The following is a 121,896-nucleotide window of genomic DNA, read 5'->3' as shown; positions in this document are numbered from 1 at the left end:
AAATCCTTGTTTTAGTTGTTGTTTTTTCACCCCGCATTCGAAAAAACTAGCATGTGGTGCATGATTGAACAAACAGAAAGATATACTAGTAATGTAAAAGATTTGAATAAAACGTACAAAATTATGACAAAGAATAGAGTGCACGTGCCTAACCATTATATGGCAACTACACACATATGCATACAAAAATACGCACAAATACCGGTAGTATATAATACTGTACATGTACATTAACAGACACACGAAAAACTCACAACCAACAGGACATACCAAGTACCTTTAATTAGCTCAACTCGCCATTTTACAAATTATGCACAATTTTATTTGCACTAGTGAGTGCTTCCATAGGTTTGACAGGCGAAACCTGCTTTATAACCACATACATTACACAAAATGCCGCAGAGGTTTGAGTGCGCCAGTAGAAATTGTGTGCATTAGACAACTATGGCACTTGGCAACTGATTGACAAATTGTCCTACATCGACGTTATGTCAATCAGTACGTTACCACGAAAAACATCTCGACGAAAGAATTTCATGAATTTGAATAACTATGGAATTGTTTAAACCAGGAGGTGCAGCAGAGTGGGTTTAGCGTGGATTCCATAGTCAACACATGCACACTATTCCTACTGATGTATGAAAACACATGCACTATTGCATTACCCGTTTTAAAAAACGGTGGACAAATTTTTGCCAGAAATCCACTTCTATTTTTTCAAATGTATTCATTACTGACTGGTGCATAACAAATTTACTGAACTCATTTTTTTTATTGCCTGCCATAAATACATAACTGGCAATATCTACCATGCATCCAGTAGTTCCAGCCGTGCATCCAATAACCACTGGATGTGCACAGTATAAAATTTTACTGGATGTATTGTCAGCTAGCCAAAAGGTGTCTCTTGCTAAATGCACAAACTCTTCGTTCACGTGCGTGGTGGTAACATGTTTACAGTGACTAAGATTAAAGCTGTCGAAGACTACTTCCTGAATAGGCCTATACTCCGGCAGGTGTCTACGAAAAATGCATGTTATAGCAAAATCAGTTCATCCTTATAAACGGGTTAACCCATTAGTCAGTGAAACGCCCGAAACCACTGTCAGTTTAAAATTTTTTTTTTTTTTTATAGTTTTATAGTTTTTTATATAGGGTATATAATTATATAATTTGAAAAAGGTCAAATGCAACAAAAGTACATGTCAGAGTTACCTGTGTGACACACCAGTCTATTTGGTGAAGTCTTAATTATGCTTTCAAATAAGCATAACTTATAATAGACAAAGATAAACATGCATTGAACCATTTCATCATTTAGAATGTGGAAATGAGAGCAACATTGCTGTACCTTCCAGGGAACAATAGGGTATTATGTACAGAATCTTCAGCAGCTAAAACATTAATAATTAAATAATTATTTGTTATCACATATGCAGCAAACAAAAATCAGTGCAAAGCCCTCAACCACTGAGACTGCAGAATTTTCCCGAACCGTTCCTGTTTATGACATCACCTCCGGACCTCCGGATATTAGAAGCATGATTATGAGGGACACAAAGGTATTGTCATCCTGTATGAGAATAACTGTGTATTAATCTGTGGCCTCCAGAAACTTGGTCCATCTTGAGAAAAGGTTGTGGGTATTTCAAAATTTTGTAGTGAATGGGTTAAACAATGCTTGCCTGTTTTTGTCTCCACCTTTGTATCCATGGTAACACTGTGTTGTCTCCTCCCCTTCATACATATTCAATTTTAGCTTCTGTGACATCAAAAAGCTAAATAATTTCACACACTCTATTGTGATATTTCCAGCATATTTGGCCAGTATTATAATTGACAGCCAAAGTGAATTAGCAATTAGCACAACTGGCAATCAAAAGAGTTGGTATCAAAACTGAATTGGTGAAATTCGTCATGATTATTGAAACCTTAAGGTATTTACTAGCAAAGTCTGTCGATTTTTTTTTTTTTTTGCCTTTTATCATAATATACAGAGAAGTGTGAATTTCAGAATGAGTGCAAACATTTCATTTGATGAAAGATCAACACATTTACATTCAATTTCATGAATGCATTGCACATAATACAGCAGGTTCTCAAAACAATACAAATAGAGAGCAATAATTCAGTTATTTCACAAAATACAGCTGAATTTGGCTTGGCAATTTTCTTATGTTGAATTTTTTGTGCCTACTAATCCCAGCAATCAAGGAGGTAGTGTGTCTAAATCTTTTATCCACTGGTTCACAACTGTCCATATCAGTCGTACTTCAATATAATTACATTTATTAAATTAGCGAGCACAGGCCAGAAATTTACGAGGGAAAAGAATTCTAGTGACCAAATGAAGAGTTTGATCACAAAAGGACTTAACTCCATTCTTGTTAAGTTGAGATACTTGTGATTAAAGTAGCTAAAAAAACAAAAACAAAGAAAATATTAAGAAAATATCATATTTATGACAAATTTCCAATAACTTCAAGAATATTCCTGGTAATGTTAAAGGTGACGTATCACTGCAAAGGTTTTATTTTGCTCTATCTGATGATGGACTTGCTTTAAAATGTCAGAAAATGGTGCTCAGCCCATTTTGCTTTCAAACTCTTCAAATGTTCTGCCTCAGTTAGACAAGGTTTAAGGATCCTGTCAAGATATGAGCAAGAGAGGGCGCACTTCAAAGCCACTGCTACTTTGGACCCACGAAGCTGGCCATGGCTGCCCACATGGCCTGGGTCAAGTTTTTGGCCACCGGATCATCTCTGTAGTCCAGGGCGTCGCCGTGCCAAGGGCCAACGCCCAGAAGACCCAACTTCTTGGCGTAGTTGTAGCGTAGCTGAAGGCTTTCGGGATCGTCGTACCACACCTGCGTCATGAGACCTGTTTGGGAGTTCTGTGTTTGGTAAAAAGATTGTAGGATAGCGATAAACAGACTCTACTAACATCATCAATCATTTTGATTTCAGATTTTGTGTTTAGTTTCTGTTTCTAATCTAATAAACCCAGATATATCTATTTCTCCAACTTAACAATTTGATCTCAAATACAGTCAACCTTGCCCAAGTCGAATCTATTTGGACTAAAAGAGATAGCTTCTACTTTAATAACAGAAAATAAGACTTATGAGGGAATGAAATAAACACGGAGAAGAGGATTTGAAAAAACCTTCGATTAGGCAATTATTCGACTTATGTGAGGTCGACTTAAGTAAGGTTGATTTTGCATCCATCTATTAATGTATCCATCCATCAATCTATCCATTCAAACCTTCATTGACATCAACTAATATGGCATATTATATGCAAACCCACCTTGTAATCAAAGTAGGGAGCTTGATAGTCTTTACTCCACTTCCTTCCCGTCGAATTGTCGGCCAAGAGTTTGGTGATCATTGAGTAGTCCTTTTGCGTCCCCGCCGCATCGCTACAGTTCACTCCACGGAATGGAACTCTCTTGATTGAACAAACGTCAGTCTGGAGTCAAGTGGATTGAACATGGGAAAGTTGAATCAAGGTTTAAAGGTCCTGTTTACCCTTGGGAACAGTGATTAAAAAATTGTTCAGGATATGACATTAAATCCATAAGTGTAGGTCTGTCGTAGCACCAAGCATCCTATCATATACATTTTTGCAATAAAGCCTGAAATATAAGGCATTATCTGTATTTTTCTCAATAAATCGTAACTGTAGGTGGTTTATTCTGGAAACATTTCTATTATAACTACTGCTCACATTTTGTTATGTTTAGCAATACTTAACATCAATTTCACCAATTCAAATTTTTACAGTATCGGTAGTTGTTTCAATCCCTAACTCATGTTTTAGAACTATTTCAAAGCACTAATGCTGGGTTTTTGTTTCATCTGCAAATGGTAAATTATGCCTTTAATATCTAGGTTGGGAAACTATGAATGAAGGCAGGTAATCAAAGGAAATACACTGAGGAAATTTTGTGCAGAACTGGACAACATTCTTAAAGTTAGTGAGAACTATTATTAAATTTAATCTCATGTGAATATGCTAGACACTATTACATGACTATAACTCTGTTCATGTCTGTGCTTGCATGTGATACATATTCATATCTTCATCAGGTCAACAAACATATATAATATACTTTAGATTTACATATTCATACCAAAGTTGATGACTTTGAGTATTTCAAGAAAGTAAATGATGATGCTTAGATTTAAGAGTATCAATATGCATACACTTCCAAATTAGGATATGCATATATACTTTGAATATGCATGTGAAGTTTTGATACATTAGCAATATATGCAAAGAGTTTGAGTACATTTCATAAATTATCACAAGTGCCATACGTACATCAGAAAGGTTGAGACAGGGGTAGTTGTAGCCGTACCAAGGCACACCTAGGACCATCTTCTCAGCAGGAATTTCAAGGTTTAGATACGCCTGGATTCCTGGAATCAGGTATGAATATGCATGAGCGGAAATGAATATTAATTGATGTGGTGTGAAACAGCATGCAAATCAGCTGAGGGTACAAATTAAACAAACTTTCCTTAAATGCCAACTAGGGCAAGGGCCCCATACTTAACTCTTTATGTGCCATGGTGAAAGCCCCCTGTTTGCCACGTTATTCTGAGACCCAAAGGTATAGTCATGCTTTGAGAAAGAATTCTGTTTTTCCAATTTTCATAACTTCTACAAATTTCTATTAAGCTGAACATTATAGTGAGCAAAGTTAAAGAGGAATGCCAAACTTTGCTTCTATATACAATGTACAACAATTCTATTTTCCATATTTCTTTTGCATTACCAGTTGCTACATTACTGTAAAGGCATGACTTTTGCACATAAAATAGTGACAGAAACTTATAATGTACACGCAAATCTATAGTTGGGAACACCACTTGATAGTCAATTACCAAATAGAATGCAAGCCGTATGTGAGAGGAACAAAAGCGCGAGAAACGCTTTTATTGTACCACGGGATTAGCGATTTATCGATCGGTTTTGTCGGCTTTGTTTGTTGAGCAGAATATGCGAAGTTGGCACGCCGTCGACTGAGCCGGACGTGCGAACGTGGCACATAAAGAGTTAAAGGACAAGACAAGTGTAAGAACACATTATTCAGGGCTGCACACTAACCCATTTTTTCTACTAGCCCAACCTGTCTGTCAGACCAGTAAGTACCGGTAACCAGTTTCTTCAATTTTTTACTGGTCCATTCCTGAAAAGGTTACTGGTCCGACAGTGATTTTTACTGGTCAGGGACTGTCAGACCAGTGCCACTGTGCAGCGTTGTATTATTGCCACTTTGAGAAAATCAGACAATTCGTTCAAAAGTTATGAATTTTTAAAAATTCAGTGCCGCCATCACTGGATGAGAATACTATATTAGCTTGGAAAGTCACTGGACGACAGCAAAATTGACAAAACACAAACAGAATTCAATATAATATTTTCACATTTCCGCAAAATGAAAGAGCACTTAAAGGGGATGGCTAGTAACTGATCAGTGGGAATCAGTGGGAATGCTGAGGGATGATTGTTCCAATCCTTGTGGGATTCATTTAAGAATACATTATACCGGGTGTCCCAAAAAAAGCGGAATGGTGGATTTTCAGTACCTTGCGTTCTAAAAGTGCTATATTTTTTGAAATCATTAGAAAGAGCATCTTCCGCAGAAGACCATAATACCAAAATCATTAAATTTGGTTCAGTACTTTTTATTCTACGCCAATTTCTGTAAATGCAGTCATTTTCAATTTTTTGCGACTTATCAGATAATAATTTGGGTGCGACACGCGTTCCATACTGTGAATTGTGTAAGCTCGTTGATCCATGTCAACAAAAGATAACGCTTTCATATTGGGAGCGCGCGCGCGCACACACACACACACACAGACACACACACACACTGTTTTTTCCTGGCCCGTGCCGTGCTCAATGTGAAAGCTGTATCTTTTGTTGACATGGATCACCGAGCTTACACAATATTCACCGTATGGATAGCGTGTCGCACTCAAATTATTATCTCATAAGTCGCAAAAATCCGGCAAAATTTGACAATGACTGCATTTTCAGAAATTGGCGTAGAATAAAAAGTACTGAACCAAATGTAATGATTTTGGTATCATAGTCTTCTGCGGAAGATGCTCTTTCTAATGATGTCAAAAGATATATAACTTTTAGACCACAAGATACTGAAAATCCACCGTTCCGCTTTTTTTGGGACACCCGGTATATCTACTGTTGTGTGAAAATGATTTGCTTCAGAACTGTCTCATATTCAAGTAATGTGCAGATTAATGCCCCGTCACTGACCAGGCACGCTAACCTGGAAACATTAAACTGCACATTACTTGAATATGAGACCATTCTGAAGCAAATAATTTTCACACAACAATAGATATATAATGTACTCTAAACAGATACCACAAGGATTGGAACAATCATCCTCCAGCATTCCCACTGATTCCCACTGATCAGTTACTAGCCATCCCCTTTAATCTTTCTCAGATCTAGAATAACTGATACTTCTCTCAGAAGGTAGGGAGAATATTACCCTAATATAATATTATGCCAGTGCTTGCGCACTTTTCGGAGATAAATAAATCTTGTGGGATTCTCCTTAAGCAAAGAGAGATGATGATTTGTCATTGTTTCTTTCTGAAAAAAAAAAATGGCAGAAATCCAACAGTCAATGCATCAACTAGGGCTTAACCCTTTTACATCCAGAACATTGAACAGTGTGTACTGAGCTGTGAGGTTTTCTCTGAAAATCAGCTCTCAAATCATGCAAAGGGTTACAAAAAGATTGAAAATTTGATTTTATTTACTGTTGGAATGTACATGTTTCATACCAGTCAACTCTCATAACGATACCATTCTGCTGAGTTTGATAAAATTGGTTGCAAGATTCTTGTAACATATGACAGCTCTTGATTTGCTAACTTTCATGACTGTACAAAAAGAAACAACCTACCAATAGAGATACACTAGCAGAGTTGGGTGTTTTTTTTTAATGCTTTACCACAGGGAAATTTGGATTGCCTTTCATGAAAAATAAAATAAAAGAAAAACACAACCTATTGCTTGCACGATGACATCCTGGTATTTGACCTTTAAACTTTGACCTTTTGTGTTATGGCTCCAAAGTCAATCACAAGCATACACTAGCTCTCATCCTTTTAATGGAACTTGTTCCTGACTAAATTATGCCATTCCATAAGAGGCACTGTTTAAAAACAATGCATGAATAAATTAAGAAACAAGAAAATACCTTTTGCTGTTTTATCATACGGTGAGTTAGCCTTGGCAATGCAATCCCCTTGAATCTGGCTCTGTTCATCGTATGACATCACAAAGACAAAGTCAACGATATCTGCGATCTTCTTGTACTCGTAGCAGCGAAGGTCAACGCAGCCTGGAGACCATGCAACATCAAAGGTCACCTGGATGGGGTGAGTGAAGAAGCAACACCAACGAAAAAAAAAATACATTATTTTCCTGTTTGACGTAAAAATGTTTGATGAGTTGAGCGAAGTTCATGGAAAAATTCCTTTGGAACCATAAAAGATTAAAGGGATGGTACAGTATTGGTGGAGATGAGAATTGGGCTTTTAACTTTTTGTGAGATACCAAGAAAACACTTATGTAGTACAGCTAACATAAGACGAATTCAAAGTTTATTTGATGAAAATCAGGTTTGGATTGACTGAAACATCCAAAAACAAAGTAAAACAAAGCGATCGTAATAAAGTGTGGGTCCCACACGTTATTAGAATCGCTCTTTTTGCACTCAGCTATTTCAAAACCAATTTTCATCAAATAAACGTTGAATTCCTCATAGAATTACATGCTCTTTCATATTTCATAAGAGGTTTTTTTTTTCATTATCTCACCAAAAAATGTTACAAACCTGAAATTAGGTCTCTTAACCAAAACTATACTATCCCTTTAATGTCTTAAGACAGCAAGACCATAGCCCCATTTCATAACAGATGTTAGGATAGCAACTCTTGCCGGAATGACAAACTTCACATAGCAACAGCCAATCAGGAAGCTGGATTCTAGTCATTACCATGACAACTGCCATTCCGGCAAGAGTTGCTATCATATCACCTTCTTGTGAAATGGGGCCCAGGGACCACCCTATATAGTTGGCATATACAATATATAAAAGTAGCAAAATACTATCATTATTTAGACTTCTCTGGAGTTACTAAACCAACAGTGCTGAACTGTGTCGCTATTACAATGTGCTATAAAACAGTACCTCTTTAAAGGGGACCTCCAGATGATTTTCAGACTTTTACATTTGAAAAACTATAAATTAATTAACTCTTTATGTGCCATGGTGAAAACCCCCTGTGTGCCACGTTATTCTGAGACACGATGGTATAGTCAAGCTTTGAGAAAGAATTCTGTTTTTCCAATTTGTATAACTTCTACAAATTTCTATTAAGCTGGGCATTATAGTGAGCAAAGTTAAAGAGGAATGGCAAACTTTGCTTCCATATACAATGTATAACAATTCTATTTTCAATATTTCTTTCGCATTACCAGTTGATACATTACTGTAAAGGCATGACTTTTGCATATAAAATAGTGACAGAAACTTAGAATGTGCACGCAAATCTAGTTTGGAACACCACTTGGTAGTCAATCACCACACAGAATGCAAACCGTATGTGAGAGGAACAAAAGCGCTAGAAACGCTTTGATTGTACCGCGGGATTAGCGATTTATCGATCGGTTTTGTCGGCTTTGTTCGTTGAGCAGAATATGCGAAGTTGGCACACCGTCGACTGAGGCGGACGTGCGAACGTGGCACATAAAGAGTTAAACTGAGTACAGAATTTCAAAATCTATAGTAATTGGGATGAGGAATGATAATGTTTTAAAAATTTATAACAAATTGTAATGAACAAGGATGATGACATGGCAGCCTCTCTGTAAGAATGCATGAGTTGGGGCTCTAGGAAGAAGAACAAAAGAATATGGCATGCATACATTCTTCACAGGTGAACTTGTTGAGCAAGCGGTGTTGTAATGGAATTACAGTGCTACATTTCTGAAATATGTGAGGCTCCAATGTCATCATCCTTGTTCAGTGTAAATTGTTGAAGGTTCCTCAAAGTATTAATTGTTTCTCTGCTCAAGAACTACAACAAATTCCACATAAATACATGGAGCTCTTGATTTATGTACTACATGATCTGAAATTGTGAAAATCATCTGGAATGCCCCTTTAAAATTTTCAGTTCATTGGTTTCTCTGCTTAAGAAGCACAATAAATTCCATGAATCTGCATGTATGCAGACACTCCAACTCTCCCGCTTTCGACGGGAGATCCCCCGCTGAAAGCCCACTTTTGCAAAATCTCCCGTTCTCCCGTTTGAGATTTAATTTCTCCCGCCCTGGCTCTGTGTCTCCCGTTTGAAATGATTTCTTACTTTTTGTCTTCGTATGTTGAAAAATAAGCCTTTAGATAGCACAAGAGAGCATCAAGATTGAAGAACCCTAATTATTAGAGCTTCTAGGGCAAAAGCGGGCCCTGGATCCCGGCCGCAAGGAACTGTGCACTCGTGATATGCGCTTCGCACACATCAAGTTGGAGTCTCCCGTTTGCTAGGGGTTTCAGGCGGGAGAATCTCCAGATCAGAAGGTGCTTTAGGGTTGGAGTCTCTGTGTATGCATGGAGCTGTCAATTTATGTACTACACAAAGTGAAATTATGAAAATCGCCTGGAATGCCCCTTTAAGACAGTGCCCTAGACTGGGATACAAGGTCGGTCAGACAGACAAAGAGACGAAATGAGAGGAAAATAAAGTTCTTAAAGCAAACAAGGAAAGGATGAGATTGTAACCTGAGAGTGTGGTATGGAGTTCTTGAAGACTTTGGTTGTCATGTCAACCATGGAGGTCAGAAGAGGCGCCTCGTCGGCCGACAGGGGAAACTCGATATCGAGGTTGATCCCATCCAGGAAAAGGCGAGTGACATAGTTGACCTTCTCCATCGCCCATTCAGTCCGAGCTGTGTCATTCTTTAAAAGGTCGACCTTAAATTCACCTGAAAATTTGAAGATGGAAGATGAAGAGAAGGAGGTAAAAATATGTCACAAAGACAATACAAGGAGAAATTATGCAACAGGATATGGTCTGCTGTATGTAATGGCAAAATATGCATCACAACTATATGGGATGGTACACATTTGGTTCAGATGGGCTGCAGATTTCAAACTTGTGTGTGTGTGTGTTCATGAGATTATGAGAAATTATGAAAGAACATGTATTTCTTAGAGGGATTCACAGTTTATTTGATGAAAATTGGTCTTAAAATGGCCGATCCACAAAAGTGATCCTAATAAAATGTGACAGGCCACAACTTTTATTAATATCTGTTTGTTTCACCTTGTTTTTGGATATCTCAGTTATTTCAAAACTGACATAATTCACTGAATAAACTTTCAATTCCCCTTAGACTTGTACAGGTATGCTTTTTAACACTTCATGTGAGTGGTTTCTAAATATCTCACAAAACGGTAAAAACTGAATCCTTACCTCAACCAAGACTATACCATCCTTTTAAGTTTATGGACCTGAGCTAATCATACATCGTGTAGATTTCAAAATTGACTTTGAATTGCTGTGACATCACTTGTAAATACATATTAAATGTGACCGTGCACCTCAAAACGAACATAAAGTCGCACACACTGATTTTGCGTGAGGACTGAAAATAAGTGATATGGGTCAACCTAGCCGAACTTGACTTTTTCATATTTTCTGAAAGAGCGGGTCTTCTTTTACATTATGCTAAAATTTGGTATCATAAAACGGGCAGGAAAGTGTGGTTTTTTTTTTGCAGTTTATCTCGAACATTTTTGGTAGAATGGTGTGATTAGGTGTGTCTTTAGAATCCCTTTTTCATTTCTGAAAAACCTTGTCCACACTCTTCACTTTCAACTCTAATAACTTTTGAAAGGATAGTGCTACTGCTTTGAAAGTTGGCATTAATTATGGACAGAATGTGTTAATGAGGCATGCCTAATTTCAGTTTAATCTGATAATCCCTTCATTGTTATTACTCTGGTGGTTTACTTCCTTTTTTTGTCCCATTCATCGCACAGCCAGCACGGTTTGGTAAAGAATAAGCGCTTGAATAGACACTGTACTTCAGAGCCTCTTTTCTCAGTTCACACTTTTCCTGAGTTTGTGCTTTCTTTCCAATATTTAGATAGGTTAGGAGAGTCCATTTGATTTGAGTTATACATCATTTGAAAGCTTAAATTCTGCTCTTTCAGAATATGGTCTTAACTAAAAATTCATGTCTGGCGACTTTTTGTTTGTTTTGAGGTGCAGGGTCACATAATGTAGCTGGAAGATGTAAAGAACAGACATGCTAAGATAAGACAAGTTACCTGGTTGTGTAGCAGGATTTAAAAAGATGTATTCATAAGTGAAATAAAGTTGTGTTCTACTTTGCAGAAAATGTTCATGAAATGAAATCCTATAAATTTGTACCTCCCCGCAAAAGTGAAAAATACAAAAAGTATGATAAAAGTCAAAAAAAAAATATATTAGCAAGTTAATCTTTCTAGTGCCATGGACTTTGGACAGTGTGTAGAATGCTATGGGGTTTTCTGTGTCAATCAGTACTCAAAGCACTCAATGGGTCAATTGTAGTTGTTGTTATTGAGGAAGGAGATGAAGAAGGAAAAGAAAACTGAAATCAACGTCTCACCCAAGGTGACGACTCGAACTCCCCGAGAATGGGCATGGCACATCAGCTTAGGGTCGTAGTAGTTGAACATCACCACAGTCGTAATGTGATCCCAGTCATAGTGTTGCCAATTTGAGGAACTGACTGAAAAAATCATAATCTAAAGAAACAAACAAAACAAGAGAGAAAGATTTATGAGGAAACCAGCGGGGAAAAAAATATGCCTTGGTGTCATTTTTAACCCAGTTTTTTTTTTTTTTCTGCAGAACTCGTGTAAATCGTGATATTCACTTGAAACAAAACTGCATTATCACCAAATTCTGATCATTTTATGGCATATGCCAAAGTACAAGCCAGGCAATGGTGTCTTGATTTGTGTCATACACCCTATAGTTAATGATAACCACAGTTTTGAGTTACATTATTTTCCAGGAACTCGTCGTAATGGGGCAAGATGTGTTTTCCACGAATATCATATCAATATGTCGAGTTCTAAACAAACTAGACCTTCTAAATTTGTTCCTGAGAATATTTTTTTATCACCATTTTCAGTCTAACGTTAAAGGGATCGTGTAGTTTTGGTTGAGACCTAATTTCAGGTTTCTAACATTGTTTTTTTGGTGAGATAATGAAAATCTCTAATGAAATATGAAAGAGCATGTACTTCTATGAGGAATTCAACGTTTATTTGATGAAAATTGGTTTTGAAATGGCCGAGATATCCAAAAAAGAGGGATTCTAATAAGTGTGGGACCCACACTTTATTACAATCGCTTTGTTTTACTTTGGTCTTGGATGTTTCAGTCATTCCAAACGCGATTTTCATCAAATAAACTTTGAATTCCTCTTAAAATGATATGTTCTGTACTGTATCACAAGTGTTTACTTGCAATGGTATCTCGCAAAAAGTTAAAAGCCCAATTCTCATCTCCACCAATACTGTACCATCCCTTTAAACTTACTGATGTGATATAACACTTAATGTCAGCATAATTCACATATCAACACATAATTATCAATAGCTGTAGGCTCGTAAAGGAACATTCAACAGTCACTAACGTATTTCAGATTGGCAGCAGCAACGTCTAAATCTATCTCAAGTCTAACTGTTCAAGTGTTAGGGAATTCAGTAGACGTCCGTTAGGATGATGAATCTAGTTTAACTAAGTAAGTTAATGAAAGAAAGTTATCATTCCAACAATTAGACTCCAGTCCTGCGTCTGTACGGTGAGGTAAATACTACTATCAATCCTACTACAATTTTTCTCCAGTGAATTGGCCTAAAATTTACCTCCTTCTGCGGGGTTGTTGTAATTGTGTCACACAGTGTTGGGTCTTCACAGGGGCAACCTTCGCGTTCCCCGCTCCGGCCGCTGCTGCTGCCGTGGCGGCTTTCCCCGTGGAGTTTCGGCAGGACGGAGTGGGAGCGATACGTCATATCATTGTCAGCATGTACCATGATGATCGGTACGATGCAGAGAAGCAGAAAACACACCCACCTCATTTTCTTCAAGACGCTAGAAGGAGCACTAATTATCTTAAACCCAGACGACGATACACCAACTCACTGTACCAGCAAGGCCAGGCCAGGCCAGGGCCTACAAAAAATGGCAAATGTCTGACTCGTTTACCCAAGGCAACCGAAACACTTCCTTAAAAAAACACACTAATGTACTGGTATGTTTCCTTTACGTAGTTTTGTACTTATGCCGTAAAGCTTCCCCTTTCGATAGCTAGCTTTCGCATTAGGCATTATTCACGGCCTTGCTTTAATAGCTTGGGCTGGATACTACGTACAGACAGGGTTGGCCGCCGATCCAGATCGAGAGCGTGACGGTAAACAAGAGTCGGAGCGCACCGCATTGTATCGTGAGAGCAAGTTGAACAATCAGGTGACCAATGGACACGTGATAATCAGGGCACGCAGCCTGCGGCGCCCAGGGCCTTCGCGGATGGTGAGTGAATTTTAGATGGCGCTATTCCGAACACAATGTGACAGTGCACCACAAAACAAACGAAAAGTCGCACCCATTGATTTTACGTGAGGACTCAAAACAGGTGAAAAGGGTCGACTATGTCAATCTTAAGTTTTTCGTATTTTCTGAAAGAGCTATCTATAACACATACGGGAAAGTGTGTTTTCAGCACTTTTTGTACAACCCGTTTTTGGGGGGAGAGTATTCGAATGATCAGGTATGTATTAGAGGCCCCGTGCCTTTTAATTTCTTGAAATCCTTTGTACACTCTTCACTTTCAAGTCTAATAACTTTTGAAGGGATAATGCTACTGCTTTGCAAGTTGGCTTTAATCATGGACAGAATAACACGTGTGATCCTGCTCAATTTCAGCTTAATCTGATGATCCCTTCCTTGTTGTTGCTCCGGTGGTTGACATCCTGTGTTTTGTCCCTTTCATCGCACAGCTAGCACGGCTTGATGAAAGATTATAATACTTAGTAAGCGCTTAAGAATAGACATTGTACTTCAGAGCCTCTTTTTTAAGTTTATACTTTTCCAGAGTGTGTGCTTTCTTTCCAGTATTTAGGTAGGTTAGGGGAGCCCTTTTGAATTGAGTTATACATTATTTTAAAGATTAGAGTCTGCTCTTTCAGAATCTACCCTTAACCCTAAAAAGACTGGGGGGGGGGGCCTAAAAGGCCCCCCCCCCCCTCGACATTTCGCGCGATTACTCTGCAACACGCAATGCCCTCGCTGCGATGCTCTATGACTTTTTTCTTTCAAGTTTCCCGCACATTTTGACACCAAATTTGTGACGCCCGGGGGTACGGTTCTGAAGTTACATAACTTTTTATACACGCACGTGAGACCGAAAATGGCTCACAAATGTGATTTTGTGTACAAAGTCAATGCAAATTGAGTTTTTTCACATGGTTCATAGTGATATGCTTATTTTTACTCTCAATGGCTAAAATCAATTTGTTTTAGGAGTATTATGCTTCAAAAAGTGTCTGCCACAAATTTTGTTTAAAAAACAACAAAAACAAAAGGTCGAAAAAACAAGGAAATACATAAGAAATTCATAAAATAATAAAATAAATAAGAAATTAATTTTGATACCAAATTTTTTTTTCAAGTACATTTGCTAAGAATGCCACAAAGAATAATTAGACCAAAAATTCAATCAATCAATCAATCAATCATAGTTTATTTCCAATCATCGAAAATAAAAAAACATAGTACAAAGTATACATGTGTTGAAATAAGGTTCAAACGTTTGCAAAAGATTCATGTAATATATATACGAGACAAATTATAGAACAACATATAACATGTACAATATTTAGGAAAAACACTGTATAAATTCTTCGTGGGCGAGCGGAAAATAAATTCGATTATGGAAAATAGTGATCCACTAAAAAGCAAAGCTTGTCGGACGTGGATCGCTAGATAAATAATGAGTAAATTATATACTATTCTATAATAATATACATGTAATTATTTTGAGATACACCGGTTGGGAAAAAAATATAGAATACCAATGCTAGTGCCCGGACGCGTGTTTTTTTTTTTAGACGGCACAGATTGGGGAAACAAAAAATCTATCGGGGACCCTATCCCTAAACCTAACCCTAATCCTAATCCTAACCCTAACCATCAAACCCTAACCCTAACCCTAACCCTAACCCTAACCCCAACCCTAACCCTAACCCTAACCATAACCATAACCAAAAACCCTAACCCAACGTTTTTCCCATAGGTTTAACACGCGCCATGCCCCAATCTGTGCCGTCTTTAAAAAAAACGCTGCCCGGACACTGCTCACTGAACCACGTGTACCGGGAAAATATGACAAGGACAACACGTTCGTACACACATTCGATTACCCACACGTATATACACTGTAAGACGCGAGACAGTACCGAGAGGAGAGAAAGGTAACAATACAAGTCTACGAAGAACAAAAGACAGGAGAGGAAGAGGAGAGAAGAAAGAAGAGAAGTCTGCACACAGAACACGCCAAGTGCTGCGACATCAGGACAGGTGAAGGCTCAAGCATGAATCAAAACAATTAAAATTATCTATGATTATAAGTAGAAAGTAAATATTTTCTGAGTTTGTATTTGAATGCAACAAATTTGGGGGAATCTTTTAAACTATTATCTAAATCATTCCAAAGTCTGGGTCCGGTATAAAGAAATGTATTTTGGGCATGTGCGGTTCTCATTAATGGAAGATGAAATTCGTCGGATCGTCGCGTGGGATAGTTATGAACATGACTGTTTCGATGAAATAAATCATGGAATATTTTAGGTAAAAAGTTACTGTTGTAATTAAACATGAACTGGCCAAGTTGAAACACATACAAATCATTTACTTTTAATATTTTATGGTCAGAAAACAAAGCATCTGTATGTTCTCGGGTATGTAAATTAAAAACAATTCTAAGCGCTTTCTTTTGCAGTAAAAGAAGTTTATCAAGTAACATCTGATATGTATTACCCCAAGCAAGAATCCCGTAATTTAAATAAGGTAATATCAAACTAGAATAAATAGTTAATAATGCAGATGAAGGAAGATAATATTTTAATCTATTCATTACGCCAATGTTACGTGATATAATTTTACATATGTTATCAATATGATTCCTCCATGAAAGCTTGTTATCAACGCAAACACCAAGAAATTTAAAGGAAGAAACTTCTTCTAAGGGAGTAGTATCAAATGTTATTTTGCCTGGGAGGCTATCTAAAGAATTACTAAAAAGCATAACTTTTGTTTTTTGAATATTCAATGACAATTCATTTGCGTATATCCATTGTATAACCTTTTTCAGTTCCTCATTGACTGTTCTTATTAAAATGTTTGGGTCAGGATGAGGAAAAAAAAGGTTAGAGTCATCCGCGAATAATATGAATGAAAGTTTCTCCGAGGATCTATGAAAATCATTAATACAAATAATGAATAACAATGGGCCTAATAAACTCCCTTGTGGAACACCACATGCAATTGTTTTACTTTGAGAGTCAAAGCCGTTGACATGTACAAATTGGGATCTTTCTGATAGGTAACTCGTGAACCACTCCAAGGCCTTTCCACGTATTCCATAATGAGACAGTTTGGCGAGAAGTATTCCGTGGTTAATCGTGTCAAAGGCCTTGGAGAAGTCCAAGAAGATACCTATTGTGTGTGAAAGTGTGTCGAGTGCGTGTGTGACTTTGTCGATGAGGGCAAGTAGTTTGTTTGTTTGTTTGTTTGCTTTTATTTCTGCATTCAATCAGATGCAATTTGAATGCAAACTTCAAAAAGTACAAAGACAAAGAATAACAAGTGCAGTGAAATAAATCGATAACAGTACATAAATAGATTCACATAGGTGATTGCATTGAGCAATGTAGATACACAGAAACATAAAATAAAATATACAGTATTTTTCAGTAAACAGCAGAGATAATTGAATGCAGGAGACCACCATCATAAGCGATTAAGCTTGAAATGGATGGAGGCCTCATAAAATGACTATCCAACGACATAACTCTCTTGGAGGAAGGTGATCAGGTGAGTGCAGTGCAGTTGCAGGTGAGAGTGCAAGATGCAGTTGTAGGAAGAAAATTGAGATTGACAATAAGATGACAATCTATACTATAAATATATGTTAGCTCAATTGGTTTGGAGAATATAATTGTATCAAATATCGTTTAAGTGAAGCTTTCAAAGAATAAATACTTGAATAAGACTTTATATTATCCGGGAGATTATTCCAAATATCCGGACCCGAATGTCTTATAGATTTGTGTGTCACTAATAATTTGGGATTCAAAAGGTGGAAATTTCTACATATACGAGTAGGGTACGAATGGACAGAAGTATTGAACCTAAACATGTTATCAAACGATGATGGAAGTTGATGATGTATATATTTGAACATAATTACTGCTACTTGAATAATATTCAAATCAAAAACCTTCAATGTTTTAAGCTCATGAAATAAAGAATCAGTATGAGCCAGAAAATGCGATCCTGTACAAATACGTATAACTTTCTTTTGTAGTTTAAATATAGAATTTATTTTGGTAGAGCCGCAAGTGCCCCATACAACATTGCAATAACTTATATATGGGAGAATTAAGGAATTATATAATATAATAGTAGTGCGTGTGTTGTGCTGTGATTTTCCCTGAATCCAAATTGAAAGTTTGAGAATATGTCGCAGGTTTTAAGAAAACGTACTGTCCTGATATAAACTATTCTTTCAAGAATCTTAGAAATAGAAGATAATAAAGATATGGGTCTATAGTTATTGACATCATCCTTCTCCCCTTTCTTGTAAATAGGAATTACTTTCGCAATTTTCATGCTATTTGGCACATGGCCAGTTGTAAGCGATGAGTTGATAATGTGTACTAAGGGATCCACTATTTGAGAAATTATGTTTTTTATCAAATAGTTGCCAATTCCGTCATGACCAGGACTTTTTCCTTCTTTCAAATTAGCAACAATCTTTATTATTTCTTCTTTATATGTTGGGTCAAAAAATATAGTTTTGGAGTTAGGTGTATCTAAAAAATCATTAAAAGATTTACTAGAAAGAGGAATATTTTGAGAAAGATTTTTTCCAATTGAAGAGAAAAAGTCATTGAAAATTTCCGCCATGCCAGCGGGAGTGTTGCTGGAGGCATTGCCCCACCGAATTTCAGAAATATTAGATGAATTGTTTGATGTATTCATAGCATTCTTTAATGTTTTCCATGTGTTTTTAATATCATTTTTGTATTTGCTTATCTGATTAACATAAAACATTTTCTTCTGCGTACGTAATAATTTGGTGAGTGTATTTTTGTATGAAACATATTTTTTCTTATTTTTTTCAGTAGGAGTACATCTATATTTATAAAACAAATTATTTTTCCTATTTATAGATCGTAATATAGACTGGGTTATCCACGGGAGTCTTGGAATTTGCTTATATCTATTTTTTATGTTACGCAGGGGAATATGGTTATCGATTTCGGAGGTAAGAGTAGATATGAAATAGTTGTAAGACAAGTTGACATCGGTAGTGTTGTATACAGAAGACCAGTCAATTTCTTTTAATCTGTTTTGGAGACTTGTAAGATTATCTGCAGTAATCTTACGACGCTTATAATAATTATTTTGTTTAATCAGTTTAATTGGTACCTGAGCAAATATAGGAAAATGGTCAGTGATGTCTGAGAGGACGATACCAGACTCAGGAAGTGGAAAAACATTACAAAAAATGTTGTCTATGAGGGTAGCCGATTGGCTGGCGACACGGGTAGGCTTGGAGATTAATGGTAAAAACGAAGCAGACATTAATGTTTCTATAAATTCTTTTGAACTGTTTTGGGAGTTACATTTCATGAGATCGATATTAAAATCGCCCATCAAAAATGTATCTTTATCAAGTATCATGGGATTTTGTACTAAATCCTGCAAAACAGTCAAAAAATCATTTAAATTCGAACGAGGGGACCTGTAAATTACTCCAATCATAATGTTTTTTCCATGTGGATTTATCAATTCAATAAAAAGGGATTCAAGTACATCGCTCATAACACTAATCTCCTCATGTATAATATATTTAAATTTTTTCGAGATGTACAAACCAACTCCACCACCAACTCTCTCGCTTCTATTTCTAAATACAAATTCGAATCCGGGTAAAGAAAATAAATGACTGATATTAGAGTTAAGCCATGTTTCTGTTAACCCTATGATGGAGCAAGATTTATGATCTGGGTTTTCTAAGAGTAAGCGCAACTTATCAAAATTTTTGTTGATACTGCGTATGTTAAAGTGAGCTAACAAAAAATTTTCACCAACTGCATTCGTGATCCGATTTTTATACTGATTTATGAGCACTTTTGGAACTTTATTTACTGATTTAGATCAAAGAGTCTGATTTCTCGCATAGATTAGCATAAAAATTAATCAAAATAAAAGAAAAGAAGACTATTTTGGAAAATTCAAATCTACAATCTTGTAGATTACATCGCACACTACCATTGTGCAAATTTTCGCGGCGATCGCGCGATCCACGGCCGTGATCTTAAGGGGGCCTTTAGCCCCCCCCCCCCCCCAGTCTTTCGAGCTACCAAAATAGCCCAGTCTTTTTAGGGTTAACTAAAAATCCATGTCTGGCGACTTTTTGTTGGTTTTCAGTGTAATGCAGGGTCACTTATGATACATGAAGTGGAAAACTTGACTAACGAGATGTGCCCGTCGTGTGAAGTGAACAATAAAAACAAAGACAGACAACATGAATGAACAGAGAAATACGTAAACATCATACAACGCAAAAGGTATTTGAAATCATTGTTTGGACTTTTCACGCCGATTATAATTCAGCAGGTCTCACAATGTTGACTATAACTTTGCTTCAAGTGAAAAATAGGATAGGATGATTAATGAAAATAATGCACCACTGCCTCCGTAATACAAAAGTAGAGAGCGGAATAATGGCAAGGAACTTCCAACTTTCAATGGTACTTCATTGCTGTTAAAAAGAAGACACTGCAGTTTTAGTCAGTTAGAAATAGCGATATCGTAATATATCGCATATAACGGTGTAATTCATTTTGTAAATTGAATTTCGTGTGCAAAAGTAAAAGATCATGGCATCTTATGTAATTTTGTTGTACTATATGTTTGGGTGGAATGCACCCTACAAGCATTGCTTCTTCAGCATTCCTCCCCATCTCCTGCATTTTTTAAACTTCAAAATGTTTGTTGTGGGGTTTTTTTTAACCCTATATCATTTGTTTATCCATAAATATCATTTTTCATATTTTGTAATTGTTTACACGTTGTAGGCCTACTTATATTTTATGTGAGAAAAAATGTGTTTACAAGTTCTGTTGGAGATGAAAAAATGAATGAATGAATGAATGAATGAATGAATGAATGAATGAATGAATGAATGAATCGAATGTAATTTACACCTACGGAACAAAAATATCCCCGCTTTTATCCAAGTCTGCTCCATGTCTAGCCCTTTTCTAATAATGATTGTTCGAAGTCACATTAATTAGGGGTAGGAAAGTCCACGACAGGTGGTAGGGGAAACTTTGGGGCTGGAGCGGGACATGTCCCCCCCCCCCCCCCCCCCCTCCAATCCACTAACCGTAACGGTGACACGACATTTGCAGCTACAGCGAAAAATTGCGTTTCGGGTCTTGTTTTCTCCAATGATTTGGGGTTATAGGGTTAGAGTCGTGATGATCACATCCCGGGGGGGGGGGGGGGGGTTATGTTTCCTTCGATATGAGGATTAGGATTAGGATTAGGATTGGGTTTAGTTTTGTGGGTTGATTATCAATGTTTGGATTAGAGTGAAGATATTTCATGGGAGCAATTGTCACAGGAGCAAATGAAGACCTGAATATAAGAACGACCCAAGTCCAATTTTTGGCCAAATTCAGTTTGACATGGGAAATTGTAGCTTATGCATGGACTCATCTTGTGTATAAATGATAAATCCTACTTACCCCCGGAAGTGCCTGAAATAAATGAGTTAAATCTTAATGAATGTAAGAATGAAGGACTTGGATCATTCTTACATTCATATTATAGCGCCCTCTCTCGTCCTTCTCTCATCTCTATAGCAGAATATCATGTATATGAATCAAAGAACGACCCAAGTCCATCACACAAAATGGCCTCTCCACAATAATGTAAATGTTAATTGTCATAATAATACATGTTTTAATTTGTATACACAATGTTGTCTTCCCATCACAGTTAAATGGAATATCCTTGGATAAATAAAAAAGATATGAAGTTTTTTTAACGTTTACTCGAAATTGTCTTCCATGGACTTGGGTCGTTCTTATATTCAGATACTCAAATGTCCTCACACAAGCTCCCACACATACCCAAACACTGTTAAAACGTGGCAAAACCCCAGAGCATGACAGTATGGACTGCCAAATTCCACAAAATACAAATTAACAGTACTCCAATAATCAGCCTGAGACAAGTCCGAAAGGACAGACAGATTTAACCACTAAGTCTTCCATAATACACGCTTTAATACGACTTCTTACATTCAGTCTTATTCACGGACACTGACAGAACGAAGTTGCAATCTTTTCAGCGAAACCTCGTAGTAGTTGGCATAAACATTCAAATTTCAAGTCGGACAGGTTATTTGTCTACGTCAGTCACAGTCAATACAAATGGTAAATGTACAAATTATAGGATTTTTAAGAACCATATGCATTTGGAGCCCTATATCTGTTTCGACTTGATTATGTAAAATGGGGGAATCTCTGTAAATATCGTTGTGGAAATAACCGCCTCCCTTGTGTTAAAGGCCGTTACACAGATATTCCAAGAGCAGTTCTAAAGGCTGTGCTCTCTCTGCAACTTGGACCTAGTTGGAGATGAATTTCATGCAATGTACATATTTTGACTTGGAAAGGGAAGCTTATATTCCCTCAAGTATCGAATCCGTCCAAACACCTTAAAAATGTCACTTTTGCTCAATACCCATCTTGCCAAGTTTGTTGAAATTTTCCTGCTCAAGTTAGGTAACTAAGTCTAATTGGAACATGCTCATTTTTGTAGTGGGGAAGTGGTACTTCTCCTATCTCTATGGCACGTCTTTACATTGTAACTATTTTGGAATGGTGCATTAACTATTCAACTTCTCACTTTTGGTATTCATCTGAAAATTCATGATCTTATTTTCCACTTACCATATACTGTATATTATATGCCCAAATACTTTATCCATGTATTTTGAAAATGGAATGATATCTTTGTAGCTGTCAAATGATTAGCTGAATTTTCAAAACTGGTAACAGATCTAAAGCCTAATTACTACAACCCTATAGAACTCACCACCTTTTCTTTTTACACAACTGTTAAGAACTACAGTGGTAGCCTGTTACAGCGAGGTCTTCTGGACCTGGAAATTTTGTATGTGTGTACATGCATAATTATATGAATACATGCTTTTTGTATGCTAAAGTACAGTATATACACAAATATGGGTGTACATGGGTACCCTGATGTCCTTTTCGTGTCAGGCATCCCTTTCCATCGTGTTTTCAATGTACTTTATGATTATTATATTTGTTCATACATGTATGTATATGTTAACATCATGTTTGTTGTATTTTACTGTTACAAAGACATTGTAAATTTCTCATACCCCTAAAGGGATCGCTAGAAATTGTTCAAATAAACTTCAAACTTCAAACTTCAGTCAGCCTCGCCTCAGATGGAGTCGACCTCGGACAAGAAGGAAAAAAATATGGCTAAAGTCGAAGGTAAATAATTATACCCAGGTGGATACAAACATGTATATAGCGAATTTATCACGTATAGGCCATGAATCAGAATTATTTTCTCCCGTCCTGAATATTTTTGTAATCGACTCAGGTGAGGTTTGACTGTATTCAGATTATCAAAGCGCCGTTTCCTCTACAACATGTAAAAACAAACAAACAAACAAACAAACAAAAACAAAAACAAAAACAACCGACAATAATAGTGATGTTTTCATGCCTCCATTGGAGCTACACTTTATACTGCAAATCTAACTAAAACACTGGTCTAAATTAAATCCAAAAGGAAAAATCATTTTCGAGCACAAATCTAAAAAGACTACAATGAAATGATATAGACATCACGACACTAAACTATCTCCCGTTTCTATGCCATCTTCAACCAGCATAAACATTCTTTATACCGCTGTTTGTGTAAAGGGAAAGCTGAGTCGAAGGAAACAAAAATAATAATAACAACAACAACAACAACAAAACATATCGCACGTAAATTGCAATTATATTATCTTAACTTAAAATTAGGTTGTTTCATTATAGAAAATATTTCCCCAAAACTTCGGTCATTTCTTTCTACTTGCCCTGATATTTTTCTGGTCCTGTTCACTTCAGTCACGGTTGTTTCTGCGATCCTCTTTAAGTACAATATCACACAATAAAGAAAGTGTCAGGGTAATCATATGAATTATTTCATGCATTAGTAATCATAGTAGGCCTACAAGCGTATTTTTTTCGGCCAAAGTCTGTAAAGAGAGAGAGGAAAAAAAAAAAAACAGCGTTTGATATTGCCAAATTGAAGTCACACAAGCAAACTAAACATTTTTGATACAGTTAGGGGAAACATGACTGGTACTGAAGGAGACCATCTTCCTATATCAAAAGCTATTGTGACTTCATAGAAAGATAGCCCCTGGTGAGGTTACAACAGAAGGTAAACTATAATGTGTACGTCACGAATATCGCCACTCACTGGGTTCTGAGATTTGGGGTGCGAAGGGTGCTGAACGGTGCAGGTGTTAAGGAGTGCGTTTACAAAATGTTCTGTGATGTCGTGACCTGTAGTAAGTATAGTAATTGTGTTTGTCTGTGAGAATATCGTCATGGCCTTATAAATTCATTGTTCAGATTAATGTAAACCTATGACATGAGTTAATTTATGTGGAGGAAAATATTGGGATATAACGATCGTTTTTAGCTCGCTTTTGAAAACATTATGAAAACACATGTTTAAGAATATGCAATCTACCGCTTGAGACCATTTTCTCCATTATTTTCATGATAATGTCAAAGACAGGCCGATGCCGTCGACACTCTACAATATTTTGAATGAATTCTCTGGATGGTATCACTCTAAAAACATCTGGGTCAGAACTGAGCAGAAAAGGGTCCGTTGGGGTCACACTCCGTTCCGGGTCAGAAATGACAAGGAATGGGGTCAGATGTGACCCCATTCAGAGTCATGAATTGGATCAGGGTGACTCCCAGAACCGGGTGTTACCCCAACGGACCCTTTCTGGGTCAGTTCTGACCTGGATGTTTTTAGAGTGTACAACTGTCAGTGTAGGCACAAATCGGACTCATTTATATAGGCACCGATAGACATTATTAGAGACAACAGATTGACTGGTGCCAGGAAAAAACAACAACAAAACAGATTGGGTAGGCCTATGACTTTGTATTTCACTCAGTTCAGAAAGGTAAGTGTCTGTATGGTCACACGGTTGTGGGCTAACAGAATGATTGTAACATGACACGTCACATGATGACACCATTCCTGGCTGGGAATGATTTGACATTCGAAGAGGGCGCTGCAGCAGTCAGAACCCGCTCTGAGTCCGCCGCAGACAGTCCTATCCAAACACTGGCATTCGCTCCCTTGGCGCCGACGTCCAAAACTTGCCGACGGCTGAACGGAATCTTGGATTCTGCAACCCGTAGATAATGGGGTTAGCGCAGCTATTGGCGAACGCCAGGACAACCAACCCGCGATCGAGGGCGCCGTAGAGATAGGACTCTGGCAAGAGACCCAGATTGAAAGCGAGGTACATCGTCTGGTTCGGCGTCCAGCAAACGATGAAAGTGACGTTAATGATGAGGATGAGTCTAATGACGCGTCGTTTGGCTTGCAGCAGCCGCACCCTCGGCTTAGGTAGGCCAGTGTTGCCTACGAAGTGCAGGGACTCGAGATGCAAGGCGTGGACGGTGAGACACTGCGCCACCAGCATGACGATTATGGGCAGAATCAGTACGAAGATGTACGAAGATATGCCGAGGATCTCCGGACCGTTCTTCGTAGGAAATCGGATGACGCACGAGGCAGTGTCGGAATCGACGTGAAAAATGAAAAATGCGAAGCTGTTAAGCAGGCAAGCTAAGGACCAGATAAGAATGATAGCCAAGTTCGTGCGTTTCTGGTTAAAGAGGACCCGGAACTTGATCGGGAAGGTGACAGCAACGAACCGCTCGACTGATATCGCGGTGAGGGTGAAGATTGACGCAGACACAGAGGTCCACATGCAGCGGGCAGTGTAAACCCCTTTGCAGTAGACCTCTCCCAGAAACGTGGACGGGATGTTACTGATGGTAGGGATAGGAATTAAGAAGACGGAGGTCAGAAAATCTGCCACTGCAAGCGCTCCTATCAGTGTGTCTGTTGAGCTGGAACTCCCTATGAACTTAATGCGGAAGATTACCGCTATGACTAGCAGGTTACCCACAATACCCGACCCGGCCGATATGGCCTGAATGATGGTCCACCACTCCCAGTGCAGTGCGTGCACTGTCCACATTCTTTTCGGCAGCTCAGCAACACGCGTCCGCTCTGTCGTTGTGACGTTGCCAATTTCCGCCAGGTTGCAACAACCGGAAGTGATTGTCGAAGGCGGCGGAAACACTTCCGAGATTCCTACAACGATAGTGGTCATTACATCTGTAACGTCGGTTGTAGCACCTATAGGAGGATAGCTGCGAGGATAGCTCGCCACCCAACCAGATGTCTCCGTTAACAGAGGATGCCCTCCATTATGTCGAGCGCCCTCTTCGGCGGTGCGTGTAACTTGGAAATCGCAGGAGGCGAAATACAAAGAAATGAGAAAAGAAACCAAGCAGGTCCTTCGCAGATTCTGTAAGGAAACAAATTAGAACAAAACAAAACAATAAAGAAGCATGCAGAGTGAAAATGAATGAAAAATAACACGAACAATGATGGAATATGTCGTTCACACGATACTAGTATGACAAACATGCTGCCCTCTCCCCTTCCCCCTTTCTAGAAATCTCCAGAACAAGCTAAATCGCCTGGCGTTTGGAAACGTTTAAAATGAACATTGCGATTTTATTATAATAGGGACATGATCTTTCATTATCATGCTTATATTGTTGTTACATTGGTGGAAGAAGACAGGTATGGGACTAAAAAGCTTTCAAATTCACTATTACAGTTTTTTTGTCATGTGTTGCATTGAAGTTGTTTAAATTTCCCCTCGATGCGTGGCGTGTGTAGTTTCTTCTACGTCTTTAGTTCATTGATAACAATCTCTACACGGCAGTGCATGAGAAGCGACAGAATAAAACAAATTCGTCTATCACGAAATGAAGTGAAATGGCAATCATTGCGGGGGAAGTTTTACATTCGCCGCAGTCACATGATGGCAGTGCGGCATTCGGCCACTGAGCGCAGGTAAATGGCGGGATAATCTTTGGGCGTGGGTTTGTTTGTACGCATTATGACGTCATAACAACTTGTGGAGCAAAAACGGGGGCAAAGTTTGTCTTCTACTGACTACTGTACTATGAAGGGTTAAGGTACTTTGGCATAACAGCTGTTTCCGTAGGGCCACCTTCTTTAAGGTCATTCCCGTTTCTGACTTTTTTCTTTTTAACCCTCGAAAGATTCATGTTCAAAGAAAAACTACAGCAATTCAATATCAGCTTAATATTAAAACGGCTCTTTTTAGACGTATGTATCCTTCCAGAATTTTCTCTATAAGTTTTGATGCAGCCCTATTGAGACTATTGTGTTCAACTGAGACGCAGTTCCAGATTTCACTCACATTTTGTATTGCAATTACGAATTTACTTTTAAAACGTATTCTCTTATATGAACTACATTTTCATTCATCTCGTTTGGATAAAAAGGCATCTGCCTTAAAGTATACCATCTGGTTTTAGCATAGGAAACGAATCTAATACATCTCTCATTCTATTTTAAAGAAAAGCAAAACAAAACGTTGTTAGAGAAAATAGAATAACTAGAGACACTTTTGATGTCACTGCATTGCTACACACACACACACACACACACACACACACACACACACACACACAAAGAGTTCATTTGCACTGGATTTCGAAGATCAGACTTACTAACTATTCGCGACAATCGATGGTGGATATATCAATTGGTACTCAAGCTGTTTGCACGTCACTTAAACAACATGATGACAATAACGTCAACTCCAAATATGAAAGCAAGATTAACTCCGAAAGAAAATCGAATAACTATTGAGAGACCATTGCCTACGGGATTCGGGAAACGGTGTGCTTTTAATTTCATACAGGTTGCACTTATAATCGGCTTTATAAGAGATTGCGGATGCATAAAATAAGATGTAAGTTTTCTCCTCCCTCAACACATTAAATTTTCAAGCAAAGTACCCGGTCTCGTTTCCTTCCGCTGTAGAGTTTAAATGTAGAAACCATTAAACATTCATGCAGTTATCCTGCCTATTGGGTTATATCTCTTGACTTGAGTAACCAGGCTTAACCTTTCAAGTCCCAGGAGCATTGTGTACAACACTATGGGTTTCTCGTGCCAATCGGAAGTAAAAGCGCCGAAAGGGTTACTTAATATAATATATGACATTTCCTTGACAATAGCGACTAAAGGAAGAGGTATCGGGATGTTGCAAATTTGTTCACTTTCGGCCTTTAATTGCCCAAATTCTTGATATACAATTCCTTTGTAGGGCTTGATTTTTGGCAGTAAAAAGGAGTTTGATATGGTGGTGCATTGCCTTGTGTCTGTACTTATGTCATTACGTAAACATGATCCTTTAAATACCCGTATCTTTCTTTTATTCAAACTTATTTTGTTTGCTTTTTCATTTCTTCCTTGGATAAAGCTTGTAGGTGACTGTCTGTTATATGTGGTATACGGAAGTAACGATAGAACAATTTGTCCATTTTCCAGCAACAAAAAATCCACAATAGACGAAAAATGTATTGTTCACACGACCACGTGTAGATTCAAGCCTATTGTTATGACAAGTAAATAATCATGTATATAGGCCGAGGTGATAATGATCACACTAAAGATATTGATAAAGAAACGCTATTAATCCGTCAGGATGAGATGGAAGAAAGAATAAAAAAAAGGGAGGGGGGGGGGGGGCTAATGGTCAGATGACTAAAAAGTATGGTATTTGTGAAAAGAAAATAACCTATAAAGACAGAGAAGATACGATCAGTGGTGCTTTCGGTTACATTTTTGTGTCTTCTCACTCTGAATATTCATGTAAATTAATTTCGTTTTCTCTTCCTTTTCTCGCTCTAAAAAAATGAAACGGTAAATCAATATTTTCAAATGATGCCACTCCGATCCCTAATCATTTCATAGAATTCAAATGTTATAATCTAACACTAATAATGTTAGATTTATCATTCCTGAAATGTTAATTCACTATTTTGAATGCTAAATTTAACATTTTGGGGGTAAGATTTAACATTTTACAAAAGGTGAAGAAGGGACAACATCTAAAGTGTTGATTTACCTTTGATTTTTTTTTTAAGAGTAGATTTTCCTTCACCTTCCTATTCTTATCCTTCTTCATAAAGTATGTGATGCATTGCATTATTTATCATTCTACCTGTGAGACTAGGATATGTGAGATCAATTGTGTAACTTGTCTGTCAAGCCAAAATGTATGATTTAATCGAAACGATGCTTTATACCCGATGTCTACTCACATATCCTTTTACACTTACATGCATATAGTATTTATGTGCGATACAGTTCGCTATTCTGAAGGTTCTTTATTCCGAAGTTTCGTTATTCCAAAGGTTCGTTATTCCGAAGGTTCGTTAATCCGAAAATGAAATAAGGTTCGTTATTCCGAAGGTTTCTAACGCATCCTATTTCATTTTCGGATCAACGAACCTTCGGAATAACGAAACCTATTTCATTTTCGGATCCACGAACCTTCCGAATAACGAACCTTTGGAATAACGCCACAAAATGTTCGGATTAACGAACCATTTTTTCATTTCGGATTAACGAACCTCTAGGTATAGGGAATTTGCGTGTTTCGGATTAACGAACCTTCGGAATAACGGTCCTTTGGAATAACAAACCTTCGGAATAACGAACAGCAACCATTTATGTGTACATTTATGGGGAGCTGTTGAAAGAAGCGCCATTTCTACAGCTTTTAAATTGGGCTTTTAAGTTTTTGCAAGATATTGAAAAAGTACTCGTAAAATGTTACAGAGCATACCACTCTATAAGGAATCCAAAGTTCATTTGATGAAAAATGGTTTTGAAATGGCTGAGATATCCAAACACAAAGTCAATTGAGGCAATCCTAATGAAAGATGATTCCAACCTTTTATTAGTATTGTTTATTCTGGATATCTCAGCCATTTCATAACCAATTTTCATTAAATAAACGTTGTATTCCTCTTGGAACTACAATATGATATTTCATGATCATTAAGTAAGAGGTGTCTTATCTCTTACCAAAGAACGTTAGAATCCTGAAGGCAGGGTCCCGTTTCATAAAACTTGTTATTACAATAATGACAACTGCCACATTTATGTGACAAATTTGTTCTTAGCCGATCAGATGCAAGGATTTCAGTAGCTTACGATAACTATGACAACTTTTCACTGCTAACAAGTTTTATGAAACGGGGCCCCGTTTCAACCAAAAGTATACCATCCCTTTAAACATCACAGATTTTTATAAAAAAATTGATATATCAGATCGTGCTTTAAACGCGCTTAATAGAACATATCCATATACCCCAACATTGTTATTTATTTTATTTATTTATTTATTTTTTTTTTTGGGGGGGGGGGGGGTGGGGCGCTAGTGTACGTATGGAAACAATAGGAAACAGGAGCTATTGCATTTCGTATTAAAGTTGTGCTTGTGAAAGAGTCCTAAAGATTTTTACATATCGGAATACGTTATTCATCTTTTTATTCATTCTATGAATGTAATAGACTTACAAATCCGACACTGAGCACAGTGAGGTGCGGAAAATGTACAGTCCTTATTGTTATTGTCAAAATACATTTCCTGCATAATGTTCACCAAACGATTCCAAAATTCATGATGTAAATATATTTCTATTTGTTGTTGTGTAAGTAGAATCCACCATAGAATCAGACTTAATGCACTGCAAAAAGTCCGGTGTTAAACAGTGAACACCGAGCTGGTTTTAAATTTTCGGTGCTCATTTCTGGTGTTAAATTAACACCTCCGGGTGTCATTTCCAAATTTTAAACTGTTTTTTGAAGAGTTTCTTAGCAACTGCACTTCTTGTTGATTTTTAATTTAAACAAGACGATCAAGAATTTTACATTAAAATACAAGATTTTTGAAAAAATGTGAAAATAAATTTACATCAAAGTAACACCAGCTGGTATGGTCTCTTATTGAAGCTGGACGGGTGTTAAACCATTGATATTAACACCAACAAATATCAAATCAACACCATGTGGTGTCATTTTTGAATTAACACCAGTACAGTGTCAAAATAACACCAGGTACAGTGTCAAATTAACACCACGAAGTGTCAGGTGAACACTTTTCAACACCATCACAGTGCATTTCAACACCTGTGGGTGTGGTACTTTATTGAAGTTTGATCGGTGTTAGATTTAACACCCGTGGTGTTAAATCTAACACCGATGTTTTTACAGTGTGACGTGTGATGTTGAGCAATGACGTCGATCATCTCTTGGTTGCTGTTTACAAAGTCACTTTACATTTTATCAGTTTATATATAAGAAAATAGAAGAATTTGAATTTATACCGATTCAACAGGTATTACTATATAAGAAGGAAGACCAGAAGCCTCGGTGATTAAGTTTGCATTTTCCTGCTCTGACAACCAGCAGTTTGCACCTAGAATCACCTCACTTTTTACATCCATAACTTAACTTCGTGATTAATTCCAAATAAATAAAAATGATAAAAATGCATTATTATTTCCGTAAAGGTTGCATTTTGATCTATATAATACTCTGATCTGTTTCACTGGGAAAGATGAATATTCGTACCTGTCGTGTTTCTGGCCAAAACTTAAAGGGGTGGTATAGTTTTGGTTGAGACCTAATTTCAGGTTTCTAACATTTTTTTGTTTTTGGTGAGATAATAAGAAACCTCTTATGAAATATGAAAGAGCATGTAATTCTATGAGGAATTCAACATTTATTTGATGAAAATTGGTTTTGAAATGCTGAGATATCAAAAAAAGAGCGATTCTAATAAAGTGCTTTGTTCTTGGATGTTTCAGTCATTCCAAACCCAATTTTCATCAAATATACTTTGAATTCCTATGTGTTTTCTTGGTATCTTACAAAAAGTTAAAAGCCCAATTTTCATCTCCACCAATACTGTACCATCCCTTTAATGTGTCATCGCACGATAACAATTACCGTACTAACATGACTAATGTAAAGGAACTTAATTGACCCGTCATTCTTTCCAGCCTTGCTTTTCAGTATCAATGAAATTATCTATTCCATTTCACTTCAAACAACAACAACAACAATAAAAATACAGTAATTAACAGTAATATTTCTATATATGCATATTGCACAATATTATCAGAAAATATAACAAAGGGACATACTGTGAAATGTAATGCAATTAAAACATTGTGACTTTACATGAAAACACCGAATCAAAACTGTTGAAAAATACATTCTGGATTTTCAGATATTCTGTCCTTACTTTTCCGTGAACAATCTATTCGAAAGTGAAATCATATACTGTTAAAAGAGTAATTCTATCCCTTCATAAGCATTCTAATGGTAGCAGAGAACAAATTTTGGCATCTCCTATATCTTTTTGTTTCTTAATCAAACGTAATTTCTCCTGCTCTCTTTAACTTCTTCCTGTTGTTCGTTTCATTCATTCCTTTTTTTTTTTTGGTTCTTTACTGTCTGTTTTCTTACATAATTATGAATAATTAAGACTTGTTGCGGTATGTTGTCAAAGATTCATCTTATAAGATATGTCAGTGGTACCGTCCTTTTTTTTTCAGATGGAACAACTAAGACTTTTTCATGGGGAAAGTTGTCATAAATTCGTTATCACAATAAAACAGTGGCACAATCTTCAGTAGACGTGACAGATTGGATTTTTTTTTCTTCATCAGCCCTTTGCCTGTTTTGAGTGCTGATTGGTGCCAAATTCTAGAAGGACTGTACAACATTGTTCAAAATGTGTGACACTGAAAGGGTAAAACTGAAATCATTATCGTGTTGTATGCCCTTTAAATTCTTATAATGAGATAACGCTTTATCAAATCAAAGAACATGCATTACAAAGTCATTTTTTTCAAAGTCATTTCTCTTCTCTCAAACAGAACCCAAAATCATTTGCTGATGTTGCATTTTTATACAGCTTAAAAGGATCGTATAGTTTTGGTGAGACCTAATTTCAGGTTTCTGATAGTTTTGGGTAAGATGATAAGAAACCTCCTATGAAATCTGAAAGATCATAATTATAATTCCAAGAGGCATTCAACGTTTAGTTGATGAAAATTGGTTTTGAAATGGTTGAAATACCCAAAACAGAGTAATCCTGATAAAATTTTGGACCCAGCTTTTATTACTATCGCTTTATTTTACTTTGTTTTGAGATGTCTCAGCCATTCCAAAACCGATTTTCATCAAAATGAACTTTGAGCTTGTCTTAGAATGGACTGGTGTGCTCTGCACTATTTTAAATGTGGTTTCTTGGTATCTCGTAAAAAGTTAAAAGCCCTACCCTCACCTCCACCATTACTGTACCATCCCTTTATTTTAAAATTTACCTTCCAAACTGATTATTTGAACTTCTTTGCTTGCTTATTTTGTTTGGTCTATCGAACTTCTCTATTTATTTCGAGGAAATGACATGATACAAAACAATAACTCTAGCATTTTAGATTTCCAGTGATGTAATAATCTTGAGTCTGCTGTCATACATCACGACGGCAGAAGAATAAAGTTTAGACGAAACTTTCGTTGGCGAATCTCAAAAACAAATCGTAAATTCGAATAATATGTTCGGAGCTATTTTCTTATATTCGGATAATTTATTAATTGCTTTACTGCCATAAAGGATATAACAGTACTAGGCAGCATCGCGAACTGTGAGACAAGACCCACATAGTCCATATAAAAGTACAATGAATATGACAATTACATCCGCACTCATAGAAAATAGAGAAAATAATGTGTTTCTTACATGCTGTGTAACACTATAAAAACTACGTATGAAATATGAACGACTTACCATCCTATGCATTGATGCTGGATTCTCTCAGGGTTGCAGGTTGTCAATTTGTCTCAAAGCGGAATCAAAGCGTCTCCTCCGTATCAATAAGAGATCGAGAAGTAACGTCCAAAGAAACACTCAAAAGACGCACCACTATCCGGTGAGACCACCTGTTCACTTTCTCCTACTACTTCTTTCCTTTCCCCATACACCGCCAAATACATTAACACAATGGAACACAAAGGCGCGCGCGTTGCTCACACACACACACACACAAACACATACACACACACATGCACGCACAAAACATACTATCAGTATCTCTATCCCCCTTCTCTCTAACACAAACAACACACAATGCTCCATTGCCTGATGTTTGGTGAAATTAAATGCAGGTATAATTTAATATATTAATGGTCAAAAGGCCGCTTTGGAGAATATAATCATTCACATTGTTTATAGATGTCTCCGATAGCAGACTGACGTCAATAAGACGTCTTACCTTGGTCGCAACTGGTAAAACTGGTCGCACGTCATATTGAGACCAATAAATGACGTGAAAATTGCGTAAGTTTTGTGACGTATTTATCACGTCATTCTAGGCACGTATATATGACGTAAATTTCACGTCAGTCTTAAGACTAATATTCATCACGTTTTATTAGTGACGTATTTATGACGAATAATTCACGTCAGTTTTGTGACGTGTTCATCACGTCATATTATCGACGTATTTATGACGTAAATTTCACGTCAGTTTTGCGACGTATTTATCACGTCACGATGCGACGTATTTATGACATAAATTTCGCGTCAGTTTTGTGACGCGTTCATCACGTCATATTAGCGATTATTTATGACGTATTCATCACGTCATATTGGCGATGTATTAATGAAGCAAATTTTACGTCAGTTACGTGTTCATCAGGCCATTTTAGCGATGTATTTATGACAAAATTTCACGTCAGTTTTGGGACGTATTTATCACGTCACATTAGCGACGTATTTACGACGACGTCAATTTCACGTTATTTTTGCGACACATTTATCACGTCATGTTCACCACGTAAAATTCACGTCAGGTTCATGACTATTTAGGATGACGCCATATTAGCTACGTATTTATGACGTATAATTCTCGTCAGTTTTGTGACGTGTTCATCACGCCATTTTTTACCTGTAGTTATGATGTAAATTTCACGTCAGTTTTGCTACGTATTTAGCACGTCATAATTAGCGACGTATCTATGGCGTAATATATACGCCAGTTTTTGCAACGTCAATTGTTTGCGCTTTTAATGAGGTACAGGATTTTGATTGTACGCATCCCCTTCCCCCTTTACGGAATTCCTGGATCCGCCCCTGCAAAAGAGGCACAACTTTAAGAACATGGTGGTTATTTTGGTTTCATTGCCAGCTCATTTCCTCGTATACTAATCTTCATTACAATAGACGTGAATAGGCTTTAATTTAAGTTCCCACCGTTACCATGGATACGGGGACTGTAGCTCTTTCTTATTAGACCAGGCCCTCATGTACTCGATAAGTAAATAGATTTTTCTTTGACGTTTTCAAATGTTTTATTGGTTGCACTTGTACATAGACGTATGGGGCGTTCCGTGGCTAGGAAAACAGTTAAGCCGTAAGCATGCATCAAGGAGTGTTTAAAGCTCCTTGTATGCACAGATAAATTCCCCGAGTAAGGCTGAAAACATAAAATAATATAGGTTTTCCCGGTCAATTTCATACTTTTGTCATTCAAGTTCCTATTCCTTAAGCACTCATCCACGTCAAGGGCCTCATTCATGTCAAGCTCTGCTTATGATGACGGTTCTCTGTGTCAATTGTTCTTTTGTTCATTTTATATACAGTATGCCTTGATAATCGCATATGTTGCTTTGATTCATTATTATGTTATTACAGACTGATGTTGTTATGAAATTGACATTTCTTATACTGATTTGTATGTTATGTTCTCTTTCTTTTTGCATACTCTGTATCACGTTTTGTTTTCATTTGTTATCATAGTTGGAGAAAGAAAATGCAGAAATAAACCAAACCACAGCAAACTATTCAGAGCATTAAGTATCACTCATTCCACGCTCGCATCACTAAATCAGCAATCTAATTCAAAATCAGGTCATTCGAATTCACTGTCGGAGCATTGAAATCAGGAGCACGCATTGGTCAGCAGTGAGTCTTCAGATTCATCTCAAGCTGGCGACGGAATCTCGTCGGTCATTCAAATTCGTAAATAGGCAACCTTGCTCCAAATAACTGCATTCAATCTAAAAGAAGTCCTGACTATAGTAAGTTTGGAGCCCTATGTCCGTCTTTTTTTATTTAGCTTTGAATATATTGAGATTTATTCTTATTTTGCAGTATAGGTCCACCTGTTCTTTCTAAAATGTGAACTCGGGCTTCACGAGAATGACTATACAGGCACATTAGGCACTGCACATACCCATAGGCCTACAGACATAGCGTAACAGGGAAGGTTGATTGATACCTAAAAAAAAAAGACTACATTGAAACTGATAACATGAACAGTGTATACGTCTTGTTTGTTGTTTATTGCTATAAGCCCATGATGACTGCAGATTTGTCGAATATTGAAATACAAGTCCATTGCTCAGTAAGCATTTTTAAGAATGTGAAAAGGAAAACACAATCTGTAAAACACACAACGAAAACACATGCACCTTGCTCTTTTCTTATAACTCAGGCGAGGTTTACAACCCACATCCATGAGTTTAACCATTTGGCCCGAATTCACGAAGGTGGTACAATTGAAACCATGGTCTAAACCATGGACAAAGACCGTAGTTTTTTATGGGGCGCCAAGTGTCGCATAGCCTATTTCGTTACGAAATCAATTCGTCGACAAAATGACCATTTCGTCGGCGTAATATCAACATTTCGTAAAGAAATGACTGATTTCGTAACGAAATAGGCCATGCAACACTTGGCGACCCATACAAATCTACGGTCTTTGTCCATGGTATAAACCATGGTTTCAATTATTGTACCACCTGGGTGAATTCGGGCCTTTGTGTGCCTTGAGTGCCGATCGACACAGAAAACCCCATAGCATTGTACACACTGTCCAAAGTCCCTAGCACAGACAGGGTTAATAGCTTTGATGTGTCACTAATGGAAGCCACAGACTGTGAGCCATATTTTGTACAGAAAAGCGATCCTTCGAAAAGGAAATAATTTTGTGTGTAACAGCTCTCACAAAACATTGTGTGATGACAGACGTCAAGGAAAGTCTACCTTATAATGTCCAGGGGCCCGTTTCATAAAACTTGTCATCAGTGAGAAGTTGTCATTGATGTGACAAGCTACTGAAATCCTTGCATCTAATTGGCTGAGAGCAAATTTGACGTAGAAATGTGGCAGTTGTCACTGATGACAAGTTTTATGAAACGGGCCCCAGGATAACTCCAACTGGATGAATAATTAGGACAACGAATAAGAAATTGAAGGAATGTAAATTAAGTTTGGTGAGATGCTTCCGCAATGTTGCGATATTGGCTACGATCACAAAAAAAAAAAAAAACAAAACAAAACTGTGCTAATTATAACGCCTAATCAAACGTCCTTTTGTGAACTCGTTGATGATCTATGACATAAGCTCTATGAAAATCTCTGAGATTTTAAAGAATTTATCAGCCTGGGCTTTACCACGATGACACTATATAGACATTGGGCTACGTGCCTGAATTTTGTCAGGGAAGAGACGTTTTGTATCAGTTCCTGGGCCTTACCATTACTTTGAATTATTTAGTCTGGTTTCCAGACCCTTTGCCAACTGGACTCCTGTTATAAAATGCGCCCTCCGCGGCGACGAAGCCGCTGCCCTTGCCGAAGACAACGAAAAATCCACATAAACCTGCTCCAGTTTTTGACGTTGAGGGCGTCAATATCCTGTATTGCAAAAATAGTACTAGCAGAGGGTCTGGAATCCAGACTATGAGTTACTCTGAGTGAAGCCAGTCTCTCCCTTTCTTTCTTTCTCTCTCTATCTCTCTCTCTCTCTCTCTCTCTCTCTCGCTTTAATTGCTTTAAACCCACTGCTGTTAACTCTGAATGCCATAAGTATAATGCAAACTTGCAGAGAAATCGAACTGACTTATTGATTTCGGTCATTATTTTTACCCTTGTAGCCCTGCACGAGAAATCCGAAATCAAAGCAAAACAAAACAAAATGAAATCGAATGTGATGTGTCAATTCAAAAAAAAAAAAATTAACATGATACGTCTAAATCCATCATTTAAGATTTAGAAATCGAAATTGATCAATTTATTTTAAGAGGTCAAGTAAAATGTTAATAATGATAAGAAATTATAATCATATTTCCTAGACAATCAAACATCACTTCTTTGAAATTATTTCTGTGCTCTGAGTATTGTTCGAACCTCCTTTTAAGACAAATGGTCAGTTTTGTCCGGTTTTTTTTTTTCCGATGATGAATCATTTTTTGAAATGTCTTTTGTTCATCTTTCTTTTACATTTCATTTCATGACCCTTATTTTTCCATTTAGAACTATAGTTATGCGAAATCATGGACAAAGCGCGATTGCAGGCTTGGGTCGGATCCAGGAATTCGGTAAAGGGGAGGCGCCTTTAGAGAATTAAAGGGAGGGGGCGCAGTGCCTCCTCCATTTTTTCTTTTTATTTCTTTTGTTTTAACAAAAATAACGAGAAGCGCATGCCCGGTCACGTGCTCCCCCGCTGGATCCGCCCCTGAAATACAAGGCTTTTGAAATGTTTGGATAATATATGCGCTTATATTGTTATGAAATAAGCTAGTAAACTTCAAACAAAGCCGTAACTATAGAATCAATTCAAGTTGTATTAAACGATGTATATGGGCCGTTGGAAGTGAAGAGGACTGTTTAAAATCTTATTTTGTATGTTGCATCCCCAAAAAGAAAAAAAAAGTCCTAAAAACAAACAAAAAAATCAACACTTGCTTCTTATGAAAAACAAAATAAAAAATAAAACTAAGAACAAAAGAAAAAAGTGCGCTGCAAATCGTCGGCGTTTTCACGAACCGACGCTATTTCGTTTTTGAGCGAAAATGCAGTTCTGAGAAAATCGCGTTTAAAGATCTCACAAGTTTTAGACAACGTTTTCAATGACTTTTCCTGTCTTGTGTGTGAAAATTTTGACAGGGTGATGAGAGTGGAAGTTGTTCTTCCTATCCATAGTGTAATTTTAGTGTGAATTCAAAAAAATTACGATATTTCTGTCTTCAAACTCACTGCGTCGGTTCGTAAATCCATCGTTTCTTGCGCGCACCATAGGTTATGTACTTAAGCGCGGGTCTCACGAACCGACGTAAGTTGTATTACGCCGGTTCGTGAGACCCGCGCTGTAGGGCCTGTACAATAGGTAACGTGCAATACGCGTGTATTTACGAACCGTCGCTATTTCATTTTCGTATGTGTTTACATACAAATACTATTAGGGCTATACCTGCTTATCAACAATAACCTTATTAATTGAAATTAATTGTCATGTAATGATTGTTGTGATGATTACAATACATTTAGTGATAATTAAGATGATAATACAAGCCAGTTTCTCTTAATTGTTCTAAAAAGAGTGTTGTCATTGTTTTCATCTTCATTTAGTACACGCATGTATTGTTATTATAGCTGTGGTTGATCGTTCCAAAGATTTCTTTGCCCCCCCCTTTTTTTGTGGATATATTATTATTTAACACTTTTGCATTTGGACATCTATCATTTGGTAATACATGTATTCGGTATACTGTGTTTCATATTTTTTACTTTTTACTGTTTTTTTTTTTTACTTAATTAACTTACTTTTTCATTTTTTCACATTATTTTTAATTCAAATTCAGTTCACTTCTTTCATAATAATTATGAATGTTTGTTCTAAGATGAAGGATACCGCTAAATCTTGGGAAAAAGACGTGCCAGTCAATAATAATTACTTGTATTTACTCATCTTTCATACTCATGCATGCACTCTGTTATTTCTTTCTCTGAAATAATATATTAATTTCTTTATTTCTTATTATTCCACATATTTGTGACATTTACTTTGTCACAATTTTTATCAGTGTCATTATTGTCATTTGGCTCGCATGCAAATTCACTCATAATTCCTCATTTTCCATCTTTCTCTTTCCTGCTCAACAGATTCTATGATAGCTGCACCTGATCATATAAAAACATAAACTCATCCTGCATGCACTCTTCGAAACTGATAAACTCCTAAAAATACATGAATATCGACACTATCAGAATTTCAAGCTTCATTTTAAATATATAATAATGGTCATGTTTTATTATTCCTTTTGCAGCAATATATTGAAGAGATACATTATGTAATCGAAGAAACATAGGTCCTCAATAGAATATCAAATTTGAATTATTCAGAGATGAGTAATGACAATGGGAAGGATAACAATTGTGGAAGAGTTCCATAAATCAATACATATCTAATGGCAAATGGAGATGGAATCAAGATTCAAGAATATGTGTAATTCAAGTTCATTATTATATCAGTTCTTGTGTGTTCACAAAAAGAGGAACACAGTTCGAACATGCACACCAAATCTTACATCGTACATTTACATCTATAGAGTGCGGACGGAACATATACAAGAGAAAGAATAACATTCTCAAATTAATATATCAAGCATAACTACATGTATGTATATGACCACACAAAGATGTTGCTGCATGTGCATGAAGCTTGAGAGTGCTGCAACACCCATATGCTCAGATAAAAACTTGATGTATATCATACAAAAGAGAAGAGGTACTGCATGTACATGTAGTTACACTATTCACAGGACAGTAGAGAAAAAGCACGAGAGAGAGAGGGAAATGGGTGTCTAAAATAGGTCGATGTAAGGAGTGCCAAGCCAATTAAGTCTCTAATAGAAGTCATACATATATAAGGAAACAAATTAATCACAACATAAATGATCATGCTCATGTTAACCAATAATTAGCATCTAAAAATGTGTGTAGAAAGCCCATAATATCAGCCTTTCGCCCCGAAGGCTTGTTACATATGAGAAAAGGGAAATTTTGGCCGACCCCCCCCCTCCCTGTGAATCCTTAATCCACCAGTACTATAAACACATTCTGAGAATGTGTTTTAGTACATGTACTAGCAAATTCACAAGAGGGTTGGGGAAATTCAGCCAAAATTGTGTGTGGCTAAAATAATTAAAAAGAAAGGTCATCAGCAAAACTACGGGGTGGATGCAGACGAATTTTCATGTGATGACTAAAAAATATGCAGCTAAAGGAAAAAAAAAAAGACGGCGGAGAGGGGCCAAGGCTAATTTGACTCCCCTCCCCACTGGCGTAGCCAGGGGGGGGCGATGGGGGCGGTCGCCCCCCCTAAGATTTGGACCGGGGATTTGGGAGGCGGAAAAAAAAATGCGTGTATACTGTATGCATGCACATACATTTCATTCAAAGTGTGCACCAGATCGTTGAATTTCAATTCAAAATATGCAAAATCTCTCGTGCTTGGGAGGGGGTATCCCCCTCCCAAACCCTCCCCCTCTGTGCCTCTTTCCCTAGCTAAGTACACTTTTTAGATTTACAAAAAATTCTGAATAATTCTGAGTGCACAAGACTTATCACTTATATTCCGAAAACTGAAGGTTCCCTCATGTATAAGGGGAATTTCCCCTTTTAATCGACCCTTTCCTCCCTCAGCCCCCCCCCCCAATCAGGTGTTTTCTTTTTTTTTTTGTGGTGATTTCCCAAATGTTGATTCCATCAAATATGCGTATACGAGATATCTCAATTTCAACCTTAAAAAGATAAAAGCTCCATGGGAAGGGAAGGGTGGAGTTAACACTCGCCCACGCCTTCTCCTGTGGCTATACCCAGATCGCTTTATTTCAATTCTAAAAACGCAAAAGCTCCGCGAGCGGGAAGAGGAATCCCCCTTCCCCTAAGCTCTACCTCACTAGACTTTATACATACGCACAGATGGTGCACATTCGGAATAAGAGCTAAATTCCGTGATTTTAACACTTCGATGAAAAAGTATCGCACCAAAAATTTGCACCAGATCGCTGAATTTCAGGTCTGAAAACGCAAAATCACCTTCGTGTGGGAGGGGATATGCCCCTATCTACACCCTCGTGTGCATGCTTTTTCTGTTTGATTGCTGAACAGACAGCGTTCATGATACTCAGTGTAAGAATTAGTACAAGAAGACTAGTGTATTCATATTATACCATTTTATAGGCAAATTGTTCAATAATAATCTACACTAAAATATACTGCAACCTTAAACAAGTAGGACTGTTTCAACTCGTTAAAACACGCAAAAACATGCATCAAATTGCACCATTTGCAACATCAAAATGCAAAAAGTTCTCACCGTGGGAGGGGGGACACCCCCCTCCCACACCCTCCCCTACCCCCTCGCTCGCTCCGCTCGCTCGGGTTTAGTCGCGTTCATGATATTCAGTGAAAAGAATTGATACAAGAAGTGTATCTAAATTATACCATTTTATAGGCAAATTGTTCAATAATAATCTACACTAAAATATACTGCAACCTTAAACAAGTGGGACTGTTTCAACTCGTTAAAACACGCAAAAACATGCATCAAATTGCACCATTTGCAACATCAAAATGCAAAAAGTTCTCACCGTGGGAGGGGGGATACCCCCCTCCCACACCCTCCCCTACCCCCTCGCTCGGGTTCAGTCGTGTTCATGATATTCAATGAAAAGAATTGATACAAGAAGTGTATTTGAATTATACCATTTTATAGGCAAATTGTTCAATAATAATCTACACTAAAATATACTGCTACCTTAAACAAGTGGGACTGTTTCACGTCGATAAAACGCGCAAAAACATGCATCAAATTGCACCATTTGCAACATCAAAATGCAAAAAGTTCTCACCGTGGGAGGGGGGACACCCCCCTCACACACCCTCCCCTACCCCCTCGCTCGCTCCGCTCGCTTGGGTTTAGTCGCGTTCATGATATTCAGTGAAAAGAATTGATACAAGAAGTGTATCTAAAATTATACCATTTTATAGGCAAATTGTTCAATAATAATCTACACTAAAATATACTGCAACCTTAAACAAGTGGGACTGTTTCCAACTCGTTAAAACACGCAAAAACATGCATCAAATTGCACCATTTGCAACATCAAAATGCAAAAAGTTCTCACCGTGGGAGGGGGGACACCCCCCTCCCACACCCTCCCCTACCCCCTCGCTCGGGTTCAGTCGTGTTCATGATATTCAATGAAAAGAATTGATACAAGAAGTGTATTTGAATTATACCATTTTATAGGCAAATTGTTCAATAATAATCTACACTAAAATATACTGCTACCTTAAACAAGTGGGACTGTTTCACGTCGATAAAACGCGCAAAAACATGCATCAAATTGCACCATTTGCAACATCAAAATGCAAAAAGTTCCTACCGTGGGAGGGGGGACACCCCCCTCCCACACCCTCCCCTCCCCCCTCGCTCGCTCCGCTCGCTCGGGTTCAGTCGTGTTCATGATATTCAATGAAAAGAATTGATACAAGAAGTGTATTTGAATTATACCATTTTATAGGCAAATTGTTCAATAATAATCTACATCAAAATAAACTGCTACCATAAACAAGTGGGACTGTTTCACGTCGATAAAACGCGCAAAATCATGCATCAAACTGCACAATTTGCAACATCAAAATGCAAAAAGTTCTTACTGTGGGAGGGGGGACACCCCCCTCCCACACCCTCCCCTACCCCCTCGCTCGCTCCGCTCGCTCGGGTTCAGTCGCGTTCATGATATTCAGTAAAAAGAATTAATATAAGAAGTGAATCTAAAATATATACCATTTTATAGGCAAATTGTTCAATAATAATCTACATCAAAATGAACTGCCACCATAAACAAGTGGGACTGTTTCACGTCGATAAAACGCGCAAAAACATACATCAAATTGCACCATTTACAACATCCAAATGCAAAAAGTTCTTACCGTGGGAGGGGGGACACCCCCCTCCCACACCCTCCCCCCCCCCCCCTCGCTCGCTCCGCTCGCTCGGGCTCGGTCGCTTCGCTCCCTCGCAGACTAACCGCCCCCCCTAAGATGAAATCCTGGCTACGCCGTTGCCCCTCCCCCCCCCACCAAAAAACAAACAAACAAACAAACACCACTGTTTTACAGCACCTTTAAAGGACTCTTAATTTTTTGTTTGTTAAAAACAAACGTCTCGAAGTAAAGAATTCCATATTGTAGGCGAAATGTAGACCGATACAGTGTATAAAGTGTACATCCCAAGCTATTAAAGAAAAAAAAAACAGATTATGAATATCATTTAAAGTAAGAATTTCAGTGTGTTTAATCATCTTTAGTTGAGTTGCAAATGACATGTACATATTTAATAAGAGCAGTAAACTTCGAAGCGCCCCCAAGCCCTTCTATACTTAATTATTCATGTGTAAAGGTAGCGCCAGGGCACTCCGGTGGTCTAGTGGTTATGACGCTGGTCTAGTAATCCAGAGGTCGTGGTTCGAATCCTGCTTGGGCTGCCTGTGATTTTTTTTTTTTTTTTTCACAGCAGCCTACAAACTGCACACTGCAGTTGCGTGCGTTACTACGGATGGAGACAAATGAATAATCTATTATTTTAATATACGATGTTTGACATCCTTATTGCAATCACTTTCTTTAATTGTAAATTTACAGACATAATGAATTATTATTAAAAGAAATCAAATTTCTGTATTTTGTTGTGAGTTTGCATGGGAACATACACGTATCATAATTTACAATTTTAGTTAGATAAAGAACATCTTATAACAGAACTGTCTAGTGATGGTTGAATAATTATGTCAATTTGTTATAAGTCCTATCATTTACATGGAGTGCATGTTCCCATGTTTATAAGAATCATACGTGACACATTCAAAGTGGGTTGAAGACAACAAAATAATAAATAAAAGAATAAAGGAGAATAGAACTTAATCTGATTACAGCATCATCTAAATATTGCCAATGTGCACTTAGAAATCTATCAAGATTTATCACAAGGTTATGATTACCACACAAAACCTTCAAGATTTATTATCATGAAATACATACCAATGAACACTTAAAAAAATCTAACATTCCATATCCACATGAAGCTTTCCTTGATATAAATGTCTCTCTGTAGTGTTATTAAAGTGTAGCAAAATTGTAATTACGACATCACAGAATGGAATGCCTTGTTTTCACCTTCAATCTTAGGATCTCCTTTCATGTTTCCACTTTACAATCACATTTCACTGTAGATATACCGTCCTTATGTTGTCGCCCTTCATCCCAATTTCTCCCTTCTATCCTATCTGTAGATTGTCTTCTTTCCTAAGCCATTGTATTCACATTCCTTGATGATCAGCACGATGCTGTACTTTTTTCTTCTTCTCTGAAACAGTCCAGCTCTTCGCTACTGCATGGCATCAGTCATCTGAAAGAAAAGACAGAAATTAAGAACTTTCAATTAAAATCAAACATCATGATACAAGATACAACTTTCATTTTGAGAAAAAGAAATCAGCCAACTAAACTGTAGTTGAAATTATTTTGCTCTATTTATATTAAACATAAAACAAAACGGTATACAGGATCAAAGAATGTCAAAAAAATACTGCTGTTTTTGATGCATATTCAAATTGTCTCGCCTTTTACATATTTTAATGATGCAAGATCTTATGTCTAGCACTTAGTAAGTCTCATGTAGAATTTAAATTATTATTCACATGAATAAATCTGCATGTCCTTGTAAACAAGGCATTGCTTTGAAAAAGCTGAATATTACTAATTGCATTTGGGAAAGAGTCTACGACAATCAAACTTGTTTATTATCAGAGACTTTAACATCTTAATTAGACCTAGACTCTACATTACCATTGTATTCACATCCGTTGGTGATGTACACGACCCTGTACTTTTCCTTTTCTTTTCTGAGACAGTCCAGTTCTTCGCTACTACATGGCACCAGTCATCTGAAAGAAAAGAAAGAAATTAAGAACTTTTGATTAAAATCAAACATCATGGCACAAGATACAACTTTAATTTTGAGAAGAAAAAAAAATCAGCCAACAAAACTGAAGTTGAAATTATTTTGCTCTATTTATATTAAACATAAAACAAAATGGTAGGCCTATGCAGGATCAAAGAATGTCAAAAAATGCTGCTGTTCGTATTTGATGCATATTCAAATTGTCTCGTCATTTACACATTTTACTGATGCAAGATATTATGTTTAGCACTTGGTATGTCTTATGTAGAAATTGAATTATCATTCACATGAATATAAATCTACATGTATTTGTAAACAAGGCATTGCATTGAAATAGCTGAATATTACTACATGTACCTGCATTTGGGAAACAGACTATGACAATCAAACCTGTTTCTTATCAGAGACTGTAACATCTTAATTAGACCTAGACTCTACATTATCATTCAGCTTTTAAAGGTATTAACGATTCACCTATAAAACACTGGCATTGTCATGTGCATCATATTTCTTTGATACTGCACATATTTTCATGAAGTCTGCACAAGAATGCCAATGAAATACGTCTGCTGTTTGGTATTTATGAGAAAAAAAATCACTAACCCGGAAGTCCTTGGCCTTAGGAATAACACGTGGCGAGTTAGTAGGAATTGACGTTAAAATAGAATAAGAATAGATCTACTAAATAGGCCTTTGCCTCATGAATGTCTGGTCTAATTATAGACTAAGTAAAGTCTAGACCTTTCACTTTTAAGTTACCAGTGGTTCACAAAATTTATATTATAGATCTAGACTACATCTAGATATAGACATCTAATACTATTAGATCTTGGCAACTTTTGTCTTTGTGACACGAAATTAACACGTCACGGATGATATTGCGGCGATATCCAACAGGATGACAGTACCACTATTACTGACTCAGTAAGTTGACATAGATAACTAACATCAACTTGTTAACGTACGTTAGAGATGGCACCATATACAATAACCGGTGACACTGACACTGACAGATCTAAAGACTACGTTTAGACTAACGTTAAAGAGTTAGACTCGCCATCTCAGTAAGTCGGCCAAAGACAAAGTCAATACAGGGCTAAGTCAGTGTTACTGTTATGTTAGGCCTAACAAATGTTAACGGTTACTCGGTTAGGTTAGGTTTACCAGGACTCAAGAGTCCTGGTTAAATCAGTCGAGGGACATTTCTTAGAAGTCCTTCGATTCCAAGAATAAAAAGGGTGAAAGAACAAAGGGAAAAAAGGAAAGAAGAAAGGACAAAAGATTATGTATGGATGCTGTGGAAATCGACAGCGCTACTGTATCACTATCAATCACGCATGAATATGTAAACGCCATTTGGTTGGGCCGCATTCACAAGTTTTAGGGAAAAAAAGCCCCACCGCTGTGCTTCAAAGGTACTCCACTCGAACTAACGTTAGACATAATGTCACATATCTACACACAGTACGGTACTAGGGCTGAATTCACAAGTATACTATAACACTGCACTGTACAGGAAAGCCACCTAACCTGTAGAGTACTACTCGTAGTGTTTAGGTAGTATCACTAGACCACATACTGTCATAGATGACATCTACACCAACGCTGCACACTGGCACTGGTCCGACGGTCCCTGACCAGGAAAAATCACTGTTGGACACTGACCAGTAACTTTTTCAGGAATGGACAAGTAAAAATTGGGGGAAAAAATGGGTGGACTCTACCTACTATTACCACTAAAGTTAGTCTAGATGTAGATCTAGAGCTAGACTATAGACTCTGTGTTAATTTGACTTGGTCTTAGACTTCAGCTGATCTTAGTTTTAGTAACTGGCATTACAAGTAAAGTCTTAACTTAGACTTAATAGTTAAACTTGAAAGTTAAAGTCTAACATGTCTAACTTTATTCTTTACTCTTCCTTTGAGTTTTACTTTTAGACTTTTTACTTTTTTTTCGTTTAGTAGGCCTACTTTGTCAATCTCATGATTTCATTTTCAACTCAAGTCAAGGCATAGCCATGAGTGTCTTCGAGACTTTGACATCTTGCATGTCTTGCACACAGACGTTACGACTACAGTACTCAGTAGTCTCAGAAGTAACGACATAAGTTGAAAAGAAACTATAAATAATATGATTTGGGATCTAATTTGAAATTGGATGGCGTTTACAGACTAGGCTTCATAAGCATCACGCGATTGAATACATGGGACTACACTCTACCGCAATTAATTGTTATGGTAGTCCAACTGAAACTGTTATTTTGAGCATGATTTTAATAGGATTATAGCTTACCATTCACTTCACTCGTGGACAGTGGGCTGGCTTAGGTCGTCATTCATCTTTCAGATGGTTTGGTTCTCACTCTGAGATCTGGATTAGGGCCAAAACCTAATTCTAGGCCAGTAAGTTGAACAAAGCTCAAAATAATGCAACTGCGACGGTTCGTAAAACCCGCATTGCTCTTCACCCTAGCAATTCGGGTTTCACGAACCGGCGTATCTTTACTGCGTCGGTTCGTGAAACCCCTTTTTCTCAATTTCTCGATATTTCGAGTACCGTCGTTTTTTTCTTTCTTTGATAAAATTAAGAATAATTAATTTTGTGATCTAAAATTTTGGGATTTGGTAGAGTTTTGAAAGCACTTTCATTTGGTACCAATATCTCGATTTTGAAAATTTTGACCAAAATCGAAATAGCGTCAGTTCGTGAAAACGCCGACGAAATGTGCCACATTAAAGGGCGAGTCTACCTTTATGGACATGTGGAATGAGTGAATGCAGCAATACTAGCAGAACACATCAGTGAGAGTTTGAGGAATTGCGGACATTCCGTTCAAAAGTTATGAATTTTTGAAGTTTCTACTTAGTTGCTGCTGGATGAGAAGACTACTACAGATTGTGATGTCACATGTGTAAAACGATGTAAAGAAAGTATAAAGAAAATTAAACTTATTTCCATTTTCTCGCATTGCAAAAGAACGCTTGACTTGCCTCTTTCGGAAGGAAAGGGGAATAATATTACCCTTAACATACGTCAGTGACAACTCAAGAAGTCGGTATGTCTACTTTCCTTTTGTACATAAGTGATGTTTTGAACAAATAAATGTGTATCTTGTAACCCCCAAATAATCTCCAATATCTACACAACTAGGCTGTCATATCGTAGAATGCCTTCACGGATATTACAGATGGTTGTGTACAAAATGAGTGGATGGATAGCATGTACAATATTCTACATGGCTGTAATCACATGTTCTATATCCTAACACATAGATACGTACATACATACTACTATGTTTATTATGCATAAGTATATCTATACCTATATCTAATACACAGGACTATATTATGTAATCGTTATGAGTATACATGGATAATTTAATTGATGTGTCTATGTGTGCTTCTGAGTATTAAAAGAGAGATATTAAAGATATAGACAGTCCCATTGTGGGAGTCATCAAAGGTTAATACTGTGTGACAAATTTGCATGTTTGATTAACCGATCGAATCCCACAGGGAAGGATACCATCAGATCTGACGCGCGTACGCCGTTTGGCATTAACAGGACGATGTGTGATCTATCTTGGGTGAGAAAGTCCAAGGGTTAACCTTTTGACGTGTGTCAAAAGCGAACTGTTGGACACGTCAACGTAGGATGACAGTCTAATGGTATAATTGCGAGTGGGCTACCGTTCGCTATCGGAAGCTACCAGAGGATACGGGAAACTTACATCCGATAGAGGTACACCTATCCCCTAAGCGAGGTATATCCAAGTGGAGAACAAATGGCATTGTTTAGCACAACTATGACTGGACCTATACTGGTAGCTAAGGTGTGTGTAACCAGCCACGTTATTCTGTTCGTTCTGCTTGTTGCATTTTGGAGGCTTGGCTTAAGGGAGGCCAATTTCGCCATCTTTGGAAAATCGGTGGAATAAGAATTTGTCATCCCGGTTTCCTCAGTTTCAATGAGTGAACTGGAAGAAATATCGCGTTCGTTTCAAAGGATATCTTAGCGACTAACGCGTAATATTTTCGTCTCTTTTTTTTTTGTGTGCCTTATGACCATAGCGCGGTGTGGCGTAACTACAGACATGTACATTGGCCGTGGCGAATGACGAAAATCTATGAATTCGCGGTATCATCAACAGAAATTGAACATCTGTGGACTTCTTGGGAATTTCTCCAACTTGAGAGGCAGTCTTGGAGATTCAGCAATCTTAATGGAGTATTGCCTTCCTAACTGATTGGCTATCTCAACATCGTTCAACGTTCGCAGCATCGATTGCAAAGTTTTGTCAAATGGTGCACGCTAATGGTGTTCTCCGGAGTGGTAGACATACGTTCTGTTCCTGTACAAGCCCGCTTGTTCAGACATAGATAAAGTGGACGCTGCCGATTAACCTCTACGGTGTATTTGGTCTTTTCTTCGCTCCGAAACTGTCAGCATTTATTCCACCTGCTTAAGTCCACCGTTGGCTGTATGTTTGTGTCAGCCCTGCCAGTGTTTCTTTCAGACGACTTTGGATAGCTTGGATTGAACGTCATTTTCCCCTTCAAATATCACCATTCTGACAAAGATTTAATTTCTCAGATCTCTTATCTGAACTCCATGAGAGAAATAACAGCAGAAAGGGAGAAAGAAAGAAGGAAGATTTCTATAAGTGTGTTTGGCGCATCTGATCAGAGAGAACACTAAGACCGCGTGAACGACGCTCGATTTAATAACGGCTGGTCTTATCACACCACGAGACGAGTTTATGATAGTCATCGTGTGTGTGAGTCTATATTGATGTATGTCTGTTGGTGCGTATGTATGTGCAGCTGGAAGGAGTCTTAGGTTCGTTGAGAGGCTAGTGGATGGTTGACTGTACACAGTCTCTCGTCTGATTGCTCCTGGCATATTGTGAAACCCATCTCCCGTGGAGAAAGGGGCCGTGGGTTGCGAAGCACTTTCTAAGGTGAAATTCGAAAGGGCTTTGAACTTCGAAGTTTCTCCTTCAACAGAAAAAAGGACAGCCATATCGACGAAAGCAAAAACACAATATTCCAACGCCCGTCTCCGGATGTTTATGTAGTCATCTTAAAGGAGTACAACACGAGTCTTGAGATTCGTATCAATTTTTGCCAGAGAGGGAGAGTATTTAGGGCTCTGAGTAAATTTTCAGATTTGTGAGATATCGGGACGCATCTCATCAGGGACACTATACCTTTACTGTCTCGGGATTTATCTACGGCGTCAGTCAGTAAGAAGCGCCCTATTAGAATGGCACTGCGTAACCTTTGTTGTGACGTCACGTTTCTGTCCTGCCTCATCGTCTTCTTAAGTCCACCGGTACTGGAAGGGGCGAGATCACGTGGTCGCATCGACGAGTCACGTGAGTACCCGCTATGAAATAAGCGTGATCTGTTTCAAACCTTTTTGATGGCATATTCTAATACTGAACAGACAAATCGTTTAATTTCAACAGCTATTCTTGCGAATAAATTCTATGAACTTCTGTTTGAATGCTCATCAGTTAAAAAACAGGTGCAAGCATTGCAAAGTGTGGCTTAATATGAAAACAAATAAGAACAAGTGACAACCTAATGATAGAGAATTAAAGAAAAATGAAGAATATAGAGATAATGTGGTAAGAGAGAAACGGGAAAAAAGGAAGAGAAAGATGAACAAAAGAAGATCAAAACTTGAAAGACTAAACCGGGAAAGGAAAATAAGCTAAAGTGGAAAACAAAAATTAATGGAAAAGGAAACAAGAAAGAGACTTGTAATCAATCTCGGTGGAAATAGACAGAGAGAGAGAGAGAGAGAGAGAAAGAGAGAGAAAGAAAAGTAAGCTGGATCGATGGATAGATGTTTGGGTGTGAGGGTACGACAAGCGGAGGCTCGTGTTACGCACTTGCATCAATGCAATCCCGCATATTTACGAAGCCGCCAAAGATCGCATCGTGAGGGAAACTTTCCAATGGTGCGCATCATAAAATGCATTTTATGGTAGCACAGATGTTTTACACACACGGCTACCTTAACACATCCTTGTTTTTGTTCTTGTTCTTTTTTAAACCAGTGAGGGCGGACTTCAGACAGGCGTGATTAATAATCAGAGAACGGAAACAAATTACGCTTAGGATCACACGCACACGAACTCGCACACACTAGACAGGTCACGTACCATCGAAAGGACATTATATGAACACCTCGTGCACATGAATAAAAAATATTATCTGTTGCTAATTTTCCTGTACATTATATTTATTTCCGCATGTATCAATTTTCTTTCCTTTCAACAACACCTGCAATGACAATACGTCAAGCTCGGCTTACAATGGTTGATTTTACAATTGGTAATTTCCCCTCCCGCATATCAGCAATAGTGTTCAATTTACCTGGAATTGCAACGAAATTTCCACTTTTTTTTCTTTCTTGGCATTGCGGAGATATGCTTAATATTTCAAGCTGCCTCATTCATATCGAATTACAGTGAGTACGTAGTTAATATTCAGCAAATTATTGTAGGTCTATAAAAAAAAACAGAAACAAACAAAAATAAGGTATCTTAGCTCTACCAACTATCAATGAACACAAGGGCGACATCATAGTACCTTTACATAAAAAAACTGTTATAATTTGTGATGAATGAATTATCACAGGAGACTACCTCTTTTCCAAGCAATCCTTTTTTTGTCATTGTTTTTGCCTACTACTTTCTGTGGAAAAAATAAATGAATAAACGTTTGAATGCATGCCTGAAATTTTCCTGAAACTCTCTGTAAACTAGACAGAATTGTGAGAATCTCTGGCAGCTGGAATGTGACATGTGCAGTGAATGTTTCCTCTACTTTCTTATAGGCCTCACTCGTCCCAACATTGACAATAGTGATGAACTCCATCAGTACCAATGGTAACTCTTGTCCGTGCAATGACAAAGGCGCGCAAAGATCTTGGGTGGGACAGAGTAAATCAAATATACACTACACACACTATGGAAGTGTATGCCAAGATATGTGTATTGTGTGTGTGTGGGGGGGGGGGGGGAGATGGCGGGGTTACGGGGTAAACTTGAGTTGAAATTCTAATCTTAATAGTTGAGTGATGAAAGCTAGGAATGTCTCTGAAATGAAATGAAATGAAATGAAATGAAGTGAAATGAACATTAAACCGTAATTTACATTACGGCGTGTTGATCTCATGACCATTCATCGTTCGTGCTTTGTACGGTATAATGGAAGAGCCCTATGTCAATGAATACAGTTTGATTCAACGTCACAGATAAGTTGGCGGACGAATTGTGAAGAAAGTTTAATGACTAATTGTTAAGTTTCCAAATAGTAGCTTATTTTTTTTTGTCTGACTCTGTCGCACTCAAAGCCATCAATTGTTTGTGTGTATGTGTGTGTGTGTGTGTGTGTAAACAAGTTAATAAAGTTTATAAACCGACATTATTCTACTGACAAACAGACAGCTGCACACTGAACTCTTCAACTGGAGATACCGGGCATACTTCGGTTAGTATACCTCCCCTCGGCTGCTGCAGCTTGGCTGGGATACTGGGTATATGACAGATGATAAGAATCTCGGGGCAAAAGCGGAAGCTGCAACGCCTATTTTAGTGATTTTCAAGGTTCCATTCGGGTCTTTCCGCTCCTTTGTGAAGAAGGATGGTGGAGCGATCGGAAAGTGGAAGGAAGGAGGTGTTTTGTTTTGGTCCACTGGTAGATTTCAGCCGCCACAGGTCTGAATCCCCCTCGGACATTGTCGGACGGACGGAGGAAGCTTGGACATTGCAGCTCTTTCTGAATTGGCCAAATTTCTTGTAGCTTTTTAATCAAACATGTGGACTCACCTAACGCCAACAAATTACTAAAACAATTTGACAATAAAAATAAAAAAACACATCGTTACATGAGCATATATCATATATATAGGCCTATAAGAAAACAATGTCTGGAGATCACAAAGAAGAAAGAAATCGAAATTCAAATTCAAATTCAAATTTTTCATATATCTCATAAGACTTTTTAATGACATATATGTATATACATAAATATAATCTCATAAAAATCGCAGCCTTTAGAGATGATATGTCTACAAAGATAAACGACTTTACATATGGTATTTTACAAATGAAGTGTTTGAAACCAAAAAGAGATAAAACGCACTTCAGATAGTTTCAAGTAAGGCCATTATCAAATAGAGAACAATAAAATCTTTTTAATGATACGGCCGGCAATCGTTACAAAACAAAATCCTCATATATATCAATGATATTATTTGTTTTTCAGCAACTTCAATATCAAATACCTCGAGTTGATAGGAATGGATATATATTTCTTTCCTTTAAACACACACACACACACACACACACACACACACACACACTTTCTCTCTCTCTCTCTCTCTCTCTCTCTCTCTATATATATATATATATATATATATATATATACATATCACACACACACACACACACGCACACACACACACATACACACACATGCGTTGTAAAGTCTAATCCTATGATTATACCTACATCATATGAAGAGAGTGTCGGTCTGGTTTCCAAATCATTCTAGACAGGAAATCCAGCCACTGACACTGATTCGTCTGTCAAAACTTTCTTCAAGAAAAGGAGAGAGGTAGGCCGAGAATAGGGACAGGAAAACACACCGAATGTTTCAAATAACATGTGTGTGTGTGTGTGTGTGTGTGTGTGTGTGTGTGTGTGTGTGTTTGTGTGTGTGTGTTTTCTTCTTTACTCCAATGTAGAGTGTCAGGAGTGTAGCGCGCGAAACCGTCTCAGCTGACAGGTTTTTGCCATCAACATGCGCTGTCGAAAGCGTGGCACTTTACGCATGCGCAATTCACGTTATACATGCTTCTACATTATATTTAAATAAAACATGTTGAATATTAAATCGTTTGCATTGTTCAACCATTCTGTAACCATATTTTCATATTCTCTTTAAATTACGAAAATTTTGCGGGGAAATGCATTTACTCTAATAGACAAAGTTCATCATACGACAATTTGGTATCACCAGTTATTAAAATCCTTGGTGTTTTCCCCCTTTTTAGTCTTACTCCTATGCTGTCCTTCGCCAATGTTTTATATTCTACATATCAAAAAAGAAATCAGTGAAGTAAAAAATGTACAGTGAAACAGGGAAAATTTGATTGGTTAAACTACACAGATTTAGTGTTTATCTGAAAATAGATTTCCGTTTAGCTATAGAAACATTGACACACATCAAGTTGGTGTGCTTCATAGTTAGGCTGTATGTGAATGTTTCCAAGTCTCATTGAATTTGTGTATTTAATCTGATGCTTTACTTTGAGTATTCTGAATTCGACCCTGAATCTCCGTGTTGTAGGCCTGGATGGATTCAACTCTATAAAGGGGACCACATTTGACACGGTACATACAGAAATACTTCTGTGTTTATGATGATCAATACAGTGAATTGAATTGAATTGAATTTTCTGGAAACCTTGTAAAATACTCAATCATTTCATTTGGCTGCCGTTATTCGAAAGAAAAAGAAAAAACAATCAAAACAAAATAGTAGGAAGAAAGTTTCATTTTAGCTTTAATCTCACTATTCCTGTAGAACACATCTCCTTCCCCATTCTTTCTCAATGTTTCCACTCGTCAGAGACATAACCTGCTTAAGGCGTTATGAACATTCATAGTGCTGAGAGTAGACCATCTCCTAACAGCCCGTACCTTCATTGCCATTTGTATTTAGTAGAATCCTAACCACGTGATAAGTGAAATGAATTACTAGTAATCGTCGGCATCTGTCTGCTGTGGAAAAGTCATTCGTTGTATCCTCAACTTTTCCCCCTATTTTTTTTTTTTTTTGTTTACGAGGTATTTATCGATTCTTCTTCTTTCCTTTTTTTTTGGGGGGGGGGGATAAAGATAAAGTGAAGCGTTTTATCGCAAAACGAGCTAAGTCCATTGTTATTAAGTTGAGATATTTGTGATTATAGGTGCTACAAACAAAGAAAATAATGAGAAAAGACAGGATATTTTAGTCATTAAACTTCTAGAATATTCTTTGTATAATGTTAAGTTGTTACGGGTGAAATGTTTAATTTTGCTCTATCTGATGCTGAACTTACTTTGAAATGTTTAAAAATGGCGCTTAGCCCATTTTGCAATAAAACTCTTCAAGTCAATATCCCGTTTCCTGGATACTTTGTATATTCCATTCCCCATTGCAAAATTGTCATATACTCAGAAATGGTGTAAAGTAGAAACGTTATGGATTGCAACAAGCAAATCCCTTTCCTGCTACATCCTTGACGAGCAGCGCTTGTAGTCTTTCTTACAGCCGCCTGCTGTAAAAACGAGCTGAGCGAGCACGGGTTATAGGCCTTCTTGTTACACTCAGCAAACATAATCCGCTGGCTTGCTAACGTTTCATACTTGATTTTTCGGGTCTAGGGAAATTACCCCATGTGCAATTACCCCGGACCCTTCCTCTGGCCCTAATCATAATCCTAATCCTGAACCTAATCTTAACCCTAACCCTAACGCAAACCCCTAACCCTAAACCAAACCCTAACCCTAATATGATTTACTCTAACCTTACCACTGATCAGTATTTAGCCGGGTGGGGGTGGGGGGTGGGGGTGAGGGTTTTACCCTCAGGGGGTAATTGCCCGGAAACGGATTTCTCCCCTCTGACATTAGCAAGAGGTTTATTGAAGAAGGCTACGGTATTCGAGGGCTGAAACCTCAAAATCTCTATCATATGTGATTAAAAAAAGAAAGGAAGTCGCTGAAGTGATAGTGGTATATCAGCGGTTAACCGATTTAACAAGTGGGAAGTGGAATGCAGATAGACCCGGAAGAGAAAGCGGCATTGAACCGGATGTAATATGTTCCAAGCCGCGTCAATGGTTTTGCTAATTTGCACACAATGTATACAAAATGGTCGGAAATGACGTAATTAGGAAGGAAGATGCAACCCGTTTACTCTTCCAGCATCCGATCATTATTTAACCTCTCAAATCCGCCATTAACTTCAACTTTCTAGAAATAACCCATGGAATCGACATTGATACGATCCTCATTTTAGTGATTATACCATGAACTTTAAAATCTCTATTGAGAAAAAAAAATCCCTCCATATATTGATAAACTCAGAAGACATTTTCACGCCGACATCTTTGACATGTCTAGCGTTAGGGCCTATGAATTCATTGGTACCATCAATTAACATTAACGATTTTGGTCACTTCAGTAGGCCTATGTGGCAAGAACCTCCGTCGCAAAAATCAGACAACTTGTGAAACCATTACTTTCAGACTACAGCAACGATAATGATATTTTCACCATTCTGGTACCTCTTCATGACAACAACTTCTCGTTAAAGTAAAATTTGGCGTTGAATGAAGCACCACTGTTATGTTGGTTCGTATCAGTGAAATATCGGTGTCTTAAAAAGATACTGTATAATAATAAGACAAATTGAATGGCAGGAAATTGAATAAAATCAATACTACGTAAACTTTACGGTATCAAAACAGTTATTTGACCCACCACCCAAATCCGTTACCTAGGCCCTATACTAGCAAAGCCGTTGTTACTTTCTTAATTACGCAACCGACGTCAAAATAGAATTTTGCTTTGACCAGCGTTAATGATACTGCCATGGGGCATTTTATATGAACGATTTATAATTGATCGTTCGAAAGGAAACGAAAGTCTATTAGAGGACTGAAACACATACGACCTTGACACGAGGTATGCAAAATGTTTACTTGTTTTTCCTTTGTTTAGCTTTTTGTTGTTTTGGTAAGAGAGGAAGTGATAATGAATAACAATTTAGTACAAAACAAATGAGAAAGTGCACAGGTGAAGTTTACAGTGTTGTGTGGTCATGACTGCGCTTTTCTGAGTTTATTTCCACAGAAATCAATATTACGATATGGATCGCATTTAGAAATTCTTATTCGAAAAAAAATGTTTTTTATGATAACCTTGCGCCTTGTTTCTTCATATCCATAAATTGTACCTGTTTATTACATTTGCGAGCATGACTTGAGGGAATACCTCCTTTAAAAGACAAAAAAAAAAAACACCCACAGACGGGTACAGCTAATCACTTCTATTTGTCGGGTGACTGTTGTCGAATAGGAAGAGTTGTATAGAGTTTTATGCGTACTTTCCTTCTGTCTAAACCACCTCTTTTTCCTTGTAAACCTATAAAACGCAAGTGCAGTGACACATCTTTGTCATGGTGACTATAATGGAGACAATACAAATATTCTATTCGCCCCCCCCCCCCCCCTTTACAACATTTCTTGATCCGCCACTATCATTGCCTGTATAGATACACATCCCAATATTTGGCAGCAGTAAGGTTGGGGCTTATTATCATTATTATTATTATTATTATTATTATTATTATTATTATTATTATTATTATAATTATCATGATTGTCATCATTATATATTTTTTTTAATGACGGTGAAATTCAGGAAATGTGATGACATTGGCTTTAATCTCTGCGAAAGTCATCAGAATTTAGCTTTATAGGTATTGAGTTAATTTTGCCATAAATGAGAAAGAATAACAGGATTATTCAGATATCTTTCATGTTACTGTCTGGTATCAAGTATTTTGTAAATACGCAAATAAAATGAATATTGTAAATACTATTGGAACGTGCCTGATAATGTGATGCTTCTCCTTTTTTTCTCCTTTTTTTTTTCAACGTCGAAAAGTTCCTCTATTTTGCTTTTCATTATTATATTAACTCATGTGCAAGGTAACGTCTAGTGAAAGACATCGCATGGCAACTTATATTTTCTTTGAAATCTCAATAAAGCACCATATTGAAGCAGTCAGCTTGGCTTATAGTTTAGACATAAATTATTGAAGTAAAACAGACAGACAGACAGACAGACAGACAGACACACACACATTTTGAACCATGTTTTTGATTGACCGAGTAAGATACAGATCAATCTATCCAACAACATCCCAAGCTGGTTTTCTTAGAAATGGGAAGGTTGCAAATCGGTAACACAAATAAATGCAAACAAAATCAATAACAAACAGAAAATACTTATGGGTGTGTTTGATTTCCCTTATTAATTTAGATGAAAAGCAAACTAGCAATGGTTTATACCTAAATAGCCCCGAAAGTTCACCTCTTACTCCGAAAAACATGTGGTAAGAACCTCAGGGAAACGAAACTATTTTCACAGATTTCAAACCGTATACTGGAACTGCCGCAATTGTATGCTTCATTTTTTTATGTCCAACTCTAGTATAACACCAAACAGGATACTAGTATCCGAGGAAATAATCATAGTATGATGGAATTGACTTATTTATGTGAAATGAAGCAATTGTCTCTGTCCATAGAAGGCGAAATCTCTCGGAAACCTATCATAATGATTATGGAATAATAAGGATAATGATTTTATATCACAGGAAATACAAACAGAGTGTCGGTTATGTTCTGTCTACATGTGATTTGTGTAAAAAAAAAAAGGCAAGAAGATACACCCTAGATGAATGTAGCAGTGTGTAACGTTAAAATCTACTCGGTGTTTTAGTTGACTTTCTTATTTCAGGACCGAAACCGAAGAATGAGCGGATCAGAAAATTCAATAACGAATTTGCATATTGTTGGGTATAAAAATTACGCCATTTTGTCTCATTATACCCTATCATTTGCTTTCACACAAAATATTCCCTCCCATACAAGTTTCCTTTCCTTAGACCATGATGATTATGATAATGATAGTGAAGAAGAAGAAGAAGAAGAAGAAGAAAGAAAGAAGGAAAGAAAGAAGGAAAGAGAGAAAAAGAAGAAGAAGAAGAAGAAGAAGAAGCGCATGGAACTATTCCTTTGACTATAATATAGTAGCAGAATAGTAGCGAAGTGATTATAGCTGGTGGGCCGAAGACAAGAAAATGCGTAGAGATGATTTTAGGACATTTTTTGTTTGTTTGTTGATATAGGCATCAAGGGGGAAGCAATAGGTATGGTTAGATGACGTCACCGCTTCGTCTAATCTTCAAATGTTATTGGGACCAAGCTCACATTTTTTGAGCACATTTTATGTTATATATTATAAACTTTGTATTTCTGCGATGTTCTTAGCAATTTCACATTTCAGTGAAACATGCCCTTTAAACTTTTCAGTGCCTTCACTATGTACAGTCCTAGTGAAAACATTGATCAGGGCGTAGATCGGCACTCCCTCGGCCAGACGTGAACTGGGTGCCAGGGGACGGTTCAAAAAGTTAAGCCTGTATACATGTTGAATTCGGCAGGGACGTGTACGCATTTTCATCTTGCATCAAGGACGTATAGACGCACTCGCGTAGGTGTTGATACCCTGTTGTGAGCTGGTCGTATACTTGCGTGTTGTCTGTCATTCCTCACAAGTTTCTTCCCATTGCGTGATCCCCTCTTTCTCTTATATAGAGTTTTATTTAAAAAAAAAAAGATCCCGATAAAATCCCATTTTCTTTGCTCAATTTTCCACTGATAAATAATATTCATTCTGGTCAGTTTTTCTGTTTGCGTTTGTTACATACTCAAAAAGCTGCATCACTTCGGTGATCCCTCGCATTTATATCCCCAAGTTGAATTATTCTTCGGGTTTTTGCCAGGTTCAAGTGTGTACGTGTGTGTCACACACAAACACACTGCTATAGCTTCTGACCATTCGAGCATTGAAAATTTAGGGTTTCTGGGACGAACACTGAACTAGGGCTTTCTATAGCTCAGTCGGTAGAGCACCGGGCTGGCATGGAATCTCATTTCTTTGCTCAATTTTCCACGAAAAAAAAAGAAGAAGACATAAGCTTATACATATTACCTCTGCTGACTATAAAGAAAAAAATCGTCCTCTAAGAGAACTATATTATTTCCTATTGAATGAAATCGAATTCGCAAAATCATATATTTCCTTCCGTATATTATTGCATACCAATCTTATTGATCCAACTATTGTTCTTTGTATTTTTTTTCCATATGATTAGTTGGGTTCTCTTTTTTATCACGAGATTATGAAGAGGTGACAGTATTGATTAAGATTGTTTGCTTGAAGCTTTGACGGATATATAATTCAAATCTATGGAAATAAACCGCTAGACCTGCGGGAAAACAACTCAAAAGCGGGTATTTCATTGTTTTGTTAAATCGACTGTTCAATAACTCCATAGTCTTAACAACCCTTAATCACCTTTGTGCAATAACTCTTAAAGGTTTTTAAAGATTAGTTATTTTGTTTTACCTTTGTAACAGAAAATTGTTCGTGTTTGTGTCTGCGTGTGTATGGGCATGTGTGTTTGTTGTGTTTTTTTATAACCGCAGGAAATTCTCTCCTGATATATATATATATATATATATATATATATATATATATATATATATATCGTTGACTCGGTATCAAGGAAATAAGCTTGGCTCGCCTTCACTAAATTAGATCTCCATGAGCGAGTACGTTTGTTTTGTTAGCAGAACCCAGGCGTAGTATTTGTATAGTAATGTGAACAATGCAGCAGCAGCTAGGCTTCCACCGTTATAATCTTCTTTGCAATGCGCATGCGCTATGACCTCAGTGGAGTGCATTGAACGACCAGCGCTTCCGAAAACGCAAGAGTTGTGTTTCCGCGTTACTGGTCTGCGCATCCGGTTCTTGTGGGTTCCCTTGGTTGTTGTGTATGGAGAATAGGCTGTTCTGGGTGCTTGATAGCTGTGGCGTGGCTTTTGTGCCACCTTGCATCCAAAACCTGTTTTCAAATGAGAACACGAAATGGGATAAAGATCTATCGTGTTGCTCCGCTTTTACTGCATACTCATAACCCTTCCACTTCTTCACTCACGAAATAATTGATAATAGGGACAGAAACTATAAGAAAACCATTTCCACATTGATGGGAGACGAACGTATATAGACCTACTAGTTATTGTTCTCATGGTTTTCTGCCTGCGATTCAGCTTGATGAGTGATAAGTACAATGCCAAGGCACTGAAGGACCGCCATTTCGCATTTTCCCTCTTGGTTCGATGGATAAATTGCTAATAATGCCTGGCAACATTCAAAAATAGCCTTTATTTGTGACGCAATGTGTCTACTTTATAATGTTGCTGACGATAGCTGGTCACTTAGGGGAGAACCACGAGTGGTAGGCACCACTTTACCGGCTGAGCACCCTGCTCTCTCCCGGCGTGGATGAATGAAATGGTATCCTTCACGTGTTTTAGTCGGGGCTAACTCTTACATCTCGATTTAATGTCCTATCCGAGGGACAGGGTGCTTTTTTGCCTGTTACACTAGAGGGAATAGCAAAATTACACACAACATCGCTCAGCTAGACCCATTTCGAATCGAACCCGGGTCATTTAAAGGAGAACTCCAGCTGATTTATTTACATTTATTTTGAACAACTATAAATTAATTGTACTGAGTACAGAGTTTCAGAATTCACAGTGATTTGGATGAGGGAGAAGAATGTTTTCAATATTTATAACAAATTGCAATGAACAAGAATTATGACATGGCAGCCTCACCATAAGAATGCATGAGTTGGGGCCCAAGGAAGCAGAACAAAAGAAGAAGGCATGCATAGATTCTATACACAGGTAAAATAAAGCAAGCGGTGTCATGGAATTACACTGCTACATTTCTGACATATGTGAGGCTCCTATGTCATCAACACTGTTCAGTATAAGTTGTTCAAAATTTTCAGAGTATTGGTTTCTCTGCCCAAGGACCACAATAATTCCACAAATCGATACGTGGAGCTGTCGCTCTATTTACTACATGACGTGAAATTTTGAAAATCGTCTCGAATGTCCCTTTAATTGCAAGGTATAGATCCGTCACCAATTGAGCCACATCACAGCGGCCCTTTGTAGATTCGTCTGAATTATTACGTCTGGAATCCAATTACGTGTATGCAAATTATATTAAATAAAAAGGAATGTCTGCCTTAGGGTAATAAAGTTATATACGTTTATTTGTAGGCATGATCCCTAAATTTGTAATGATGTCACAGAATCATTCATTCAACAAAGGATAGTGAGAACAGCCAGATTAAGAATTAAAAACAAAATGAAAGTTCACCCAGACTGTCGAGTAAAGAGCGACTATCAGAAATAGATAGAAATAGATTAGAATGTGAATTTATCCGTCTAAACGAGCAGACTTTGGTATGATGATTTGCACTTGTTACTTTAAAGCAATGATAATGGTTACATGGCTAGATAAGATGAGATTTGTGGAAATGTATTTCAGCATTCACAGCACTTTTCATTTGTTTTTGAAGAGTGCTCTGATTGTTGTCAGTTCATTATTTCCACAACATGAAAGAAAAACATCTTTCTGGTATCCTTCCTGACAAATATTTATCCAACACACAAACAGAGAAAGAAAGAGAGAGAAAGAGAGAGAGAGAGAGAGGGAGAGAGAGAGAGAGAAAGAGAGAGAAATTGATCGAAGGAGAGAGAGAAAAAAACTTTCTTTTTAATTGATCAGCCTCCTTATGTGAATAATATAATATACTAATGATGCACAGGATAGAGTGTGTTAGTGAAGGTGCGGCGCGCTCGAGAGTATTGACAACGGTTGCAAACATGCACTCGGCTGCGCCTCGTGCATGTCGCACCATTGTCAATACTCTCGAGCGCGCCGCACCTTCACTAACGCCACGAAATAATCCTGTGCATCATTTGTTTTATAAAATGGGTCGAAAACTAACAGCATTATTCACGTACCTTTGTGGGTCAATACCAGTCAGCTACATGTAGCACTCGCTCAAAAGTCAAGATGTCCGAAGATGTTCGTCCCAAACATTTACGCACGTCGCACTCGGAAATCCCGCACATAAGTACTGTACGTACGTATAAGAGTATACGTACGCCACGTACTGTTATGCACAAGAAAGGCCGCCGGTGTAGCGGCAGATAGCGTTCCGCGGCGTTTTTTGTTCTAAAACAGTATCCGCCGGCAGATCGTGTCCTAACACTGGCGGATACTGTTCTGAAGCGCAGGTATCGTTAAATATCGTTGCTTCTCACTGTGGTTTCTTCTTTTCGCTGCTTCTGCCAATGCGCCCCTGCTTGTTCGCTGCTTCTGCCAATGCGCCCCTGCTTGTTCGCTGCTTCCATTTCGAGTTTCACGTACAATACCTCTATATTTGCTGCTTCCGCCCCTCGCTGCTGCTGTTTCGCTGCCTCCACTTACACTCCAGACCGGTATTCCGTGGTTGATGTGGAGCAGCTAGCTCTGGTCCGCACGTATCTTTTTTTTTTCGTAGCCAGGCGAGAAATTATCTTATAAATATTCATTACGCAAGCAAGAAAAGCCTCGATTTTCGTCGAATACGTCTAGTTCTGCGCCGTATCCCTGTGTGTGTGTGTGTGCGTGTGTGTACGCGTGTACACATCATTTGGCACTGTAGCTGTCTGCACCAACCGCGATCTGTTTTCTGGAAGTAAGAGTTCTCTTCCGCGGTTTGGGCAATGATGATTGTACCTCCATGGTAAAAAAAAAGAAAAAAAAGACAGATTCCAAATAAAAGGTGTGGATTGGACACTCATGGCTATCCCAGATTTTTCTCTGCTCTTCTTACTGTTATCCTATTAAACACAAAGTGGTCACAAAATGTTGATTTAGAAAGCCACTTGTAAAGTGAAGAATTCAAGTTTTACATATGGGGGAACTATATTCAGCAATTTAGATCAATATTTCTATGTATTAGCTAACTGAACATTTGCATAAATATAATAAAAGATAGGAAGCGGCCATGCATGAGAAAAGATCTCCTCGTTTGGAGATTTTTGGGCAGTGAAAATGTGAGGAACAAACTCTAAGTCAAATACCAAGGAGAGTTTGTGCAAAGTCACATAAAGCTTCCAAATTTCTTCACATATTATTGAAAAATAGTAATTTGGGGGCTGTCCACAATTGTGCATTAGATATCTCGATTGATATAACTTTGGGACAATTTCACATGGCTGAAGAGTAAGTCTCAGATTTATTGAAACCTAAAGGGTGCCTTGTACAAAATTGTGATGAGATCTGTAGGGAGAGAGAAAAATACAAATGGGATAAGAACGCTTTTATGAACACAGGTGTATTTCTTTTATATAGCTTTATAACTGTAAAGATTACAAATGAAAAAATAAAGAGCAATCTTTAATTCTATTCCATAAGGAGGCAGAAATGCTGCTTTTGAATAGCATTATGATCCCTTACTTTGTTCCGTTGGCGGTCCAATGAATAAAAGAACGTATTAATGCTGATTTCTTTAATGTATTTTTTTTTTATAGTTGCTATGACCTGAAAGAAAAATTCAAGAGCACATTTTAGGATCGTTTCAGAATGACCAATACAGCAGACCGATGATATGAAAAACCGCAGCATACAAATGAAGGGTATGCATACGATGCATACGATGCATACGACTGAAATAAACTAGGTTTCCGTTCATAGTGCTTCCGACGTTTGGACCTCCGTCCGTTTCTCATGAAGGTAGCATCATTTTGTCAGGATAGCTAATGTGCGTTATTCCGGAGGTTCGTTAACTCGAAAATGAAATAAGGTTCTTTATTCCGAAGGTTCGCTGTTCCGAAACACACTAATGGCAATTACCTATGTACTTTGATGCTCGATAATCAGAAAATGAAATAGATATCGTTAATATGATTATTTTTTTTGCAATACGAGTATTCCGAAGGTTCATTATTGCAATGATTCATTAATCCAAAAATGAAATAAAATTTGTTAATCCGAAGATGGAAAGGAAGTGCGCACTTTAACCTTCGGAGTAACAAACTGTTCTCCCCTTTCATTTTTGGATTAACTAACCCCCATGCCAACAAACGTTCTCTCGTTTTCGGAATATAGAACATTCTGAATGACGAATCTTATTTCATTTTCGGATTAACAAACCTTCGGAAAAACGAACTGCAACATCACCCTTAGAGAAACTCATCTTCCCTTCTATTGTGGGGACACTGTGGCATAGTGGATAAGACTCCCGACCCCTAATCGGAAGACCCGAGTTCGAATCCCGACGAGTGTCTACGTCCACGGACAAGATTTTGTTTATCCCCCATGTCCCTCTCGACAAAGTGTAAAAATGGGTACATTGCAAGACAAGGGTAATAGTAATAGCAGGACCCTGTGACAGAGCTGCAGTGGCTACACTGGAGAAAGGAGACCTTATCATTACTTACCATCATAACAGAATAACATAATGAAAAAAAAAAGCATGGCATTATTTCCTTCTACTTTCTTCTTTTCACTTTCCTCTTACTCCTTTGCAATGGCTCCTTTTGTCTTCGTTTTTCCCAGGTCCGGCTCCTCGACGTCCTCGTTTTTATTTTCATGACTTTCTTCTTTATCACTTAATTTTGAATTTCTTCATTTCTTTCCTATTCTAATAGATATTCAAATATTTGAGCAGGTGAAATACGAAACAGATAAACAGCATTTTCATTTCTATTTCATTCTTCTTCTTTTTTTTTTTTGGGGGGGGTTGGACATAATGGGTGGTATTCTGAAAATCTTCTTAAGTTTCTTCCGAAGTTTCTTCCTAAGTCAGAAACTTACGAAGTGCCTATTAGGAAAGAAAAAAAAATGGTATTCTGAAATTTCTTCTTAGGCACTTCTTAATGCAAATTAAGCCATCCTTATCCCCGCCCACATCCTTTCTTAAGCCAATACGAAATGCCGTATCATAAGGAACTAACCCATGACAATCGCATATAACTATGACGTAGGGTCAAATACACGTGTGCTCGGCATGTCCCCTTTCTCACGTTCATTTGGGGCACCAAAGTACATAGTGCGCGCAGTGACTGACAAGCGCGCCTATCACGATAATTGCAGTTTGCTGATGCAATGCTATTCTTAACAACGTACTTACAGGACAGGGGTGGAGCTTTCCTACATATCTTCCTAACTTTCTTTCCTAAGTGCATTCTCGAATACCGACTACGTCAGAAATATGCATATTCCCGCCCCCTTCCTAAGTTTCTTCCTAAGTTTACTTAGGAAGAGACTTAGGAAGATTTTCAAAATACCACTTAGGAAAAACTCCTGACTTTAATAGGAAGAAATTTCTTCATAGGAAGGATTTCAGAATACCACCCTAGAATACCAACTTCTTTCTAAGTCAGAAATTTGCATATTCCCGCCCCCTTCCTAAGTGTCTTCCGAAGTTTACCTAGGAAGAAACTTGGGAAGATTTTCAGAAAACCACTTAGGAAAAAATCCTGACTTAGAAAGAAATTTCTTCCTAGGAAGGATTTCAAAATACCACCCTAGAATAACAACTTCTTCCTAAGTCAGAAATGTGCATATTCCAGCCCCCTTCCTAAGTTTCTTCCTAAATGTACTTACGAAGAAACTTAGGAAGATTTTCAGAATACCACTTTAGTGGGAAAAAATCCTGACTTACGAAGAAAATTATATCTTCTTAGGAAGGATTTCAGAATACCAACTAAGGTCATCATCAGATAGAGAGAAAAATTAATGATATTGCAGCTGCTACATAACGTGAATTTTTTTTAAAAGTACATTTGTAAAATTATCACATATTTTAATAGTTGTCTCTGTTTTTATCAGAAAAAAAAAAGCCAAATATGTGTCATAGTAAAAAAAAAAAACACTCGGAGAGCGCAATCCTCCGCCAAGCAGCTCATTTCCACCACCTAATTGCCTAATTTCCCAGTAGAAGCCTTTTGTTTTACATCATCAGCTTCCCTGCTGACAGCATGCTGCGCGGCGCCTTGAGCAGAGCACGCGCTTTAACGCGTATACCAATCTTAAATATACGCAACTTAACTCCCAACTACATTGACACAATCTGCCAAATGCGTTAAAGAAAAAAATCTTTAAAAACTGATATATATATATATATATATATATATATATATATATATATATATTCTATCCCGGATCACTGCCCAAATTTAATCATGTATTTCTTATGTCATTATCACGTCTTCCTGCAAGTGTCACCCTAATCTATTTAAAGCTGTTTCAGTTATTTTGCAAACAGACAAACCAGAACCGATGAAAACATAACCTCCACTTGAGGGTAAGTATTAATTGGAATGAATGTAGCTGTTTTTGCATTTAATCATAGAAATGCCACGATTTTCCTGTTTCTCCAGCATAAACGATTAGTTTCTGACACCATCGAGAATTGACACTAGCTCGTGTGAAGTAGTAGACCTTTAAACAGGCTGGTAGCAGTTGGCAGTGAAACGCTCGGGTTGCTATCCGCCGGATTTCCCCTCCCGCGGGAGCGCAGCATCCCAAAGAGGGAAAGAGGTGTTCATCTCTGACCTGTGGTGCATACCCTGGGCCAGTTATATCTTTCCTTTGCTCTGGTTTCGCTCTTATACCAACGGCATTCTTTTTTTTTTTTCAATGCTGCTCTGACTATACCCTATGCCCCCCCCCCAAAAAAAAATACAACGGGACCCTCCGCAATTTTAACTTTAGAAATAGTGAATCAATCACAAAACAAATAAATAAGGGTATAAAACTATAACTTATTTCCCACCTCTTACTGAAAACCCCATCTGATCTGATCACGACAAAGAGAAATGAGGAGTTTTGTAGAGTATGTCAGAAATCCTTTTCCTCCTTCTGTTCATTGCATTTTCCCACACTTTATGCACTATCAATAGCATCCATGAGGGCTAAATTTCGAAGAATCAAACCCATGACATGCTTTACAAATATTAAAATCTTTCTGTGACAACATAACCAAATTGAGTGGTTTTTTTCTGCAAATTATAGCTCCGATGTTATATCTTAAGACCCTGAAATAGCATTTAGACAGTCTAATTGTATTGGAAGTTATCAATGCAAAAATCTGATTATCTATATATGTATATATGAAGAGTTTGTTCGCAAAAACCGATAAGTCCATATTTGCCAAATGGAGATATTTGTGATTAACAGTCAAGAGAAATAAAGAGAATAATAAGAAAAGTTTTGCTTCTTTTGACCGTAACTTCAAAAATGTACCTTTATATGTAGTGACCAATATATCATTTAAAAGGTATTATTTTGTCCTTTATGACAGAGACTGTACTTCAAAATCTTAAAAAATGGACTTATCGGTTTTTGCGAACAAACTCTTTATATTCTTGTTCTTTTTTTTTGGGGGGGGGCATACTGTAGAGACCATCAGAGATGGCGACTGTGGCAGGAAACAGATTCGATCCCTGATATCATTCAACCGATGTGTTTCGATCACTTTACCGCAGGATGAGTTTAGCTCTTTTTCTTCGACTGGAGAAGTGGAACCATAATGTTGCACGTATACACCGACACATAACTATAGCAACAATCGCACACAACGTTCATTGTTGTGAGAATGTGTATTCATATCGTGAGAGAATGACTATGTAGAACAACCTATTCGCAGAACATCCAAAGAAACGAACTCAAACCATCATTCAGTGCTGTAAAATACCTCTGAATAATTGTCTTTGGCCTTGTTATGGGGGTGGAAATATCATCAAAATGGTTGCTTAGGGATTAATTTCTGCTAAGGTTTATTCTAGTTAATAGAGACTGTGAAAGCATGTATTGCTTGCAAAATGTCGGTCTTCTCGTCATATATTCCAAGCTCCCTTCAAACAAAAAGGCAAAACAACAGAAAAGAAACACACTCATACACACATAGGAAGAGAATTTTGTGTAGCCCATATACCAAGGAGGTATGAGAGAACTACCTCCTTGCATATACACAGTTTTGAGAAAATGATCACATACAAGCTTTGGTGCGATGAAATGTGTAGGATAGGCGTACTGATAAATAAAGCAATCAACACCAAACAATTCAATATACCATTTACCATGTTACACAGGAGTACATTTTGCTTTCAAATAAAAAAAAAAACATACTTAAATTTGATTTCTTTTTTTAAAATCTTACAGCAAAATGAGGACTTTGATGTGAAAAGGTTTTTATTTTGGGGTTTATATACTTGTCCTATTTCTTTAAAGAAGAAATTATGATTAATGACTATCATATATCGATAAATTTCATTAAATATATAATTTGTATATGCATGTTCGTAAATACGTACATGTTGTCATGAATCAAACTTGAATGAAATATTCCTTACATCATTGTTATGCCCAAATCTTTGAAGTTATAATGTTACTTGTGTAGCATTGTTGTTGCACCTTTTGCAATGTAAGTTTGTATGATGTGTAGAATCTACATGACACTGAAATAGAATTTGCTTTCTCATATCCTGAAAAGGGGGAAATATAAACAAAACAATGTTTCGTTTACCAAAAGTAGGACAACAAAATATAACTATGGGAAATTACCCATTTCTCTCGCTTTCGTGGGTGGACGAATTGTCTCATTTGAATTGTTTCATTTAGTTGTTGTTTTTTTATAAAGATGAGTTTTGAGGAAAATTGGGAATTTTGGGAAGATAAAAACAGTGACCGGATATTGTTGGCATTGTTGGAAAAGGAAGGCTGGTATATATGGAAATTGTCGAAAACGAAACTGGAGCAAAAATAGCAAGAAAAAAGAAAAGGACAGTTGCTATTTCAACGATCACTTCCCCATTCATAGTAATCGAAAATCAGAGAGGGAGAAGCTGGTACATCAACACATATACATTACAAATATGCCCCGTAAAACAAAAGCACAAAGACACACATTCACAGAAGCAAACACACACAGAAAACAAACAAACAAACAAACAAACAAACAAGAAAACAAAAACTTATTGCTTTTCGAAGGAAGTCAAATTCCATTGTATCTAATTAAGTAAAGACACAACGGTGAAGTATATGAAAGGAATCAGAAACATTATTACAATGAACATGAGAAACAGAATTTCCTGTACAAAAGCACCTGTCAATTTCATCGCTCTTTTTCTTTTTAATAATTTTTATATTAAAATATTCTAAGTTTAATTTGCAGCCTTCAATATCGCAACCCTTATTTTTTACTATCGTTTTCGCGCGGAACCAAGGCTACGAGCTCTAGGTTAATTCACACAAGCCAAGTATACATGGTGCATATGCTTGTCTTAGTGTTTCTGTCTGTTTGTGTGTGTTTATGCATGTGTGTTAGATGTGTTTGTGTGTACGTTGCTTGCCACAGAATCACACCCATTGGTCAATTAATGACAACTTAAAAGGAAATGGAGATAATGCAGTTCCGATGCCTATACTTCCCAAAGTTCAAAGTACTATATCCAGAATATTGCCAGAAAGATGCGTTTGTGTAATCCTGCTGCAGGTGTGTGTGTGTGTGTGTGTGTGTGTGTGTGTGTTTGTGTGTGTGTGGGTGGGGGGGGGGGGGCTGGGGATGACAGAAAACTCGTCATTTTCTCTCAACGCTATATAATAATGTATAATTTCGCAATTTCTCAGTAATGTTGCAAAGTTTTCTTCTCCTTTGATTTACCTTTTGCTCCATGATAATGGTTGAGTTATCACAGTGGGAACGGGAATTTATCAGTGTTGTGGTGAAAAGCAAGTTACCTTGAAAAGAAAAACCGCGGGGAGATCATCCTAAACGGATAAGCTGGCTAAGTCGACAAGTGATAAAGTATTTCCTGCCGTTCGACCGCAAACTACATTTCAACAAATGAAACTTTTTAAATGTCCGCTTTTCGTTTCCCGTTCAGGCTAATCAGACTTTTTGAAACCCAAAATAAATTAGAAAAAACAACAACAGCATTTTACCAATTTTAACAAACTCTGCACGAAGAGTACTTTCGACCAAAAAAATAAAAAAATGGTTTGAGTTTATCAACATCTATGTAAATGAATTAGATATATGTAATTCAAGAGACTGCCATGCGTAAATTAAGGTCTGGTATTGTCCGTTTCATTTCTTCTCTCTTCTATGTTTTTTTTTTCTTTTGCATTTCCTGTTGATGTCACAAAACTTGTCTTGTGTTTCACACTGTGAACATAAGAGAATATTACTTTCAAGCACATGTATCATCCTCTTTCACAATTTTCAGTCATACCTGTGATTATGATCAATGTGCGCTGTATTGGCTTTGGTTGTTATAACTGTCTCTAAAACAAATGAACAAACAGGAAGTCTTTCAGTGAAGTATCCTGCAGAAAAAGGAATCACTTTTACATTCATTCCAGTGATAATGTTCACGGTTACAACAAAAATAATACATAGTAACAACAATACAGAGAGAAATATATAACATTTCTTAGAGAATTTGGGAACGTAGACGTAGAAAAAACGTAGGGAGCATAATCATTCGAAATGAAAGAATAATTAAACTTTTTGGGTCTAGTTTTTAAAGTATATAGCGTTGAGGAAGATATAGGGACGCAAAAATATCTATTCCTTTACTTTAGTTTGTTGTTCCCCTCTTGTAGGCACCTCAGTTTCACGTTTTGTAGGATACATGGAGAATTCCTTGATTCTTCTTTGACCCAGTTGTTATGATGTACTCCGTATAATGAGATGTACAAAAGAAAAATAAAGAACTGCAAAACGTCTGCGTCCTTTTGGGCCATCCCACGAGACCGACCCCTACGAGTCATACACCCCAGGAGTTCGAAATTAAAAAAAAAAAATGTCCATGAGCCATACAGCCCAGGAATCACACAGCCAATAAGTTCGATACAGGTTTAAAGGACTGGTGGTCTCGTGGACCTTGTTTGCTTCGTGTGGAACTCATGGTCTGTATGACTCGTGGGCTGTATGACTCATGGGCTGTTATGACTCGTGGGTGTCGATCTCGTGACGTGCACCCCCTCTTGGTCTGTGGTCTGTAATCTCTTATCCTATATACTTTGTAACAATTTCAGATCTGCCCTACGAGAAGTCGGGCCGATGTCCAGCAGTGGAGGTTGTTAATCGACTGACCAACAGGGTGTGTGACCAGAACCTATGTGACACGGACAGCGACTGTGAAGGACCCAAGAAATGCTGCTACAACAACTGCGGGGGAAAATCCTGCGTCTTCCCGTTGGGTAAGGTTTGTTTGTTTGTTTGTTTGTTTGTTCATTTCCATCTGAGAAGATGGATGGATAGCCCATATTCAGCTATGCTAAGCTGGTCTTCCATGGTGTCCAGTTGGATGTGAGGCGGGACCACTTCACCGGGTTAAACACCCTGCTCTTTGCGATCAAACAGTCAGTCGTCTGAACTCACGATTGAAATTTTACTAGACAATATTAGTAGCGTCGATCTTTTCTCTTTCAAAGATTCGTCATGTAATTATGGAGTTGAAACAGACCCACGTTTGGACTAATTAGAATAGGATCATATCGGCGACAAGCTCCAGGCTGATTGTTTTATGCCGGAATCATGTCGATATGTAAACGTTCGACACAACTCTATGTCAAACACAACGTAATGTTTCTAGCAATACTATCTAATCAGGGGGCAGAAAAGAACCCATAGGATACGAGCACCGGATCAGAAAAATCTTTTCCTTTTTTTTTTTTGAAAATAAGTATTTCGTATATTTCATAATTCATGTGTATTTCATTTCAGAGAATGTTTGGTTTACCAAGTGCTTTTATTTGTGGAGAGATTGAGTCCAACACTTGCATGCCACATCAACAACATGTCCGTTTTGGAATAATGAGGGAACATGCTTCTGTTTTTTTCTTCCCCTTTCACTGGAATGAGAAGTGGGTGCTGTTGCCAATCAAGTTGAAGTTGGTGACTATGGGACAGCGCTGATGGGAACAACATATATATCATGAATTTTGAAGAGTTACCTGATTATACAAGTGCTAAACACTGAGTCGTATTCCTATAGTTGGGCTCTCCAAAGTAGAGTGTCAACGCATTTTCAGATTCCACATAAAGAGTCAACTCATTTCGACACCTTAAAGACCCTTGAAATCAGCGTGTGTTAGGTATCTTATACGCATACGGCAACCTACCAAAAACTCCTCTGCACTGAGGGACTCTATTTCCTTTATTCCATCGCAAATTCCTCTTCACACACAGTCTCTGCATTGTAATAATTATAATGACAGTTATATCCACTTTGATCTTCGTTTCAATGTCACTTTTGTTTTGTGGCCAGTACAGTAAAAAAAAAAAAAAAAAAAAAAAAAAACAATAATAAAGCTTGGTTAGCCGCTGTGGTACCTATAGTATTTGCATAGTTTGTGCTTTGTGAGACTATTAAGTCAAGAGAGTCAAAGCATACAAAACGCATAGTCAAGCCATAGTGAAACATTTTTTTTTTTCGTTTTAATCGATGCATGAGGAAACCATTATGTCTCAAGAGTCAGCGCATTGTAAACTCATAGTCAAATGGAAGTATTACCAAGGTTCCTGCACTATGGGATCTGCAATATATCAAAAGTGTCAACTCAATGTAGACATGTTCGAAGTCTCTGCCTTGCGCAGACAATTGCTGAGTTAACGCATGCGAAATGCTTAGTCAGTCCCGTGGTAATCCTTCATGCATAGTCACTGCCTAGTCAGACTCTTCCAGAAACGGTGTCGACGCAATCGAAATTACTCTATACCCATGCAGCATGATTTTTCAGTCGCGTCAGTAGATTTGAAGAGTTTGTTCGCAAAAACCGATAAGTCCATATTTGCCAAATGGAGATATTTGCGATTAAAGGTCAAGAAAAACAAAGAGCATAATAAGAAAATTTTTGCTTCTTTTGACCATAACTTCAAAAATTTACCTTTATATGTATTGACCGATATATCATTTAAAAGGTATTATTTTGTGCTTTATGACAGAGACCGTACTTTAAAATCTTCAAAAATGGACTTATCGGTTTTTGCAAACAAACTCTTCATTTGTAGACTCTTATAAGCCCACTTCATTAGCGGAAGGCTTTGAAGGTTGAGGTTTGCATAGTGGAAGCCTTTTTTACAGCGTAGAGACAGCCCGTCATGAGCTGTGCTTCACTTCGATTCGCTGTGACGACTCTCATTAATGTCACGCGTCTTATTGACTCTCCTTTTCTTACCTTCCTCATTCTCAGATACAGTGCGGCTGGATGTTCCAAGAGATCACATAGGTGCGTATAGTGTTCTTCATCTTTCTGCTTACATGTTATAATGCTCGCGAGGAATTAAACAGCAACAATAATAATAACAACAACAACCAAAGAAAAACAACAAATCTGAAATGAAACAAATACAACAGGAAAATGATTAGCGTGAGGTGTGAATTTTCTTCAATTTGTCTCCCTCTATACAAAATTCATTCAATTCGTATGATCGCACCTGCTGATCTGTAATTTAACAAACATGTCGGAAAAAGGAACCACGGGACTCGAACCTGTCATCTATATTGCTTTCCATTGGTAAAGGGAGACAAATTGAAGAAAAATCGCACCTCAACCTTCTCTATAAAGAATATATATATGTATGTATATATATATATATATATATATATATATATATATAGGCCTATCTTTTCTTTTTTTTTAGTTTCCATGATATGCTTTTAGCGACCTATAGCAAGAGTTCCTCGAGTCTGTCTACGGGGGAGAACCATGATTACAGTAAAAAGGTCGTAAGTCCCTCGAGGCTCATTATCAAACCTTCGTGTGCAGTGCTGCAGTTTTCACACTGACTGTCCAGAGTTCCTGGTAAGGAAATGATTACGTTCCAATAACTGTTCAGCGCTTCATCATAAACATAACAGAGGATATTAGTCGCGCACATTTTATAAGTAAACGAGAAATATTATGACTAGAAAAGGATGACGCCATTTAGAGGCAGAAAGAAATCTTATGAATTGCGATACGAGTTGATGGCACTCGAGTCTTTGAATTCGAGTCAAACATATAACTATGTCCAATCTTTCTTTTCAAGTCCTTTTCCATTTGAATTCAAAGATTTTCACTGCGACAAATTATGTCCGGTGCATCCTTTAATGCTAGAAATGTAATTTCTCTGCTAATGGCGGATACTTCGTGACTGCAACTTCAACTGGGGATTTTCTGTGTAATGTGAAAATATACTGAACTATGAGGACACGACCTTTTAAACTTTCAGAGAGAGAGAAAAAAGATATATAGATGGCACAAGCGCACTCAAGGAAGTGGTGTTACTGGTCAAGGAAGTTTTCAAGACGCCTCCTAACTGCGCTGATCTAAGTATTGTCCTTTCCTATTGGTTGCTTTTAGTCGTCTCGGAAGTGGACAGCCAATCAAAGCTGCTGACAGTAAACGAGGGTGAGACGGCGGTGTTGTATTGCAACGCTTCTTCGCGAATCCCGACGTCCTATGGTTGGATCTTGGTGCAGCCGGCGCAGGATTTCCCTACAATAGACGTCTTCCCTCCGGGATCTACCATTGGAAATAAGAGGGGTGAGTAGCACCTTTTAAAATGCTGAAACGTATATATATTACAAAATCTCTGGGCAATTTCCTAAATATATCTCTTCTATTTTCAGATAAAAGTAATTAGAATCTATGATCAGCATGTATAAACGCACAATGAGCATGATTGTGTACAGGTATGAGAACCCGCCTCCCTGATTAAATGGATTAGGCAATTACATGGAAAATTTCAGAACAAATGAAGAAGTTTATCTACCAATCAATATGCCTACAATGTACGTCGGCAGTCGACGTTCACTTTTATTTGTAAAATTAATTAATAGATAAGCTGATTCTAGTTGAGAACTCACTGTGACAATTAGAACAGTTAGTGATTGATTGTCCCTTTCCCAATCCTTACTTTGTAAGATCATTGACTTAATGTGCGACTTGTTTTGTCCTCCCGGTAATGACAGACTTTTTTTAACCCACAAAGTGAAATTGTTTGCTTTTTAGTATCGAGTGATGGTAGGCGGTTGACTGTGCTGGGAGCAAGGGTTCAGGATACAGCAAACTACGCATGCGTGGCAGCGTCTCTCCTAGGATACGTCACAAAGTCGTACCAGCTGTACGTCAACGGTAAGACATGTTTGTGCTGACTAACATGCATCCGACGTTGCCTGGTAACCGTGGTTTGAATTTTTATCTAGCCATTTGTTTGTTTGTTTTGTGTTTGTCTCTGGGCGTGTATGTATGCATTCAGTATGGCTTTTTGTAAAGCAATCATAACATTTTCTAAATTATAACTATAGTATTTGCTAACAAAGTTGAATCCATGATTTGCGTGAAAAATACCTTGGATCATTTCATGAAGCAGTTTGGTCCGATATGTTTCCGACAAACTGTTACATGCTACTGAAATCCTCATATCCGATTGGCTGGGAGCAATTTGTCCGACAACTTTGTCGGACAAAATGCTTCATGAAATGCTCCCCTGAGCTATGAAAATTTGCATGATAATCTCTTTTCGAGCTCGAATTTAGATTCTCATGCAGTCATTGCAGTATTGTACTTGTTGCGTTGACAGCAACCATGCCACCTCCGGGGGCGACTCAGACAGAGGTGGTTCCCGATTCTGTAGTGGCCGACTCCCAAGCTGCCGAATCCACCGGCGACTCCGAGGCGCAGTCTGAAAACTGGCAGCAGCTGATGGCAAGCTACCTGCCAGACGTCTCACAACGCATCACCACCACGATGTCGCCAATCCAACATCAACTACCTACCACAAGTGCGCCCCCTATTGTTGATGACGAGACGGCGATTGCTGGTCCATTGACCAATCCAGTATGCTACCAACCACGAAACAAAGGCACATGTAACAGAGAGGAAGACAGATGGTAAGTATCAGGTGACACCATGGAATCACATGACTTGAGGAATGCATAGCTTTCTCATTTAAGCTTGCAAATCTCAACCGTCATCTTTAATCTCCAGATGGAGACAACATTCACTACCGAGCTGGCATAAACTCTCCCACTCTTTCACCTTTCGTCTTCCACCCTCTCTTGGACACTTTAATAAAAAGTCTTTTTTTTAAAAAAATAATTATTACAAGAATATTCTTCACTATAATCTAATGTTTTGTTCTCATGGGGGACTTACTTGAAAATGTATAAAAATGGCGCTTAACAAAGTTTGCGATGAAATTCTTCATGTATTTTATCCCCCCATGCAATTAAGCCATCTTTTCCCCCTTTCTCTTTCCGGTCGTCTTAAGCTGATCATATCACACAAGACGTACGGTCTGCTACATTAAAGGCACACAAACACGGACATCAAGAGGGCGCTATTGCCATCGAGATTACCATCACCCTCTTTATCCCGACAAACCATTTACATTATAGTTATATCATGTTTTCTTCTCACAGAGGGCTTACTTTAAACATGACGATTGGTAACACACTAAATTGGTCAACTAGATCACGATATCCGGGTGTCGTAACAAGCATACTTTGAGGGAACCGTGTGTGTTAGGCAGAACCAGCCAGGAGCAATGGCCGAATCAAGGGACTAGCTGAGATTGACGCTCTTCGAGTATGACATACCCACTGTAAGAATCTTATCTACCTCCGAACGTTTAAAACATACTAGACCTACGAAGAATGGCTCACTGCAACAGCCCCCTCAAGAAGCACGTGTCTGTGAACCTTTAAATCGTGAATGATGTGATCATGATTACGATGGCTGCCATCTCCGATTAAAACCATAATCCATAAATCAAGGAAACTGTTTGATGAATCTTTGATGAAACAAGCTGCCACTATGCATGACCAATAACCAATGCTGCAATTTCTTGTTCCCGTCTGCATTGAATGTTCAGGTACTTTAATTCGCTAAAAGGAAAGTGCGAGCCGTTTACATACAGTGGATGCAACGGGAATCTCAACAATTTCTACTCGTACGAGGAATGCAACCGTACCTGTCCGTACACGTCTCAGCCAGCGTGCGAGCAACCGATTTTCACGGGACCCTGCCGAGCTAGATTCATCAGATGGGCGTACGACAGTGAGAGAGGGGAGTGCGTTAATTTTGTGTACGGAGGCTGCAGAATGAACGGCAATAATTTTCACACGCGTGACGAGTGTACGGCTCAGTGCGTCCGTGAGTACTCTGCTTGAATAAATAATATTCCAAGGAAGAGGAAATTTCACACATCTTTAGGTTCTTATATGTTTGCTATTATTTTTGGAAGAATTACGTTTATGAGCTGGCAACTTTATGCACCTTGAAAAGAAAAGTCTCCATTGTTCTGTTATTCGCACAAAATTAGCGATTTGGTATGAAAAACATCACTTTCTCTTTGTAGACTTGATACATGCTTAAAAAAAAAAGCCCCCAAACAAAAAGAAACAAAATCATGTGCAGCATGACAATGTCCTGCGAGAAGCCTTCTGTCTTTTTTCTCTTTTTAGGAAAGTCAGTACGAACTGTAAACCAAAATCATTTGCTTCATTTGTTCTATCGATTAAGTTTAACGACAAAATATCGTACAGTAAATTTGTATCATTGGCAAAACCCTTGGAAATACGATTTTATTATTTAACAAGTTCAAACAACGCTCTCGATTTAAAGTTCCAAACGAACGTAGATTATAAAAATCCCTCGCCCTCTTGGCAGACATTGAGTGACAAAACTTCAGTACTGCAATGAATGTTGCATCGTGGAGCTCTACCACAACCGCAAGTCGCAAGTAGTCCAAAACTATGAACCGGTAATGGATGGTGAAGTGAAAGTTACCTGAATGATATAATGTTTTATCATTTTCTTTCTTACTTACTTACTTACTTTCTTTCTTTCTTTCTTCCTTCCTTTCCTTTTTCCCCTTAGTTCAGCGGCAAGGAAGCCAACTAGCCAGCCCACCCGTGGAGATGAACCCGCGGCTTGCCGAGTGTCGCTGCGTTCGACAGAGATTGAAAAACTGTTTCTGCGATTCGGAGTTTGGTGAGACAAACCTCCAAAATTTTTGCAGAAAATACCGGTAATAATAATAGGAACAACGATGACAATAGTTATTGTTTGATAATGCAGAGTGAAGTGAAAGAAAAAAGAAGCATCAGAGTGAGAAAACGATGGGGAACGAGAATTCCATATTCCCTTAGAAGTTGTTATAAGCGCCATCTGTGGGACCTTTATTTTTTTTTTTTTTACTCCAATTATACTTCACTTCCATCAAACAAATAGAAACATGCATAGAGTTTTACAAACCTTTTGAACTGACTGAGAGTAGCAGTCGGGGATTCGTTATTCCTCTATTATTATGCATGAGCTTGTATTTTTTTTTAAGAAATAGCTGTATTACAATCTAAACGGCACTAGGATCGACGTAAATGGCGATTAAAAAAAAAACACCTAAATTACACGCACAGTATGCAATAATCTCCAGCTAAGTAAAAAGGCAGACTTAATCAGAAGAAGGAAAAAACAAATAAAATGGCAAATAGAAATATAGCATTTCAAGAATCATATATCTCACTCTGAGATTTCTTTCTCTCTAAATGTTGTTGTTGTTTTGTTTTTTTGGGTCTTCGTTCTGTTCACCCCTCCTGCAGCCATTGAGGGCACGGTCCTGCAGAAACATAATTCGCTGAATGGCGACATCTTGGTGATTGAGGTGCAGAACGTCTTCAAACAGGGCGCCCTCTCTCTGCGGGAAACGAGAACTCTGTCCAACAATGTCACGATTATCAGGGACATGTCGCAGCGTGGTCGGAACTGCCAGTGCCACACCCTGGAACCCAGTGAGTAGGCCTACCACTGATCTGTATAAGAGGTACCTGGATATCCCATTGGTCGATTCTATTAAAAAGTGAAGCCACAGCGCCGCCATTACACCAGGCTCACGACTGTCACCAAGATCATGTAATGTCGTGAGCTTTGTGCATACATGATTTGGCGAAGTTCGTCGTAGGATGGCGGCCTGGTGGCTTCAAAACGAGTGGCCCATGAAATATCCAGATACTTCCTACTAGAGATTATCTGTGAGTACATTGAAATCATGTGATCAGATCCATAGTGATAGGAATTGTTACACCAGACTATTAAGTTCAGTCTAATCACAAGCATTCAACGGGCTACGTCGTACAAAATAACTCATTAAACGCGCAAACAGACGTTGGTGCACACGCCTACTAAGACAATTACACTTTAGTTGATTGTTGAAGTTTGTTTAATTCAATGTGTTGTTAGTTTTCAGCCAAAAAGTTGTTTTCTTTTTTAATATCTAGGTAAATGTGTGAAAAAAATGATTATGCAAAAATGCGCATGCCAAGCGCAACTTTCACAATACTATTACGAAAAACACCATTAGTTTCCCTCTTGGGGTCTGTTTGGAAAAAGAAATATAAAGTCATATTTGACAAACTCAGACTTGTACTATAAAGCAAACATGAAAAAAAAATTAGACAATGACGAACATAGAATGCCTGCAGACTGGGTCTGGTTTTAATCTTTGTGTTTAATTTCTGGAAGACTAGATGTCCACAAAGGCTTTGCCAACAAATGTAACCGCTCGTGTCTGAAACTTTGAGATGTTAACTTTTCAGCTGGAATTCAGAGTAATGTATTTTCTGAGTGGGACCAAGGAGAAAGAAAGAGAAAGAGAGAGAGGGAGAGAGAGAGAGAGAGAGGGGGGGGGGGGGCGGAGGGAAGAAAAATAGATACAAATATATATTAGGCAAAAGATGGATTGATAGAATACGACTGTGCAATTACGCACAAAACTACGAAACTTTTTATACTGTCTGGATATTCTTGTGTTGATTGACCTTTGATTGGTATTTTGTTCGATTCTCCACAGATTCCGTACCGTACATCATCATGGGCTACATGAATACCCAGGGGGATGCCGAAATTGACGCAAATTCCTACGTAAGCGAGGCCACGCGCCGACGCGCCAACAAATTGGAGGAGAAGATGTTGCGCGCGAAATACTGTCGCCCCGCCTCCCGCGGTGCCTCCGCCATCAGTGAGAGAACGGGACGGAGAGGACGGGCTAGATTCGAGGCCTAGTCCTAAACATCTGCCCAAAACGCATTTTTTGACTACATAATGATATCACCAGACAGTACACCGTACGTGTAAGTGGAGAGTGAATATTGTATAAGTGACTTGAATCTACATTGCTGTTGAGGGACTGTACATTGCGTCATTACACGTCCGGAAAAGACGGTATAGTCTAACGCTGGCTGGATATACATGTATATGAACAGGTAGGGTTCATAGTAGTCAACCGATGAGCCTTGATAATTATACCACTCTTGACAAAAGCATAACGGTCTCTTCCAACGTACGTGATTACTGTAAAAATTCCACTTTAAGTTACAGTTGGCATGGTTGGTGTTTGAAGTGCATGTGAAAGGGCAATGACCTTTGGCACCATTAGCATCGAACTATCAGGGGTCCAGGTTTACGTACGGTCATCATTGGAGTGTGGTTAAACCTCCAGATCACGATGTGGTCCTAGTATCTCAAAGCTGTGTCTCAAGTTTCATACAAACGGTAAAAAGCGTCAGAAGTTTGATTTAAGCTACTGCTTGCGGGAACTCATTGTGTGACATATCAAGTCTATAGGGGAATCTTGCACTATCTAGAAATCAACGGCTTCAACCTCACAATGACAAAGTACAGTCGGGAAATGCTTCTTGGTAAATGGCATTAAAACCAGTAGATGTGCTGCATGATACGTCTCTCGTATTTCTTTTGGTTTTATTAATCAATATGCAGTACTTGGAAGGTGTGCAATTCAAATTCCCATGACATCAGGTGATGCCTTAAGTATTTCTATAGTTATATAAAATCCCAAAGAGATCTCAACTCAGATAAGGTCCGTTTCTTCCCCTGTGCTATCAAAACCCCGAGTTCCCTACAGATAATGCCATCTTCCCATATGCCCTGTAGCGTGGGGATCCATGCAGCGGGAAGGCTGTCCCGGTTCGGATATATGCCTTAAGTTCTGAAATCCCCGTAACGAACTATGCAGCAAACCATCTCTATGTATTAGTACAAACAACCGATTCGTATCTCCACTTGTAGCTCGACCATACACACGATGAGTTTATACACTTTCATGCATAAATATGTTCGCTGACCCCGTGCGATTCGTACTTTTCGAATGTACTCGGATGGTCAGCAAATAACTCGGGACAGCCATCGATTCCCCACGCTACAAGTGGTCGTAAACATACTCACTATGGCGCCCCCAGTTGCCATAAGCACTGAATAAGCCAGTTCGGAGTTCCACTTTGCGCATGAGCAGAAAAAGGTCATTTGTACCAACAGGGCAAGTTGGTTTTTGAAATTCACTGAGATAAGCATCTGTGATGTAATGATTATTCAAGTATCCTTCTAAATGGTGCTTTCCATCATGTCCACCTGACAGCAAAAGTGGTATTTGGTAATATCAATACGAAAATATTCAATGCAAAATAATGGAATGGATGCTTTCACATGACTTTGTTGATCATGGACATTTCTGGCCACTTGGTCTTCACAAATTCAGCCTATGTTTGAACATGATTGAAGAAATCCATGTATTGTTATGTCGGGCAAGGTACAAGTAGCTGCATTTATTTATTTATTTATCTATTTATTTATTTATTTAGTTTGCTTTGTAAACGAGGGAAGTGCCCAACCAACCAACTGAGAAAAAAGAAAGGTCGTTTGTACCCATGTGCACATGAGCTAACTCCAAACTGGCTTATTACTGAAGGAAAAACTAACCATACAGTGTACACGATACGGATAGCTTATCATTATACCAGTGCCCTTTTCAATATTGGACAGTAAACTAAAAGGGGAATATCACCGACTGAATTCGAACTGTGAAAGCGATTTTCCTCCGAATGGATATTACATAATTATTTTCATTTTGTCTTTGTACAGTTCTCTGGGTACGGTTCCAAGACATAGGCCTATGAAGAGTTTGTTTGCAAAAACCGATAAGTCCATATTTGTCAAATGGAGATATTTGCGATTAAAGGTCAAGAAAAATAAAGAGAATAATTAGAAAATTTCTGCTTCTTTTGACCATAACTTCAAAAATGTACGTTTATATGTAGTGACCACTATATCATTTAAAAGGTATTATTTTGTACTTTATGACAGAGACCGTACTTCAAAATCTTCAAAAATGGACTTATCGGTTTTTGATAACAAACTCTTCATATATTCATCGTTAAGAACATAAAACAGTGTTGTTGTTTTTTGGCGTTATAATATAGTGAGGGATGCTGTAATGATGAGAGATTCTCATGACTTTTAATCTCATTCATGCGTCAAAGAAAGAAAGAAACACATATGAATTCACGACATGTTGGATGTTGAAAAATTGCTGCATTGCTTTATTGTATGATATAGGAGAAAACATGACAACAACGGCATGTAGGCTTTAAGTGATATTGTATTGTGTTCGTTCATTCTGATTTATACTTATAGGAATCATGTTGTTGGTATGCTGTTCCTCTTTAGCTAAGATACTCTAAATTACATACTCACACATGCGCACACATATACACACAACTTAACCATTAGTTACGTGTCGTGTTATAATGCTTGGGAAAAAGCTTTGTCAGACTAAATAAATATAAAAACGTGACCAAAGCACTACAATGAATAATATATTGTTTAAACATTGGAAAAAATAAACCATTTTTTTTTCAGAGCCGTTTATAGATGCTCAGAGGGATAAAAAGGAAAAAAAAATGCATACAAAGGCATTGCAAATTGTATAGTCACTTTCATCCTGTTCAGATACAATTCTCTGATTAAAGAGTTTGACTGAAAAACTGGTTTAACGTCATTTTCAGACATTTTAAGGTTACTTCATCATCAGATACAGCAAAATAAAATCTTTCAAATTATACTTCACGTGTTGCGTAACGAGGAATATTCCTAAAAGTGTGATGCTTAGATCTTGTTTTATCATTATTTTCTTTGTTTTTTTTAACTCGTTTTTATTTCAATTAGCTCAAATTGACAATCAAATTCACGATCAAAAAAAAATTGCGATCAGAATCTACATTTAGTTTGATCTGCTACCACTGTCTGTAAAGTTGAATATGCTAGTTCCGTTCTATCAAATTCCAATTGTTGTTTTTTTTTATTAAGCATTTAGCGTTATATTGCCAACAATAATTACGTAGCAATTAATTTCTACATATCACTTCATTCACTATCCAATGCAACAACATTTTTTTTTTGAATTGCAAACTTCTTTTTTTTTAATAATTTGTACCAATGGGAGATTGAGTTGACTTGATGTCGTTGGAAACAGGTACAGCTAGAAACATCGGAAATCATTACGATTGTATGAAATGAAAAAAAAAAATCTGACTGTTTTTACAGCATTATTTTAATTATCTAGAGTGAACTTATTTAGTAAAAGTGGTGTAGAAATAGAGCCTGAAAAGGAGTATTGCTTTTGTATTTGTCTGTTCATTTCTCAACTTCTCTTTGGTAACACTGCAATTTTCAATGATTGAAATGGCGCTTTTGTGTGTAAATTTCTTTGTTTTCAGTGTTGTTCTTGCTTTTGTTTTGGGTTTCTGTTCTTTAGATGTATGAATGGCTGCGAATTTACGTGTTCTGACATTATATGAAAAAAATAAAAATAAAATATGCAGTCTTTTTTTATAGAAATCCTAACACTTCTGCCATGTAATAATTTGGTGCAAACGAAAGAGTTTTATGATTGCCGTTTCTCTCCTTGTTTTGCCCTTGAAGCAATGTTTTCCTTTGTAATATTTTGTATGTTGAATAATTAATAATGTAAGCGTATCTATTCCTACTGGCCAGAATTTGCTGATTTGTCAACTAATATAAACAACAATAATATGTCTCTTTTTTATTTCGTAATTATTTCATTCATAAATGAACGTTGGTATACAATATCTCATATACATGTATTTCGTGCAATGCGTGCTGTTACAATGTAAATACGTGTTCTCCTCTTGAACCACTATATCATGAATAGCTGCTTTATTTTGTCTTTTTAGACTTTTGTCTTCCGTTTAGGATAAGCTAATGATCGAAGTCCCATCACCGCTGGTTGTATCAATATACACAGCAATAGTTTTATTCACATATTCTACACATGTTATGATTAATTTGATAGGATTCTTTTTTTATCATGGTATAATGTGGTTAAATGTGCTTATTGCAGAACATAATAAATACATATTTTATACAAAACTACTCTCCTGCCATATACTATACTTTCTTCATATCTTCTGATTTGTGTTTGTCAAAGAGCGAAATGAAGAGTTTGTTTGCAAAAACCGATAAGTCCATTTTTTAAAAGATTTTGAAGTACGGTCTCTGTCATGAAGTACAACATAATACCTTTTAAATGATATATTGGTCACTACATATAAAGGTACATTTTTGAAGTTATGGTCAAAAGAAGCAAAAATGTTATTATTCGATCTCGGTATTTTTCTTGAACTTCAATCGCAAATATCTCCATTTGACAAAAATGGACTTATCACTTTTTGCAAACAAACTCTTCGAATGATACTACACATAGTGCTGACATTATGCAACAGTGGCCAATAAACGATATCTATAAGAAATGTATTTCCAACAGCTGTAAGACATGTAGAGATACCAAACGGAAATTTAAGTCTTATTCCCTCGAAACAATAGATAACCTAAATTTTAAATGTTCGAGCTTCAACCAACCTTTAATTGTACTGGGCAAGCTTTCGTCCTACTCCTGAGGACTTTCTCAAGCCTTATGCAGTGAAGTGTTGTCTTGCTGCCGTTGTCTGTCTTTGTTGATTACTGGACCATAGATAGCCCGAGTCTCGAGAGCTGGATTGACCCTTCTGATCCAAAGTGCTTCCTTTATTTTTCTTTTTAACCAGTTGCTTTCAAAGTCAATGATACGCGCCTCATCCCATTCAATGTTGTGTCCTGTATTGTAAGCGTTCTCAGCTATCGCCGAGTGTGACGGATTGTTTAGTCTCCGTGCCCTTTTGTGTTCCTTAAGTCTCTCGTTCAAGGTTCTGCTAGTTTCTCCGATGTAACAATCATGGCAATCAGCACAAGTGATCTTGATTACAATGCCTGACCTTATTTGCCTTGGGACTTTGTCTTTAGCATGAACTAGTTTACTTCTCAGGGTATTAGAGCTCTTGAATGCAATATCAACGTCCTTGTTGTGGAATGCTCTTCTCAGAGGGGAGGATATTGTGTTTACGAAGGGAAGGACTAGGAGTGAGTGTGGGTTGGTTTTCTGTACACAGTGATAGAAACTGAAAGGTCGTGGTTTACAGAGACCTTTGTGTCTAGGAAATTCAGTGACCTTTGAACTTCTTGCTCAACAGTGAATTTAATGTGTTGGTCTATACTATTGTTGTACTCAGTGAATTCGTCGGTATGGTCTCGGTCAATGATAACAAAAGTATCATCCACGTATCTCCACCAGATTCTAGGGGGGTGGTGAGCATTCGAAAAGTTACAAGTTACAAGTTACAAACGACCGGTGAGATAGGTGATCCCATAGGTGTTCCATGAGTTTGTTGGTATAACTTGCCATTGTAAGTGAAGTAGGTGTTTTCAAGACAAATACGCAACATCTGACCAATTTCATTAGGGCTTAATTCTGTTCTATCATCAAGTGTTTGGTCTTCTTGTAGATGCTCTATCACAATTTCCACAGCCCGTTTTACCGGAACACTTGTGAAAAGTGAACTGACATCATAGCTCACCAGTTTCTCATTGGCTGTAACTTTGCATGATTTCACCTTCTCAACAAAATCTGTTGTGTTCACGATATGTCTATCCGTGCGGCCAACAATTGGTTGAATTATCTCAGCAAGGTGTTTGGCAAGGTTATATGTGGCTGAGTCAGCAGAGGAGACAATAGGCCGCAGTGGAACGTTGACTTTGTGAATCTTAGGAGGACCATAAAATCTAGGGACAGTACACGGGCACGAAACAGAAGGAGAGACACGATGATAAGTTTTCTCTTCGATATGACCTTTCTCCTCGAGTTCCCTCAAAGTTTTTGATAAGGAGGATTTCAACTTACTTGTGGGGTCTCTCTTGAGACTGGAGTAGATATTGGTGTCCGAAAGTAATTGTTCCACTTTCTCTTGATAGTTAGTCTTGTCCAAAATAATTGTAGCTCTTGCTTTGTCGGCTGGAAGAATAATTAGGTCTTTATCTTTTGCCAAACTGTCGAGTGCTGCGTTTTCAGATCTAGAGACATTAGATCTAGGGGGTTTAGCAGATTTCAAAATGCTGGCAACCTCAGAAGGAAGGTCATTAGCCTGATTTACCGGTAATTTGTGACATACCTGTTCAGTACTTGCAATAATGTCATCGTATGAAATGGACGGGTGAGCGATAGCAAAGTTCAATCCCTTTTCAAGGACACGGGATTGCTCTTCACTTAGTGCCTTAGATAGGTTCACGACAAGTCGCTGATCCCTGGTGTTAGTTTCGTGGGCAGTCGACTTCAACTTCCGCGATCTTGTTTCCAGAAGATGTAGTTTCTTGATGTGGCGTTCCTTGGTCCTCAGAAAGGTACGCTCCTGTCTTGCTTTGCACTGGATCTCCAATTCCTTGAAGAGGTCTTGTGTGATGGTGTTTTTAAGTGATGAGGAAAGGACTTCAATGCTTTGATTTAATCCACGGATCTTGTTGTGTATTTCCTGGATACGCTGGTGAAGAAGTTTACGTTCAGTGTTCTTGATAAGTAGTTTACACGATGCGTTCTTGATGGGACAACGTAGTTTCAAACTGGGAGGTGTTAAATCCAAGTCAAGACAACGCTGTGTATACCGAAGATGGTTGCGGTAATTGGCGAGAGTGAGATAGGTTTGTTCGTATTCCCTCGCTAGATGGAGGCCATCTTGGCCATATAGTTCATGAATGATACTAAATACTTTCATCGGCAGGGGATGACGATAAATTTAAATGTTTGAGCTTCAACCAAACCTTTAATTGTAGAGGGCAAGCTCCTATTTGAACTTCGATTCGGATCATCCACTCAACACAAAAGAGGGAGTTGCTAGATCTTTGTATTTGAGAGCTCGAAATGTAACCTCTGACGATGATGCACTACAGAGTGAATTCCACCATATTGACAAGGCTCTTACAGCATGTGGATACTCAGCTTGGATGAGACATGAAGCCAAGGATAAAACAAGAATTAAGTCACCCACAAAGGAAAGGAAGGAGACTAGAAATAGGGTAGTCCTCCCCTTCGTAAACACAATATCCTCCCGTCTGAAAAGAGCATTCCACAACAAGGACGTTGATATTGTATTCAAGAGCTCTAATACCCTAAGAAGTAGACTAGTTCATGCTAAAGACAAAGTCCCAAGGCAAATAATGTCAGGCAATGTATACAAGATCACTTGTGCTGATTGCCATGATTGCTACATCGGAGAAACTAGCAGAACCTTGAACGAGAGACTTAAGGAACACAAAAGGGCACTGAGACTATAACAATCCATCACACTCGGCGATAGCTGAGCACGCTTACAATACAGGACACAACATTGAATGGGATGAGGCGCGTATCATCGACAAGTTTGAAAGCAACTGGTTAAAAAGAAAAATAAAGGAAGCACTCCGTAATAAGGCAAAACAACGTAACTCAGAATATCATGTTCTGAGAAAAACGAGTTTGAAAATTCAATTGGTTCCCATTTTTCCGTCATACGAGTAAAACACTTCTGAAGCAGCGAAGTTTCTTAGGCATTAATAAAGAATATCTCGGGAAAATTTCAGTAAAATAGGACTTCCCGTTTTAGAGTAATTGCCATGTTTAGAATAGATACAGCACTTTACCGAATCGCAACACTGTGCTGATGAGTAATTCTAGTTTGCCAAAAGAGCGTATCCTTACTTACGTTGTGCGAGAATCCTCACGCGGCAACATATCAATTAGGCAAAAGAACGTATCCTGACTTACGGCGCGTAAGCATTCTCCCGCGAAGCCACTTCAGTATGCCAAAAGAACGTATCTTGACTTACAAATATCTGCGCCTCAACCCTTTCATCAATTTAATTAGGCAGAATGACGTATCCCGACTCAATGGCAACAATCTCTATCATTTATTTACTTTGACAATTTGTTAACTGGATGATAAAAGTCCCGTCATATGTTTTTAAATATATATTAGAATAGTAAAACACAGTAGCTTGCACAATTATCGATGCAATTGAACATTTCAATTTTTTTTTTTTCTGGAAACTTACCGAGTATATACTAATATGTAATTAGTTGTTATCTACCAATTACCGTAAATTTTTGTTTTACTTCATTTGCATATACAGTTTATGTACAGTTTATATACAGTGTATGTTTTTTTATCCCTTGATGTAAGATTTTTCATGGGGAACATAATTATATTTGGTTTATCATTCATGTTGATTTAACAAAAACATGGATTTGGATTAATCTTCACAACTAAACTACGAGTTTGGGTAAAGTCTGTAAAATGGATTTCATTACACTTCTTATGCCATGTGATACAAGTAAGATGAACTTTAAATATGTATAATTTTTAGCATGAAAATGCATGAGTGGCAACTATTATGACTGTATGAGAAGTGGCAAAAAAAAATAGAATTGGGTATAAAAAAAGAATTGTATAGACATCTGTACATACACTTCGTTTCAAAGACACATACACGCATTTAATGTGTTAATATTGAGACTCCTATTTGAATTTTTATCTTTTCTTTTATTTATTTAACGATTTCCATTGAGATGAAAGGATTTGAACAGAAAGAATAATATTGTGTACTTTGTTTATCGCTATAAGTTGTTAATGTTTGGTTGATTGCATGAATTGTATCCGTAAGGTTAAAACTTCTCATGTTAATAATCTTTTGGTTCAATTCTTTGAACAACAACAATAATAACAATGATTTATCAGGTAATTATGAATCCAGGTTTTAATGTTGTTAGGTGTAACTTGACCACACACACACACACACACACACACATGCACACACACAACCAAGCAAGTACAAAAACACACAAAACACACACACACACACCGCAGACTTGTCAGAGGTGCACACATTCTCTCAGCAGAATAACTTTGAGATAGACATGACAGAAACGTAGATGCAGAGACTAATTTACATCTTCTGAAAGGTTTATAGGGAAAAATGTGTGTACATCTGTTTCTCAAAGACAGCAGCATTACATAAATCATTCGATTATTTGCAAGTCTTAAAAATATGAAATAGATATCTACGCTTTCTTTTTACAATTAAAGACAGAGTTTGATATGCCATTATGCTTTTATCACATTGAAAGCAAATCAGCAGTAACTAAACATTATCATGATGGCAAATAAGAAATATAAAAAAAAAATGTAATTTACTTCCCGAGTAAAGTAGCTTACATACGTACCACAGTTGAACAAAACCCTGGGAACAAAATTTTCAATTTTGATAGAACATAACATAATTGTGTGTTTTTTTTTTCTGGAGATTAGCTATACTATTACCATATCAGACCTTCGCATTAATTTTTACCTTGGAAGATCAGAACATCTACAAATTACAAATTATAAATAACACACATAACATTTTTAATCCTTACTGTTGTTGAAGAGTAGTAAGAAGTAAATACTTGGGTAAAGAACAATTATTAGGCAGCTGAAACGAATGGAAAATTTGCAACAGTATTCACTTTAAACATATTTCAATAAACGTCTTATCACAACAGTGATTTGCTGTGCTGCAATACATCTGCGTTGTCTGAGAGCTCCCGGAGGGATTAGGCCCAAAATAAATCAAAATTATGCAGGAAATAAGGTTTCTATTTTCCTGGTTTTCTGAAACATGTTGACATGTTTCAATCGACATGATATCGATTTTGAGGGAAAGCATTTACAACAATATTTGATATGAACAAGTGATAGTTTTACCTAAGTTGATAGTCATCATTTCAAAGGGCAATGAGCCCTCATCAATTTTTTTTTTTCGAAATAGAATCTTTAGTTTCAAATCAATATTAAAAAAAAAAAAATCTTGTGCCTTCATAACGCGAGAATAGTCATTAACACTTCACAGTTGAGTTTTGCGAGTTCTTAATTTAACTGTGAAAAATTTACCTGATCCTATATAAACAATCCGAGTGTTATTATTTTTCTTCTAGAGTTGACTGATCTAGTGCACATTCCATTCCATCTTTCATGAGATTCTGACGGGCGTGCACAGCTGTCCTGAAATTTGTCCAGTTGCTCTTTTCTCTGCTTTTGAACTGCTCGGTAGACCACTGCAGGAAAATGTAAAAGAAACGGAAGAGAAAAATTAACACAAAATAAGGCACTCTGCATTTTCCATAAAAGACAGCTAGTGAATTTCAACTCTGTTTTAGTTATATTATGTGATTAAATTCTTCATTAGACATGGTTGTGTCTAACAAATCCTCTCACAGACCCCCCCCTCCAAAAAAAAAGCAAAGAAAATGAGAATGAGTATTTATGAAACACACTCACAATATTATTCAATATCATACAAATAACCCCTTGAGGATGTACAAGGCTGTGTGTTTGTTTTGAGAGAGAATGGTGATTATTTCATCAGTTTTCATTTAATATTATTATTTTTTTATCGCCAAGGAATGAGCTGTGATATGTGGTATTCTCAAATTATCAGAAAGTCATCATCATGGATTCTGCCTTCTTTTCTTTTTTTTAATAATTTTTCCAAATGCCGGCTTGTGTCGCAGTGATAGTGACAAAGGTGGGGTTCATTTCTTCCCCCTTCTTCTACTTTTATTTTATGAATTAATAGGTGATTATTCCATTTGTACCTTTTATTGTACTTGATACACTGCATTCCTTTTCTGTGCTGGTCTAGGCTGGCGGTTGTTGTGGACACTGAAAAGAGAGACAAGGAAATATGTATTTAACACGAATGTTAATATTATCTAAAGTAGACGATTGGGTCTTAATATTTGAACTTTCCATAGTATTTAAAACCACCTAACTTAAGAATAAATGTTTGAATTCCATGAGCTTTTGCCCTCAACATTTTTATGGGGGAGGGGTGGAACTTATAGCATGTATAGGATCTACCATGGCTACAATGCGTTATATTGTATCGAAATGAAAAAAATATATAAATGTTTGAAAGAATATGTACAGCTGACTAAAGTTGCACAAAGAATAAAAATAAATAAATAAATCAGGCCTCCATAGTGAGCAGGTACAGGGTACCATTAAATATGACTTTATTTTTTAGGCTAATTTTAAGTGGGTAGATTCCTGTATGTATGAAAACGCCACAACACATTCTTCATCCTTTCAAGGAATAACAAACAAGATCTGAGACTACTTGTGTTTAACCAAAGTTGTATACCAAACATTATTTTTTGTCCTTACTTTTCTTGCCAGAGTAATGATGTTAATGATATTATTAGAACATATCGTCTGCCATCAGTTCATGTTGCCACTGAAGACTAAATGGAATTTATCAGTATCAAGCTTTGTGGTCATTAGCTTGAAGTCGAGTCTACTGTTTACTATAAAGCTGTTACTTCTTTATACTTTTAGACGAAAACTGAATTGGAGGTAGACGACGTCAAGTCGAATGATGTCGATGATTATAACAGTATATTGGGGTCCACTTAATTCATTTGCGCATAGGTAAATTTCTTTTGAGAGTCACTACTTGATCTACTAGACCACTAGTATAGTACGAGTATCCTACATTTACATAGTCCTTATTACATTAGTAGAACCACAACCACAACCACACCAATGAGCCACGTTTTGCCAAGCCCACCGAAAGGAAAGGCTGTCATACTCATAGCTCTAAGTTTGCTCTTTATTTTCATAGCTTGCTGTGTTTTTGTTTATTTTTTTTTACTCATCGTTTTCTTAAATGTTAGTGAAAACTATTATCGAAAGTACTGGACCCTACACTAGCATAGCGTACTGTCGTCCACTCTGTACAGCCCAATCGCCGTACTTCGCACGGCGTCTGGTCGGGCTAGATCAAACTTAGACCTGACAAAAAAAATAGATAAAACTTACCGGTGTTACCGCTGATTTTCTTTGTGGTGGCATTAACTGGTCAGGAGAATGTCCATTCCATGGCTGCAAAACAGAACGATGGGCATGACTTCATGGTTCACACTGCAGCAAAGCTTGCCTGCCAGTCAACCAGAGAGTACTCTGCTGCACCCAGCTGCTGCCAGCTGTTGTCGCAACCGGCGCGGCAGCAGCGGCGGCACTACATTCACTGCCGCGGCTTAAATGGATCTGCAGCACGTAGCCGTAGGTATTACACATAGAGTTATGCAGCGTAGAATGTGTTGTGATGGCCACGATGTTGATACGTTGTTTTGCCGTGCTGACTGTAGCGCGCATGGCCCTGATTTTATACAGCAAAGCGCTGTATGATGACATACGTTCTTTTGCCGTGCTGACTGTAGCGCGCATGGCCCTGATTTGATACAGCAAAGCACTGTATGATGACATACGTTCTTTTGGCGTCGCAATTTCTTTCTTTTTTCTTGGGAAACCACCATAAAAAAACAGTGTATGTAAAGATAAGTTCATTTGCCGTAACAGTGAAAATGCTTTCTTTGTCATTTCTATACGTATCTCAGGTTACGTTGTTTTGCCTAGCTGGAAACGGCAAAGTTGTGAAAAAAGTGTGTGAGATAGTATTACGCTTTTTATCTCTGAAATGGTAAACATTTGAGAATTGAGACATTCACCATTAAAAAGAGCGCATTTTATTTAGGAGCCATATGCTCATAACTCAAAATGCCCAAATTTTGAGTTAGGTTCCTTTGCCTTATCACGGCCGGTTGACTGGATCAGAAGGATCAATTCAGCTCTCAGTAGAGACTCGGGCTATACTCTTTCACCCATCTATGGTCCAGTGATCAACAAAGACAGGCAACGGTATAGCAAGACAACCCTTCACTGCATAAGGCTTGAGAAATTCCTCAGGAGTAGGACGAAAGCTTGCCCACTACAATTAAAGGTTGGTAGAAGCTCAAACATATAAATTTATCGTCATCCCCAGCCAGTGAAAGTTTTTAGTATCAAATAGATAACCTGAGGAAACTTCAAGAGGGTTCGACTTTAACGGTGACCGGGTGGGTGTGTCGGGCTACCAAATTTTCAAAACAGGGTATCTTGACTTATGAATACGAACGGAGTTAGCTCGTTTTGAGATAAAACTCTTTCTTAACAGCTGGTAGTATTATGACACATGTTTGAATGTAGAATGGACGGAAAGAACAGGTGAAGAGTTTGTTCGCAAAAACTGATAAGTCTATATTTGCCAAATGTAGATATCTGCGATCAAAGGTCAAGAAAAAATAAAGAGAATAATACAAATTATTTTGCGACTTTTGACCATAACTTAAAAAATGTACCTTTATACGTAGTGACCAATATATCATTTAAAAGGTATTATTTTGTACTTTATGACAGAGACCGTACTTCAAAATCTTCAAAAATCGGTTTTTGAGAACAAACTCTTCAAGTCATACTCCCTAACAATCTTTTATTGTGCAGAGGATATCTGGAAGAACATCTCCAACTTCGTCAACCGATGTGACCGAGTAGTATCTTAGATTACCAATGATAAAAGCCAGCCAGTTGGTGAGTTTAAAGCCCATTTCTGCCTTGATCGGAATTATGCGTTTTCCCCTCATCCTGGCATACTGGATTTCTGTAAGAGAGGAGGAAAAAAAAAACAATCGAGAGACTAATATCTTGTTTTGAATACATGTTTTGTTCGGACATGTAAGCCTGTATGGTAAGGAAACCCTCTAGAAAGACCACACAGTGCCCCACAGTGTGAAACACAATGTGAAACACAATATGAACAAATTGTGAACACAGTGTGAAAATGATATTTTTACATTGTTAAATTCGAGCGTCTTAAAATTGTGAACACACTGTGAATCATCAATTAGTGTTGATGATAATACTACTACTAACAATGCAACAATATAATGATAGTGTCTTCTTATACGCAGTTACACACCCAGCGTAAAAGAGGGAGACCTCCTTCATTGCAGTAAAATGTAAAGTGATGACATTTTGATAAAGACAACATGAAAATCTCTTCCTCAAAATATTCACTAATACTTGATGAGTTCTCAGGAAATTTAACATGAACCAATTGTTCGAGAGTATTACCAGAGCGGCAGTTTTGGCTCTCCTGGTAAGCGGAAGTGATGCAAGCCAAGATCAGCCACGCCCTGTCCACGGCATCCGCCATTGCCTCAATCATATTGCCATCTGATCATTGCACGAGGGTTGAATGGAAATCATACAAATACAGCAACGACTGAATGAAATACTTAGAGAAATGTTAAAGGGATCCCAATTTCATTAGTTCTTGAAACAATCTAAACTTGCTCTCTTACACGTTTAATTGTGAAAGCATAATGGATATAAATGAGGAAATCACCATTTTTATATTTCTAAGTTATAAATAACATCGAGACAAATTGAGGCAGCTATTTACGTTTTGAATAATATCTCTTCATAATTTTGCTATTTCACTTGGAAGAGACACATTTTCCTTTAAATCGCAGAAACATGAAAGAGGATTATACTTAACAGCCAGAAACGATGAAATGACACAGGCCTGAAAACAATGAATCGGAAAGGGCACGACGCAAATAGGCCCACATTTGAATGATGCACAATGAAACAGACAAAACATTGCTTATTTTTATTTGCAGTGCATTCGACAGGTATGATTTTTGTTTTTATAAAATGTGTATGAATATCATACAGAAATCATGTATAAAACTACCAATGTGTAAACATTGTGGAAGTACTAAATAGACGCATCATGTCGGATCCTGGAAGTATTATTATGGCACAAAAATAGGACATCTTCGGCTATGAAATAATATACGACAAAACGAACAACATTGAGAGAGAGAGAAAAAAAGAAAAGTATACAAATGGCTTACGCATGCGCCCAATATCTCTGTCCATCCAAACTTCACAGTTTTCTTCCTCCAGCCGCCTTTTGAATTCCATCATGATTTCCTGCGACGGAGACTCCCATCGGTAACTTATCATTATGTGTCCGTTGTTCCTATTGGATGATTCTGTCACGTGAAGGGGAGGCGTGGCTTTGTCGTCAGGCAAAGCAGCGAGGCCAATTTCAAGGAGGGCGCCCTTGCATGCATTTTTCAGCATCTTTTCGTGCAGATCTTTGCTCGCGGCGTAACCTCTTAGATCTGTGTTTGATTTGGGCAAGAGAAAAATACTAAAGATGTTACCAGATAAATACACTCTATTGAAAGGAAGTATAGATTCACAGCGATTTAACGAGGTATTCATATAATTCATATATCGTATGTCCCCCCCCCCCACAAAAAAAAAATGTATATATAGATCTATATATAAATAATTACGACGGAATCCCCTGCAATGACAACTTTAAAAGTATTAAAGCAATCCAAATACAATTTTAGGGTTTGAAACAATAACTAAGTACTCACATCTTACAGAAAACCCCATCTGATTTGTTTCAGTGTTCAAAGAGAAATTCTGATTTTTGTAGAGCAAGTTCTGTCCATTGTGTTCACACATTATCCAGTTCCAAGAGCATGCACGTGTTAAAAGCGGAAGAATAAGACCTAATCGTCATGACAATGCATGCATTACAATGATCAACACTTCTTTGTGACCACATAATCAAGTTTTATGGTGTTTTTTTAAAACAAAATATAGGTAGAAAGATGTTGCATTTTAAGACCCTGAAATAGCACAGACAGTTTAATCATATTGGAACTTTTCAATGCGAAAATTCGAGTGTATTTTTTGGGGGTGGGGGGGGGGGGGGGTGGGTGGGGGGAGAGGACATACATGTATATATATATATATATATATATATATATACGTGTATATATATATATATATATACGTGTATATATGTGACTATGTTTGTAATATACATATATGTTTATGTGTTTGTGTGATTGTGTGTATGTGTGTGTGCATTTTTTAAAATATTACAATGTTTGCCATGAAGATTTCAGAAATGTCGACGCATTTTGTACATCATCGTCAAGAAACTTGTAGGCGTAGCCAAACTATTAATTTTACAATCGTTATGTAGAAATGACCCGAATCTAGTTTTTATGTCTTTATACATTTGTATGTCTTTTTATGTCTTTATACATTTGTATTTTAAAAATTCTGTTCACTACGTCATGTACATGTACATGCATTCTATTTACCATTGTAATCTGGGGGCTTTACGCCTTCTCAAGCTATCGCTTTTTGTAGTCCCCGTTCTCCTCATCAATACTTCTTTTTTGTTTGTTTGCTATGTTGATCTCACAATGTATTTGTTTTATGATGATTGAGATGAATAAACGAATTGAATTGAATTGAATTGAGTATGTCACGAGACGTACGATTTAACAAATATCGATCATCATCACATCAAAGAAGCAGTTACTTTGGACACCTTTGTTGGACATTAGAGGAAAGACCGAGAAAATGTTCAACCAGCATTCTGGCAAATGTACTCACGTTTAACAATCTCCTTATCCCGAAGAATTTGGTCTTTATTTCGGGGTAGAAAGGCCAAGTGCCATAAGCACTGTGCAGAGTACAGCTTTTCAATGATGCTGCAATCTGCTGCTAACAGCGGACGTAAGACGAAAAGCCCACCCTTCTCTACTATTGCTTCTTTGTTACTATCGTCGATAGCCAACTGACAGAGCCCCTGGATAAGCTCCACTGTTGAAAATCCCTTCCACCGGTGATTGCCCTTCGAACTTGCCCTGTCTAGTGCGCCGAGGATGTACTCCAAGCACTCGCTGTTGATTGAGATGCCACCAGTGTGACATCTTGGCAAGACGTATGAAAGAGTGAGGAAGGTAACGACCTTGAGATTGTTCTTGATGCTTCGCTTCCGGGTCAAACGTTTCAACTGCTTGACTATGACCGCGCACGAATCTCGCGCCTTCCGCGCACTTCTACAGCAGTTTTGCAGGATGCAGATTACCATGTATAAAACGTAGGTCTTAGAAACATTCATTTTGCCGGAAAGCTTTAGCGATTTCATCCACTCGGCGAGCAGGTCTACGCATCCCTGCTGACAGAACTTCAAGCGAAATTTTTCGGAGTAGTCTGAAAATCTCCACGAGCAATGAAGGATAATCTTCAAAGTGTTTGCAACTCCCCTGCCGTCATCCTGCGTTGGATTTTCAAACAATCCAAACACGTTCTCCATTCTCCAAATCTTGGAGAAGGCAAAGAAGAACTCGGGTTTGGAGCATAGTCTGTCGGCGACATACCCGCACCACTGCACACCCGTGTCGTTGCAGCTCCCAGTGAAGCCATTCCTTGCAACCACCTGCGATAGACTAGCAGCCCCTGTATGGCACACCTCGCATTCGCTGAAGTTGCACTTGCAGACATGGTCAAGGTATTTCTCTACGTCCAAAATCACTGCTCTATCACTCTCATGTAGGTTGCAGAAAACCTCAAAGCTGGCTGACTCCGTATCCGAAATACTTTCGAAGTCAGAGTCATGCCCCATTCGCGATAACGTGTTAGATAGAGGACCCATTGCTTTGCTGTTTGACTGAGGTTTACCAGTTGGTCTACCGGGCTTACTCGGAATGTCGGTGTGAGTTATTGGAGCAACACCGTGAGATGGCGAACATACGCCATTACCCATTCTGTTCTTGTTGATCACTCAAATTTCCTCATGAGAGCAGTCCGGTGGTGAGTGCGTCAAAGGTTCTGAAAATGAAAGAGCAAAAACCAGAATTCAACCGGGAAAACGTCACTGAGCCTGTGTCGTGTGCTCCAGAGGAATGCTGATAGTCAGCATATTGTAGGCTTATCAACCAGACACATCATGCTGAACATGTATAACAGCTAAGTTACAACATTCCTTTTAAAGAGATCAGGGTCCGTCAGAGAAGCAGTTGTCGTTAAAGGTTTATCTTCCAAATGTTTCCTTATAAAAGAACTTCTACAGTGAACTCTCCTGAAAAGTTCTCTTCACCAGAGAATCGACCCTGCAGTTAGGCACGTACAGGTAGGCCAGGAATCCCTGTGGGAACTGCCGACACACACTACAACAACCAATGACAAATAAAGACCACTACGGAATATACGGTATTAAGAGCCCTCGTTTTGCATCTGTCCTTGACAAGGAAACATTGCTTTATGTCCGATGTCCATGATTTCGACCAATAAGTGTATTAGATAATGCTCGGCAAAACATGACAGGTGACAAGAGCAGTTCTCAACCCGTAATAAGAGTGTCAAGACTGATGACGTTATTCTCTGAAAATAATTCAGTATTGTAATATTATGCAATAAAAACAGTTTGGTACTTTCTCGTGGCAGATAACAATAATGAATAAAACAGAGGGACATTAATATTGATAACTGGTGTTTAATAACGTCGATGAAAGGCAATTTGTTAATCGGTTGCAGCAAAACGTCACATCAATCATAATCAATCAAAGAATAATGTTCTGATACTTTTTTCACATTCTTCCTATCGGCCTCATCTTGACTGAGAAATTAAGTTGACCAAAAGAAAAGGAGAAAGATCGGCCGAGTTCTCGAACATTTAAGAGCATAAAACAGGGACGTAGTTTTACCTGGTACAGAAGTGCTGTATTAATGAAGTTTTGATATCGAAGGCATCGCGTTTTCCTGCAGATACAATCTCCCACCGACATGCCAATCCTGCAAACCTTTGGTTTCTCGACAGGGACGACAGGCAGTGGATCGAATTCGAGAGTGTGGAAGAAGCACAGCTTGACAACCGGTCTACAGAAGTGCGTGCAATCCACATCAATGGTACGTTTCTCACGCTTGTACTTTCGCAAACGAACTACACCATCCTTGTGATGGTAACAAATGGATGTTTGTTGTTTTTATTATAGTTTACCTTATGGATATACGTGTTGTACATTTCCTTTATATCTTAATTGATGGTCGTTTCGCCACAACACACCGTGAATGACAAGCTACAACAGGGAAACATCAATGACTATAAAACAGTATATTATATTCATATGCTAGTGCAATTGAAGCTGCTAAGCAACCGTCATGAACGTCAGGAGGAAAACACATACCTTGTCTTAACGAGATTGCTGACTGCTGATTGTCATAGGTCACGTGGTTGTCCTCTGTAGTCGCATCCATTACCAGTATTTCCTCATGGAGTATATCCTTTCTCCAAGCTTAAAAGAGAGATCACATCCTTTGTTCAAGTAGATTTTGTATAGGTAAAATTGAAGAAACTGAACTGTATCAATTCGGACAAAAACAAGGTACGTCTGGCATTTCTTTCCGAACTGTATGCAATACGTTTTCAAAGGGCATTGATTCAGTAACAACTACATGAAACCACCTTTGCTACATCCTGCAAATGTCTGGAAAACAAAGTAGGCCTACATAGAATAAGAATAGAGTACGGAGGGTATACACCAGTAGAAATTGAAATAAAGGGAGGCAATTTGTTAAAGTGCTTTGCACTCAGTTATACGTGTGACGTACACCAAGAGAAGGCTAAGCGTAACGGAAGCAGACAGAATCATAATCAAGGGGAAAGCATTTGTTGCTAGGCGACTACCTTACACAGCGGTAATACTGCACAGCCCTCGCCACATGAACACTTAATCTTTCTGTCCAGTTGTTTTCGCACAGTCAAGATAACGGTGACATTTAGGTGTCATTCTTGTAACTTTTCGCACATTGAGGTGTGCCCCTTCAATGGTTTAAAGATTATAGCTGATGGATTTCAATTTATAAGTTGTAATGGGGTACTGTCTGGGTACAAACCAAAAGCTTGCGGTGTACCTCAGGGGTCAGTTTTGGGACCAACTCTTTTTCTTTTGTATATTAATGACTTACCACATTACTTTTAGATTGTTTGCTGATGATTCCAATCTATTTCATACATTTCCAGTCGGAAAGTACGAGATAGATTTGAGAGAAATAACCGCAGAATCAAAGAAAGTCCTAGACTGGTGTAATGTTAATAAAGTTACTATAAATTTGTCAAAGACAAATTACATGCTAATTAGAGGATGTAGACAGGCAATGAATGTGCAAGGCAGAATTCAGATCATGGATACAGATCTGCATGAAGTAGATGTTACAACTTTTATTGGAGTAGACATCGATAAACATTTGACATGGAAAAGTCATATTGCCAAACTATTATTATGTATACGCAAAAAGGTTGGTATCCTATACCGACTGCGAAACTTTGTACCACAAAATATTTTGATTTTGCTATATAAGACATTCATACAGGCTAATATCACAACTGGTATCGAAGTTTAGAGGGGGGGGGGGAGCTAAAAAAGTTGATCTTAATTCTATATTATTAATTCAAAAAATGGCACTACGTGTGATAACATTCGGTACGTACATGACAAGGTCAAGACCATTATTCAGGGATATTAAGATACTTGATGTTTATCAACTGCATAGATCATCTGGGAAGCTCTATGCAAAGATCTTGGTGATGCGGCTTCAGTCTCTGTCAGAGAAACACCTTCCTGAATCACAATGTGGTTGTAGGCCAAGTCGTGGTACAACCGACATGATTTTCACACTACGACAGATTCAAGAGAAGTGCCGTGAGCAGAATCTACCACTATACATCTGCTTTGTTGACTTCCGCAAAGCCTTTGACAGCGTCCCCCGACACCCGAGACATGTTGTGGAGAGTCCTTGGCAGGTATGGCTCTCCTGACAAGTCCATCAACATCATCAAGCTCTTCCACGAAGGCATGGCAGCCTAATTCATGATTCGTGGAGAACTTTCTGACACTTTTCCTATCTATCTGTAGTTTTATGTATGACTTGATTAATGAGAATTTGCCACATTCGCTGTCAGAATATTGTTCATTAATTCAATATGGATATAGTACAAGGAAAAAAGAAGATGAGAATCTTTATATACCAAAGGTAAAGACGAGCTTGGGAAAAGAGTGTTTATCTTACCTTGGTACAATTTTTTGGAATGACCTACCAATCAAAATTAGGAAGAAACCATTAAGGTCAAGTTTTCGAAAAACTGTCGTAGAACTTTTGTTAGAAAGTTAATATACTCCTGACATTATGTTAGCATATATTTTACCTTTTAAGATGTAAATACTATTTTTCGCTATATATAGACAATGTGTATGTTTTTGATATACATGGATTACAGATTATTATCAGTAGATTCATTAGGTCACAAACTGTTCATTTAATCAGATATTTTTTTCCTTTCTTTAGTACTAGAGTTATTGATAATTGGTAATCGTAACACATTACTGAACGGTAATAAACTAAGAAATAATTATACTCTATAACTGCATAAATTGTAAGGGGCCAGACTTGACTAGTATTCATGCTATTTTCTGGTTCCTATCATCCTCGCTTTTTTATGTAATTGACATGACTATAAACCTGTACAATGATTGTTATTGCATTGGATAATAAATTCATTCATTCATTCATTCATTCATTCATTCATTCACATATACTAGGACTACAACATGAGTTAACAAAATGCACGAAAAATTCAATGTGTAACGTGCTTGGGAATATTAAACCAAAGAAAGAGAAAAAAAGTAAAGTCGTATCGCGAAGACAAAATGAGATGGGAAAAAGTATAAATAAAACGAGGGGAGGAAGGTGGAAGATCTTCTTTCAAAGTTATAAAAAACAGACAGACAGACAGACAGGCAGACAGACAGACACACACACACAAAGCCCTCACTAATAACAGTATATCTACTGTCTGCATCCAGTCCAGCTGCGCCAAATGGAAAAAACTTCCTGGTTTAATTATTATTCGTGACACAACCATCCCAGCATCAATCCTCAGCCGCTATTGCAGGGACTGATTCAAGCTACCAGTCCTGTGGATGCCCCCCCTCCATCCTCCCCCCCCCCCCGTTCTATATACTCTCCTGTGTTCATGGGAATGAGATGCATATACATTTGCGTTTGTGAAACGTAGAAGGACGCCAGGGTTTCAATATATATACATATATATATATATATATATATATATATATATATATATAAACGATGGTGTATATATTCTGTACTTCAAAGTGCTCTGAGTATTTGCGTTTGTGAAACGTAGAAGGACGCCAGGGTTCCAATAAATTCTTTCAAAGATATTTTCTAACTGGAAATATTTCTACAGAATTGCTGTTCTCTGAAGAAACTTAATTTGTCTGAAATGCATGTTTTCATAACATAAATATACATACATTACAAGGAATTACAGATAGCGATGATTTGTGATTGTCGTAAGTGATAAATGTGCGAAGCGTTTCTAGATAAAACGCTCTGCATAGATTGAAGTGATTATGAACTAGAACTTCTGCTTACATCGTCGGAATCCTGATTTGGTTTCTTCTGGTTTTTCTTTTTCTCCTGACTTTTGATAATTTATGACAGTGTACTACCGAAACACCGTTTACTTCTTTGTTTTGTATTAGCTCTTCTCGTGAAAACTGACAAAATGATACGAATTCTATCAAAGTTGTTTAGCGCATAGCACTTAGTTACTCTACCATTTAAAGAATGCACGAATGCTGAAAACAGACACACACACACAAAAAAAAAAATACAACGTAATTAAATATCAAACAATGAGACCTTCACAGTGTAGGGTCTACACCAAACGCTGCGGCTGTGCCCAGGCAATCAATGAAAGTGCAGTGCAGTTACTTAGATTATGCAAGTGACGTACGCTCGGTGCTATCGATATACGCATTCATTGCTGGTAATCACTGACACACTCACACACCTAACCATGTGCGCTTTATTACTCTGAAAAAAAAAAATGAATAACGCGATGCGAAAGGCGTCTGTTGCTACGCGACTGCCTTCACACACTATTAATAGGGCACAGCTTATGCCTCATTCAGCATTAGTCTTTCTGTCCAGTGGTTTCATGATGACTGAAAAAAAAGATCTGATCGTCACGTAATTATCAAGGGATGGTGTTAGATTTACAGCAAATAGCTTGAAGAGATTAGGATTTTAGGAGTTGAAAGATAACAACTGCATGTGCACAAAATGAAATCAATTCGTCTCCTTCTTGGCTACAAATTTATGGGGGAACAGTTACACTGTAATGATCATGGTATGAGGTAGTCCTATATGTAACAAATTTTCTAAATAATGTTGTACCAGTATTTAGATTGATAGGCATCTTCACCTCAATCCTCAAAATCAATTACAAATTTTGCAAGTAATTGCAAATTTCCAATATTGCAAATTGCATTTGGTCTATCAATTGCAAAAAGTGAATGTTTGTAACGCCCCCTTTCGGGCAGCGACAGAATCACTACACACATAACAATTTTGGTTGCTGCAGCCTACTCAGGATACTCCTCCCCTTCTCCGCCCCGCCCCAAACAAACAAATAAAATAATAAAGTAACAAAGATTGTACCACCTTCGTGAATTCGGGCCTATGAGGATGTATGTATGTCGCAAGATGGCGCGGTGGCTTCAAAGAGTTTGGCCTATGAGATGTCCACATTTCCTCTGTAGAGATCAATAGACATGAGACACTGCAAGTTACATGACGCACGATGGCGCCCTAAACGTTAAACAATAGATACTTGCTTGTCACGCTTGGACTCACCAATTTGGTATACACTGTACTGCAGTTTTACTGTATTGTTATTATCAGTAAAAGCCAACTTGAATATTGTGCACAATGTTTCATTGCAAAATGTTGTGCATTCAGGACGTTTCAGAGCCTTACGTATTTATACTGATATCGCGAAATTACGCAGGCAATTACCATGCATTGTGATTAAAACACAAAGTGAATGATGTGATGATGTCAGCGCCTCAACAGATTCTCTATTAGTTTCTTCAAAAAGCAAACCTTCTAATGGTACGTGTTGATATTTCGCTGTAGAATCTATGAATAATAAGTCTTTGGCTAAATCTTTAGAGTGGTTTAAAGACTATCTCACAAACAGAAAACAATTTGTTTACATAAATGGCTATGAGTCAGGTATGACGTCAACTTCTTGCGGTGTCCCCCAGGGTTCTCTTCTTGGCCCACTTTTATTCATCCTGTACATCAACGATCTCCAAAATTCGTCACAGATTCTTTCTTTTATTTGTTTCGCTGATGATACAAATTTATTTCTATCTCACCGCAATCCCAATACCCTCGTAAGTATAATGAATAATGAATTGAAATCTGTTCAGTCCTGAATTTACGCTAACAAGTTATCATTAAATGTTGATAAAACACATTATATGTTATTTAGCAATTCCTTGCAAGTTATTCCTGATGATGTTAAGATTAATGATATTAACCTAACCCGAGTAGATAGTACAAAGTTTTTAGGACTTTACATCGATAGTGACCTTTCCTGGAAAACTCACTTTAATTTTGTAAGCAAAATTTTGTCACGAAATACAGGAATCCTAAACAAACTGAAACATTTTTTGCCCAACCATATCTTGCAGATTGTATATTCAACCATGATTTCCCCATATCTTAATTATGGAATTCTTGCGTGGGGTAACGCATCTAAATACTTACTGGATTCACTTTTTCTTCTTCAAAAGCGAGCGATCAGAATTATTAACCATGCTGGGTATTTATCTCACACTAACGCCTTATTTCAGAAAAATAAGATTTTAAAACTGATAGATTTGTTTGGTTATAATTTAGGTATTTCTATGTATAAACTTTCCTCAAAAGATCTTCCTGGTGTCTTTTTACAGATGTTCATAAGAAACAATTCTGTCCACCATTATCCAACTCGCCAGAGTGACGCTTATCACCTTCCACGAACTCGAACAGTTTTCGCTAAAAACACAATTATGTATACAGGTCCTAAATATTGGAATGATCTCCCAACAGAGGTTAAAAGCTGCTTGTCATTATCATCCTTTAAAGGTAGGGGATACCTTTTACAGACCTCCCAAAATGCAGCAAAACATTCAATATGAACCTCAGGGGACTTGTTTAGGCCACTGCTGAGAAATTTGGAAGTCAACAGTTATCTACAATTTGAATAATGCACAAAACTCAACTACTCAGTAGTTCTGCGTGTCAGCCACACTTAAGCCTTTTTGTTGCAGTCTTCTGTATTTTTTTTAATCTATAAACACAAATCTAAAAGTATAAGAGCTGATGTAATAACATATAGAGTGTGTGGCAAGAATGTATATAGAAATGCTTGTAAGTTTTGATGAACTTTTTTCACAAAATATACATGATGGACACACATGCAGTGGATGGGTCTGCAAAGCTAGCCTAGTAATGTACTGGAATTTACGGTGAGCCCCGAAAAAAATTCAATTCAAAATCTAACGGTCAATAAAAATGTACTAAATGTTACCTTCTACTTTCAATACTTTATGGGAGTTTCTAAAATGATACTCTCTTCAACACACCACTGTATTTATACAACTCTTCATTTAAGGCATGCAAATGGGATTCCCTACCTTTAAGCGTAAACTCAGACAGCATGTATTGAATAGCTACAACACACAAGTGCACTAAAATTCCTTTTTATTATGCTGATGGCTGCTCTGTTATACTACTCGGTTGTTGCCATGTGAACAGACTCATGCATATACATTTTAGTTGCATGCTCTCTCAAATTCCTTCCCATCGGTGTTTTTCCTTCCACTTCTAGTAAGACCTTGGTCGTGTCGCATAGTTTCCCCTCCTTTTTTTCTTTCCTTTCTTTTATGCATCATTGCAGCTGGCTGGTATATCACATATAGGAATTGCAATTGATTCATGTTCTCCATTTTTTAAATCTTTCCCCGTGTCTATGGAAGCCGGAATGTGTAAACCCTAATAGTACTTAAGTATTCACGTCATTATCACTCCCATGTCTAAATTGCTATGAGAGCAACTGCTATAGTGTGCAGCATGTGGTTACTTGTTCTCATTTTATCACACACATAAATGCATGTGAGAAGAATCTTCTGAGCCCCGAGTAATAGTCATTCTCTTTTGTTTATCATTACTTTTGGTCTTAATTGTACCCGTGCTCCTCATCCTGTTCCCCTCACTAGGCTTTTGTTGGGACCTACACTCAACAAGCTTTGCTTTTTAGTAGGTTCCATCGTATTTCTCTTCGCATCTTTTACTTTGATTGAAAATGACACATCGACCGTTATGTATTACTTTTGTATTCCTATTTCTTCATGTATATATCCAAGCTGGACATTCTGTATTATATTTTGTTATATACCATGTATTTTCCATCGAGAAATACGAAAATAAATTGAAATACTAAAAAAATCTATAATATTGCCATGGTGATCTTTTTGTTTTTAATGTGAACATGAAGGCAACTTTTTTTTTTGGTTTTCTTTTTAGAAGGTAGCATCTCGACTCTTTTCCTTTTTATGCGATGCGGTGGGAATGGTCTCGATCAGAGTCTTGATATGAAGAAAACAACAACTAGAATAATCGATTTTATTTCTAAACCCTTGTCGATACGTTTTCAAATTCCTGACTATTTTTTTTTTCGTTTAATAGTACAAACACAGTAGCAAAACGATAGTTCATGAGGTAGATTTAGAGGGAAGTTGAAAATATCTGAAGAGTTTGTTTGCAAAAACCGATAAGTCCATATTTGTCAAATAGAGATATTTGCGATTAAAGGTCAAGAAAAATAGAGAGAATAATGAGAATGTTTTTGCTTCTTTCGACCATAACTTCAAAAATGTACCTTTATATGTAGTGACCGATATATCATTTAAAAGGCATTTTTTTGTACTTTATGACAGAGACCGTACTTCAAAATCTTCAAAAATGGACTTATCGGTTTTTGCGAACAAACTCTTCATCTGTTGATAAAGTAAGCACAAAAATGTCGAACCAACCAGTTTGAACAACCTGGGAAAGGAAAGAGTGTATAAGGATGAAGAGTTTAATTGCAAACAGCTTTGATTGCTATATCTTAAGATTTTAAAAAAGCCCGCACCATCACAGACAAGTTCTCAGATATAATCGAAATAAATGAATAAGCGAAATAAAACCAAATGTTATGTCAAATGCAATTTAAAACGAATCCAATGTAAGACCTCCTTTTGATTCTATTAAAATCTGCAGGTGGCTGCATCATCCTATAACCCTTTTAGGATTGTCTAACAATAGTATATAATGTTTTCCCATTGTATCGATTCCCCAGAGGATTATTACATGTCGTATACCACTATGCAACCGCCGAAAGGGTACAGGAATTTGTCCAATTTTACTGCATGCATCATGCTCATTCTTAGCATCGATACTGTGGTAAACACGCTATGTATGTACACCAGTACACAGACATACACTCTCTCACTCAGTGTGTATTTCCTTTGATTGTGTGTCACACGGCTTGCAAAATTGAGGTGCATCAGTTGCTAAGCGACCGTGGTAAACACTCATAATGCAGTTCGGACGCACGCCGCTTTATGCATGTGCTCGCTTCAGCGATTCATAATACCGACCCCGATTTTTCGACATTGGCAAATAGTTCATAACGAAACTGTGATATCAGCGCTTATTTGCATTATACAATTGCCAGACCGATACCACGGAGTTTTCTTTTTTCCCCCTTTTCACTTAACCTTTTTCTCTCCGTGGCTATTGAAATGCCTATGTAGACACCTTTGAAAACTGGACGTGTTGCTGTGTTCTCGTTGCTACGGGTTTCGGTATGGAACAGGTGGAAAGTGCGCGACTGTGTGGTCATACAAATGTGACCGTAAATTGCCGTTTATTATTATTCGGTGGACGAGAATTACCACTACGGTATTAGGGCATACTGCAACCTGGTCTGTACCGCAGCAGCCTTTACTCACACAAAGGGAAACGAGCACAAATTGGTCCGTGTTTAAGTGATTCACAACCACGGATTGAAATAGGAGTGCGCTAATATGAAATGACGTGCTCATATCATATACGTGTATATACACCCCAAGTCGCATTGGAATGCCTGTTGAGAACACATACATATTGGATACTATAGCCTTGTGGGAATTGTGTATCTGACCCGTTCCTTATCCTTCTGGAGTTACTGTCTGCGTTTCATTTCTGATGGTGTATCATTTCTGATGGTGTGTTGACTTCCGTGCCGTAAGAGACATATGATATTGGAATACTCATCACATTGCATATTATTATACATATTCAATTCGAACGGAAACTGACATGGGGTCAGGAGTGAGCTCATCTCGACGGGTTAAGAGTGAATTGAAGTCAGATAATAATCCGGCTGAGAAGAATTCCAGGACCGGACCGGAAGCTGAAGAGACCAAAGGCCCTGACGGTGCAAACCGCTGCAAGGATGTTGGAGGAGAAAGTTCCTCCAAGGAGGAAAATGAGAAAAATGGACACCTTTCAAAATCTCCACAGGAGCAGGGTAATAATGCTGCATTCATTCCACACGGAAATACTGATGAGCCAGAAACCCCATCTGTGGTCGCCCCTGTAATAGCGACCAAAGTTAGAGCAGTCTTGCCAGAGCCGAAAAGAGTGTCCGGAAGTGTCAGGAAAATCGTTGACAGCATAGTCCAGAGCATGTCACACTGGACGACTTGCGAGACCTTTCCATGTGAGGAATGCTGCACAAACAGCGAAGAGGTTGAGAAGATCTCCCAAAGGGGTTCGTTGGATCGTGAGGCTATTTCTGATCATCTTGCAGACTCGACGGATTTCTGCCAGCTGTTTTCTGAAACCTGGGAACGACTTCAATTCGACTGCATCACGAGTGAGGAAACAACCGTTGAGGGCGTCCTGTACTTCAACTTTTACATCTGTCTTCTGGGTGCGGTGTGGAACTTCACCGATAACTCCTCGATATTCTGCGCGAAAATGGAAGATTGTCAATGCAATCGTCATCTGATCGATTGGATGCTAAGTCTCGGGGACGAAAGTTCCATGAACAAAAGCGTGAAGAAAATGGTGTTAGACACACTAAACATTCTACACAATGTCGTGCGAAGAATACCCCTGCTTCGAGAGCGATGCCGAGATGTTCTACCGGCCTTAGAGAAATTTGGGGAGTCCCCGGAGGACGTCCTGCAGACATGCGCGTTTTTGACAATGTCTTACGTAATCCGCAAAGACGAGTCACACAAAGTATCGCTGAATGAAAAGTGCCTCGCCACTCTCCTGACGTTGCTGAGGCGGGCACTGAACTCTCAGAGAAGAGACCACAAGATCACATTTTCCGTGCGAGAGACCGAAACGAGCATCGGGGCCTGTATGAGTTTCTCGGCCCTCGAACTCATCCAGGGGATCGAACAGCTTGCCATCAACGATGACAACAAGGCCTTGATTGCCAAGAAGGACGGCATCTCCATCATCGGGAAAATGCTGGGAGACAGATTTAGTGTAGAAGAGAGAACAGGTGCTGCTAATACCCTGTGGAGACTTGCTTTCAGCACCAATAATAAAGAGGACATTCTAAAGAGGAAGAGCTTGGTGGAAGGTAAGAAATGGTCGGCCGCTGTACGAAGACTCTGTGTGTGTGTGGGGGTGGGTGGGTGTGTATGTTGTATGATAATACTTTGGTTTTGACAGTTTTGTGATAATTTGTGAGGCGCTTGTTTTGAGGGAGGCAATAACCTAGTTTTGTCGCTTGGTATGTGGACCCAAGTCACAGAAGGGCCTAATTGTGGAAGGAAGGGGGCTTCAAGGGGTTGAGTTCATAAAGGAAAATGATTCTTTGCAGAACCTAGCGACATAATTTGAAGACCTGAATATAAGAACGACCCAAGTCCAATTTTTGGCCAGATTCAGTTTGACATGGGAAATTGTAGATTATGCATGGACTCATCTTATGTATAAATGATAAATTCCAATTGAAGACCTGAATATAAGAACGACTCAAGTCCAATTTTTGGCCAAATTCAGTTTGACATGGGAAATTGTAGCTTATGCATGGACTCATCTTGTGTATAAATGATAAATCCTAATTACCCCGGAAGTGCCTGAAATGAATGATTTAAATCTTATATTAATGTAAGAATGAAGGACTTGGGTCATTCGTACATTCATATAATAGCGCCCTCTCTCATCTATCTCTCATCTCTATAGCAGAATATCATGTGTATGAATCAAAGAACGACCCAAGTCCACCACACAAAATGGCCTCTCCACAATTAATGTAAATGTTAATTGTCATAATGATATATGTTTTAATTTGTATATACAATGTTGCCTTCCCATCACCGTAAAATAGAATATTATTGGACAAATAAAAAAGATATGAAGTTTTTCCTAGTTTACTCGAAATGGTCTTCCATGGACTTGGGTCGTTCTTATATTCATATACTCAACTACCCCCGGAAGTGCCTGAAATGAATGAGTTAAAGCTTTATATGAATGTAAAAATGAAGGACTCGGGTCATTCTTACATTCATATTATAGCGCCCTCTCTCATCCTTCTCTCATCTCTATAGCAGAATATCATATATATGAATCAAAGAACGACCCAAGTCCATCATACAAAATGGCCTCTCCACAATTAACCTTAATGTTAATTGTTATAATAATATATGTTCTAATTTTTTATATACAATGTTGCCTTCCCATCACAGTTAAATAGAATATTATTGGACAAATAAAAAAGATTTGAAGTTTTTTTAAGTTTACTCGAAATGGTCTTCCATGGACTTGGGTCGTTCTTATATTCAGATACTCATTTCATTTACTCTGCACTGTCCCAATTATTGTGCCATAACAAATGACTACAACTTTGGTAGGCCTATGGTTGTACCATTTTTCATTATTTGCTTGTGATATTTCAAGTTTCAAGTTTCAAGTTTATTTCATATTTCCATTTCTCAGTGATGGGATCACAAAATGATTGACAATAAAACAAAAGTACAAAACATATACAACCATATCTTATGTTTGAAGAAAAAAAGACAAACTAACATTACACACAAATATAAATGGTCATTTTCATCTGAGGATATCACAAATAAATGTCAGAAATATGATGGGGCCTACATAAAAGCAATGACGCTTGTAAAAACTGTAGGTTCCCGAATTTATAGGCGTGAAATTATACGGAGAACGGACATGTTTATCTCGACCAACTTAAATTGTACCAGTGCAAAATCAGTATTAAAAACGAACTAACGAACCACATGAATACTTTAGTATCGCTTAAACGAGACTGTACATATTTCGCCGTGTTTACACACACACACACACAAAGTGCTATAACGGTATCGTGAAGTAACTTGTAGTAACGGTAACGTGAAGTAACGGTATCGTGAAGTAATATTTCTGTAACCGAGTGCAATTGCGTGGTGCTTATGCAGGATAGCTTGATCACGAAAATTTCCTTACAAATGGAAAATGTCCACTTTTGCTTTGAATCTGACGACTGCGATCAAAAGAAACAATGTTCTCTGCCGTAGAGCATAGGCCTACTGTATGATTCCATGAAAATGATTTGAATTGGACTCTCATAAATGAAGGACATGAATACTTTTCTCTGAGTGCATTTATTCAACAGAATAGGGTTAGAGTAATGAAAGATTTACTGACGGTGATTTTCCTTCTTTCCTTTTCTGTAATTGGCTCTGTGTATCCTTCCTAAATTTGTCTGTCTCTAATGTAACAATGTCTAAATTAATCTTTCTCTCTCTCTCTCTCTCTCTGCCTCTGATAGCGGAAGTTGAACTAGTTTTTTGTTTTAATCCACTTAATCAGTTTTTTTAATGCTTTTTTATCATGGGTTTGTGAATCTGCAGATCTTACTAAGAATGCAAAACATCAAAATGAGACATTAAAGAATGCAGCCAAGGGGGCGCTCTTTGAAATTTACGGATCCAAACTACCGGAGGAACTTGGCGGGGCACCTGCGGCAACCCAAGACGGAACCAAAGGGTCGCCGACAGAGGGCGGGCTGCAGACAAATCACATCATGATCAGCTACAAGTGGGAAAACCCCGCCAAACCAGTGATGCGGGAAATCAAGCAGAGATTGAAGAAGCGTGGATACAACGTGTGGATGGACGAAGATCACATGAGTGAGTACAGTAAAGCCTTGAACCTTGAACCTTGGACCTAGAAACTCGAACCTTTAACCTTGAGCCAAGGAAAACCTAATGGAATATTCCCAATAACGGGAAAGCTGAAACGGGATGCTTTAGGGTCCGGAAGAAATATGCGATATCAAATTCTGCCTGGGGAAAGCAAAAAATGTATCGGAAGTCTCTATTAACTTGACATAAAAACGTGCGAGTGTCTGTGTGTGTGCCAGTAATCCTGACGGTGTGTGCTTGAACATAATAGTGTGTGTTTATTAACAAATTAATTCCTATACCTATCCGGAAACCCCGCATGAATCGACGTCGTGTGAGGGGAAAGACTAAGTAAAATATTTCAGATACAAGGTCTTGTCACCCCAGCAACGCAATGTCGTTTATTTTGATAAACGACATTGCGTCGCTGGGGTGATAAGACCTTGTATCTGAAATTTTTGTGAAAAATGACTTTTATGGATTAATGGTCAAATAATGGGTTAAGTGATGTCCTAACCAAATCTTACCAAATCTTACTCCAAAAATGAAGCCACCGCGGCATGTCAAAGGAAAGTTTATGCTATTCACTATAGTGCTTTGGCTGCCATGTTTTTTGGCTCTCCTGAACGTTTGACATTTGGGGCGCTGTCTATGAGTTTCTTTATGTATTAACTCCATTTCTGTTAGAGGGATGGTATAGTATTGTTTGAAACAGGATTCAGCTTTAAACTTTGCGAGCTACTTACAAACTACCGTATACAAATTAAAAACATGATATTCTAAAAGGATTTCAGAGTCTATATTTTGATGAAAATCAGTTTTCAAATGGGTGAGATATCCAAAGCAAAGTAAAAAAAGCGATACAAATAAAAAAAAAAAATCCTGTTAAAACCGAAAACATTTTGCTTTATCATTATTCATAAGAGGATTATGATTACTATAAAAAGAAAAGAAAAAAAGAAGGAAAAAAAAAACCTGGGTCCCATTTCATAAAACTTATTATCAGTGTCAACTGCCACATTTCTATGACAAATTTACTTTCAGCCAATCAGATGCAAGGATTTTAGTAGCTTATAACATCAATGACAACTTGGCTGAAAACACGTTTTATGAAACGGGGCACTGAAGCCCCTTCTCAACGAAAGCTATACCATCCCAGGTTTATATATATATATATATATATATATATATATATGTACATATGATATATATATATATATATATATGTACATATAATATATATATATATATATATATATATATGAAGAGTTTGTTTGCAAAAACCGATAAGTCCATATTTGCCAAATGGAGATATTTGCGATTAAAGGTCAAGAAAAATAAAGAGAATTATAAGAAAATTTTTGCTTCTTTTGACCATAACTTCAAAAGTGTACCTTTATATGTAGTGACTAATATATCATTTAAAAGGTATTATTTTGTACTTTATGAGAGAGACCGTATTTCAAAATCTTAAAAAATGGACATCGGTTTTTGAGAACAAACTCTTCATATATCACATGTGTATATTTATATATGATATTATTATTATATATATGTATATATATATTTCTCTGCCTTAACATTCATTCTGTCTGTGGCCACACTGGTAATGTACAGGTGGAGATAAGATCGGTGCCATGGCGGAGGCTGTGGAGAACGCGGATATCGTTTTGGCCTGCATCAGCCCTGGTTACCAGGACAGTCAAGACTGCCGATCAGGTTGGTGGCGCTATTTACTCACATACAGGAAAAAAAAGAGCCCGGATGTTGTTTAATTTTTTTTTTTTCCGACCAGTAAAGTTCTTACTAACTAGTTAAGGGGGAAAGGGATATGTGTGAAGTCCTGAAAGCAATCCATTTCTGTTTTGCTTTTTTTTAAAGCAAATTTTGTTTCAGTTGTTACCGGATTGCTGTTGCTTCCTCATCAATAAAGTACTTCATTAATCTTGGCACAGAGTGAGCGGAGTATTTGATAACAATGATGCTTTCTTTGCTTGCATCGCATAGTTAATGATACGTGTAGAAAGTTCGGCAAGAGAATTAGCCACATATAGATCTGACCTCGGTGGGAAGCGGGGGTGAAGATCACAAAGTCATTCGCACTGTATAGAACATCTCATGGAAAGAAAATCCTGACTAGCAAATTGGCAACATCGCTTATCCCATTTCTTTATTCTCGTGTTCAACTGACTGTAGAGGCTTCATACGCCTACGAATGCAAGAAGAAGATTGTCCCGATCAAGGTGGACCCGAAGTTTAATCCTTCCCGCTGGCTCGGAGGAATTGTGGCGGGAAAAATCTACTACGTGGTGCAGTCTGTCCCGAAGGTTCCCGAAGTCCTATCGGTGATCATTGAAAAGGAGATCGGCGACATGGGGAAAAAGAGGACTAAGGAGAAGTCTGTGGACGAGACAGGTGAGAAAAAGTAGAACGTGATGATAATAACAAGGAAATATCGACGGCATGCCTTTCGTTTCTTTTTGTTCTGGTAGATCATGTAAAAATAAACATCATTTTACTGTCACGAAAAGAGCTCTCCATAACGGCGTGTTCCCAACTACAAAAGTCATTATCTTTGTAAACGCTCCGTTCAAAGCATGTTTAAATGAGTGCATACATTTAACCTAATTTCATGAGGATTGTTTTAGCGGCCTCAGCACTAAGCCCATATGTATGAATACACCGCTCTTTCCCGAATCACCCTAATACTGAACCTCTTTTCGGTAATTGCCGTATTTATGCCTCCACCAACGAAGTGGCCGGAGGCATTATGTTTTCGGATCGTCCATCCGTCCGTCCGTACGTACGTCCGGTACGTCCGTCCCGTCTTGTTTTTGTCGATATCTCAAGAACCGTGTGGTGGTTTTACATCAAACTTGGTATGAGGGTATATCCTGAGGGATAATACTTTGTTTGGATTTTAGGGTCAAAGGTCAAAGGTCACAGGCTATTTTGTGGAAAAAAACTTTTGGTACAGTATTTTACATACTATGAGACATGAACGTTTAACTTGGTGTGAGGGTAGAGTATGACAAGACAAATATTCACTGGTATTTTGGGGGTCAAAGGTCAAAGGTCACAAAGGTCCTTATGATATAACAAAAATAAGATATTTTTATAACATTACAGATGTTAGACCCATAAACTTCAGTTTAAAGCCGCTGATTTACATTGTGTTTGATCGATTAAAAAAATTCTCAAACTTCATGGAACATAGTATATATGCATGTACTGACTGGCAGTGATTATCTAGGGAATTTTGGGTTAATGGGGTCAAGGTCAGGGTTAAGGTCAAGGGTTACACTTCAAAATGTTACTATATCCCTCATATTTATGCAATACCTGCAGGATTATTTTCTTTTTAAACTTGGCGCATGCATGTTTAACCCAATAGAGATTCTCTGGGAAGTGAGGGTTTTGTTTTGTTTTTTGTTTCTTGCCAAAGAGGTCAAAGGTCAAAAGGTCAAAGATCAAGTGAAAGAGCAGAACTTTTCTTCTTCCTTCATATCTCGGAAGTGGCTCAAGTTATCTTGAAACTTGGTACATATTTATGCATGTTCTGCCTGACAATGGTTCTCTTAATGAATTTTAGGGTCATAGGTCAAGGGTCAAAGGCCAGATGAAAATGGTAACAATTCATTATTCAATACAGAAATTGCACTTTTTCTCCGTACCTTGAAAAGTACTCAATGCATAAACTTATGAAGGGGTCAAAGTCAAGTAAAAGTCCCCAAATCCCCATATACATGCTCTCGCATTCATCCAATTAAACCTAGGTCAAGGAAGGTGAACATTCAACACATTTGTGACAAACGTGTCATTTTGATATTTTGCCAGTTTTGTGAAAATGTAATCACACATTGTCCACATGCATGTACATTTGTACTATATACCTATTAGGAGAATCATGCATTATGGAGGAGGCATACCAGTCGCCATAGCGACATTTCTAGTTTAATTCTGTTTCGTTTTTAGTCTTGTGTAGAGCACAAATTCCTCAATCTCGATTGCAGTAGATCTCTCGTCCTATCAGTATAACATTCGCTATTTTGGAGCAGATCCCGGAATTGTTTGTCTATGGGAAGGCATCTCACAAAGTTTTGCAATCATACACATCATTATGCGTTTCCACATCAACCGATATTTCCAATAAGCGCGCTATTTTTGAGAATCTCGAGCTTACATTTTCATAACGTGATGACGAAATAGCGCGCTATTTTCTAACGTGAATTCCATTTCTCCACCTAAACTGGGGAATTTTCGAAAAAGCGGGATGATTTGCGAACAAGCGCACTGATAATGTGAATTCGCCTCAAGAAATTAACTCGATGCATCCCATCATTCCTAGACGTAGTGTGTTTGACCCAAACGATCGAGGCAACCTGCACGCACATCGCAGGTAATTCTTTTAAGGCGCGCGTTCTACAGACACTGTTTGCGTATAGGCCTACTCAGCTATCGACTTAACTCGAGAAAAAATCGGGCTCATTCTCTTCGGACTGATTGAATAGGAATGAAATAGCGCGATAATTTTCTATACCTTAAAAAAAAACACAAAAAACTGAGAGCTTGGGTTTTCATCGGGAGGATATGAAAACGTCTTTTACGGTGGACTGTTAACTCGATTAATCACGATGACGTATTTGAAAATATGATTACTCTCATTTATGACAGATCTAAGGGCCTATGTGTGTCCTTCGTTAGTTCTGCTACTATGAATAAATTTGTTGAGATAATGTCTTCTTCTTATAATATTCTGTCACATTTGTCTAGTTCTTCTTATGATACTTTTCCTGTGTTGATTGACGCCAGCCCTGCCCTTTATAGAACTAACAATTACCATATTATTTTTTATTAATAACCATAATAAAAAGTAATGTTTTCCATTGTAATTCTTTATCTTACCACCCAGATTCAGCAGCATCAAAAGATACTTCCACTCCCGACAAACCGGAAGTGACCAAGTGGGAAGTTCCGGAAGTTCAGGAATGGCTGTCCACCAATGGCATTACGTCACGCAGCAAGCATCTTAAGAACTTGAACGGAAAACAGTTACTGCAGCTGAAGAAGCAACGTAGCACTGTGCCGGATTTCTTCTTTAAATCTCTGAAGGACGAATTGAAACTTGATTTCTCTACAGTACTCTCTCTCACGGCCGCTCTGGACACCCTGGAAGATTAGAATATCCTTATCCTTGGGAGACAACTAATTGCGCAATTACAGTGATAACCCTTTTAGAGACACAGCGGTTTCACATCACCATAATAACGACAAGGTCATTATGCTGTATGTATCTTACTACAGCTGTTTGACACAAAGGCATACAGGGTGGACCTTGAATTATAGAGGGCGCTGTTGAAGGACATGTATTACTGAGCCCGACGTTGTAAAGCTTGCCTTGTCTGACGTCAATTATAACAGATACATGCTCATGTTTTTTTTCCCTTTAATTGGTTACGATAATCACAATGCTTCGAGAGTAGTTCAATGTAAACTTCAGAGGGCATAATATCTGTGCCCTCCGGACTTTTCAACCGATTAAAGAAAAAAAAAATACTGCAATGCAAAAAAAAAAGAAGAAGAAGAAGAAGAGTGTAATAGTGGACAGTAGTGAATTTCTTCTTTGATTTATTCATTGGGATTTTGTACGATATTTGGAATTGAATTTTGATATTTTGCTAGTTAAAAGAAAAAAATATGAAAAAACTAAAAAAAAAAAGATTGAGTAATGTTTAAGAAGAATTATATTTGGACTCTCATACAAACCAAACTTTTTAAACCGAAATTCCTTCGAAATATGACCTATTAGGAATTTTATCGTGCGGGTAAAGATAAGATGTTATATATCAACATCGTAAAGACATTTCAAATTAACAGTTATTATGAAGAGTTTGAATGCAAAATGCAGACGCGTCTACCGTAATCAATATCTGAGATTAAAACCTTCTAAAATTAAACAAATAAGATAAATTAAAAGTAAATGTAATAATGCTATCAAAACTTAAAACCAAAGTATCTTATCATGCATTTAGACAGATTTTACTTTTCTCTGTTTTGAAATAATTTTTTCAGTGATACTTCGTTTTGCAGCAATTTCAGTCATAGATATCTTGATAAGATGATCTTGTTATAAGTTGACAAAAATGAATACATCTGTGTTTGCATTTAGTCTCTTCATGTATGCATGATATATGAACATAGATGCACGAACGTTTAGGCACTAAATCATGTAAACAGAAATGTAGAAGAGCCCATAATTATGCGTCAATGCGAAAAATCGAAATGAATTGAAAAGACTTCCAGTAGCGCAAATGGAAGGTTAGTAGCAGTCTCTTTCTCAGTCGGCCTACTTAGAGTAACAGTGACGCGGTAGGTCCTATTTGTCTTTGCCATCATTACTATCATAATCAAAGCTCATAATAAAAATATTGGATACTAATACTTTGTATTATCGTTGATTATAATTCAATTATCGATAATACAATTTATATACGCATATTAGGCCATATTCCTTATACACAGCAATTATGTACGGTCCGGTCATTTTGATTTTCCCCTTAAGTACATGTATTGTTGAATACGGGTAGGATTTATATGTTTATTGTATTTTTCTGCTGGTCGTAAATTCCTTTTTTTAAAGCTCTAATATTGGATGTGAAATAAGATTATATTGGATGGATTTAATGAAATTTATTGGTAGTGTATTTTGGTAGTTATGTATAATTGGATGAGTGATTAGAGTTGTGTGTGTGTGTGTGTATGTGAATGTTTGTTTGTTTGTGTGTGTGTGTGTGTGTGTGTTAAATTAGATATATGTTGATATAGTTTTGTTCCTTAGTATCGTCCTGAAATAGCTGATCAAATATTATGTTCGTTTGTAAATTGCCACAATATTACGTGTATAGTGTCCATGTCAACTGTTGTTGTAATGGACCGGGTAAATTGTATTTCTTTCCTTGCACTTACATGATTATGGGCAGGTCGTAACCTGACTACCGGCTTTGATTTGTGAAGAAATGAAGTACATTATACATAAATATAAAATGTTTCACTATTTTTGGTTTTTGACAACCTTATTTCTTTCATCTGCGTCACCACTGAGATTGACAAAAGTGATTTTGATATCAGGCTAAATAGTGTAGTAGTGCATTTTCTCAGGGATTTTAAGATGTCACTGCCAGGTTACCAATTGCAGAGATAGGGCCACCACTCTTAAATTCATGCCCGAGTTCAATTCTATCAGGCTATTTGATTTAGTTGTAAACAGAGCCATCTGAATCTCTGGTTGTAAAGAGTGAAGTGCGCCCTCAGCGTATGACCTCTTGTATCCGATATTACCAGGTATATCCCTGATCTATTGGAGGACGTATCTTGATATTCCAACCATGGACTCATGTACAAACAAGACGGGAGGCAGCGGCCGCGCCCACATCTTACCAGGTACACTTTATAGGAAATTACACGCACTTTCAAACACAGACTGACATCAAGATTTCCATTCCCATCCACGTACTATGCATATGAATTTACCTTAAAAAATGCAATTAGGTTGTTACTCATGATCACATGTATTTTGTGAATTGACCTTATTGAAATCATTACAGATATGTATTCTCTTAATGCATTATATTTAATGGAAATGAAAATAAATTGAATTGAATTGAATTGAAGATCACACAATGCCATGAGCGCGCCTACAAACATATGAGCGATGTATTTTTTTTTTCTATAAGTATGCATTCAATACAAAATAGTAGAAAATAATCAATACTCTTTCGTTTTCATCAGTTTTTCTGTATGACAGCGAGGTAAGCCAATCATAATAAAAATAAAGCAATTTGCTCATTTATCTTATTTCATGCATTGGCGGATTCGGAGGGAGAGCACCGGGCACGCCCCCTTCACCCTCTCTTTATTTTCTGTTAAAACAAACGAAATAAAAAGCAAAGAATGTGAGATGAAACCCGAGAGAAGATCCAGAAATATTGCTTGCACCCCCCTTTCTACGGAATTCCTGGCTCTGCCCCTGTCATGGGTAACAGAACTAATCAATTTTATGCATATTTCCAGTCGGTCTGTCACGGTGGGAGAGCCGAAAGGTAAACATGAAAAATCTGCATATGTTGCGTCAATGTCATTGGAGATCATGTTTCAGCTTTTAGTTTCAGTGAGTTTTATTTTTTTCACTTGTATAAAAAAAAAAATCAGTATGACAAATTAAACAAAAATACTCATAGGTCATGAAAACAATACTATAAACAAATGTTATCATAGTAAATATTTGAATAATACGTAACCTACATAGATGTTTCATGGTGTACATAAAGGTTTGATGGTAGAGGAGACCGTTATCGATTTTGAAATCGCTTGACTTCGATAGCGACATCTAGACATTATGATGGTAACAATACATCCTTTTTTTTCACTGAAATAACGAAACGCACACACAAAGAATAAATGATGTAAAACTTTCAAGTATTTTCAATGTCATATGATCGAACAGGACAACACAAGGTGATAAAACAGAACAGAAACGATAATAAGGGAAAGTATAAGGGA

The 121,896-nt window shown here is 37.7% G+C and overlaps 3 protein-coding genes across 4 annotated transcripts; 1 reads left to right on the top strand and 2 right to left on the bottom strand.

The window, feature by feature from the left end:
• Nucleotides 1-2,519: 2,519 nt before the first annotated feature.
• On the bottom strand, nt 2,520-13,546 carry LOC139723181 (di-N-acetylchitobiase-like). Its single transcript, XM_071634440.1, has 7 exons — nt 12,991-13,546; nt 11,721-11,859; nt 9,844-10,046; nt 7,255-7,426; nt 4,329-4,426; nt 3,312-3,473; nt 2,520-2,893 (listed from the first exon to the last, which is right to left on the bottom strand). The coding sequence occupies exons 1-7, from the start codon at nt 13,201-13,203 to the stop codon at nt 2,690-2,692; spliced, it is 1,191 nt and encodes a 396-aa protein (XP_071490541.1). The 5' UTR covers nt 13,204-13,546; the 3' UTR covers nt 2,520-2,689.
• An 11,272-nt stretch (nt 13,547-24,818) lies between these two features.
• On the bottom strand, nt 24,819-25,892 carry LOC139722552 (galanin receptor type 2-like). The gene has a single exon (XM_071633844.1). It carries the CDS (start codon nt 25,890-25,892, stop codon nt 24,819-24,821), a length of 1,074 nt encoding a protein of 357 aa, XP_071489945.1.
• A 23,384-nt stretch (nt 25,893-49,276) lies between these two features.
• LOC139723455 (WAP, Kazal, immunoglobulin, Kunitz and NTR domain-containing protein 1-like) lies at nt 49,277-82,346 on the top strand. 2 transcript variants are annotated; one of them, XM_071634709.1, is made up of 10 exons: nt 49,277-50,888; nt 72,339-72,503; nt 74,505-74,534; nt 75,651-75,833; nt 76,302-76,424; nt 76,873-77,182; nt 78,166-78,446; nt 79,173-79,286; nt 79,895-80,083; nt 81,142-82,346. In XM_071634709.1, exons 1-10 carry the CDS (start codon nt 50,777-50,779, stop codon nt 81,351-81,353), a joined length of 1,719 nt encoding a protein of 572 aa, XP_071490810.1. In that variant the 5' UTR covers nt 49,277-50,776; the 3' UTR covers nt 81,354-82,346. The 2 variants fall into 2 exon arrangements, with proteins under 2 accessions (XP_071490810.1, XP_071490802.1); XM_071634701.1 differs by having other exon boundaries at nt 74,499-74,534.
• Nucleotides 82,347-121,896: the final 39,550 nt, after the last annotated feature.

Source organism: Diadema antillarum, unplaced genomic scaffold (assembly GCF_040938485.1).
Source record: "Diadema antillarum isolate AM-2024a unplaced genomic scaffold, OU_Dant_1.0 scf00000014, whole genome shotgun sequence".
In the NCBI taxonomy this organism is placed as follows: domain Eukaryota; kingdom Metazoa; phylum Echinodermata; class Echinoidea; order Diadematoida; family Diadematidae; genus Diadema; species Diadema antillarum.
The sequence above is the reverse complement of the archived record's forward strand: the minus strand, read 5'-3'. Positions and strand labels throughout refer to the sequence as shown.

What these genes read in the sequence shown, in the direction of transcription:
- LOC139723181 (XM_071634440.1), bottom strand. Translation starts at nt 13,203, where the DNA reads ATGAGGTGGGTGTGTTTTCTGCTTCTCTGCATCGTACCGATCATCATG. An exon ending in GTATGATAAAACAGCAAAAG is followed by an intron (nt 4,427 to 7,254) that starts GTATTTTCTTGT and finishes ACCTGATTCCAG; the next exon opens with GAATCCAGGCGTATCTAAAC. An exon ending in CTCCCTACTTTGATTACAAG is followed by an intron (nt 2,894 to 3,311) that starts GTGGGTTTGCAT and finishes TACCAAACACAG; the next exon opens with AACTCCCAAACAGGTCTCAT.
- LOC139722552 (XM_071633844.1), bottom strand. Translation starts at nt 25,892, where the DNA reads ATGACCACTATCGTTGTAGGAATCTCGGAAGTGTTTCCGCCGCCTTCG.
- LOC139723455 (XM_071634701.1), top strand. Translation starts at nt 50,777, where the DNA reads ATGGCACTGCGTAACCTTTGTTGTGACGTCACGTTTCTGTCCTGCCTC. An exon ending in GTACCAGCTGTACGTCAACG is followed by an intron (nt 76,425 to 76,872) that starts GTAAGACATGTT and finishes TTGCGTTGACAG; the next exon opens with CAACCATGCCACCTCCGGGG. An exon ending in AACAGAGAGGAAGACAGATG is followed by an intron (nt 77,183 to 78,165) that starts GTAAGTATCAGG and finishes TTGAATGTTCAG; the next exon opens with GTACTTTAATTCGCTAAAAG.